General features: G+C 40.7%; 3 protein-coding genes and 1 long non-coding RNA gene across 6 annotated transcripts; 1 reads left to right on the forward strand and 3 right to left on the reverse strand.

Annotated features, from left to right (window-relative positions):
- Window positions 1–13,749: 13,749 nt before the first annotated feature.
- Window positions 13,750–21,362, reverse strand: LOC140514372 (normal mucosa of esophagus-specific gene 1 protein-like). Of its 2 annotated transcripts, none has more exons than XM_072624614.1 (5): window positions 21,097–21,362; window positions 20,857–20,916; window positions 20,665–20,750; window positions 19,497–19,557; window positions 13,750–15,028 (listed from the first exon to the last, which is right to left on the reverse strand). In XM_072624614.1, the coding sequence occupies exons 2-5, from the start codon at window positions 20,890–20,892 to the stop codon at window positions 14,960–14,962; spliced, it is 252 nt and encodes an 83-aa protein (XP_072480715.1). In that variant the 5' UTR covers window positions 20,893–20,916; window positions 21,097–21,362; the 3' UTR covers window positions 13,750–14,959. The 2 variants fall into 2 exon arrangements, with proteins under 2 accessions (XP_072480715.1, XP_072480716.1); XM_072624615.1 differs by having other exon boundaries at window positions 14,766–15,028; window positions 21,106–21,234.
- A 5,549-nt stretch (window positions 21,363–26,911) lies between these two features.
- Window positions 26,912–42,714, reverse strand: LOC140514373 (normal mucosa of esophagus-specific gene 1 protein-like). The gene is made up of 5 exons (XM_072624616.1): window positions 42,595–42,714; window positions 34,271–34,330; window positions 34,058–34,143; window positions 32,001–32,061; window positions 26,912–27,369 (listed from the first exon to the last, which is right to left on the reverse strand). Exons 2-5 carry the CDS (start codon window positions 34,304–34,306, stop codon window positions 27,301–27,303), a joined length of 252 nt encoding a protein of 83 aa, XP_072480717.1. The 5' UTR covers window positions 34,307–34,330; window positions 42,595–42,714; the 3' UTR covers window positions 26,912–27,300.
- Window positions 42,715–47,201: 4,487 nt separating this feature from the next.
- AFG2B (AFG2 AAA ATPase homolog B) lies at window positions 47,202–64,292 on the reverse strand. Of its 2 annotated transcripts, XM_072624310.1 has the most exons (8): window positions 63,195–64,292; window positions 61,542–61,727; window positions 56,324–56,482; window positions 54,578–54,787; window positions 54,260–54,481; window positions 52,659–52,793; window positions 50,078–50,203; window positions 47,202–49,141 (listed from the first exon to the last, which is right to left on the reverse strand). In XM_072624310.1, exons 1-8 carry the CDS (start codon window positions 64,290–64,292, stop codon window positions 48,977–48,979), a joined length of 2,301 nt encoding a protein of 766 aa, XP_072480411.1. In that variant the 3' UTR covers window positions 47,202–48,976. The 2 variants fall into 2 exon arrangements, with proteins under 2 accessions (XP_072480411.1, XP_072480412.1); XM_072624311.1 differs by lacking the exons at window positions 47,202–49,141; window positions 50,078–50,203 and having other exon boundaries at window positions 52,664–52,789.
- Window positions 64,293–64,516: 224 nt separating this feature from the next.
- On the forward strand, window positions 64,517–121,692 carry LOC140514201 (uncharacterized). Its single transcript, XR_011970469.1, has 5 exons — window positions 64,517–64,603; window positions 64,878–66,003; window positions 75,569–75,777; window positions 77,408–77,782; window positions 121,448–121,692. It is a non-coding gene; the product is annotated as an uncharacterized lncRNA (long non-coding RNA).
- The last annotated feature ends 204 nt before the right edge of the window (window positions 121,693–121,896 follow it).

Genomic DNA, 121,896 nt, shown 5'->3' on the forward strand with positions numbered 1-121,896 from the left:
GCTTGGAGTCAGGAAGACTCCTCTTCCTGAATTCAAATCTTACCTCAAACACTTACTACCTGTGTGACCCTTGGCAAGTCACCCAACTGCATTTGCCTCAGTTTCCTCATCTGTAAAAATGAGTCAGAGAAGGAAATGGCAAACTGTAGTATCTTTGCCAAGAAAACCCCCAGTAGTACATGACTGAAAAACAACAAATTATGATGATGATCATCTCACACTTTACGTATACTAACTTGTTTGAGCCTTACAAAAAACCCATGACATTAAGTGCTATTATTATGAACATTTTATAGATGAGGACTTGCCTAGGATCCCAAAGCCAGCAAATGTCTGAGGCAGGATTTGAGCTCAGATCTTCCCGACTTTAAGTCAAGTGCTGTGGTCATGATACCATCTAATCATGAACGGTTGCAATTGAGGCAGCATAAATACTTCATAAGCTGCTGGCAGGGCAAGACTAAGGACAGTCATTGGTCTTTCCATTTGAATACATTCAGTTAATGAGTCCAGGCCATGTGGTAGAAGATAAAGAGTGCTGGAATTAAAAGTCAAGAAAGTTCAGATTGAATCTTACCTCAGAAACTTAGAGGTGAAGTTTTGGGTAGATCACTTTGCTATTCTGAGTCTCAATTTCTCCATCTGTCAGATACCTGTAGTATTGATCTCACATGTTTGTTATGAGGATCAAACAAGCCAATATATATGTATGTGTATATATGTACGTATGTATATAGATACATACATGTGTATACACACATACGTAATTGTGTAATTGACAAAACTCAAACCACTATGTCAGTTATAGTATAATAGTATTATATATGTCCAGTCCCTCCATGTTATCCTTTATACAGTCAGTTCTAGTCTGGTCCAGCCAACCGGAAAATAAAACTGATGAACTCACCTCCCTTACAGCCTATTTGAACATCACAGGAAAGGAAGACTCCCCACTCAACTCTACCACATAAACTCCTTCCTTTTCCACTTCATGTTGGATGCAAACCATTTATCCAGTACCTTCCAGAAATGAGGTAAATGAATGAATGAATGAAGTATTTATTATACATAAAGCTCTGAGAATACAAACAGAAAAGGAAGATAGCCTTTGCTTTCAAGGAACTCTTAGTCTATTGGGAAAAATAACACATGTGGAAGGATTAAGCTTCAAGTCATGTGTTAATATGTATTAACGCCTCTTCTTTAGAACCATTTCCACTGATAAAATCATACTGGTTTCTGATATTGAACTAATTGATAGTGCCAAGGTCTTTGGGGGAAAAAATATCCTTTTCTGGGTCTTTTTGTTGTTACTGAGGAGTTGTTTTGGTCTTATCTGATTCTTCGTGACCCCATTTTGGTATTTTCTTGACAAAGATACTGGTGTGGTTTGCCATTTCCATCTCCAGCTCATTTTACAGATGAAGAAACTAAGGGAAACAGGATTAAGTGACTTACCCAGTCACACAGCTAATAAGTGTCTGAAGCCAGAATTGAACTCAGGAAGATGTAACTTCCTAACTTCAGGTCCATTGCTCTATCCCTTGCACTACCTAGCGACCAACCAGGCTGCATATCCATAAGGGTTGCTTTCCAGGATGATGGCGAAGAGACCTTTCAGCTTTGAAGTATTGCCATTCCCAAGGCTCTTGGCTTCTGAGTCTTGTGTTATCTCCTCCAATGTCTGAGGGGAGGCAGTAGTCAAGATGGTGATGATTCTGGACCCTTTGTTCTTCCAGATGAATTTTGATATTATTTTTATAGCTCTACAAAATAATTATCTGGTAGTTTGATTGGTATGGCAGCAAATAAGTAAATGAATTTAGGCATAGCTGTCATTTTTATTATATTAACTTATATATTATATATATAATTATATATATAATATATAATATATATTAATATATTATATATAATATATTTATAATATAATATATATTATATATAATATATTAATAGTATAATATATTATATATAATATATATAAAATTATATATATAATATATAATATATTATATTATTATTTATTATATTAACTTGGCCTAAGTAACTGATGTTTTTCCAATTACTTAAATCAGACTTTATTTGTGTGAAAAGCGTTTTATAATTGTGTTCATATAGTCTCTAAGTTTGTTTTGGCAGATAGATTCCCAGATATTTTATAGTGCCTACAGTAACTTTAAATGGGATTTCTTTCTGTCTCTTGCTGTTGGGCTTTGTTAGTAATATATAGAAATGCAGATGATTTGTGTGGGTCTATTTTGTAAACTGCAACTTTGCCAAAGTTGTTTATTACATCAAGTAGTATTTTACTTGATTCCCTTGGATTCTCCAAATATGTCATCATATCATCTGCAAAGAGTGATAACTTAGTTTCTTCTTTGCCTATTCTAATTCCTTCAATTTCCTTTTTTTTTCTCTTATTGCTATAGCCCCCAGGCTTTGAAAACTCAGATGTTGGTGCTTCTTTCTCTGGTAACTATGTATATATGTAATGGTTAGACAGTTGGATCTGTCTGTTGATCTGTGATGTATGTATTGCTTATGGTCAGACAGCTGGAAGCCCTGTCTGTTGGTCTTTATTTCTCTGTATTTTCTCTGAAGTTCAGACTTCAGAAAAACCTGGAAAGACTTATTGAACTCATGCTGAGTGAAACGAGCAGAACCAGAACATTATACACAGTAACAGCCACAGTGTGCAAGGACTGTTTCTGATAGACTAAGCCCTTCTTCACAGCAATGCAAGGACCTAAAACATTCTCAAAGGACTCTTGAGGCAAAATGCCATCCACATCCAGAGAAAGAACTGTGGAATCAGAACACAGAATGAAGCAGACTATCTTCTCTTGTGTGATGTTTCATTTTGGTTTGGTTTTTCTCATGGTTTCTCCCATTCGTTTTAATTCTTCTATGCAACATGACTGATGTGAAGAAGTGTTTAGCATGAATGTATGTGTAGAATCCATATAAGATTTTATGCCACCTTGGGAAGGGAAGGGAGAGGGTGGGAGAGAAAATTTAAGACCTATAGAAGTGATTGTTGAAAACTGAAAACAAATAAATTATTTAAATTTTTTTTTAAAAAAAGAAGAATGGCCAAACAGGGATATTTTGATTTGAAAATTAGAAGGATGACTAGTGGAACCATAGGGGAAAATATTGGCCCACCTTTTCCAGGAGTAATGACAGAGTTGAGTAAATGAGCATGTATTAAGTGCTTATTATAGGCCAGAAGCTACGTTCAGTGGGTGATGGGGAGAAGTGGTAGCTCTGAGACTGAGCGAGAAAAGAAGAACTGCTTACAAATCAGAGTCCACAGTCACAGGGATGAGAACTTCATTTTCTGAAAAACAGAGACCAGAAAGAAGGTGACACAGGAGAGAGAGGACGGGAAGTGATGACAAGTTCCAAAATGGGAAAAGGAAGGAGGATGGGAGATAGCTGGTCAGTGAAGTGAATTGTGGCTGGAGTCAGGCCTAGATGTAGTGAGGAAAAGAAGAAACCACTAGTAGGGACAAAGCAGTCCTATAGAAGGAGTTCCAGGCATGAGAGAGTAAAATTCTCCAGGAATTGGTTTCTGGCCAGAAGACATGGCCCTAGTGATGAGGATATAGCTTCTATAGAGGTGTACACATCTGTTTGTCCTATTATTAAATAAGATTCTAGGCTTCAATGTTTTTTTAAAAAATTTGTGCCTCTTTTTTTCTTTTATCTAGCCTATATATCAACTTAGGAAGGGGGTAGGAAGAGTATATATATTAGATATATATATAGAGAGAGAGTATATATAGTAGATATATTCATGTAACAGAACTTTGGTGCCTCCATCTTATGTGATCTGAGCATGTGTCAAGATCCCTTTACAGGTACAGCAATAAACAGAAAAAGTTTTAAAAGCAGGCCACGTAATGTGGAACAAAGATTATGTATGGCTCACCCCAATGTGAGATAGCTAGAGTCCAAGAAGACAGAGGTGATATAAGGAGATGAGAATAATATTCCCATACCCCTCCTCCTGGTTCCTTCATTCTTTCTATATTCTATCCTATGATTTGGTACCATGAAAATTTCCATGTCTGACCCAAAGGAAGGGAAGCAAGGACCTGAGGAATGCATGGAACTGGACTAGGAACTACAGAGATGGTGATATATATAAGAGATCAAGAGCATGGTTGGAGAAGTAGGAGATGGAGAAATCCATGTAAATGGATTAGATTCCTTTAAATAGCAAGCAGATTTGGGTACACAGTGGGTGTCCAAAGTACTTGCTGAAAAAAGATGGGGTGCGGCAAAACAAAGTTTAGTCTGGGACATATCGATGTTTGGGGTGTCAAAAGAACATCCAGTGAATTTGTCTGGCAGGTAGGTCATTGCATAGACCAACATCTTACACCATATACCAAGATAAAATCAAAATGGGTACACGATTTAGATATAAAGGCTGATACTATAAGCAAACTATGGGAGCAAGGAATAATTTAACTGTCAGATTTATGGAGAAGGGAAGAGATAGGAAACATTATGAAAGGCAAAATGGATGAGTTTGATTACATTAAACTGCAAAGTTTTTGCACAAACAAAGCCAAAGCAACCGATATTAGAAAGGAAGCAGAAAGCTGGGAAACAATTTTTACAGCCAGTGTCTCTGATGAAGGCCTCATTTCTAAGATATATAGGGAACTGAGTCAAAGTCATAAGAATACAAGTCATTCCCCAGTTGGTTGTACTTTGTTCTTGAAGAGGGCCAAAATGACGTCACTATGATAAAGTCAAGTCTCAATGTGTCCGAATGCAGCTGATCAGACCAGTACAAGTTCGGAATGCTCTACCACAGATTGTCCACATGAACGTTTGGGGTGGATACTCTAAATTTACACATCCTATGTTTCCTTTGAGCTTTTTCAATTCTGCTTTGCTCATAAGGCACAGCACTTTCTCTGATGTGGGAATACCATGATGAGCAGTCCTCTGCCAGTGTCTCCCATGTCCCACAATCAAATCCAAAGTTCTTGAGAGAGACCTTGAGAGTGTCCTTGAATTACCTCTTCTCACCATCACATGATGGCCTGCCCCATGCCAGTTCTCTATAAAATAGTCTTTTTGGCAAGCATACACTTTGCATTTGAACAATGTGGCCAGCCTATTGGAGTCACACTCTCTGAAGTATAGTTTGAATGGTTAGCAGTTTAGTTCAAGTAAGGAACTCAGCGTCTGGTACCTTATCTTGCCAGGTGATCTTCAGAATCTTCCTAAGACAGTTCAAATGGAAGCAATTCAGTTTCCTGGCATGGCACTGCTAGACTGTCTGTGTTTCACAAGCATACAACAATGAGGTCAGTACAATGGGACTCTGTAGACCTTCAGTTTGGTAGTCAATTTAATACCTCTTCTCTCCCATACTTTTCTTTGGAGCCTCCCAAACCCTGAGCTAGCTCTGGCAATGCATGCATCAACCTCATTGTCAATGTGTACATCCCTGGAAAGTACACTACCAAAGTAAGTGAACTTATCCACAGCATTCAAGACTTCTCCATTTGTTGTAACCAATGGTTCCATGGATGGATGGTGTGGTGGTGGCTGATGGAGCACCTGTGTTTTCTTGGTGTTAATTATTAAGCCAAAATTAGCACAGGCAGCAGAGAAATGATCCATACTTTGTTGTATCTCAGCTTCAGAGGCTGCATTGAGTGCACAATCATCTGCAAACAGAAAATCATACACCAACACTTCCTCCACTTTGGTCTTAACTTGTAGCCTTTTCCAATTGAAGAATTTACTATCAGTGCAGTAGTTGACCTTGATGCCATGTTCATCTTCATTGAAAGCGTTTGACAACATGGCTGAAAACATAGTGCTAAAAAGCATGGGAGCAAGTACATAGCCCTGTTTCATTCTATTAGTGACTGGAAAGGCATGAGAGCATTGTCCACTATCCAGAACATCATGAAATTGATATATAATACTGATGAACTTCTTTGGGCAACCAAATTTTGACATAATTTTCCATAAGCCCTTGCATCATGGATGCACCCTTGCAACAAACATTGGCATATAATAGACTATGTGATTTTAAGGAGAAGAGATGGACAAGATGTGAGTGATGAAAGCCATGTGTGGTGCAGAGTGCTGGACTGATCATAGACTTATCCTTTCCAAGTTAAATATTTTCATTCATCAAAAGCGCTCCCAAGGCAAAATGATTACCAGAAGAATTAATGTCAACAAATTAGAGCTCTTCTCTGAGTGTGAACAGTTTGTTGCTAACTTGGAGGGAAAGTTGAGCCAACACACAGTTAGTAACAGTGGAGCAGAAAAGGAGTGGGCAGATTTCAGAGAACTGGTGTACAGCATTGAATTTTCTCATCTGGGACAGAACACTAGCAAACACCAAGACTGGTGTGATGAAAATGATGGTGAAATTCAGAAGCTGCTAAATGAAAAATGAGAACTCCATAGGATATACCAGTAGGATAGCTCATCGATCTCTAAGAAGGCAGCATTTAATTCCATCAAAAGCAAAGTACAAGCAAAGCTTAGAGAGATCCAAGATTCCTGGCTCAGTAAGAAGGCTGATGAAATTCAATTTTATGTTGATAGTTAACAATCCAATGTGCTTTTATGAATCTCTGAAGGCATTCCCCAATTGATAAATGGTCAAAGGATATGAACAGGCAGCTTTCAGATGAAGAAATTAAAGCTACCTATAGTCATATAAAAACATGGTCTAAATCACTATTGATTAGAGAAATGCAGATCAAAACAACTCTGAGGTACCACATCATATCTATCAGATTGGCTAACATGACAAAACAGGAAAATGATAAATATTGGAGAAGACATGGGAAAATTAGAACACTAATGCATTGTTGGTGGAGTTATGAACTGATCCAACCATTCTAGAGAGCAATTTGGAACTATGCCTAAAAGGCTACAAAACTATACATACCCTTTGACCCAGCAATACCACTTCTAGGTCTCTATCTCAAAGAGATAATAAAAAATGGGGAAAGGACCCGCATGTACAGAAATATTTATAGCCACTCTTTCTGTGGTGGCCAAGAATTGGAAACTGAGGGAATGCCCATCAATTGGGGAATGGCTGAACAAGTTGTGGTATATGAATGTAACAGAATACTGTCATTCTATGAGAAATGATGAGCAGGCAGATTTTGGAAAAACTGGAAAGACTTACATGAACTGATGCTGAGTAAAGTGAGCAGAACCAGGAGAACATTGTACACAGTAATAGCAATGCTGCTTGATGATCAATTCTCATAGACTTAGCTCTTCTCAGCAATACAGTGATCCAAGACAATTCCAAAGGATTCATGATGGAAAATGCTATCCTTATCCAGGGAAAGAACTATAGAGTCTGAATGTAGATTGAAGCATACTATTTGCTCTCTTTTTTGTTGCTGTTTTGTTTCTTCTTTCTCATGGTTCCTCTCATTGGTTCTAATTTTTCTTTACCATTTGGCTAATGTGAAAATATGTTTAATATGAATATATATGTAGAGCCTGTATCAGATTGCACACCATTTTGGGAAGGGAGGACGAAAGACAGAGGGAGAAAATTTTAAATTCAAAATCTTGTGGAAGTGAACATTGAAAACTAAAAATAAATAATTAAAAAAGAAAGAAAATATAGGACTAACACTCTGGGAAGAGGTTGGGAGTGGAGTTAGAGATACGCAAAGCCCACGTCAAGAAGCACTTATTAAGTTCCTACTATGTGCCAGGTACTATACTAAGCTCTGGGGATGAAAAGAAAAGGATAGAAAATCGTCTCTACTCTCAAGAATCTCACCATGTGATGGGGGAGACAACATGCAACAGCTATGTACAAACAAGATACGTGCAGGATAAAATAGAGGCATTCTCAGAGAAAAGGCACTAACATTAAGGGGGATCTGGCAAGGTTTCTTACAGAAGGTGAGACTTTCGCTGAAACTTGGAAGAAGCCAGGGAAGCCAGATGATAAAGCAGAGGAAGGAGATAGTTCTACATACAGAGGACAGCCAATGAAAATTCGGGAGATGGAGTATTTTGTATGACCTACAGAAGGGAAGCCAGTGTTAGTGGATCTTACACTACATGAAAGTGAGCAAGGTATAAGAAGACTGGAAAGGTAGAAGGGGCCAGTTCAATAAAGGCTTTAAAAGCCAAACAGAGGAGTTTGTGTTTGATCCTAGCGGTAGCTCAGCGACACAGTGGAGTCAAGAAGATCTGACTTCAGTCTGGTCTTAGACACTGTGTGATCCTGGACAAGTTGCTTAACTTCTGTCTGCCTCAGTTTGCTCACCAACAAAATGGGTATGATAATAGCACCTACCTCCCAAGGTTGTTTTGAGGATAAAATGAGATAATACTTGCAATATATGCAAATGGATGCAATGCATATAATTACTAGCTATTATTTGTGAGGAGCTGCTGGGGTAAATGAAATCACCAAGGGAGAGTACATAGAAAAGGAGAGAACCAAGGGTAGAACCTAGAGGTATAGCTATATTTAAGGAGCAAGAGGAAGGAGGAAGAGAAGGAATAAATGAAAGAAAGAAAGAAGAAAAGAAGGAAAGGAAGGAATGAAGAAAAATAAAGGAAGGAAAAAGAAAGGAAGGCAATATGCATTTATTAAGTGCCTACTGTGTGCCAGGCACTGTACTGCTTTACAAATGTCTCATTTAAAAAGCTCCAAGTAGATCTCAAAGGACATTAAAAAAGAATAATCAGAGACTTGGGATGAGGACCCAAAGAGGAGGGTCAAACACTGCCAGTACTTAATGGGGTATAGTTAGTGAGCTAGACCTGAACTCAGTGTAACAGAAGCCAAGAGAAGATTGGGTATCAAGGACGGAGTAGTCAACCTTGCCCAGTGTTGCAGAGAACCCAAGGAGGAGGAGGCTGAAAAACTCAGGATATAAAGGGAGGAGTGAGTGGGTGATAAGGAAGAGGAATGAAGGTATACTTTATATAAATTTGGCAGTAAGACAAAGACTGATAATGTAGGAGGGGGTGGAAGCACAAGAGAAGGGTGTGTGTGTGTGTGTGTGTGTGTGTGTGTGTGTGTGTGTGTGTGTGTGTGTGTTTTAGGAGAGATCTGAGCATACTGATAGACTAAGGGGATATTCGATGGAGCAAAGTAATAAAGGAGATGGAAAAGAATACAATTGAAAGTGTGGTAGAGGGATCGCTTTGGAATCTGGAATGGGGGCAGCTAGTTGGTGCAGTGAATAGAGCACTGGCCTTGGGGAAGTCCTTTAACCCTGATTGCCTGATAAACACACACACAACCAGAATGAAAGGGAAAGGATAGATGAGAACACTAAGAGGTTTACAAGAGTGTACATCTCAACCTTTTCAGTAAAATAAGAAGCAAAGGGAAAGCAATTGAGAGTAGAAACAGAGATTTGGGATTCATCTGCAGAGCATGGAGAGACATAGAAGTGTATTTGATAGAGAATTGATTTAAAATAGGCTCAGATCCCATTTCTGACATACGGACTCACGTTAACGAGTTATTTAACTCCACTGTACTCTAAGCAAATCTCTAAGACTACAAGATACAGAGAAGCTGCCAATCTGCAGTGATAAAGACTTCTCTATACCAGCAAAAATCACAAGTCTCAAAATCACAGGTCTCGTCTCTATCTCTATCACACTGAGAATGAGAAGGGAAAGGGTAGAATTGAAGATTTCAGGAAATAAGAGAAAATATGGAATAACTGTTGTTAGGAATGTGAAAGTCAATGAGAGATCGTCAAAAGGTTTGTCATGCAATTCCAAAGGACTGTTGATGGAAAATGTGCTCTACTGGCAGAGAAAGAGCTGATGGAATCTGAACACAGACTGAAGCATACCATTTTCACTTTGTTTTCTTTTTTTTGTTTTTTTCCTTCTACAAACTGTATTTTTTTGTGAACTGTTTCTTCTTGTACAGCATGACTAACACGGAAATATGTTTTACATGATTGCACATATGTGAGCTATCAAATATATATTTAAGAACTGTAGTATAATGATTATTATAATTAATAATTTAATAATATATAATCAAACTGCTTACTGTCTTGGGGGGGAAGGGAGGGAGGGAAAAATTTGGAATTCAAAATTTCATTAAAAAAATGTTAAAAATTGTCTTTACAGGTAACTGGAAAAAATAAAGTATTATTGAAAAACAAAAAAGGATAAGCATTACCAAAAAAAAAAGTTTGTCATGTCATGGTGACACAGTTAATATTCATTTGTATGAATCCAATCAGCAAGACTTTGTGATTTCCTTCAGTACCATCTTGGCCAATATGGAATAGGATAAGAAGAGGAGAACAGAAGTGACCCAGGGTTGAAGGTTAGCAAAGAATTCAAGAGTAGAAAAGGAAACACCATAGTAATAGCTGACTGGCTATAGGGTATAGCCTAGGTGGGAAAGAAGTTTGGGTCACATATGGCTTGATAGGCTGGGAAAATATGGCCAAAAAAGGGCCAAAAGTCACATGAAGGGCAAAGAGCAGAGATGGGAGGAAAAAGAAAGTGGGAGAGGAAGGACAGAAGAGAATTTCAGACTAAAGGATCTTAAGGGTGAAATTGCTTTGCTGGATTGTATAGCACAGGGAGTGCCCATTCCAGTGGATACCATAGTCAAATAGAATTGAGGTTATAGGAAAAGAATTTAAGGAAATGTGAGAAAAGGAAATCAGAAAGGTCATCTATATGCATACTGACCAACCTGACCAACTGACCAACCAACCAACCCTCACAAGACTTGGGCCTGGAAGTCAAATCAAGTCAATAGGCATTTATCAAATGTCTGTTATGTGCCAAGCCCTGGAAGTGACTTTGTAAATCATCTAATCCAACCACCTCATTTAAAACACTTCTTTTCAATTAACAAAAGTCAATTTTTTCTGCCTTTCATCTCCCCCCATTTCCATGCTAGAAAATGAATTAAAGAAAAACAAAACTCTTGTAACAAATACGTGTAATCCAGCAAAACATTCCAACAATGGCTATGTTCTAAAAGAAACCTCTCATTCTACACAGTCTATGAATAGATGGATAGCACATGTGTCATCAGTCCTCGGCAATTATCTAACCCTTTCATGTTAAAGACAAAGGAACCCAGGCCCAGAGAGTTAAAGTGAAACTGAGACCCAAAGAGGTTGTGACTTGCCCAGTGTTGCACCTGTGTAAATAGAAGAGCTGTAATCTCTGAGGGTGATGGTAAGAGAAAGGGTGTAGAGTCAAGACTTGGGTGGCAGGTGGGAGTCAAGTGCCAACGTCACAGAGATAGGTGAGAGCATATCCAGGAGATCAGCAGATGATAGCATCAGGATCAAGAGAAGGTGACCCTGTTGCCCAAGGAAATGTTGAATTATGGTGATAGAAATAACGTAGAAGTACCAAAAAACTGTCAGATATCACAGTGGATAGTGCTGAGCCTTGAATCAGGAAGACCCAAGTTCCAATTCAACCTCAAATACTTCCTAGTTTGTGATCCTGGACAAGTCACTTAACCTCTGCCTTAGTTTCCACAACTGTAAAATGAGGACATAATAGCACCTACTTCTCTGGGTTGTTGGAAGATCAAATGACATAATTTTTGTATTTTACCATAGTGTCTGGAACACAGGAGCTTAATGCTTCTTTCCTCCTCCTTACAATGACCATACTTCTTTTCTATGGACTCTACTATTCTTTCTTAACCCTTTCTTGCTCAGCCTCCACATCCTCTCACCTGTCTCTTCTCTTCGAGAAGGCATACCTAGAGCAGAAGCATCTATTAAGCACTTACTGTGTGCCAGGTACTGTGCTAAGCACTGAAGATACAAAGGGCAAAAAAAAAAAAATCCCTTTTTCAAGCTCAGTCTTTTCAGTTTCTCTGTTGATGTACCTGGGGTTACAAATACAAAAAAAAAAATCTATTTCTGAGTGTACCTATGCATAACCAATTTGTGGCAGTGTGCTATGGCTGAGAAAACACTGGATAGAATCAGGTCTGTCTTTGCCAAATTAGCTGTGCGACCTTGGACAGTGACAGCAATAAATGTGTTTACACAGTACTGTTATCTATGGGTACACACCCATATGGGGGCAAATAAATGGGGTATGTATATGCTCCAGCTTAGTGGTTTCTAACTTGATCCTAGGAAGCAGAAGTGAAACAAGGGAGGAGGGGGCAGAATGAATGGGGTAGCATTTGCTTTGTGTGAATCATAAACTTAGGGTGGTCCTGCTAATGAATGGATGTTAGTAACCCCTACGTATGGAGGCTGTCACGTTAACCATCATAAAGACAAACTACAAGAGTCACTCAAGGGAGTAAAAAGATGGGTGTTAATGTATTTGATCCCATCTTATTCCATGGTTGCTTAGTGATGTAAAATTTGTTTACCTAACATTTCATTTTTATTTTTAAGATAATTATGAATATTTAGTCAAAGTTCAAATTTCAACATATTTGGGTCACTAGCTTTGTTAAATTGTCACAGAATCTTTGGGTAGGGGAAAAAAAAACAACCATGAGGCATTACAAATTATCTGTTGGATTGAATTGCATTGAAATAGTGATTTCATACAGTTTTGTTAGGGTTGGGTTGATATAAGTTGAATAGATCTTAGAGCAATATCACACAATAAACCAATGGCACAGTAGATATGTCTCTCCTGAATACACCCAAGTATTATTTCAATCAGAAAACTGCTCACATTTACTCACTTTGCCAGAGTAGACACAGGGACAGCTAAGTAGCACAATGGATAGAGCGCAGGTCCTAGGACCTGAGTTCAAATTTAGCTTTCAGTACTTACTGTGTGACCCTGGTCAAATCACTTACCCCAATTGCCTCAAAAAAAAACCAAAACCCAAAACTGGACATAGGGCAAATAGCTCTGTCAGTCAATAGCCCACAAACATTTATTAAGTACTTATTATGTGCCAGGCACTGTGCTAAGTGAAAGGGATAAGAGGAGAAGAAACAAAAGACAGGCCCATGCACTCCAGGAACTCACAATCTAATGGAGGCGACAACTAGTAAATCTGTATAAACAAGCTATGTGTAATTGAGAGGGAAGGAACCAAAATTAAGAGAGGTTGGGAAAGTCTTCCTGTAGAAGATGGGATCTTAGTGGAGACTTAAAAGCCAAGGAAGGCAGTAGACAGAGATAAGAAGGGAGAGCAGGTCAGGGATGGGGAACAGGCAGAGAAAATGCCCAGAGTTGAGAGATGGAATGTCTTGTTTGTTGAACAGCAAGGAGACTGGGGTGACTGGATTGAAGAGTGCATGAGGGGGAATAACATATAAGACTGGAAAGGTAGAAGGAGGCCAGATTATGAAAGGTTTTTAATGCATTTTGTATTTGATCCTGGGAACAATAGGGAGCGACTAGAGCTTTTTGGTAAAGTTGGAATTTGCCCAAGATCTTGAGATTCCCAAGACCAACACTCTTTCTATGGTGCCATATTGTCTGTAATAATGAAGTCACCTAAATAAGGAGATACTATGACAAAAGGACAGAGCAAGGATTTGGAAGTGACCCTGGGTTCTTGAAGATTATGCCAAAGTAGAAGCTGAGAAGGTATCTTCCAATGTGGGAGCAGTGAAAGATTTCGTTTGCCTTCCAAAGATCAAGCTAGACTGATGCTCATCGTAGAAAGTTTGACCATCAGGCGAATTTTTTCTGGTTTCCATTATTTATTAAAACCACATATTACGGAAGGCAAGGAGGGGCTATGATCTACATTCAGAGAGGCCATACAGACATACCTTGTTTTATTGACTTTTGCAAATATTGAGATTTCATCTATCAGTGCAATTTTTGAACAGTATATGCTCACATTGTGTTACATTTTAGTAATTCTAGCAATATTTCAAACTTTTTTCATTATTATTACATCTGTTATGGTGATCTTTGATGTTATTGCAACACTGTAACTGTTCTTAAATTACATTGTAAATTAAAATTTATTAAATTTAAAATTAATTATTAAATTGATTGTAAACTACACCCAAATAAGATGGAACTTAATAAAAGTGTGTCCTGACTACTCCTCCCTATTCCTTAAGACACAACAATATTGAAATTAGATCAATTAATAACCTTACAATGGTCTTCAAGTGAGGTAAATTTCATTGTCTTATTTTAAGAAATTGACACAGCCACCCTTCAGTAACCACCACTTGTCAGCAGCCATCAACATTGAGAAAAGACCTTCCACCAGCAAAAATTATGACCCACTGAAGCCTTAGATTACAGCATTTTTTAGCAATAAAGTATTTAAGATATGTTTACATTATACTATTAAAAATGTACATAACTTTTACATGCAATGAGAAATTTAAAAATTCATGTGATTCATTTTATTGAGATATTTCCTTTACTGCAGTGGTCTGAATTGAACCTGCAATATCTCTGAGTTATATCTGTCTATACCAATGAAATCAAAGACCCTCAAAATACCAAGTTAAATAATACTCTATTAGACTGAATGTAATAATTTTTACATTTCAGCTGGAAAGATATGTGTAAAAAAGTTCTTATTTGGGTTCTAAAATGGAAGTGTATTTCAAATACAAAAATTCAAATTGTAAAGCAGTATATATATTTGATTAGATATATTTTCCAGTAACTCATCAATTCAATGATGAAATAAGTATTTACCTAACCTTTGGAGGAAAAAAACACAGCATCACTTTTATAGTAGATAATTTATCTTACAAGTCATTATACATTTGCTGCCCCCCCAAAATAAATACATAAGTACAAAGAAATGCAAAAAATCCTCAAGAATATTTTAATGAGTTACATACATTTTATCCAAAATGGAATTCCTTATTCAGAGCCCCAAAATGTAGGGAGACCCTAAAAATGTAGCAGAAGCACTTCCGCACACTGGTTTCAGTAGTATAGTTTGTGCAGAAATGTTTCCACTAGATTCATAGAGTGTGCTTTAGATGAATACTCTTCATTTGGTCAACTGTTTAACAGTCTCCAGCTCTTCAACAGGCTCCCATTTTTGGTTAATTGAGAAAAGCTATTAAGAAAAACACAGAGAGAGAGAACACTGTTTCAGAAAGAGCTCTAAAATAAGAAACTGCCTTTTTACAACTAACCATTTATAAAATGCTCACTACTACTTACTACTATGAAATGCTTAGAGGACATTGTACTTAGCACTAGCACAGAAGTGTATATCCTGTTCCAAAAATAAACCCAGAATTTGTAAATGATCCAGAGCTAATAAGAAATTGTCCATAATGAACCAAGACTGTAAGAAGAAGTAAGGACAATTAAAAAGGGCCTCTTGAAGTATGTTTAGAACAGAGAAGGCTGAAGTTCATTGCTTAGGACAGATATAATCATGTTAAGAGATGACAGAAATTCAAACACTTTCTATTTTGCTTATCGGTTACATCACTGAGAATTATCTTAAAACTGGAAAAGAGTAAAACAAAAAATCAGTCAAAGATAATTAGAATTCAGCACAGATTGAGATGGGAAATGCTTCAAAATGAGTTAAAATCTTTGGCCATGATAGGTTTAGGGTTTAACTTTTGTGACATAGACTCCATTAACTATCTCGTGAAGCTTCTCAGAATAATGTTTTTAACTCATAAAATAAAATACACTGGATTACAAAGGAAACTAGGTATATTGGAATACAGTTCTCTTTGTTTCTATATATATATAAAGGGATGCATGTATATGAGATTTATATACATTCACATGCCCTAAGTTAAGAAGCTCCTGGCCTAAATGGATTATATATGAAGATATTAAAGAACTTGGATTCATGAAAGCAGTCACAGGGGAAAAAAACGTTCTCTCAGTCATATGATCAATGCAACTGAAAACAAAACTTTAATTCCATTACCCTTTAGGCCCCAACAAACTAAGACAGTGATAAAAATAAAGTCTCATGGGCTCCACAATATTTATAGCAGCCCTTTTTGTATTAGCAAAAATTGGAAACAAAGTAGATACCTATTGACTAGGGAATAGCTAAACAATATTGCTGAGCTATAAGAAATGATGAACATGATAAACACGGAGAAGCATGGGAGGAGTTATGTGAACTGATGCAAAGGAAAAAAGGAAACTATACATAATGGACTAGCACAACATCATCAAAGGAAGGGACAAAATAAGAGAAACTGAATTATGCAAATTATAATGACTAAGCTCAGCTAAGGCAGAACTATGAGAACATCTTCTGATTTTTAAACCATCCATCTATTTATTTTTTATGTTATTTTTGGAAAGGCAATTGGTGCTAAGTGACTTGACCACAGTCACACAGCTACTAAGTGTCAAGTGTCTGAGGCTGAATTTAAGCTCAGGTCCTCTTGACTCCAGGCTGGTGCTCCATTCACTGCACCACCTAGCTTGGCCCCATCTATTTGTTTTTAACATTCATTTAAAAAAAATTTCAGTTCCAAATTCTCTCCTTCCCTTTGGTCCCTCTCCCACACATTAAGAAGGCAAAAAATACTGTACCCATTATATATACATTTATATATTTATATGCATATATTTATACATATATACATACATACATTTCCATATTAGCCTTGTTGCAAAAAAAAAAACTAGAAATGAAAAAGAAGTATGCTTTAATCTCTACTCGAGAGTTCATTGGTTCTCTTTCTCTGCAGGTAGAAAGCATTTTTCATCATGAGTTCTTCAGAATTGTCCTGGAGTAGCTTAGTGTTTCACAATTGATTATCACATTATTGCTATTATTAGTGTACAATATTCTCTTGGTTCTCCTCACTTTATTTGTTCCTAGAAGTCTTTCCTAGTTTTTTTTAAACCACTCCCCTCATAATTTCTTATAGCACAATTTGTTTCATCACAATCACATGCCACAATCTTTTCTGTCATTCCCCAACTGTCAGAAATTCTCTCAATTTCCAGTTCTTTGCCACCATAAAAAGAACTGCTACAAATACTTTTGTACACATGAGACCTTTTCCTTTCATCTCTTTGGTACACACTGGTATCATTGGGTCAAAGGATATACCCAGGTCTATAGTCTTTTGGGCAAAGTTTCAAATTGTTTAGAATGTTTGAACCAATTCACAACATTATCAACTGTGCATTAGTGTACCTGCTTTTCCACATCCCCTTCATCATTTGTCATTTTCCTTTTCTGTTATGTTAACCAATCTGATGAGTTTTGTTTTAATTTGCATTTCTCTATTTTTCCATATAACTACTGATAACTTTGATTTCTTCTCCTGAAAACTGCCAGTTCCTATCAATTGGGGAATGGCTCTTATTTTTATAAATTTGGCTTACTTCCCTAAATGTGAGAAATTGGCAGTAATTTTTTCCAATTTCCTGCTTTCCTTCTAATTTTGGCTGCATTAGTTTTGTTTGCGCAAAACCTTTTAAATTTCATATCATTAGAATTATCCATTTCACTTCCTATGATCCTCTCTACTTCTTGTTGGTCATAAAATCTTCCTTTATCCATATATCTGGCAAGTAAATTTTTCTATGCTTTCTTACTTTGGTAATGACATCATATGTGTGTGTGTTCATCCTTCATTGCCAAATAAGACCATGCCATCAGAGAAATGATGACATGACTTGCACTTGACTTTGTTTTGAGCGAGGGAGGGCTGTGCAGGTCAGCAGCCTCACTTCTCCTCCAGAGTCATCTGAATCCAGTGACCAGATATTCATCAGGATGACTGGAGATGACCCAGGATGAGGCAACTGAGGTTAAGTGACTTGCCCAAGGTCACATAGCTAGTGAGTGTCAAGTGTCTGAGGTGAGATTTGAACTCAGGTCCTTCTGACTCCTGCACTGGTGCTCTATCCACTGCACCACCTAGTTGCCCCAGTAATGACATCACCTTTTGTCTAAATGCTATAAGTGGTATAAATACTATACCCACTTTGATCTTATCTCGATATATGGTGTGAGATGTTGCTCTATGCTTAGTTTCTGCCAAACTGCTTTTGAGTTTTCCCAGCAATTTTTGTCAAACAGTGAATTCTTGTTTCTAAAGCTTAGCTCTTGGAGTTTTCAAACACTGGAATTCTACAATCAACTTACTACTGTATATTTACTAATGTAGTCCACTGAGCAACCAATTTACTTTTGAGTCAGTATCAAATTGTTTTGATGCTTACTGCTTTATAATATAATTTGAAACAGTACTGCTAGGCCAACTTCTTCACACTTTTTTTCATTGATTCCCTTGATATGATTGACCTTAAAAGTCTTGAGGACAATGAAAAGGTGAACACAGTCAAGTTATATGAACTGATGCAAAAAGCAGTCAGTGGAACCAAGAAACAATATACATCAAGATTACAGCAACGTAAAAAGACAACAAAAAACCAATTCACACTTTATGCTGCATAATTATCCATAATGTACCTAGCACTTAGGCACAAGTATATCAGAAAGGAATTTTTCAATCTAAGTCATTTCTAGCTAAGAGAGAAATGTGTGGCACAGTCCACACACCCTTGGACATCCCTTTCCCAATGAAACATGAAGTAAGTTTTTAGGAATTTTGATCAAATAAAACTTATAAGAAGTTAAAATACAGTTTGATGTTCATGATCCAAAGCTATGTCACTGCTAGATTCTTTCATTGGACACTGCCCCTGGCCTCTCCCCCACACTCCCAGGTGGTTTACACCTGGAGTAACCAAGAAGAATTCCTCCCTCTAAACAAATCAGAACCCTTTTTGAATAAATGGAGGACATTTCCCTTTGAAAAGAACTTTCTTTAGAATGTTGCAGACCAATTGATTCCAAGGATAGAAAAGAGGAGACTGAGCTTAGATGAGTGAATAACCAGTGAGTGTGGGGGAGGACAATTCGTTCTAAATTTGATTACCACTTTTAATCCATTTCCCAAACAAAGGTCTTCTGTTACTGACCTAATTCACCATAAGGACAGAAGTCTGGAAAGGATTTTCAGACTTATGACTTGTTTCTTAGTATTTCTAGATTAACTGATGACTTGGACTGGGGGACATAATTGTCTTTAAAAATTTGAAGAGAGGTTACCTTAAGAGGAACCAAATTACTTCTCTAAAACCAAGCAGTAGAGAGGAGGAGAATGGGGTAGGTCAGGAACAGTCACAGATTTGGCTTCATGTAAGAAAGAACTTTCTAACCAGTTGTATTTAACAATAAATCTATTCTTGTGAAGTAGTAAGATTCCCACAAGTATTCAAGAACAAGTTGGATGATGACCTGACAGAGAATCTTTAGAAAGGATTTCTTAAGTAGGTGAGAATTTGGATTAAAGGCTACCTAAAGTCTCTTCAACTCTACAGATCTCATTTATCCTCAAAGGAATAATGTTTTTCCTATGTAGCAGTTAGAATTATGTTGCATTATTCATTATTTGGCACAAAACAGTTACAACAAGCATTTGTTAATTCCGTTATTAATTCTTAATCCTATTTTGCTTTAAAAAAGTTCCTATATTTTGGGCCCAACTTGACTTGTCAGGTTATTCTATCAGTACCTTTTGAGGCTGGGAAGGATTCACATTTTCCCACGGTTCTGGATTTCTGTGTCTGTTAACACTGAAAAATAATTATGAAATTAGATAACATTGTGAGATCATAAACTCAAGATTTTTCATTTTAATAAACTGACACAGTTCCACTTTGGGAACAGACAAGACGCTTTAAATCTCTTATAAAAAAACCAGTTGCATAGAACTGACTTAGTCAGGAGCTATTAGGTCACTTGAAGCAAGCACTAGTATTAGGTTCACACATTTCAATTCAGCTAGAAATTTATTAGACAAAGTGTGCCCAGCTACATATCTTAAGACAATTCTTATCAGTTCTACTGTAGAGCTCCCGCAGGGGCAAAAAGTGACCTCACTCCCCCTAAGTAAGCAGTTTTCTTTTTCTCCCTTCAGCTGAGCAGACTATTGCTGGTTTAAACCAAGAACTAGCCTGGAAGAACAAGGAAAGGGAAACTAAGGGAGAGTAGGTTCCAAAGGGGTCATATCTAATAGCTCCAAATTCCAAGCAGAGAACAAATTTCAATTAACAGCCCATTGAGTATTGCATCAGGAAAAAAGATATTCACAACAACTTGAAAATAAAATTGAAAAATATCTTACAACTGAAATCATGATTTGATTATGTAATTCTAAATACTGCATTTTTTGAAAGCTTTTTTAAGTTCAGAAATTGAAAAATAAAACCCATAATTGTACCCTATTTGAAAAGCTATGTCTGGACATGCTGGCCTCCAAGGTTGCTTCAAATTCTTTACTTTATGATCAATCAATAATCCCTAAAACCAACGTAGTCTTCCAAAGTGGAAATATAATGAAATGTTCAAAGCTAGAAAAGCTTACAAAAAGATATTCGTGAAAAAGTTAAACTAATGAATTGTTCGAGTCACTTTTTTATCTTTTTGAATTTGAAAAATTTTCCCAGCTTTGAGTCCAGAAACTGCTATTTTCACATCAGAAAGAATAAATGAATGAAGCAGTTGTGAAGTTATTATTATGTGTAAAACGCTGGGAAAGTATATTTAAAAGACAATCCCAGCTCTCAAGAAGCTCCCATTCTAATGGAGGGAAGCAACACAAATAAGAAAATTGGGCAACTTTTCACAATCCAGATATCAAAAGACTATTATTCCCCAACTATATCCTCGTTTTTACTTACATCACATCACTTTTGCCAAGGGAGTATAGGGACATCAAGACTCCTCCACCTCCGGCAATACTCACAAATACGATCAAAGGGATAAGCTAATGGACAAAATATTGGAAACGAAACATCTTCAAAATATTAAATGATACAGAATAACAAACTTTGCTTATTGCAATAATGTAAAAAAAAAATGCCAATACTTACCTCTTTCTTTTTCTTCATGAGTTGGAAGAAGTTCATGATTGATACTTGTAGAGTGACGGTCTAGAACAAAGAAGCCCAGTTACTACTCAACCAGACACGGATGCCCCCAAATAAGTACCTGGATCCAAAGCCCATAAAGGGCTGTCCCTACCCACCCACCATTCACCACCAAAACAAACAAACACTGGAATGGTCCAAGCCTTCCAGGTGCAGCAGAGGATAGATAAAAAGGGACCCAACCTTTCCTACCAAGGAGAACGACCAGGTATCCGAGTAAGGGTGGCTTAAGCTGAGAACTGTACGCAGGATGCTGGCTTCCTCTAAACTTTATATACCGAAGATTACGCCTCCGGAAGGAGGCAGGCCAAAGCCCTAGGCACGTAGACTTAGATTGGTCACTTAATTTCATTTCCTAAAGGGCACTTCCCCCTCTCCGCCTCCCCGGACTTTCTTTATGTATTTGAGTCCCTGGGCGTAACTAGAATCAAGTACGCTTCAGATTAAGTATTGGAGAGAGAAGTAAAACGTAGTCCTCACGCCCCCTGCCGGAAGCTGAAGAATGCCAGGTGAGTGGCCAGCGAGCTCCAGGTAAGGTGGCATAGGTGCCCCTCCCTGAAATCCCTATCTCTTCCCACCTTCTCCTCCAACCCTCTCCAGCGCGCGCCCGTTGGGAACCTAGGCTTGGGCGCTTTGGCTTCTGGAATGGATTCAAGCAGCCCAGGAGAGTGTGATGGGAACGTGAGAATTGTTTTATTCTATCGTACCACGGGAAAGAGGGAGAGGAGGAGGTGCGTTGGTAGTGAGCGGTGGGAAGCCGGTGGAAGCGGATCAATCCATTCGTCAGAAAACTTTTACTTAGAATCTACTACATGCCGGACTTTGGGTTAAGAGCTGCGGATAACAGACCAAAACCTCAAAGAGCTTACCATGTAATGGGTGACAACGTACAAGTATATACCAAGCAAGCTGTATACACAGAATAAATGGGAAATAATGAACGGAAGTACTGGAATTAAGAGAGCGGGAAAGGCTTCCTCTAGATGGTGGGATTTTAGATTGGGACTGACCAAGGAGGTCAGTATTTGAAAGAGGAGGGAGAGTGTTCCAAGCATTGAGGACAGTCAGAGAAAATGCCCAAAGAGAAGAGATGAAATGCTTTTTTTTTTTTTTTTTAATGGAACAGCCAGGAGGCCAGTGTTACTGTACTGACAAGTAACTTGTTAGGGAGTGAGGAGTGAGCAGACTGAAAGGGTAGCAGGCTGTTAAGTTATGAAAGGCTTTGAATGCCAAAAAGAGCATTTTGTATTTGATCCTATAGGCAAAAGGAAACCACGGGGGTTTATTGAACAGGGGAAAGTCGGTGACAGAATATGATCGGACCTGCTTTTAGGAAAATCACTTTAGCGGCTTGAATGGAGGATGGATTGGAGTGGGGAGAGACTTGAGGCAGACCGACCCACCCACACTTACCTGTCTCAATTATCCAGGTGTAAGGTGATGAGGGCCAGACACCGGAGTGGTGGAAGCCTCAGAAGAGAAAAGGAGGTGTATTTAGTAGATGCTGCAAAGGTGAAATTGACTGGTCTTGGCAACAGTTTAGATGTGGAGGTGAGACATAGTGGAAAATTCAGTGACTCATTTTTGCAAACCTGGGGCATGGAGACGATGGTGTCGCCCTCTGCAGTAATACAGAAAGTAGCAGGTGGAAAGTGTTTAGTAGGAAAGACATTGCGTTTTGTTCTCATTAACAGTTGGAATCTGATCCATCTGTCGAATGGGGCTGATCTTTCTAAGAAAAAAATGCTCTATGTACAAAAATATTTCTTGGTTTTTTTAGGTGACAAAGAATGGGAACTTGAGATGTTCATAAATTGGGAAATTGATTAACAAGTTATGGTACATAAATTTGATCGAATACTATTTATTAGTCGACTGACCAACCAAGATTCCAGAGGACTAAGGATGAAACATTCTCTCCACTTCCTTATTTTGGATATGGCCAATGTAGAAAGTTGTTTTGATTGACTCCACTTGATGACTGGAGTTTTTATCCCCACTTGTGTTCTCAATTGGAGAGGGTGGAGAAGGTAGAGGGAAGGGCGCTGCTGAGGGTCTCACCCCTAGTTAGGGTTTGAAGCTGAATGTAAATTCAGATCTTTCTGACTCCAGGCTCAGCCCTGCCACCTAGCTATGTCTGGATGGGTTAACCTCCAAGGTCTCTTCAAACTCTATGATCCAAAGATCAATCAATAATCCCTAAACCCAAAGTAGAAATATAATGAATATGTTCAAAGCTACAGCTAAACCTACATTTAAGGAGGGACCATAGCTTCCCTGGCTTTTCCTACATGGCCCTGGGTCAGGTATCTTCTCCTCCTCTGTCTCCCCTGCTTTTCAGCTTCCTTTTGTGGGTTGTCTCTTCCTCCCCCCACATCAAGCTGCCTGAGAACAGGGACTTTTTTTTTTTGTATTTGTATCCCCAGTCCTTAGCACAGTGGTGGGGGAGGGGGAATTTAGTAAGTACCTAATTAATGTTTATTGACTGACATCTCCACCTCTACTTCTCACCAGTTTTTCAACTATGTGCATTTCCATAGATATCCATTTTCCATTCACACTCAAAACTCCGGCCAAGCACCATAGCTTTTTAAAGGTAAAAGTTCTTTAATGAATACCATCTAGGTTCATTGTTGGTGCATCCAGTCTCAAAGCACTTTGATTGGGGAAGGAGAAATAAGACGCAGGGAGGGAAGGTTAAGGGAGAGATCAGTTCTAAAAAAAAACATTACTCTATGCATGTACAAAAATATTTCAACCTTTTTTTTTTTGAAGTAGCGAAGAATGGGAATCTGAGACAATGCTCATAAATTGGGAAATTGATGAACAGGTTATAATATATAAATGTGACGAAATACTATTGTCCTAAACTCTTATCAGTCTAATGACCAACCACTTCTAGAGGGTTAATGATAAAAAAAAATGCTAATGATAAAAACATATCTAAGTTCTAACAAAGAGGTAGACTCATATTTTTGGACTTGGTCAGTGTGGAAAGTTATGTTGATTTTAATCCCATTTAGATTGTAAATTCCTTCTGGGCAGAGACTATCTTTTGGCTTTTTGTATTCTCAGTGTTTAGGTAAGAGTATGGCACATAGTAGGTCTTAATAAATCTTGATTGATTGGTTTTACTTGCTTGTAATGTCTTGTATTCTTAATTGGAGGGTGGACTTGGAGTGAGAGTGCCTAGAGTCATAGAGGTTCTGTATATGAAGAAATCAGGTCTTCCTGATTCCAGGCTTAGCACTCCCCTATGTGCCTCCTAGCTGTGGATGGGTTTGATGGCTTTAGAGATCCCTTAAATTTCCAACTAGGATCCTATGATTAATCAGTGATCCCTAACATCAGTGTGATCTATTAAAGAAGAAATATTTAATAGAGATAGCCAAGGGCATGAATGAATACATTGGAAGCTACATCTAAACCTCCATTTAAGGAGTGAGCACAGCTCAGAACTCATTTCTCACTTGGCTACACTTCTCTGGGCCTTTGGTGACTTTTCCACCTTGACCCATGATGCTCATTGTTGGGAAAACCTCACCATCTAGCAAGATCCCATCAGCCTTGAAACTCCCCATCATCATCACCCTCTGTCCCTCTGTTTAGAGGGTGCAGTCATCAACTCCAAAACCTCTCTGTGAGGGATCACAGCTCAGGACTTCTCCTTTCTCACCTGGCTACATTGTTTTGAGACTTGCCTTTTTCTACATGCTTTCATATCACATTATCTTCTCCTCCTCCCTCCCCTGCTTTTCAGCTTTCTTTTATATGATGTCTCCCTCATTATATTGTAAGTGTGCATATATATATGTATATATGTGTGTATATATATGTATATATACATATATATATACTGCACTCCAGTCTGTGCTTAGCACTTAGTAGGTACTTAATAAATGTTTATTAACTGAATGACAACTCCACCCCAACTTCCCATTACCTTTATAATTCAACTGCCTACATTTCCATAAACTCCATTTCCCATTCACACTCAAAATTCACAGCAAAGCACAACAGCTTTTTTAAAGTAAAGCTCTTTAATAAATTTTTAAAAACTACCTTGGTTCATTGCCTGTGTAACCAGAGTCCCCAAACCCATTGGTATGGCACTCTGTCCTCAGTGACGGAGATCAGCGCCCAGGCCAGGCCTGAGGGTTAGACCCTACCCTAGGGCAGCAATAGCAGTGTCTTGTAACCCTTCAGTATCTTCAGGCCTTGCAGCCTCTGTTTACTTCTGACTTCCAGCTTTGAGAGAGAACTTAGACAATGCCAACCCCACTTCAGGTTCCTGAAGAGAAGACTCTAGGAAGAAGCCAGTGTGAGAGGAGTTGGTATTCTCCAACATGTCCTTCTCAGCTTGCTTTGGGGTATTTCCCCTTGGGTGAGACCTGGGACTCTTTCTTGATAGAGCTGAGCTACCTCTCTCCCAATGTGAAGGCTCCTTAACTCTGTATTGTCTATTATTTTTCTATGTATGCTTTCTCTGATTTGTTTTCCCACCAACTTGAATAAATGGGGTTTCTTTGCTATCTGCTATGTGTATGTTCCTTTTGGAACTAGTGTTTGGTGAGAAGAGACTCAAGCCTTGGCTATAAAGCTTAGGGTCCTTCTTTATGCATTAAGAAAATTAGAGGCCAAAGCCACTGTGGTAACAATACTCTTTGCCCTAATCTAATTTGGAAGCTAGCTATTGTTTGAAAGATTTCTGAAGTTTTAAACTCTTCTCCACTCCTTCTGGGGCCAAAGGGCTCTCTTTTAGGCTATGAAGATTGGAAAAACAGGACCTGTTAAACAACTGAATATGAGGGAAGAGTGAGGAATTGAGAATGATACCTAGACTTGGAGCTTTGGTGACCAGGAAGGAGACTGGTGATGCCTTCAACAGAAATCAGGAAGTAAGAAAAGGGGAGAATTTGAGGAAACAAGATAATGAGCTCAGGTTTTGGACATGTTGAGTTCATGGTGTTTGCAAGACATTTAGTTCAGATGTCCAATAGGCAGTTGAAGATGTGACAGTGGAAGTCAGCAGAGAGTTTGAGGTTGGACAGGCAGATCTAAGAATATTTGTATAGTGGTAATAATTGAAACCACGAGAGCTAATGAGATCACAAAATGAAATAGTACATATGGGGAGAAAAGTAGAGGACCTATGTCAGAGCTTTGGGGGAAACCCAGAGTTAGTGACTGTGGAAACCTGGTAGTATTTAAAAACTGTTCTCGTGAAGGATGATCACTTTTGACCAAACTGAGGCTTGGTGAGGTTAAGTGACTTGCCCAAGGTCACATTGAGTAGTAAATGGCAAAACTGCAATTTCCCAAGATTCTGAAGGCCAACACTTCTACTGCACTATACTGTCTTCATTCATTTACTTTATTTCTACCACATCTCTGAATAGAAAAGATTCTTATTAATGAGGTCACCCACTTAAGATCATACTTTGAAAATAGACAAAGGGCAAGTAGTTGGAAGCAACTCTAGGTTCTTGAGGGCAATGCCAAGTAGAAGCTAAGAAAACCTCTTCCATTAGGGGCCTGGTGATAGATTTTGTCTGCCTTCCAAAGATCAGTCTACATTCTGCGCCGCAGCTCATCACCAAAAGTTTGAGCAACAGGTGATGAATTTTTTTTTTTTTTGGCATCGATTACTCATTAAAACCATCTACCAAACCACTAGTAGGCCAGGAATGGTTGGCCTCTCCTATTCATTAAAGCCATCTGCAGATGGGTTGTGATGTGCATTAGGAAAGTAGTAAGTATGCACACCAATGAAATAAAGGTCCCTAAAATATGGAATTAACAAGAATTAAATGCAATGAATAATTTTGACCTGTTGGCTTTCAATTGCGCAAAAGATGTGAGCGGGAAGAACTTAAGTTTTAAAAAATTCATTTCAAATATGAAAATTCATATTATAAAGCCGTATATATCATTAGATATTTTTCTAATGACTGATAAGTTCAACGATGAAATAAATATTTACTCTTTGAAAAAAAACTAAACATAGTGCCATTTTATTATAGAATATAATTTACCTTACAAATCATTATAAATATGCCCCCCAATTCAATTTAATGAAATAATACATAGATACAAATGGATGCAACAATTCTTTCTCATGAATATTCTAATGAACTAACATTGAATATTATATAAAATTCAACTTCATAACAAGACACCAAACATGAGAATTTTATTTTTGGACTTAGTGGATTTTGTTAAGCTGGCCACTTCTAGGGCAAAATGGAATTCCTCATTCAGGGCCCCAAAATGTAGGGAAACCTAAAAATGTAGCAGAAGCACTTCCGCACACTGATTTCAATAGTCTAGTTTGTGCAGAGACGTTGCCACTAGATTCATAGAGTGAACTTTGCAAGGAGAGTCTTGTCACTTGGTCAATTTTCTGACCTTCTGTAGTTCTTCAACAGGCTTCCACTTCTGACTAATTGTGAGAAGCTAAAAAAAAAAAAAAAGTCACACATAACATTATTTCAGAAAGAAAAACTCTAAAATAACAAATTAATTTTTTCAATCAGCAGCATGTATTAAGCGCGTACTTTAGGCCAGGCATTTTACTGCACAGAGAAGAATACTGAATATTATGTTCAAAAAAAAGAAATCCAGTATTTGTAAGGATGTAGAGTTTGTAAAAAGAAATTGCCCATAATGAACCATGACTGTAAGAAGAAATCTGCACAATTAAAAAGTGCGTCTTGTGATACGTTTGGAAGGAGAACAGAAAAGGCTGAAGTTCACTGCTTGGAACAATAACGTTAAAAGTTGACTGCAATTGGAACACAAAGTTTCTTGCTTCTCTGCTTCATTAAGGAGAATCACCTTGAAAATGGAAAGTGTTAAACAAAAATGACTTTGAGGCAGAGTTCAACACAAGTTGAAATGAGAAATGCTTTAAAATGGGTTGAAATCTTTGGTCAAGAAAGAGGTTCTTAACATTTTTTGTGTCAACCCCTTTGGCTGTCTGGTGATGCCTATGGATTCCCTTCTCAGATTGATGTTTTAAAATACATTGAATTACAAAGGAAATCAAGTATACTGCAAGGTGGTTCTCTATACCTCTGTTTCTGTCTGTGTCTCTCCGTATGTATGTATAGACACACACTCATATAAACATATCTATACAAACAAGCTTACAACTCCCTAGTAAAGAATCTGACCTGGATGGATTATATATCAGGACACTTCAAAGAACTTGGAATCATGAAAGCATCATTAGTATTCCCTCAGAAGTCACAGAAAAAGGAGTTCTACCAAAAGACTATACACATAGCCAAATGTTCCAGTTTGCATAAAAGGAGAGGGGGAAAGATGAATTAAGGAAGGTGTAAAGTGATACACCTAATATTGGGCAGCTAGGTGATACAGTTGATAGAGAATTGGGCCTGGAGTCAGGAAGACCTGAGATCAAATCCAGTCTTAGACACTTACTAGCTGTGTGACCTGGGCAAGTCACTTAACCCTATTTGCCTCAGTTTCCTCATCTGTAAAATGAACTAGAGAAGGAAAGGGCAAACTATTCCAGTATCTTTGCCACAAAAATCCCAAATTAGGTCATGAAGAGTCAAACAGAACTGAAACAAGTGAACAGCAATAAATATCACTTTCTTGCATCATTCCACAAGAAATATTATTAAGGACCTGGTTGGCGTGCCCTTCGAAGACAGAAGCCACCGTAGGTTCATTCAGAACTTTCATGACAAACTAATTTTATTTCCTTTTCCAAAAGGGTTACTAAATCCCAGGAATTCTACAGACTTCAACAAAACATTCTGATCAAGTATCTCACCTATATCCTTATAGAAAAAAGAGAAATGTTGGGGGAGACGGTAGTAGAGTTTGGTAGTTTGATAGCTGGTTGAATGACCATAACCAGTTTTAATAGTCAAATATAGAACTGAGGAGTTTTCAAGTGGTCTGCCAAAAAAGTTCTGGATCCTATTCCATCCATTTTTATTAATGAGAAGATAAAAGTCTTTCTAATTCAATCAGAATAACAAAGCAGGAAGAGATACCTCATTTGATATGACAGAATCAGAATTTACAAGATGACTTGAACAAGATGAAACTTAACAGGAACATGGATAAACTCTACCACTTCAATCTATCACAGCAGAGCTCCAATGATGGAAGAGATCACTTAAGCTACTCGTTTGAAAAAGAGTCGAGTTTTAATTTAGAAATTTAAGGAATCAATGTAATGTCACTGCCAGGAAAAGAAATGCTCCAAAGGAGGTACAGTGTTCAGAAATTATCATGTTGCAAATGGAATCATAAATGAGTGCAGTCCTTCTGGGCTACAACCTGATAATTTGCAAAGAGCCAGAAAGTGTTATAATGAAAGTGGAAGGATTTTATTAAATGTAAAAAAACCCGATCACATAAAAATATTTCAGCAAATATCTTGAAATTAAATATGATCTTTCATGCATTATAAAAATCACCTTCCCTTAGAGCCACCCATTAAAGGCAATCTGTGTTGCAACCTGACAGAAAGAATTTATCATATACATACTACATATGAGACAAGGTAGAATAAGATTAAGGGCAAAGGAGAGAGACCAAAAAAAATGAGCCAGGAAAATTCCATGTCAGATTAATAAGCTTATATTTTATTCTCTAGCAAGCAGGAAAACCCTGATGATGACATTACAAGACAAAGGTGAGTAAGAGGACAGAACACATTTTAATTCTCTTTGATAAAAATATGAAAAGGCAACAGGCAGGTTCTTACGTATTAACATAAACAGCCACCAAGCTGAGTAAGGGGTACAGTTCAAAGAATGTACTGTGATGCTGAGTCTATTTACCTTAAAAAAGGATTTGACTCGGTAGGACAAAATATAATCTTATTCTCTCCTTAAACATGCTATATCTCACATACATTTTTAAAAATCACAAAAAGATTCCATGGCAAACGTGAACTTGGTTCAATTGTCCAAGTATCAATATCAAGTGGGTAAGAAAAGGGGAAGACATATAATCACCATTAAGTCCCAGGATCTAGGGGCTCCTCAGGGAGATTCATAAGAACTCAAAAAAGGGCCAAGAACCTATTCTGGGAGGGAAAAAAATGTTCCTATTATCCAGATGAAGACACTGATTGAATCCATGAAAATGAGTCTCTCTGACTTCAGGTTGAGCAACACCTTGCTGCCTTGGCTTAATGTTTATCAAAAGAACCTGAAAGTATTCGGTACATTGGTTAGATGTTATGGAGGATTCAAGGAGAGTGGGAGATAGGGGTTGAGAATTTTTGAGATAAAAAGATATGCATGGGCTGTAGTCTGTATCGGCGGGAGGAGTACACACTTTAGACAACAAGCATTTTACTTGATTTACAATCTGTTATCAGTGAAAGAAATACTCATAATAGTGAGATCATGATTTCATTCAAATATTTGTTGATAACTATTATTAAGTTTACAATAAAAAGTAATTCTGAGAAAAATATTAAATATTTCTGATAGAGTTCTGACATACAAGATATATAGGCAACTAATAGAAATGTCTAAGATGAAAAGCATGTTCCAAAAGATAAATGGTCAACAGATATGAACAGTTCTCAAAAGAAAAATTGCAATCTATAAGCAATCATGTTAAAGAAAGTACTCCAAATCATCGATATGAGAAATATAAATCAAAGCAAAACTTTATAATGAATTGTTCACCTCCCACTCAGAAAACTGGTAGAGATGGCAAAAGATGGGAACAGTCGATGTTGGATGTGTCGTGGGAAGATGAACACGTTAAAGCACTGTTGGCAGAGCTTCTAACAACTCTAACCATGCGGGGAAACAATTTGGAATTCTGGAAATAAAACAACTAAAATGTCAATATATCTGGACCCAGAAATTCCTCTTCTAGGCATGTACCCCGTCATGTAAAACAATGATAGCAAAGGCCCAAAAGCCCCACGATATTTACAACAGCCTTTTTTGTATTAGGAAAGTTACTGTTCAGTTGTTTCAGTTATGTCTGACTCTTCATAGTCCCATTTTGGATTTTCTTGGCAAAGACACTGGAGTGGTTTGCCCTTTCTGTCTCCATCTCATTTTATAGATCAGAAAACTGAGGCAAAAGGGGGCTAAGTGATTTCTCGTGTCACAAAGTTAGTTAAGTGTCTGAGGCTGGATTTGAACTCAAGTCTTCCTGACTTCCTAAATCCAGGCCCTGCATTCTCTGCACTATACCACCTAGTGGACCTCTGCAGTAGAGGATGGTTAAACCACATTGCTGGGCTGTAAAAAATGACTAATATGATGAATACAGAGGAACATGGGAGGAATTATAAGGAAAATTGTGTTCACTTGTTGATTTCACATTTGAAAGATCCTGAGTTGGAGAACAGAAACATGCCCTGAAGAAAGATATTCGATCAGAATAGTTAGAAGTCTGAAAATCTGTATCATGAAAGAATCTTGGTTCTTCCGATAGTTCAATATTTAATCTCAAAAACAGGGTAGTTAATGGTGAGAAAAGAAGACTTGGATGGGAGGGCATTTCTCAAAAAAAATGAAGAGATGTCACCAGGAGAGGCATCAGACAACTCCTGTGTTATAGTAGGGGAGTCAGAAACATAGGCACACAGATTTTGGTTTCATGTAAAAAAGAACTTTCTAACCATTAGCTTACTTGACAACAAAATAAACTGTCTTGTGAAGTAGTGAGTTCCTCATCACAACAAGTATTCAAGGACAGGATGGATAATGACCTGTCCTAGAAGTTTTAGAGAAGACTTCTAAATTAGCTTAGAATGTAGACTAAATGACAACTAAGGTCTCTTCAGACTCCACAGGTGTCACTTAGTTTCACAATGTTATCAATGTTTTCTGTGTTGTAGGTACAGTATTATCCATTATCTGAAAAAAGACAGTTATAAACAAGCATGGTTTTCCTATACTCAACAAAGTATTTTTAAAATTTCAGATGATCAAATTCTGCCAATGGTGACTTTCAATTTCCATTATTGCTATATATTGGGTTACATACATTTATTAACTCCATTTGCTTAGAAGAATGCCTATAGTTTGGACTTGAATAAATTACTTGATAGGATATTTTATCAGTACCTTTTGCGGCTTGTGAGGGTTTATGTTTTCCCATGGTTCTGGATTTGTCGTCTTGTTAATGCTAAAAAATTATGAAATTAGATAACATTGTGACAATCAAGCATTAATTAACTGCCTACTACGTGCCAAGCACTAACTAAACACTAGGAATATAAAAGAAGGCAAAAGACAGTCCATGCCCACAAGGAGTTTACCTCAAGACATCATAACCTCAAGATTTTAACACACTGGGTAAAGGCACAGGAAACATCTATCAGATAACTGTCTATGACATACAACTCTAGTTGTGCAGATCTGACTTCAAGTCAAGAACTGTTAGCAATTTGAAACAACCACGGGTATTAGATGTTATAAAGAAGACCCCAGACTTAATTCCAAAGTTGGGGTCTCACACATTCTATTTGAGAGGCTGAAGGGTTTTTCCTTGGGTTCTCGTGAGAAGCGGGCACACATCCTTAGTAAGGGAGAGTCTGCCAAACACAGAAGCAAGAGCAAGCTTTAGAGTGTTAGTAACTGCACTAACTGTGAGGTCCCTCGGGTCACAGTCTTCCTTGTTTGCCCATTTCCTGTAACTCCTCAGTATGTCCCCCCTCCCTGATCATGCAGTACATGTTCCCTTAATGAGGTCCTAATTCTATGCGGGCGAGTAAGATAATATGTATGAGGTTCACTGAGCATGTGCAATGCCATGTGAGCCAGTTTGCCTAGAGCCCTGAGTTTGTGGCTTCTGGCCCCTTCCATTCGCTGATTGGTTAAGACCTTTATCTTGTCTTAGCAGTTTTTCATTTGTCACCAGGCTCAGGAGGCCCCCTGATTTGGACTGTGTGGAAACTAAACTATATACGTATACATACATACATACATACATACATATTACATACATACATATATATGTGTGTATGTGTGTATGTATATATATATATATATATATATATATATATATATATATATATATATATATATATATATATATATATATATACACATACATATTAAACACCTTTTGTGTGCACAACTACTTGGCTAAGAACCCTAGTCATAACTGCCACCTATCCGTATCCCATCCAGGAATTATTCTGTGGTACTGCTCAGGCTGGGTTAAAAAACTCAGCTTACCCCTGAAGTAAACATAGTTAGCCCGTGCTCCCATTAGCTGTGCAGCTGAGCAGACTGTGGTGGTTAAAACTAAGCACTAACTAGCCTGGGGGATACAAGGAAAGAGAAAGGGGAGCTGAGAGAGAGTATAGCCTCTTTGGTGGCAGTTGGGTGGTGCTGTGGATAGAGTACCAGGTCAGGAAGATATAATTTCAAATCTGACCTTGGGCAAGGCCCTTAATCCTGTGTGCCTCAGTTTCCTCATCTGTAAAATGAGCTGGAGAAGGAAATGGCAAACCCTGCCAGTATCTTTGCCAAGAAAACTCCAAATAAGGTCACAAATAGTCCGATACAACTGAAAAAGGGTGTTTTTTCATAGCCTCTTCATGTTCCAAAGGGGGCACCAAATTCTGAGCTGAGAATAAATTTCTGTTAGCAGCTAAACTATTTGATATTGCATTGGGAAGAAGGATATTTGTAACAGCTTAAAAATAAAATGAGAAAACAACATCTTTCCACTGAAATTATAGCTTTGATTATATAATTGTAATAACTGCATTTTAGGAAAATCTTTGTTTAGAAAATGAAAAGTGAAATCCAAAACCGTACCCCATTTGAGGAGTCATGGAAAAAACAATATTTATAAAAAGTTAAACTAATGAATTTCTCGGTCATTTTTTTCTTAATCCTTCTGAATTTAAAGGCTTTTCCTAACTGTAAATCTGCCCAGAAACAGCTATTCTCTCACTAGAATGAATGAATGAACAAATGAATAAAGTATCAAGTGATTACTATTAGTAAGAAATTTACAAAGTGATTACTAAGGTTACAGACAGAGATTTAAGGCAATTCCAACTTTCAGGAAGTTCTAATGGGAGAGACAACATATAAGAACACTGGGCAACTTTTCCCAATCCACAAATCCACCCGATGTCAATTATAAATACACCAGTTTTACTTACATCACGTCACTTTTGGAAAGGGAGTATAGCCCCATACAGGCTGCTCCAACCCCACCAACAGTCGCAAATGTAATCAAAGGAATGAGCTAATCGACAAAAAGTTGAAAGGAAACATCTTCAGATGAGACTTTAAAATGTTAGATGACAAAGAATAATAAGATGCTCTTTAAATATTAACTTACTGTATTAATGTAAAAAAATGACAATACTTACTTCTTTCTTTTTCATCATGAGTTGAAAGATGTTCATGATTGTAAATTTTGGAGCGGTAACCTAGAATAAAGAAGCCTGGTTATTGTTGGCTTCCCCCCCTTCTCAGGGATGAAACTGATGACTGAAGGCAATTGACAATTGCATGGTACCCAAATAGGAACCTGAAGCCAGTTTCACTAAAATACAAGTCTCTAGCCTCCAATCACCTCTCCCATCCCTGACGTAGGAGAAAAACAAACACACAAAACCCCCACAGCAAACAGAATAATGTATCCTGGGTAAATGGATCCAAAAATTCAAGAAACAAGTTTCCCTGTTAGTGACGACTATGAGATCTGCTAAACTCAGAAATGTAAACTCAGATGCTGCCTCTAAACCTTATACACTGAAAATGATTTCAGCGATCACTGTCCAAGACATGTAGAGAGGGACTGGTCACCTGATTTCATTTTTAAACAAACCACACTTCCTCCACCCTGCACCCACGATCCAGGACCCACTAAGTTTAAATCGAAGTATTGGAGAGGTAGAGAGCATGTCGTCCTGGCAAGGTATGTCAGACGCTGAATTATACCAGGGAGACCAGCAGCCAAGGTCAAGGTTAGATAGGCAGAAACTTGCCTTTCCCCCAAACACTCTCCCTCAGCTCTCCCCACCTCCTCCAGCCTAGCTCCCCTGCATGCCTGCTCCGGGCCAAGGCTTTGGGTTCTGGAATAGGTTTAAGGATCCTAGAAGTGTGGCAGCCAGAACATGAGATTGTTTTATTTTGGACAACAGGAAAGAGGAAAAGTGGATGACCCCATTCAAGGGCGCACCATGTTCTTGGTTGGTTAACCCTTACAGGACTAGTAGCTAATCTTCAAAGTCCTTTACAAAGAGGTTTTGAAATCTTATCAAGTTGAATTCCAGTACTATCATTTTACACACAGGGAAACTGAGGAACAGAAAAATGAAGTAATTTGTGAAAAGTTACTTGCAAAAAAAGATTGCAATAACCAATTATTCTTAATTGCAGTTTAGTTAAATGAAAAATAAATTTAACCAATAACTTGAATGTTAATAAAGTCCCATTAAAAAAAAAGAAGCAGCTTGATATAGGCCAGAGAAGCCTTGCCATGGAATCAGGAAAACCCAAGTTCAAGTTTTGCTTCTGATGCATTCTCACTGTAATATTTAGGCAGATTAATCTCTCTGGGTCTTAGTTCCCTCATCTTTAAAATAGGAATGATAATGACAGTATATATCTCACAAGTTGTTTTATGAATTAAATGAGTTCATATATGCAAATGAAAGTTTCTGCAAACTTGAAAGCACCATATAAATGTTGAGTATCACTCACTCACTTTCCTTGCTGAGTGTACGGTGGGTGAGGGAATGCTATAGTGGTGATGGTGGAATTTATTACTCCTTGCTCCCCATCGCCACTTCCAGGATCTCTCCCTACTTCCACCATTCTGTAACTTCTCCTCCACTGAGGTTCATGCTATTCATATCTATTACCCCATCAAAATCCTGGTAGCTGCTATCTACAGACCTCTGGGTATTTCCTCAATGAGTTCTGTACCTGGCTTACACTTTTTCTCTTTTCCCCATCTCCTAGAAGATTTCAACTCTCCAAATACCCTAACCCTTCAGTTTCTCAACCTACCCACTATCAGTAACCTACTCTTTCATCCCAAATATGGGCATATCAAGAATCCCCAAATCCCCTTGTCTAACCATCATCTGTTGGCCTTTCACCTCTCCTTCTGCCTTCCCTTACCAAACCATACTATTTGCCCACATCATGATCCCCAATACCTTAACCCGTGATCTCCTAAGTCATCTCCCCCTGTACTAGCTTCTCTCTCCTCTTTTTCCCCATCTTGATCCTTGGAGGGTCAATTTAACTCTGCACTGCCCTTCTCTCTTGAATCGCTAGCCCCCTTGTCATTTCACCCATTGCCTCTACTAAGCTTTAGGCTTGGATCACTCCCACTATTCATCTGCCTTCACTCTTACACATGTGCTACTAAACAAAAGCTGAAAAACCATTTTGACTGGGTCCACTACAAATTTATGTTACATAACCTCCACTGGGTCCCGACTGCTGCCTCTACATCAGATCTTTATTGCTTCGGGATGTTTCCACCCTGGCAGTTCCCTATGTAGATGAAATCGTAGTCTATATCAAAAACAATTTTTTAAAAAAGATCATGCCAATTATTTCCTAGATGTGTTAAACCAAAATTAAAAAAAAAAAATTTAAATTGTCAAATGGGCATCCCCCCCTAACTGGGAAGGACAACACATCAGCTGAAAATATCAAACAAAATGTGAGGAAAGTCCTACTCTTTTCTGGAGCCTCATCCTCTGATTTTTTGAAGGATCACAAATTCAGAGTTAGAAGGGTCCTCAGAGGCCATCTAATGCAGTCACTTAAGAGGGTAGGTGACTTGTCCAAGGTCACCCAAGTAGTAAGTATTGGAGGAAGGGTGTTTTTTCCTCTGTACTATGCTGTCTCCTGGGTCTGCTTATTTGAAGCCCATAGCGACTTTATTATTTACAATATCCACCACTCTCCAGCAGACCTGAACAGTTACTGCTAGAATAATGAGAGTTGCCTAGCCATCACAAATAAGTTATGTCCTAAGAGCCACAGGGAGGCAGCTAGGTGGCACAGTGAATAAGACACACCTGGACTCAGGAAGACCTGAATTCAAATCTGGCCTCAGACACTAGATGTGTGTCCCTGGACAAGTCACTTAACTCAAGTCACTTAACCTTGTTTGCCTCAGTTTTTTCTTCATCTGTAAAAATGAGCTAGAGAAGGAAACTGCAAACCACTCCAGTGTCTTTGCTGAGAAAACCCCAAATGGGGTCATGAAGAATTGGACACCACTCAAAACCTGAAAACAACTGATCAACAACAAAGAGCCACAGGGCCAAACTCATTTTTTTCATGCAATTTGCTTAAAGTACTTAAATGATCTGTAATTGATCTCAGTGCGAATATCCCTACAAACTACATCCCCTCTAAGAGGTACTAGGGATGGAAAATTCATCTACCCTGCAGGTGATGTAAGAATGAGGTTCTCTGGCCTTAGCTGAGCTGGTCCTCAGACCACCTCCAGTCCATCACTGGCCTCTATTTGCAATGCAATTTGGGTGGGGGAATGAAAAGGAATAAGCATTTATAGTACGTACCCTGCTCTTTGCTAAGTGCTTTTTACAAATGCTATCTCATTTGATCCTTACCAGGTAGGTGCTATTATTTTCCCCATTTTTACAGCTGAGGAAACTGAGACAAATAGAAATCAAGTGATTTTCCCAGGGTCACACAGCTAATAAGTATCTGAGACCAGATTTGAATTCAGGTCTTCTTGACTCCAGGTCCACTGCTCCAACCATTGCACCACCAATTTTGGAAAGAAAAATAAGAGATGGATGCAAAAGCAGCCCAAAGAAAAACTTTTTGTCAAGTTGAAATGTTGAAATGGATATCAAAAATACTTAGAGGCCCTTGAGAATAAAGGGAACCCAGACTTATTTTTTACCATATTATTTCACAGGGAGACCAAGTCCAATACATCTAGAGCAGAATTTTCTATGCTGAGAGCCATGACTTTGCCTTTAAAAATATTTCGATGACTATATTTTAATAATATTGGCTTCCTTCGTAAATCTATGTATGCTTTAAATAATAATAGCTGGTTGGCTGGTGGTTGGTCTTTGTTCTCAAAGACGATCAAAATGGCATCGATATGTAAGGGTACAGTGTCTCTGACCATGGCTGATGAGAGCAATACCAGCTGGGAAGGTTCTACCACAAATAGAACAAACAGTCCATATGACTATTTAGATGTTTCTAAATTTGCACATCTCACATTTATTCTGGGCTACTACAATTCCGCTTTGCTCATAGAGCACACCCATGTCCCACAATCGATTCCAAAGTACTTCAGTGAGACCTTGAGAGTATTCTCATATAGCCCTTTCTGATCTCCATGTGAGCACTTGTCTTGTGTGAGTTCTCTAACAAATGGTCTTTTAGGCAAATGTGCTTTTGACATATAAACAATGTGGCCGGCCCATCAGAACTGCACTCTCTGCAACAGAGTTTGAATGCTTGGCAGTTCAGCTCAAGAAAGGCCTTCAGTGTCCAGTACCCTATCTTGCCAGGTGATCTCCAGAATATTCCTAACTCAAATGGAATTCAACTGTAATTCATTTGGAACAACTCAAATGGAAGCGATTCAGTCTCCTAGCACGGCATTGGTAGACTCTCCAGGTTTCACAGGCATACAACAGTGAAGTTAGCACAATGGTTCTGTAGACCTTCAGTTTGGTGGGCAGTCTAATACCTCTTCTCTCCCTCACTTTCCTTTGGAGCCTCCCAAAACTGAGCTAGCTCTAGCAATCTGTGCATCAACCTCATCAATGTGTATATCCCTGAAAAGTATACTGCACTTCTCCACAGCGTTCAGAATTTCTCTATTTGCTGTAACTGATGGGTCTACGTATTGGTGGCATGGTGCTGGCTGGGGGAGAACCTCTGTTTTCTTGGTGTCAGTTGTTAGGCCAAATCAGCACATGCAGAGAGAACTGATCCATACTTTTTTTCATCTTGGCCTCAGAGGCTGCACCGAGTACAAGTCATCTGAGAACAAAAAGTCAAGCACAAATCTCCCTCCACTTTAGTCTTGGCTTGTTGCTGTTTCAATTTAAATAATTTACTGTTAGTACAGTAGCTAATCTTAAGCTGTTTTCCTCCTCGATGAAGGCATCTAACAGCATCACTGCAAACATCATTCTAAAAAGCATGGGAGTAAGCATGTAGCCCTGCTTCACTCCACTGATCACTGGGAAAACTCAAGAGCATCTTCCATTATCCAGAACTCAGGCAAGCATGCTGTCATGAAACTGACGTACGATACTGATGAACTTCTCTGGGCAACCAAATTTTGCCATCATTTTCCACAGGCCTCAAGACTGACAGCATCAAGGACTTTGGTCAGATCAACAAACATTGTATAGCAGATCTCTGTTCTGCTCCCAGCATTTCTCCTGGAGTCGCTGAGCAGTAAACACCATATCAACTATTCCTCAGCCCTTTCTGAAGCCACATTGGCTCTCAAGTAGAGACCATCTTCCAGGTGAAGGATCAGTTTATTAAGGAGGACTGGCAAGAATCTTGCCAGCAATGACTAAGAGAAAGAAACCCAGCCCCTATCTCCACTCTGATTATCATGAGACAACCTATTTCCCTTTCCTTTATAGAACTGGGCAGTGGAGGCATCCTTGAATTCCTGGAGCGCAAACTCCTCTTACCATATAACCCAGAAAATTTCATTCAGCTTTTGTATGAATAGTGGCCCCCCTGCTTTGTAAATCTCAGCTGTAACAGAATCAGCACCAGGAGTTTTGCCACCTAAGACGAGCCTAACGGCATTCAAGACCTCTTCTTCAGTTGGAAGTTCGGCTAGAGAGGGATTGACTTTAACCTGAAGTATATGGTCAATGGCTTTAGTACCGATTGATGATGGTCTGTTGAGAATGACATGGAAGTGTTCAGCTCATCTCTCCAAGATCATGTCCATATCACTAATCAGTGTGGCTCTATCAGCACTGAGTAGTGGAGATATACTATAGGTTTTGACCCATAAATAGTCTTCAGGGCATCATAAAAGCACTTAAAGTTACTATCAGTGTAAAACTGAATTTCATCTGCCTTCTTACTGAGTCAAGAATCCTACATCTCTCTAAGCTTCACTTGTACTTCATTTTTGATGGAATTAAATGCTACCTTCTTCGAGATGAACTATCCTGCTAGTAAACCCTATCAAGTTCTCATTTTTTCATTTAACAGCTTCTAAATTTCCTCACCATTTTCATAAAATGCAGTGCTGTACACCAAATCTCTGAAGGTTGCCCACTCCTTTTCTGTTCCTCTGTAGCCTACAGTGTGTTGGTTCAGCTTCCCCTCCAAGTTAGCAACAAACACTTTATGCTCAGAAAGCACTCAAATCTGTGGACATTAAGTCTTCTGGTATTTGTCTTGCCTTGGGGTAGCTGCTTTTCCTGAATCCAAATGTTTAACTTGGAGAGGACAAGTCTATGATCAGTCCAGCACTTTGCACCACACATCACCTTGTCACTCTCACATCTGGTCTCTTCTCCTTACAATGACATAGTCTATTAAATGCCTACGTTTGCTGAAAGGGTGTATCCACAAAGTTGTAGGTAAACAGTGCTGGTAATGAGGTCATGACACACAAACAAGTAGTAAGTGACTCTTGCTGTTGCTATTTCTAATATCATTCCTCCCAAGGACTTTCTGCCCCATCTGTTAGTCTGTGCCTACTCTGGCATTAAAGTCGCCCAGAATTATAAACGTCCTCATTTGGCATACTGATGATGAAGGCCTCCAAGTCTTGATAACTTTTTTTTTTACCTTAACAGGGCTCATCACAGTGGGAGCGTATGCACTGATGATGGTAGCATGGAGATTTCCTGCAAATGGCAATCTCGTTGTCATGAGTTTGTCATTCATTTCTTTTGGGAGGCATACAAGCTTGTTGACTACACCAGCTTCTTAAGGCTGCCCATCACTTTAGCCACTCCAGAAAAACATGTATCCAGGTCCAATTCCAGCTTCCAAAGTCTTACTATTGCGAGGTAGTGAAAGTCTTATCCACATTTTACAGATGAAGAAACTAAGGCTGAGCGAGATTAAGTGATTTGTCCAGGGTCACATAACTACAAAGCATTTGAAGAAAGATTCTAACTCGGATCTTCCTGACTCCAAGGCCAGCATTCTTATCTACTATGTTACAAAGCTTTTCTAAAACAAACCTAAACCGGTCTTTCCAAAGAAAGTACCACTGCCTGAAATAAATTTCAAAGTCATACCAACTGACAGGCAATGCTTTGGCCAGATAAGGCTATTTAAATATGGATGGGCTCATCACACATTTTAAGGGTTGCTTGATTGAGTAGACTAGAAGGGCCTAGTGAGTTGCTTGAGGAACAGACTTACAGCGTCTTGCTAGGGGTACACAGGGCTGTCAGATATCAGTGAATCTAGACCTGGAAGGTATTTAGAGAAAAGTCACTAGTCCTCTTTGAGAACAAAGGATCTAGAACAACAGACACAACAATTCAATCCTCTCATTTTGCACATGAGGAAACTGAGAAGTGAAGGGACTTGCCCAAGATTACACCAGGAGTAGACAAGACACAGGGGATCCAGGGCCAACCTGAGTTCAAATCTAGCCTCAGACTCTTACTAGCTGTGTGGCCCCAGGTGAGTCATTGAACCCTGCTTGCCTCAGTTTCCTCATCTGTAAAATGAGTTGGAAAAGGAAATGGTAAACCACTCTAGTATCTTTGTCAAGAAAACTCCACATGGGGTCACAAAGAGTCGGCTATGACTGAAGAATGATTGAATACCACAAGGTCCTTCCAGATCTAAAATCTAAAATCAAGGTTTCCTATTGTATCACCCACAGTTGAGCCTGTTTATTCTGAGGGGACATCAAGGCAGTTCTAGGACTAGATAAAGCCCCCAAGAACAGTGTTCATAATCATGCCTTTCTGTTTCATTTCCCACTGACTTCTCCATCACCACCTACAGGATGACCTCAGCCTGTTCCTTCCCCACCCTCCATTTAAGGAAGGTGCCCAGGACAGTCACTGCCCCAGCCCGGGGTATTCCCCAGCGCTCCCTCCCTCTGCAGCTCTCCTCCCATGACTGGACTGGAAGCTCCCTAGGGCAGGGTCTGATCCTTCTCTGTGTATCCCTCCCTGGCTCCCCTCCCCCTATGGCTCAGCCCCGTGCCTGGCACACAGTAGGCCCTCGATATATGCTCGTTGGCATATGCCCATGCCTGCTTGTTATCTAAAAGCGGTCATGTATGCGAGTGGGCAGTCCGTGATTCACAAAGACCAATTCCGTCATGGTGCAGTGGTTCGAGTCCACAAGACCTGGGTTCCAGTCCTGCCTCTGACCAGTACTACTGGGTGACCCTGGGCAAGTCCCAACCCGCTCAGTCTCTCCGAGACTCTACGCTACTGAGGAGTTGCTGGTCCGCTCTGTGAAGGGGGTTTTCCATGCTGGGAGTTCCCCATCCTGCTCAAATTAAAGATTTAGACTAAGGTGTGATTTGGGGGGTGGGGGTTCCTGCCTCACTGATGGGAGTTCCTATGTCAATTAAATCGGATATTTTCAAATATATTAGCTAAAAAAAGGGGATGAACAAGCATCCTTCCACACACAGCCCTCCCGCCACGCCCTCCACAACATAGAGATTCCAAGATGGCGATCCGGAAGGCCTCCGTCCTACCAGGCCGGTCACACCACACGAGGAGACGGCGGCAGCTCCCAGCAGCTCCCCTCGGGCCTGGATGGCAGCCGGCCGCGCCAGGCCCCACCCCGGCAGGCCCCGCCTTCCCGAGGCTCCTATTGGCTGGGGCCAGGCAGGAAGCGCCTCCCGAGAGAGCGCCCTCGCTGTCAGTCAAATGATGACATTACCCATGAGCCCTTGGGAGAGCTTGCTTTCCCCTTTTCCCTCCTCCAACTGTCAGGAACTTCTAGAACGTTCCCCCCCACGTGATGAGTCTGGCCTATAGGTGCCTCCGCAGGGGTGGGCATGTACGGACTTGTTCCACGTCCCCCTCCCCCCCATCTTCCCCGCCCCCAAACCACGTGCCCAGCTAAAGGAATTTAAAGTCTCATTCTTCTCGTCCCTTCATGGGTTCGGGGCCAGAAGAGGTCCAAATGCAGTCCTTTCATTTTGGGGTCATGGACTGGAATAAATGCTTCACCAGGGAGAAAGATGCCCCCCCCTCCAGGGCTTGAAGCGTTGGCACCGCGTGAAGCCAGCCTTGGCCAGTTTGGGTTCCAACGTGCCAATAGCTAATCGATCAAAATAAGAAAACACATAGGGGCTCCAAATACCGGAACGCCCCCACCCCTCCCCCACTTCTTGGAGTGGACCCAGCGCTTAGCACAGTGCCTGGCACAGGAGTGTGTTCATCCTTTGATGCCCAAGAAGACCATGCCATCCGAGCAATGGTGACGTGACTGGCACGTGGCTTTGTTTTGGGTGGGGGAGGGCTGTGCAGGTCACCAGCCTCGCTACTCCTCCAGAGCCATCTGGACCCAGTGACCACTGCCTGGCACAGGAGTGTGTTCATCCTTTGATGCCCAAGAAGACCATGCCATCTGAGAAATGATGACATGACTGGCCCGTGGCTTTGTAAGGTCACCAAGCCTCACTTTTCCTCCACAGCCATCTGGATCCAGTAACCAGTGCCTGGCACATCAGAGACAAATAAATGATTGCCAACTTGGCTTGGCAAGACCAAGAAAGGATACATGATTTGCCCAGTGCCCCCACAGCCAGCCAGTGCTAGAGCCTGTGTTCTTTCCTTTAATTTTATATTGAGTTCAGAGTAGGTCATGGTGTTTTATCCTATTTGGATAAATATGGGGCAGTATGTGAATTCCAAGTCTTCCAATTCTGAGCAAGAGAGGGTCCAAACTGGCCCTTCAAAACCCAGCCCCGTGTAGCTGCAGGGGCAGTCCTGTTCTCAGGTGGAAGGGAATGGAGTGAAGATGGTGGCCAAAACAGAGTTGAATGTAGAATAGATTGCTAACCACAGAACTCTTTGCTGTTCAGTCATTTAAGTCCTGTCTGACGCTTGGTGACCTTTGGGGTTTTTGTGGCAAAGATTTTGGAGTTGTTCACTATTTCCTTCTTCAGCTCATTTTATAGATGAGGAAACTGAGGCAGAGTTGTTAACCAGGGTTACAGCTAGTGTCTGAGGCTGGATTTGAACTCCAGTCTTCGTGACTCCAGATGTGGTGCTCTATCTGCTGCAGCACAGAACTCTAAGGAGTACCAAGGTTTAAGACACATGCAGAGGAAAAGCAGAGGCCACAAGGGAAGAATCAGAACCAGGTAGGCATGGGTCACAGAAACCAAGAAAAAAATGAGTTTCAAGAAAGGATTGGGCCTTTATTTCAAGACTGGGAAGACATAAATCTATTTATAGTTAGAAAGGAAGTGGCTACTATTTCACGCTGTTTTTTTGTCTTGCCTGAGAGTCAGGAGTAGGAGAAAGATTGCCCCTCCATTGAGGAAATGCTTAGGTGATGAGTCTGGTTTCAGTTAAACAAGGATTGCTAGTGGGAAAAACTGAAGGGTAGGAATGAATTTGCTCATGACAGGACAGTGATTCCATAAGGCATAATGGAAACTATTGGGAAAGGGAAGGGGAGACCCAGAATGAAGCAATCTGAGTTGAAAAGGATGGAGAGGACGTGGGAAATTTAGGAAGTCACACCCATGGCAGCGATTGAGTTTAATTTTTTTTTTTTATTATTAATTTTTTTATTTTTTTAATGTTTAACAATCACTGCCATACAATTGCGATTTTATCCCTCCCCACCCACCCCCCACTACCTCCCTCCCTCCCCACGACTGCATACAATTCTGTATAGATTCTACATATACTTTCCTATTGAGTATATTTTCACTATAGTCATGCTATGTAGTCAGACTAAGATAAATGAAAGAATCCGTATAACAAATCAGAACATGATACACAAACAGATACACATACACAAACGTGATCTGCTACATTATGTGAGTGACTTCCATATTTCTCTCTCTGAGTGTGGAAGGCATTTTGCCTTGAGGTCCACCATTGGGATTTTTTTTTTTTTCAGAAGTTCTTGTGTTATTACAAAAATCTAAGTCTACCAGAAAAAACTCTCACACACTGTGGTTGTTGCTGTGCATAAAGTTCTCCTGGTTCTGCTCCTTTCACTCAGCATCAGGTCATATAAGTCCTTCCAGGCCTCTCTGAAGTCTTCTTGTTCATCATTTCTTATGGCACAATAGTACTCCATTACATTCATATACCATAATTTATTCAGCCATTCCCCAATTGATGGACATCCCCTTGACTTCCAGTTTTTGGCAACTACATAGAGTGCTGCTATAAATATTTTTGTACATGTGGGACCCTTTCCCATTTTTATGATCTCTTGGGGATATAGTCCTAGTAGCGATATTGCTGGGTCAAAGAGTATGCACATTTTTGTAGCCCTTTGGGCATAGTTCCAAATTGCTCTCCAGAATGGTTGGATGCGCTCACAGCTCCACCAACAATGAATTAGTGTTCCAACTCTCCCACATCCTCTCCAGCATTTATCATTTTCTTGTTCTGTCATGTTTGCCAATCTTATAGGTGTGATGTGGTACCTCAGAGTTGTTTTGATTTGCATCTCTCTAACCAATAGTGATTTAGAGCATTTTTTCATATGATTATAGATAGCTTTAATTTCTTCCTCTGAAAATTGCCTGTTCATATCCTTTGACCATTTAAGCGATTGAGTTTAATAAGGATGAAGGAGGCATAGTGCTGGGAGGTAGGCTTTGAGGGACAGGTTGGCTACAGGTATGTAGATGGTGGTGGTGGGGTGGGGAGTGTGGACGCTCAGTTATCATTATGGAGAATTTCATGGAACAAGCTTGCTCCAAAATTCCCACTGGAATGATTGTTTCAGGGTGTTGTTGGACTTCCACAAATTGTCTCCTTAGGTGCTAGATTAGACCCAAGGGTGTGCTGGAACCATTTCGAACTGGCTCAGCAGAGACGATGGTTAAAGTTTTAGTGTGAGCACTTATACCCTTGGGACATGGCGACAAATCAGGGTTTGATTGTTATGGTGATTGTCTAGACTTAAGTAATGAAGAAAATGTTAATCATGCACATTAAACCTAAGTGTGTGTGGCTGACATTTTCCCCCTAGAGCACCAATTAATAAACATTTACCCTTATCCCTGATATCAGAAAAAGCAGTAGAGGTTGTATGGGCATTAAGTAAGCTGGTGTAAAGATTGGAGAAGCAGGGGGGCATGTCTCTCTGTAATGTTGACTTGAACAGTTATTTTTTAAAATAAATTTTTAGCGATATCCTGTTTTACATGACGAGAATTTCTTCAAGTATCCTTGTCCTCTCCCTCTCCTTTCCCAGAGGGCTATCCCACATAAAAAATATTTTTTCAAAGAAAAAAAAAGAGGGAAAATGGTAAATCAACTAATACATCAAAAGAAAATCTGAAAATATAATCATGGACCTCCCACTCTGCAAAGGAGCAGTGTGGAGAGTCTTCTTCATTCTCTTCTTTGGGGCAGCGTTTCTTTGTAATTTTGCAATACTTGTTTTGTGGTTCTTCCACTTGCATCATTGTCGTGTCTGCTGTTGTCTTGGCTCTGCTTACTTCACTGCAGATTTTTGCCTTTCCTTGTGCCTGTGTTTATCATGTTGATTCTTATAGCACAGTAACATTCCATTACATTCATGGAGCAGTTGGTTTAGCCATTCCTAATCGCTGGGCATCTACTCTGTATAAATATACTCTTTACCACAACAAAAAAATGCTGCTATAAATATTTTAAGTGTATAAAAGGTTTTTTTTTTCTTTTTGTAGATGAGTATATGGAGACTCAGTGACTTGACCAAGATCATACAACTCCTGGCAGAGTTGTAACTAAAATTGAAGCTTTTAATCTAGTTCCTTATTTTTTAAGCCAAGGGCAGCTAGACGGCACAGTGAATAGAGTGCTGGGCCTGGAACCATGAAGACTAATCTTCCTGAGTTCAAATCTGACCTCACATCCTTATTAGCTGTGTGACCCTGGACAAGTCACTTAACCCTGTTCCCCCAGTTTCCTCATCTGTAAAATGAACTGGAGAAAGAAAGGTAAACCACTCCAGTATCTTTGCCAAGAAAAGCCCAAATGGGATCACAAAGTATCAGACACAACTAAACAATAAAATTTCTTTAGACAATTCAGCCAAGGAGAGGCACAAAAGCAAAAGATATTTGAAAAGCTATTATTTCTCAGGAGCTTAGATAACACTTCATGACATCCATTGACTGTTATACATGGTTGATTTATTAGTTTTTGCTAAACTCCTTTTTTTCAAGAAAGGGCTCACTGGGAGATGAGCATCACAAATGAAGGTGATGTAAAAGCAAGAGACATAAAAATTTATTTTAAAAAACCATATTGCACAACATTACTTCAGAACCATCAAGTAAATATCCAAACTTAGTAACAGTAAAACCTAATTGATTTATGTCTCACCAATTTGGAGTTATCACTAATTGGAACATGAGGAAATTGTGGGGAGAGGTATATTTTACTTAACTGTAGAAAGTTGTTACATACTATAAAGCCACTTCACCAACATTAATTTACATAAAACATGCCAATAATAGATTTTAATCTAGTAAAGGAATTTCAAATACTGAACTTGAAAATAGTCATTTGAATTCATTTGCAAATATCTGATAATCAAGATTTGACAGAACTTCTGCCTCCTTTTTATCCCCTCTCAGTAACACAGCCTTCTAACCAGTCTGTCTCAATTCTCTCTCCTCCCCAACCTATCCTCCACTAGGCTATCCAGGTGATTTTAACTCCCCTTACTGAGTAGGCTTCAGTGTCTCATCTTCCAGATCAAATATAGTCTTGACATTAAAGATCTGGATACCCTGGCCCTTTTCTACCTTTCCAGTTTCCTTATACCTTATTCCCTTCCTAGCTTTGATCTAGCTACACTGGCCTACTTGCATTTCTAATATACAATACTACTCCATCTCCCAAGAATGTACCTTTCTCCTAGCTGTGCCCTATGGACATATTCTGCTACACTTTCCTTCAAGGCTCAGCTCATAATCCTTTTTGCAGTTTTACTAATTTTAGCTAATAACCTGTTTCAATTACGTATTAGCTGAGATGTAGTATTTTTTCATTATCCTTAGATGCTAAGGCCTTCCATCTATTCTGTATATATCTTATATGTACCTGGTTACTTAAATGCCTTTTTCCTTCATTAGAAGGTATTCTCTTACAGTACCAGGTACATGATAGGCACTTAATATCTTTGGAATTGGTTTAAAATTGGCATTTTAAGGCACGGACACTTGAAGCCATGGCTCAGGATTCTAGATGTGACAGGGCTAGCATGAGGTGAACCCCAGATCCAGAGAGACAAGCTACTATTCTATATTATGGGGAATTGGCATAGCCATGGCATATCAGCAGAGATGGTTTTCAGGGTACCTGGATTAGCAGCTTTTGGAAGCCATGAGTTAATGGGAGCAAGGGAAGACAACCCATAGCACCCTTTCTCCTGGCATTTCTTTGTTCCAGTTGAACAGGGCCCCGAAACTCTAAAACAAAGCTTTGGGAAACTGGCCTGAAAGACTGGGAGTGAAGGCAAAAGGGACTGAAAATGCTTGGGCTAAGCACTCTATGGAACATTAGGTCTGAAGGAAATGGAAGGAAGCTCAGCTCACCCAGTCCTCTCAATTTTGTAGATGAAGGCAATGAGGCCCCACTGAGGTTTAGTGACTTCTCCACATTGAGTGGCACAGATAGTTGTTTGAATTTAGGCCCCATTCACGGTGTTTTCCCAGAACCATGACCTAATTCAATAGTCTGTGTAGTGGGTGGGGAGAAATAATCACTGGACAAAGATTTTCTTTTACTAAGAGCCCTCTATAGACACAGCTGGTGATCCTAGCCCCAAGTCCCCGTCCTTTCCAAACCCATAAACATAACAAAGCTGCCTGAAATGTAGGGACCCCCCCCCCCACACACACACACATAGTTTATTCATGGAAAAGCTATAAAAGGAATCTAAAGATTCTCTAAACTGGAGAATTCTTGCTTTTGAAATCCTTCCCAAAGAGTCAAATCTTGATGGCATAAGGATGGTTTTATAGCCTTCAATGATTTCAGAAAGTGCTCTTGGCTCACGGTGCTTGCTTCCAGTCCATTTTCTTCTAGAGCCAGCAAAGCAGCCTGTAAAAACAAAATCCCAGAAAGTTAACATTTTAAGTTTTGTAAGCTGTAACAAGAAATAATCTAAATGCAAAGTGTTATTTTGGTCAATCCAATATTCATGAAATGCTAAGACCTCACTTATAAAGCCAGTTAAACAGATGGAAAACTCTTACAAAGCCTTTGTTCCTTTTATACTACTTCCAGACTTTCAAGTCAATTTTTAAAAAAATATTCATGTTATACAAAGAATATACTCACAATTCCTGCCATAAACACTTAAACTTAACTGCATATTCTAAGTTGTATTCCCTACGTGTGATGCTTCTGTGTTACAGTCTCACTTTCTGCAGGGAGGAGAGAGATGGGGAAGACTGTACTTCTACTATGTACTTAGGGTTGAAGAAGCTACAAATAATAAATGGAGACAGGAGAAATAAGTGTGTGTGTGGGTGACAATGATCACTAGGAGAAGTGATCTTACTTATGAAATTAAATCATATAAACAATTCTTTTTTAATGTCATAACACAGGAAAACTAAATTCCAGAACTGAATTTAAATGGAGTTACATTTTTTTCATTACTGCACTTGCCTAGTAGATGGCAACTGAGGAGAATACAAGTGGGGATAAAGCTTGACTAAGCAGTTTTTTCTGTTCTAGCTCACCTTCTACATCACCAAGGTTTGTGTGGGCTACAATTCTACCTCAAGCCAATCCCCTTCTATTATCAGGGAAAATGTCTTGAGCAATAATGTGAATAAGCACTGAAGTGAGCTTGAGGAAGATGGTGTTTCCTTTTTCTGGAAGTGTGAAAGCAAAGAGACACGGGACAAACCATCAAACTCTGCTCCTCGGCATTCAGAGACAGGTGGACTACTAGAGAAGGTTTGGAACAACTCGTTACACGCCATTCTGAATAACAGGTTTACTCACTGATTATCAAATAAAACTTACTTCCTTGCAGAGATTTCCAAGGTCAGCGCCAGAGAAAAAACAGGTTTTTGCTGCTAAGTTTTCTAAAGATACATCAGGACCTAGAGGTATATTTTTAGTGCAGATTTTCAAAATACAAAGTCTGTCCTAGGATAGAGGTAAAAATACAAAATGAGAAACGAGATTATTGTTTATATTAATAATTTTAACAGATAACATTTATGTAGCACATTAAGATTTTCAAAGGGCTTGACATATATGCATTTCCTTTGGTTCTCCTAACAACCCTGTTAAGTAAGCACCATTAATATCTCCATTTTATAGATGAGGTAACTGAGAGGCTGAGAGATGGCAAATGACCTGGCCAGGGTCACATGGCTGGTTAAGAGTGAGGCTGGGCTCAAACTCAGTCCAACACTTTATCCACTCCATCATGGTGCCTTGATGGAGAATTCATTTGTAAAAAAATGTTCCAATGTTAATACTTCATATTACTTAGGTTAACTTATATGTAAGAAAACATGTATTTAAAAATCAAACAACACTGGAATGTACTTAACTTTAAAAAACCCTCATTTTTAATCAATTAAAAATATTTCTTTCCTAATTTTTACAAATTAAAGGATGCTGCTAGGCAGAGACAAATGCTGTGCAATCAATGTAATAAAGAAACATACAATTTTTCATTCCTTCAAAAAACAGATGTCTTAAAAAATCATTACCCCTCCACCTCCCCCAACTCTCAAATCACTCCCTTATTACACAAATAGAAAAAAGTTAAGTAAAAAGCAACGAACAATGCAACTACATCTCAGCCAACCAACCATCCTGAATAAATGGTTCCCTTCTCACCTGGCTTTTGTAGAGAGAAAAAGATGAATTTCATTTGTTGTTCAGGATTGAGGCTGGTTCATGTAATTAACATCAAATGTGCTTTGCAAACCTTTAAAGTACTGCAAATCTCCTATTTTTCTGAATTCCTCAACATCTATCACACTTCTTTTTTTGGGGGGGGGTCATTTCTTAAAATACAACAGTATTCCATCACATTCAAATTACAATTTGCTTAGACATATTCCGATAAACAGGCATCCTCTTAAGAGGTTTTTTCCCCCTATCACATAAGTACTGCTATATATGAGAGACCTTTCTTTCTGTAAACTGACCTCCCACTGACCTCCCTTTGCAGTATGTGCTCAGTGGTGGGTCAGAGAATACAAGCAGATTAGGGTTCTTCCGAATAATTCCAAATTATTTTCCAGAATGGCCACATCAATTCACAGTAGAGGTCTTGTCTTCTCACAGACTCTCCAGCTTTATTTCAGCCTTTATTTTTGCCCATTTGATGGATGGGATGTTGTTCAACTGCTAATCTAGTCTGTTTCACAGCTGTTTTTACACTAAATAGTACCTGACAAAATAGTCTATTTATCTGGGGCTGGAAATCTGAAAATGCAATGGCCTCTCAATCCTCTTTCTTCAATCCTATATCTGCACTTTCAAAGTTCCAGACCTTTGGTTTCTTCCCATGACTTTTAGTGAATCATTTTGCATTTATTGTGTAAATACTTTTGCATGAACTTGTCTTCCCTTTAAGAGCATAAATTCTGCCCAAGGAAGGCACTTCATTGTATTTGTGTCCCCTGCACCTCACACAGTGCCTGACACGAGGAAGTCCTTGATGCCTGTCGACTTGTTTGATTTTGTCCTTAAATTTTACTTTACTTTTTAAGCCCTCCTTCATTAACCATTAACCATTAGCCTGTTCTAGGGAAAAAAATCTTTTGCCTTTTTTAGCATTTATTGTCAGAATAAGTGTAATGTTAATTTAAATGGGAAGATCTTTCCCATTTATTAATGGGGGGAGGTGGGGGAAAGCTTGGGAATGGTTTTGTCCCCTACAGTGCTTAATGTTTATTGACTTCTTGATTACTATGATGGCTTTCTGGTCTCTGAACAAATACTTTTCTTCTCCCTTCTATATGGAGAGTCTGCTATACTTTGCAATTCAGAACTACAATGGCATATTCATAGTTACCCTAGGTGCTGTGAATACTGTCTTGGTGATACAGTAAGTCAAGTCTCAGTCACCAGGGAATATTTCTAGGGCAAAGGATTAATTAGCTGGTGTCCTGGGGCAAATTGGTGAACCTCATTAGGCCCTAATTTCCTCACCTATAAAATGAGGAAGTGGTTGAGTCCATATTATCCCTAAGGACCTGTAAGTGCCAACATTCCTTGATTCTACAATTCTCCCATTCTAGTTGCAAAAATACTGGCTGCTGCAAGACTGGAGGGAGATGATCCCCCTACCCGTATGTTTGGATCTCTCTGACAAGACAAATAATGACAGAAAAACCAAGAGAGGCAGAACAAAATGTGCTGAAAGGAAATAAAACTAGGAGATCAGGCCTGCACTATCCGATGCCTGCCAAAGGATTTCAGGTGCCATGGAACCTCTACATTTTTCGCAGGCCACCCGAAATTCTCTGGCGAGCTGCAGGTTGTGCAGGCCTGTAGCGTCCCATATACAATGATAGAGACAAAAGCATCTGGAATCCAGCTTGTTATATACATATATGCAGACACAGGCATCGCCTACCTTCTGATCTGGAGGTGGAACGTAAATAAGCTTGTCGAGTCTCCCAGGTCGTAATAAGGCATCATCTATTACATCTGGTCGATTTGTTGCAGCAATTATCATGACATTTTGATTAAAAACCTCTAGAAACTCTATCTGAAAGAAAAGGCATGTATACAGATAAAGTCACCAAATTTAAAACACAAACATACACATATAAAATGGACTATTAGGAGTAAGAAAGATCCTGGAAGAATCAGTTGAATAGTGGAATGATTACACTTGGACACATCACATAAGATTTCAGTGGTTACACAAGTCAGAGCACGGAACACGAAGCCCAAAGATGTGTATTTGAAGCTCCTGCCCCTTCATCTTTGCTGCGGGAATTCAGGTAACCTCTGCACTTCAGTTCTTTCACCTACAAAATAGTGATAACACCACCTGCTCTACCCACATCACAGGAATACTGTAATGACAAAAAGAGAATAGATAATATAGGGTACTAATGATTAATGTTACAAGCAGAATACTGGAATAATTAACCAGTAAGTATTTATTACGCACCTACTACGTGCCAGCTACTGCACTAAGAATCACAGTAAAATACAAAAGGAAACACAAGGTTGAAGATTTATCATGGAGAGATAAGACATGAAGAGAATGCAAACACATGATGGCTGCAGGGCTGCTTGTGGAAAAGAGAAGAGATTGTCTCCACTACCCCAAACAACAGGACTAGGGCTCTTAATAGGTGGAAAGTTACAAGGTGACAGATTTCAGAAAAAGTTCTTCCTTTCACCGGAGGGGTCTTTAAGCAGAAGCTGGGTGATCATCCATCAAGGACTTTTTAGAATTAAAGGCTGCACTAATGACTAATTGAAAATTTCTTCAAACTCTTTAGATCCCATAAATTATAAGATTCTATGGGACCTCCCTTCCCTTTGAAAACAACAGTAGCAGCCCCAAACTGTATATGAGACCACAAACCAGAACTCCACAGTCCAGCAGTCGGGGCAAAGGCTCCTTCTGAAGAGTGGGAACTAAACACAACAGGAATGTATCTCCTAACTAGATAATAACAACAATATCTTGCATTGACATGGTCCTTTATGCTTACAATAAATAACCCACTTTCTACACAACAATGCAGGAAAGTAGGCGCCACAAATACTGTCTGCATTTTACAGATGGGGAAACTTAAGTTGAAAGAGTAAGTGATCTGCCTAAGAAACTGAACGTGGCTCTTCAGACTGCAAGTTCAGATCTTTCTCCTCCAGCCTGGGCTGACTCTCCTAACAGATGCTTATGTTTATACAGCACTTTCTGCTTCTAAACCTTCAGAAACAGCAGAGACCTAATTAGACTGAACCAATATAAAATCTGCCTCTGCCATTCTAGCAGAATCACAATCCATGTCACATTTTATATAAAAGCAGATGTGGCCAAACTGGGCAGTAATTACTCTGCTGTTGATGATGAATCCAGCATAGGAAAGGCTTTTGTTATAGTGCAGACAAATATTCAGTATAGTTATATATACATGTACACGCGCACACACACACACACACACACACACACACACACACACACACACACACACACACACACACACACTATACCTCATTTTCTCTCTGCTCTTCAGAGTTCTCCTGTAACTTTAATTTATTTCCTCTTCTTTCTATTGTCTTGAGTCCAACACCATCCAATTCATTGAGGAGGACAGAAAGAACTCTCTCCTGAACACCATTTTCAGTTTTGTTGATGGATCGGGATCCCAAGATTGAATCAATTTCATCCAAAAATACAATTGCTGGAGTATTAGCTCTTGCTTGTCGAAAAACCTATTACAAAAGAAAATAACTACACTTATAAAAAATGTATTTTACCAAGTTACCTGAAACAAAGGGGTAAAATGAGAAAAACCACAGGTAACATACCTGAGCCAAGACTTTTTCTGAATCACCAACAAAAGGTGAGAAGAGATCAGCTGCACTTACAGATGCAAAAGAACAATGACAGCTCGTGGCCACAGCTTTCACTAGTGTGGTTTTAGCACATCCTGGGGGTCCGTAAAGGAGAATACCTTTAGGTGGAGTCAGGCCCATCCGAGCAAATTCCCGAGGGAATTTCAAAGGCCATTCAACACTCTGCAAATACACCCCCCCAAAAAGGCGGTTCAGCATAAAACAGTAAGATATTTAATAATACATTTAAAAACAATTCAAAGGTATAAGGACCCAAACCTTTAGTGCATGAAAAGATTTCACTGTTTCTAATTTCTCATGGCCACATTTGGGGTCCCCTGTCTAAAAAGAGGGAAGACTGCATGCTATGGTGGAAAGAACAGGTTCTGGAATGAGTCTCAGTCAACAAGCTTCTGTGCTTACCATGTGCCAGGCTCTATGCTAAGGGCTAGGGATATAAAGGTAAAATTTTCAGTCCTTGTTTTCAAGCAGCTCACAACCTAATGGACAAGACGGCAAACAAATAATGGTATAGATATTTGATATATGTAGTATAAATGGAAGGAAATCTCAGAGGAAAGAGACTAGAGTGGAGAAAAAAGTAAGAAAGGATTCCTGAAGAAGATAAGATATGAGGGGAAGCTTAGAAGGGAGCCTTAGGAGTCCAAGGTGATGAAAGAGACTTCCAGGCATAAGGGACAATCATTGAAAATGTAGAGCCGGGAAATGGAGTATGAGGTATGAGTAATGGTAAGTAGGTCAATGGTGTGGATCACGGCATATGTAGAGGTTAAGTAAAACTTAAAAGACTGAAAATAAAATTGGAAGGAAAAACTTAAGACTGCAAAGGTTGTGAAGAGCTTGAGATGTCAGAGTGAACACTTTATATTTGATCTTGAAGGTAGTAAAAGGGAGCTACTGGACTTTTCTTAGTAGGACAAAACATGGCTTTAGGTCCTGTGCTTTAGGAAAATCACTCTGGAAATGGAGTGGAAGATGAACACATCCGGGAAAAGGTTTGAGGCAGGGAGACCAGGACCAGGTGATGAGGGCCTGTGTAAGGGTGATTGTTGTATGAAAGGAGAAGGGGACATATGCCAGAGATGCTGTGAAGGTACATTTGATAAAACTGATAACAGGATGGTCTTGTGAAGTAAGTGAGAGTTCAAGATGGCACTGACATTGAGAGCTTGGGTGACTGGAAGAATGATGGTGCCCTCCATTCAAATAGGGGAGTTTGGAAGAAGATAACTGAGTTCAGTTTTGTGCATACTGAGTTTGAGATACTAAAAAAATAGCTGATGGTAGGGAGTGGGGCTCAGGAGAGAATGAGGCTGACTTTGGAGCACTGAGAATCACACACACAGAGATGACAGCTGGTACCACAGGAGCTCAAATTACCAAGTGAGACAGTATAGAGTAATAAGAGGAGAGAGCCTAGGAGACAGCAGTGGAGGACACTCATGGTCTGGGTTCAAATTCCACCTTTGATGATTATTAATTATGAACTGTATGACCTTGAGCAAGACCCTTAACCTCCCTTGGCCTCAATTTCCTCATGGGTAAAAGAATGAGACTGAACTACATGGTCCCTGAGGTCCCTTTCAGCTCAAGATCTATGATCCCTTTTAAGAACTACTTAAATTTGTTTCTACTGTTCCTTCATTATAAATGAAATACCAATGGTTTTTCCTATCTTAAAATGATTCTGTGTCTTACCTGCTTTAATTTTAACTTCACATCTTCAAGGCCACCAATCTGTTCCCAGCTAACAGGCTTAATGTCTGTTAGTCCAATGAAACTTCGAAAGGAAGAAGGCTGGATCTTTTTAAAGGCTTCGAAGAAATCTGCTGCATCAATCACAGGATTTTCAGAATTCTGTTGGGGGGTAGGGGGAAGGCACAACCAGAAGTCAAGGATTAGGGCTAGTATAATAAACAATCTTTTCTAAGTCCCTGCTGAAACTTCAGAAAACTACTGCATATCTGTCACATCTACTGAAGCAGTCACTGTTACCATATACTAGTATTTACTACTTTTATATTTCCATAATTATTCAAGCATTGTCTTCCTACATCTTGTCCCTAATCAATTTTTAAGAAAATCAAGAAAAGCCCCAAAACCCACAACAAATATCTACCTCCCCCTTTTTTTCTATTTAAAAAAAACAACAACTATGGCTTTTAGCAAAGACTTCCTGAGATCTTAAAAAATGCCAGTTTTTATAACCTGGCAATTCCTATTATGTTTCTGCAGTGAGTCCATATTTCCATCAGAAGACATTTTACATAATGTAATGCTAATTAGAGAGTTAAAGATCTTCCCCACCCAATGATGGGCCTGCCCATTCAGGGAAGCTTGATTAGGGGAGGCCCTCTGTCTCTTAGAAGTATACAGATACTTTGAGGTGAGGTTTTACTTTGGGGCTTACTCACTGGAAATGTTTGTTTGGCCAGATGAGACTCTGGGCAGCTCCTAAGAAGCCCCCCAGCTTTGAAAACCCTGATTGGTGCTTCTCTCTGGTAACTATGTATGGTCAGTTATCTGTCTGTTGATCTGTGATGTATGGTCAGACAGTTGGAAGCCCTGTTTGTTGACTGATCTTTGTTTCTCTGTATTTTCTCTTAAGTTCAGGGTGCTGACTTTTCTCCCTGAACTAAGTGAATGATATATGTGCTTGATTAAAGTGACTGCTGACCCCTCAAAAGCTGCTTTCCTTTTAGAAAAGCAGATCAAAGAACTTGTGATAGCAAGCCATCCTGTGCCAGGGATTGCTTTTACATATAAGGCTAGATAAGCTTTATTTGTGCCACTAAAAACAAAGGGCAAACTAATAAGGTAACAAAACAGCATCCAGTTGCATGATGACACGGACACTTTTAGGTCCTTGCCAACGTGCCTTTCCCCCATATCATCTTTCTCCCTTCTCCCTCCACCTCAGCTGTTCCTGAGTCTGATCAGCAATGAACTGTGGTAACTGCCATGAATAAGGCATTTATTTAAGCTCCCAATCCATTACCAACCTCAAGAAGTGACACAGGGGTAGATGCTCAATCCTCCTTTCCCTGGACCAAAAAGATGCTTAAAGTTCCCAATCTGAAACTTTAAGGACAGGAAATTCTACTTAAATATAAGACAGTTGACTGTACTCGCTCTCTCCTCCTTACAAATTCCTAGACCTTCATATATGACATCTCCACTGAAATTTCTCTGAATACTTGTTTCTCCTCTTTATTCACAACAGATGAATACTCAACTGAGACTCAACTCAATCCCTCCCCCTCCACTTTTGAGTTAAAATATCAGGGTACTGAAATGTGTGAAGTATACAAGTAGATAAAATATTTTTCACATTTAGGGTAAAGTACTATTTTCATTTTATAACAATCCATATTAGAGAAAAACACTTCAAAGTGAAAGAGCATAATTTCTTTAAAAGTTAGAGGGAAACTTTGAGATAATCAATTCGTTCATTTTATCAGTCAGGAAGCTGAGTCCAGAGGGGTGAAATCCCTTACTGAAAGCCACACAGCTTGATGGGGCAGGGCTGGGGCCAGCACATAGGTCAGCTGACTCTGGGTTCAGTGTTCTTTCAACTTTATTCTATACTGCAAGTGCAAGATATGCAGAGACACAAACTCACAGAACCAGAATTCCCAGTCTGAGAAGACACAACCTTGTTACATTTTTCAGTAATGTTGGGATTCAGGTGCTACTGACTACACATAGAATTTACTCTACCATCAACTGTGTTGGACACTCCCTAGCCCACTGGGGTATAACAACTCAGGTCTTCATTTTTAAACAAACGTCAGAAGTATTTAATGACAGACTTAATATTGGAGACATTCCTCTCCAGAAAATTAAGACTCAGGAATAGGGAAAAATGATAGGACCTATCACCAGTGGCTTTATGAATAGTTTTAAAAAGGGGGAGGGGGAAGGAAGGCAGGCAGTTCCCTTCAGTTTCAATCTCTAAGCCACCTAGAGAAAGCCTATTTCAATTTCCACTATCCCCCCACAGCAGTAACAAGTGTTTGACTCAAACACAATCAAGTACTTGGGAAAAAGAGATAGCAGAAAGGAGAATATTAAAGGGGAAAACAAAAAAGGGCAGATCTTGGCCAAGCTAAGATTTTTATTTATTTCCAAGCCTCTAATCTGCAGCAATTCAGGTATTTGCCCAAATGGTGCATCAGCTCAGCCAGTTGATTGAATTCTTTGTAAATCTTGAAGCATTATACAAATGCAAGTTATTCTAATGATTGATCCACTTTAGTTAGCTACTCACAAACATACCACGAGGGTATGGAAAGAGTGTAAGAAAGTAACTCCAACCATTCTAGATAACCAACCTGAGAAACCACTCTAGGGACAGGAAAAGGCTCCAACCTTCTTGGTGGGCCTGGCCAGAAACTAGGTACTCTAACAAGTCTATGTTTACATCTTTAAATGACCTCCTTGTTTTATCACCCAGCATTCTGGGGACAAGAAAGCAGACCTTGCCGAGAAGTGAAGGTAGTGTGCTAGAGAAAGGAAGGAAGGAAGGAAGAAGGGAAGAGAGGGATCTCTGCTAGCTCTTTCTCTGGAGTGATAAGTCCACTTTTTCCTGATCACCTATGACTGGACCAGCTCAACCTTCTCTGACTAGTCCACTAGAGAGTGCTGGAACCTTAGCCTGGTTCTCATAAGGCATAAGCCACTTGCTTCACACAGCCTAGAAGAAGCAGTAATAACAACGGGGATGCCAGAGGCTATTTTAGTTCTTAATTTTATGTTACTGATGTGCTGCTACTCTGGGAAGGTCATTATAAAAATTAGGCCCTTCTGTATTCCCCTTGGCCCTACCACAGACAGCTACTCTAGGAACTAGCCAGCAAATAGCAGTCATAAATAGAATAAGAGAAAGCCTCTCTGGAAAGAAACTGATAGGTTCCACATGATTCTTTCTGTTCCACTGATATTTCATTCTATTTTACTCTTCTAATGGTAGGTAGCACTTAACTATTTGCAAAAGGCTAACAAATCTCATCTAACACTTACAATAACTCAGGGAAATAAGTGTTATTATCCCCTTTTTATAGATGGAGAAAGGGAGGCTAAGTGAGTTCAAGTGACTTGCCCAGGATCATATAAATGTCTAAGGCAGGATTTGAACTTTGTTCTTTCTGACTCCAAGAAAATCAGCAGGTCCCCCTAATCTAGAGATTATTTTATTAAAGAAAAAGGGCCTTCTTGAAGGCCCTCAAAAACTGCTAGGAACAGAAATGAACACTACCTACTCATCAATGAAGGTAGTAAACGTGGCAAAACGACTGAAGATGAGTCACACTGGTTAACGCACTGTATTTTGTGACGTGGAAGCTAAACTCAGCACGAATGAATGAATGAAAAGACATTTCAAGCACTACGTACTAAGCACTGGGGATTTAAAAAAAGGCAAAGACAGTTCTTGTTCTCAAGAAACTTATATCCTATTTGAGAGAGGGCAGTTGGACAAATTTGGGGAGGAGATGGAGTAGGGAGGGGTACTTTAGCTGGAAGGGAAGAAAACAAATGCCAGGCCAGGGGTCCTATTCTTCTCCGGACCTGGCAATAATTTTCGCTGGGACCTCTCCTGTCCTACAACCACACCTTTCAGCACCAAGTGGACCAAGTTTATGGTCAGTTCCAATTCAGTGACATGACCATCTGTTATACAGGTCCAAAATTTAGGTCAGATGTTCTGCTTCAGCTGAACAAAACCTAAACTAGCTGGAAAATGTTTTTACAGGAAGTGAGAAAGGAAATAAAGGAACAATGGAAATTTTTAAAAATGTGAAGCCCTGCCTGCCTAGTTGTTATGATTTTAGAATAGCTATCAAAACATTTTTAGAATTTTGTCATTCAACCCACCCTCTTCCAAGCAGAACTGAATCATGATTCCTCCCCATCCAATACAATTACTAGAAAATGTGCAGCACTGTTCAAAAGGCCTTACTTTCACATAACTGTAAAGTTTATTCTGAACACTCTAACACAGCTTTTATCTCCCATTTTCTCTGTATAAATCTTTTATATTCATAGTTGTTGTCTTTCCCTTTTAGAATGTAAATTCCTTGAGGGGAGGAATCATGTTTTTGCCTTTCTTTGGATGATGAGCACAGTGCGTCACACACAATATTTTTTTTAAATGCTTGCTGATTAATTAGTATTAAAATGAAGACCTCCAAAGTTACCTTAAATAGCTCTTTTTGTCCCTCCCCCCATTAGTTGCCAAATTCTATAGATTCTACCTTCAGCACATCTCTCATATCCACCCCCTTCTTTCCTCTGACAGTCACCACCTTGGTCCATGCTCTCATCACTCAGGCCTGGACTGCTGCAATAACCTGCAGGTTAGTCTTCCTGCCTCAAGGCACTCTCCCTAAAGCTCAGCAGATCTGACCACACTCCCTATTGCTTCCAGGGTTAAATATAAAAGTCTCTAGCATTCATAACCAGTCAAGCTTCCTCCTATCATTTCTAGTTTTCTTACACATTATCCACCCCACCCACTCCTTACTCCCAGTGATTTTATGACACTGGTTTTCTTTGGCTATTCCATGCATAAAGCACTGCATCTCCTGTTTCCTGACTTTAGGTATTTTCACGAGTCATCTCCCTCCCTCCAATGCTTGGAATTCTCTCTACTTCTGGATTCTTTCAAATGCCACCTTCTATAAGAAGACTTTCCCAAATTGCCCTTTATGCTAGAACTTTCCCTCTGTTGAGTATCTCCAATACATCTTGTTTGTACATGGCTTTCTGCCCCATTAGATTGTGAGCTCCATGAGAGTATGGACTGTTTTTGCCCCAGTTCTCAACATAGTGCTTAGCGCAGGTTCAATGAATAAGTGCTTGCTGAATAACTAAAGTCTACAATACAAAAGACTCCACCACTGAGATAACTTCATACCTTACCCGTGTGATGCACCGCCTGCATGGCAGCCTCTCTGCAGAGTGCTGTCAGATCAGCTCCAACGTAGCCAGTCGTCATTTCTGCCAAGTGAAGGAGATCCACATTACTGGAGACAGGCATCTTGGAAGTTATCACTTGGAGAATATCTTTCCTTTGCTTCAGGGTGGGCGTCCCAATGATGATCTGAAACAAAACAAACACCCAAAGTGAAGTGGACATAAGGTTTTTGAATTTATAGCTTTTCTATTTTCCTCACTTTTTTCTGGCAGTTCAAGTCAAAAGGCATTTTAGCACCCACTACAAAGAATGTGAAAAATTGGACAGTTCTAATCCCACCAGAAGATCATTAGATGAAAATTTTGCAAATGAACTTGTGTCAGGCATTCTACGTAGCAGGGCGGCCAATTGGCGAAGTGGATAGAGTGCTGGACTTGTAGTCAAGAATACTCGTCTTCCTGCGTTCAAATCTGGCCTCACACACTTACTAGCTGTGTGACCCTGCACAGATCACTTGACTGTTTTGCCTCAGTTTCCCCACCTGTAAAATGAAGGCACGGCAAGTCACTCCAGTATCTTTGCCAAAAAAATCCCAAATGGGGTCACAAAAGAGTTGGACACTACTGAAAGTGACTGAACAATAAGTTCTAGGTAGTATGGTTGTAGAAACCTAACTCAGACTCTTTGCTGTGGTTCAGTTAAACATTCTTTAAAAGTCCTTTACAACTTTAACAAAAAAATTCAATTTAGTACTAATGATAAATACAAGTAGTTTTTTTCTTAAAATAACTTTCTGTTGCTATTTTTGTTGCTTACATTTCTGTCCTTACTGGCTCAGGGCGCCATCTCCTATAATAAAGAATTTGGTAGCAACAGTTCTAAAAGTTTCCCCACAGGGCAGCAAACCAAAAGTTGTCTAAGTTACCTAATTCAGTTTTATAAATCCCTCCCTTTTTGAGAAAACAGCGCTACGCAATCCTTGCTTAAAATGAACTGTCCCATTTAATTTCTCAGTACTCAGTCTTTAAGACTAAATTAGAGAGAAGCTGCAGATGAAACAGCCAAGGGTAGAATTCTTTTGTACCAGTCCTTGGTAACTGGATTGAAACGGGCAAATACAGTGCATCCCAACGGCCAGGAAGGCTCTTCCTTATAGAAGGCCTAAAAGACTGAGTTAGAAGGGTGGCTTTGTCGTCAGAAGACCAGGGTTCCCAGTGGGCCTCAGACACTCACGCACGACTTGATCCTCCAGCCAATCACTTAAGCTTCCGATGTTCCATCTGAACCTCTGGAGCTGTTCACAGCAGAACTGGGCCTGCAGGGTGATGATGAGGACCAGCACTCCGCGGTCTGCAGAGGAGCTTACCGGATCTCACGGGAGCCCCCCGCAGCCTGAGGAGGTGGGGGCTATGGCTCCCACTTTACAGATCAAGAACCTGGGGCTGAGGGCTGGGGCCCGCCAGGGTCAGCCAGGTAGGCGGCAGGGCAGCTCGGACACTTGGAGCCCTATGACCTTTCATCTGCCAAGCGCAGCCCCGACCTCCCGGAACCGTGAGGACCCAGGGGGCAGACGATGTAAAGTGCCCGCACAGCCTGGCGGATGGTAAGCGCTACGGACGTGACTTCCCGGGGCCCCGGCCCCCACGCCCTCACCTCGCGGTCCAGGCGGCCAGGCCTGCGCAGCGCCGGGTCCAGGGCGTCGGGCCGGTTGGTGGCGGCCACCAGGGGCACGCGCCGCTCGCTGCCCACGCCGTCCAGCAGGGTGAGCACCTGGGCCACGGCTCTGGCCTCGGGCGCCCCGCGCGGGCCGCCCCGCCGCGGGCACAGCGCGTCCAGCTCGTCGATGAAGAGGACGGCGGGCCCTCGCCCGGCCAGCTCCCGGGCCCGCGCGAACACCCGGCGGACGTTGTCCTCGGTCTCGCCGGGCCGCGAGCCCTGCAGCTCCGCGCCGCTCACGGCCAGCAGCCGGGCCCGCGCCTCCCGGGCCACGGCTCTCACCAGCTGCGTCTTGCCCACGCCGGGCGGCCCGACGAGCAGCAGCCCGCGGGGCGCGGACCCGCCGAGCGCCGCCAGGGAGCGGGCCTGCAGGGGCGGCGGGCGCAGCAGCTCCCGCAGCGCCGCGGCCGCCTCGGCCAGCCCGCCCAGCGTGGCCTCCGCCGGAGGCTCCGGGGCCGGGGGCGCCGACGGCTCGCCCAGCTCGACGCGGGTGCGCGGCGTGACCAGCGCGGCGGGCTCCGGGCGGGGGTCGCCCCCGAGCACGTGCAGGGCGGCCAGCGGGCCGGCGGAGCCCGGGGGCGCCGTCAGCACCGAGCGCGCCCCGACCGGCCTGTTCCGCAGCAGCTCCTGCGCCGCCTCCAGCACCGAGGTCGGGCTCGAGAGCTCGGCCGGGGCCGGCGGCTCCCGCAGCACGGGCCACACGGTGACGCTGCGCAGAGGCGGGCAGGGCACGGCGCGCAGGCTGCTCAGGCGGATGCTCCGGCCTGGCCCCCACGGCCCCGCGGCCGCGCCGGGGCTGGCGCACCCCGGGTCGAGCTGCACGAAGCCGTCGGACAAGTCGCGCCGGGGCCAAGCGGTGCACAGGCAGGAGCCGCCATCCGGCAGGGCCACCAGGAGGGCGGCGCCCAAGCGGACCTTCAGGGCGCGGAGGGCGGAAGGGCCCAGGCGGCAGCGCTGCGTCCCGCGGTCCCCGGAGTCCAGGGGTAGCAGCTTCAGAAGCGGATCCGTCTGGGGGACCCCCGAGTCCGGAGCCATCGCGCCGGGCTCGGCGGCATCAGCGGCTGACCCGCACGCCGTAGAATTCCCTCGGCGGGCCAATCGCGTCCCAGCGCGATGACGTAGTCTTTCCTTCCCTCACCCTGGTCCCCGCGAGAGGGCCGGAAAACGATGGTGCGCACGCGCCAAGCAATTGTCGCGGACTCTGACTCGAGAGCCTGTGATCGAAGGAATGAAAGTGTGTGGTAGGGTAGTATTTACATACGGCTTCTGATTGGTTCCCTCACACTCGGCTTCTCCCGGGATGGAATCTGTGACTCCGCCAGTTACCCGCTAGGTGGAGCTCTCAGGTAACGAGCCTTGCACCTGCAGTCCGGAAGCTCCGAGTTCAAATGCAACCTTGCACCCTGATAGTCATGTGACCCCGAGCAAGGCCCTTAACCTCGCCGCCTTATTTACCTCATCTTTAAAATAATAGCGCCCCCTGCCGGGGTGGTGCGGCTCCGGTGGGACGGGGCTGTCTCGGCAGCCCTTTGAGTGCCGTGGGAAGCTGCCTGACGCGCTCCTGCGCCTGCTGCCCCCTGCCGGAGTCGTCGTGCAACACCTCCACTCTCCATTTTACAGATGGGGAAACTGAGGCCCAGGAGGGAAAGTCCCTCCCGCCCACGTGGCAGAGACGAGTCCGAACCCTCTTCCTCGACTCCAGCGCCCCGAGCTTCCTCCGTGGGAAGCCAGAGGCCTTCAGCGGCGCTCTCTGCGGCTCCGCACCCGCGTCATGGGACCCCCCGGGGAGAGCTGACCCCAGCTGACCCCAGGGTGCCAGGCGGCAAAGGAAGGAAGGGGGAGACAGACAGACAGACAGACCGTGTGCTCCCTTCCCTGGCTTCGCACCCCGAGGCCTCCTCACCCAGCCGGAGGATCGCCCTTGTCTGCCGAGGGGGCGTCTCCGTCCGTCCGAAAGGGTTAGGGTGAGTGAGCTCAGGAAAGCCGCCTCCCTTTACCCCTCCCCCCCTCTGCCCCTCCCTCCTAGGAGACCGCGTGGACGGAGCTGAAAGTCCGGGTGCAGAAGGGGTTCCGAACCTCCCTTGTTGTCCTGGGCCTCCGACCGTTGGGGAAAAGCTCGGGAAAAGATCGTGCAGTGACTCAAGGAAACGCTAAGTTGCACGTAGTTTAGTGAAAATGAAACTTTGGATATATGTCATTTTATTAAAATGCTAGTTTCCAAATTTTATAATTATTAAAATCTAAACGATTAATATAGAACTGAAACATCTATCATTTAAATTATTTTATTAAAATTAAATGGTGATATTTCATTTTAATAATGAAAGTATATGTAGTCATATTTTTAAAATAATGTCCATTTAAATTTACATATTTATTAAATGTATTTTTGTGAAAAAATAAGTATTTTTTTTCTATTCAAGTTCATGGACCCTTGAACAAACGCCTTGGGGGTCTCTGGACCCCAGGTGAACAGCCTGAGTCAGCGTGACCCAGAGCAGTTTGTGAATTATAGGGCTGACTCCTTTTTATTCCTGTCCCTGGGCTTCCAGGATCATCTTCTGCAGTGCACGATCACCTTAAGAATGAGAAGTCCAGGGGATATAAGGAAGCCACCTATGACCTTCGATTTTCTTACCTTTCCCAGATCGGTCAATCACCAAACATCTATTAAGAGCCAGGCACTTCATTGTTCTGATGAGGATATAAATTTAAACAAAAATCTCCATGTTCAAGAACGCAACAGGTACAAATGCAAATCGATATTCAGAATTATTAGTTATTCAAGTGGCTTGAGAAGTTGAGGAGAGGAGAAATCAGGAAACGTTTTGTATGGAAGGTAGTGTTTGAGTTGTGTTGTTGGAAGAGAGCTATTCTATGGAGCAGAGATGTGGAGGGCATTTCAGCCGTGGCAGGGGCTCGGGCTAGTGGTGCCAGAGGTACCATGTGTCAGGAACAAAGACAGGAAGCCAATAGGGTTATATTTAGCCAAACTCCTCCCTCTCACCCCAAACAAAACTCCTTACCCTTTCCAGTCATTGAATTGGAGGGAAGGCTCTGTGGTGAAGAGCTTTAAAAATGAAACAGGAGTTTACATTTGATCCACTTGCCGGTAGGGAACCTGTAGAGTTTATGGAGTAGGGGAGTGGTGGAGTCAGGTCTATCCTTAAGGAAAATCACTATAGTAACTGTGTGAGAATGTATGGGAGTGGGGAGACATTTGAGGCAGGGAATACGGTTAGAAAGCCATTGCAGTAGTCCAGGAAGAGGTGATGAAGGCCTCACCTAGTAATGATGAGGGGACTTAATAGGGAATCTCTGGGATAGAAATAGCAAGATTTGACAATTGATTAGATACGCGGGGTGAGGGAAAGTGATGAGGAGTAGAAGAAAATGCTGACATTATTGGAAGAATTGTGGTATATTCACCTACTGGCTTCCACATTTGCAGCTAGGTGGGGCAGTGGCTAGAGCACCAGTGCAGGAGTCAGGAGGACCTGAGTTCAAATTTCACCTCAGACACTTGACATGCACTAGCTGTGTGACCTTGGGCAAGTCATTTAACCCCAATTGCCTCATCCTGGGTCATCTCCAGTCATCCTGATGAATTCAGATGGCTCTGGAGGAGAAGTGAGGCTGGTCACCTGCACAGCCCTCCCTCACTCCAAACAAAGTCAAGCGCAAGTCATGTTATTATTTCTCTAATGGCAAGGTCTTCTTCGGCAATGAAGAATGAACACACACATATTCCACATCTTTGATTTGTGAACTTTTTTCCCCCACTAATTGCACCAGAAACAAAGTTTAGAAGCCATTGCTTTGATGAACCCTTTTAGGGAACACAGGCCTGGAAAGAAAGGACCTACTTTTCCAGTCTGATGTGACAATGAAATCAGAGACAGACCATCTGCCAAACTCTTCCTTCTTGTGGAGGCTAAGAGAGAAGTTCTTTGGCCCAGGCCAGTATTTAAGAGAGCAGTGATAAAGGCTTAAATTAAGGGAAGAACTGTGAGGAAGGAAAGTAAGAGATGCATGTAATAGACATTTTAAAATATAATTATGCTTTATTTTAACATTCCTTTTTTTCAAATGCTGAGTTCCAAATTCTCCTTCAGCTTCCAGCCCCTCCCCTGCCATTGAGGCTAAATATGATATCAGTTATACATGTGAAGTCCTGCAAAACATATTTACATGTTAGCTATGTTGCAAAAAATTAGGAGGAAAAATAAAGTGAAAAGTATGCTTCAATCTGTAGTTCAGTCTGCACAATCAGTTCTCTTTTAGGAGGTAGATGACATTTTTCTCTATGGGTCCTTCAGAACTGTCTTGGATTGTTGTATTGATTAGAGTAGCTGAGTCTTTCACAGTTGATCATCATTGCCCTGCTGTGACTGTACACAATGTTCTTTTGGTTCGGCTCACTGCACTTTGTATCAGCTCGTGTAAGTCTTCCCAGGTTTTCCTGAAACCATACCCTTTTCCTCTAATAGATATTTCAGAGGAAGATTGGACCAGATTGGGCGGTTTATTGGTTCTTTAGTATTTCAAGGATCTGTGACTTTGTCAATGTGGCATTCCCTCTGTTGACTAGAGACTGTAACTAGGACAGGTGACTGGAGCTTCTTCCAAAAGGCACACTCTCTAGGGGTGTGCTCCCCCACCCCTTCCTAGTGACTTTTCAGGTGAATAATTCCCTGCTGAGAATCAACCTAGTCTAGCACTCCCATCCTTACCCACACCCCACTCTTGTCCTGAACATTCCTCAGTCCTTCAGAAGCATAGAAACCTCATGGTTTACCTCATTGTCAGTGTCCACATCTCAGGTGAGCTCCCTGCTGCTATATGGCATTCTTTAGCTGCCTTCCCCAAGGTACAGAAGCTCCTAGTTATGATTCTAATGCAAGTTAGCAAGTGGGCTTTGAGCCCACTGATAGAGAAATCATTCTGGGACCTGATAAGCTTTACCTAATCTGGCTAGGCTGGTCCTCAGAGACAGACCCAGAATCAGTTATGAATGAGAGAATTAATGAGGTCTGACTGCTTAATGCAGATCAAGAGGTCGTTTATGACTAGAAGTGGTCTATAGGATTGAATGAATGGCAATGGGAAAGCTTGTATTGAACATGGTCAGCCCCATCTTCAAGCATACGTACATGTTTATGCAGAACCGACTCTGCCTTGAATCAGGAACCTTGACAATTAGAACTGATTAAGGCAAACACATTCCTATGATGTCAAAGGGATGCTTACGGGGCAAAATGTTTTAGAAAATAAAACATGGATATCATAGAATTAGAACAAAAACAGAAACTGCAAAATGTTATAACATCCTTGACATTTCCCATTTAAAACAAGTATCAGTTTAAAGCTGATATTGGAACAGCGTTCAGAACAGTCTAGCTGTGCTTCTCCTTATTAGCAAATAAAATCTTTTTTGGCTCAAGGGGCTGTTTTTCTTGGTCTGGGTTTTGGAAACACCAAGAGTCCTTCCAGGACACAATGTACCTTGTATGATTGCTTGAATATGCAGATACTCCACATGTGTTTCTTAATTCATTGGTGAATATCATAGGGCTAAATAGATAGGGCTCTGGAGGCTGGGGAAAAGAGGAAGGGAAAATTGTCAAATCCTTGGATAAAAAAGAAACATTTTTTTATTGTTGTGTTCCCTTTTCAACTTAAATTTCTCCCTCTCCCCTGATTCCTTCCCCTGTACCTCATAATCATCAGCAATCATTTATTAAGCACCTACCAGTGCATAGACTCTACGCTAAAGGTTGGGGACAAAACCTCCCCTATCCCAAAAAACAAAAACCTACAGGTCTAATTATTTCCCCCCTTTTTTATTTTTACTTTTAAAAAAGATTAGTCTGTACTAATTACTCCCACTTACCACCTATTTGCTCTTCCAAATTTTGCAATCTGCCTCCTCCCCCAACTATTTTCTGATGAAAGTGGCCAAATCCAATTATTTCCCAAGGCATTCAGTCTCTGGATCTTTCTAATTGTTAAGTTTTCCTTCCATGAAACCTAAATTTGTCTTTCTGAAACTAGCTTTCACTCACTGCTCCCGATTCTGTCCTCACCAAGTCAATGAATGTGTGGAGAAAGCAGCAACCTTGGTGCCTACAGGAAAACAATGTTCATTGATGCCTCTCAGTTTTGAGCCAGAAGAGACCTCAGAGGCGATCTAGTCTAACCCCTTCATTTTACAGATGAGAGAATTGAGGCCTGAGAGAGTTATTCAAGGCCACATTGGTAGTGAGTGATTTGTGGCCCAGTAGATAACTGCCTTGAAGATCAGTTTAACAGGGTGGGACAGTTGGGGGAGGGTTTGAGAGTGTTAGGAGCAAGACTTATACCAACTCTACCTCTTGGGATGCCATAAGGAGGGAGGAGGAGAAGGAACCTGCAAAGTATCATCTGGAGAAAACCAGATTTGTGACAGTACAAAACTAGAAAGAATAAGAGACAAACTATTTAAAAAACAAGCCCCAAAATGTCATTAGTAAGTAATGGCTTCCGGAAGAGGAAGGAATGTAGGGGAACATTTCGGAGATGTAAAAACAAAAGATATCAAGAAAAATCTATGTTTAAAAGAAGAATGTTAGAAGAAGACATCTAGAATGAAGGAAAATTTGACAAGCAGAGGTGGGAAGTAGAATTGTCAGAAGCCGCAAAAACTAAGTTCTGAAGAAGAATGGGACTGAGAGCTAGGCACAAATGGGAGGGGGGGAAAAGTGGCATTTTTGTTTTGGTCTAAGGCCTTAAGAATTCCCTTCAGTTACTTAGAGTGTAGGACACATTCCACGGAGAACATGGCCGGGAACAACAGGCCTGGAGAACTGCCATCCTTCTATTAACAGATCTCACTTCACTTAATCTCTCCTTCCTTCCAAGACAATCAATTCTACAGTCATAGTACAGTGTGTCCCAAAAGTCTTAGTGAAGTCTTAAGATACTAAAATAGCTCAAGCTATTTTAAATAAAAATTTAAATACATTTTGAAGCTATGGAGAGAGCTTAAAATTGCATTAAGATATTTGGAACACTCTCTATAAAAGACCAACCTGTAATACAGTGTCCAAAATTCTGTTTCTCCCTGCTTTTATCTGCTGCCAGCAGGCAGCCTCAGGGAAGAAGGGGTTGGTGTTTCTTCATTGCCTGTGCTCACAGCCGCTACTAGTTACCCACCACAGTGTACCTTCCGTAGGGTGATAACAGCTTCCTTAATATTGTTCATCATTGTCTGGGCGTGTGGGGGGATCAGGAAGACCTCAGTCCCTAAGCAGGCTTCAAACAGTCAGTAGCTCTGTGACCCTTAGCCTCTCTCAGCCCGTCTTCTCCTCTGTTAAAATGAGGATAACGATAAAACCTGCCTCATTGAACAGTCCTGAGGATTAAATAAAATAATCACGCCTACTAGACTATAAGCATATGGCAGGCAGGGTGTAATGTTAATAGAACAGGAAGATTTTTCCTACCCATCAATAGACCTGACACATGGAGCCTGCGATCACAAGGAGAGAGAGAGAAAGTAGCAAGCTGTGAGTGGGAGCAGTTGGCTCAAGGAGAAGAGAGAGAAGCAGGTTGTGAGTGGGTGGAGGGAGGAATTTGTTTAGGGGAACTTGTTTTTGTGGGGAGGGCTGACAGAAAGAAAGTTTAAGATATCAGAGATTAGTGATAAGTACCTTGTTAGATCTTATCTCCTGATATTGTAACGATGCCCTGTTCGGCCTAATGACCGTGGGCTACCTGTTCACCTTTCGCAGGTCTTTGGGTGATCAGCCATTTAAACAAATTGAAAGAAGAGACTTTCCAGAGTCAAACAAGGTGGCAGGCTTTATTCAGGGTCTTAGTTACGTATCCATATGCAGGGCAAGATCTTCCCCAGGACAAGGGGACCCCCCCCCCCCCCCCCCCCCCCCCCGCAGCAAAAAAGGGGCCCTCAGCCTTTCCTGTCCCTACTTAAGCTCTCCCAGCCGCATAGTTTGCACGTGAATACCATGGGTGCTCTCAGCCCCTAGCTAGTTAACAACAGGTGTGCTCAAACCACGGACCAATCTCAAGGGTGGGATGCTCTCCTCAGCAAGTTTCCACTGAGAAGAGGTGAAAATACACGAGATAGCCCATGTTTCACACCTCAATCCCCAGCTGTTCCCTGGGGGGCCTCGTGAGAGTTCTGAGGTTTAGAAGCCCTCACTTTTACCTGCCCGAAAGCGTTCACGTGAAGACTGAGCTTACATCCCAACAATGTCCCAAGTAAATATCTTGGTTTTACCTTTAAGGAAGAGAGTTATTTATATTTTGTGAATTTACCCTGGAAATATACATGCATATTCATAACGGCTGCTATGATATTGCATTGGCCTTACACAGAGACTGTGTCTTGTCTAAACTCTATCTCTGTGTGGATAAAAGCTTATGAAAGTGAGAGTCTCAGAATTAGAAGGGACCTCAGAAGCTTTCTAGTTCAGCTTATACTCAAAAAAGGCTCCCTCAACCACACACACCTGACAAAGGTTCTTCAGTAGAGCCTTTCCATTAAGGCTTTCCTCCAGTGAGAGGAAACCAATTATTTCCCAAGGCATTCAGTCTCTGGATCTTTCTAATTGTTAAGTTTTCCTTCCATGAAACCTAAATTTGTCTTTCTGAAACTAGCTTTCACTCACTGCTCCCAATTCTGTCCTCACCAAGTCAATGAATGTGTGGAGAAAGCAGCAACCTTGGTGCCTACAGGAAAACAATGTTCATTGATGCCTCTCAGTTTTGCTAAGCAAAGTACCCAGGATTTGCATGGATCCAGGCTAGTATCCAGGGACTTGATGGAATTTGAAAGAAATGGACTCATCCCAACTCCAGTGGAAGGCTAGGTTCCATGCTGACTAAGTCTCATTTACCTGGACAATGAAGTTATGCAGTACTACATATAAAAGGAAAATGCATCCATATGCCATGAGCCATTGACTGACGTGCTTTCTGAAGCCGTCTCTCTGGTGAAGTCTCAAAGATTCCATTCCTTAGATAAGGTGTATGACTTTCTCTCCCTGTGGTCTTCTCACCTTGGAAGATCCCTTTACCCCTGTAGCTTCTTACTCTAATGGTCATTTCCTCCATTTTAAGTAACCCAGTCCATGCATTCTTCTTCATGCTCTCCTACTAGTTCCCCATACTTCTTTTTCCACCATGCATCTCCCTGCTCCCTACCTCCACATTTTCAGCTTCCTTTTATGTATTGTTTTCACCCCTTTGAATGTAAGATCCTTGATGGCAGGAATTGTAATTTTTTTGCTTCTGTTTAACTGCCCAATGCCTGACACATTGTGATTCCTCATCCTTACTATTCTTTTTTTGAGGGGAGAAGGCAAGGCAATTGGGGTTAAGTCACTTGCCCAAGGTCACACAGCTAGTAAGTGTGTCAAGTGTCTGAGGCCAGATTTGAACTCAGGTCCTCCTGACTCCAGGGTCCGTACTCTACTCACTGCACCACCTCATCCTTACTTTTCAAAGAGGACCAGTGACATCACAAAGAAATGTCTTGACTCGTACGTGAATTGGATGTAAGTGAGGCATAGTTTTACAAAGTCACCAGGCCTCACTCTTTCTTCCAGAGTCATTTGTTTGAGTGTATGGGGTGTTCAGGGAGGACTAGCACCTCTGGTGTGAGGTCTTGCTGAGCTCTTTTCAGGGCTGCTCATCTACCTTTGGTGTTCACCTGTCACCTAACTCTCACGCGTGGCTTCAAGAAGCTATAGCATGAGCAGCAGTCACACCCAGGTAAAACTATTTTGGCAGATGGACTAAAACAGGGTGAGGGTAACTGACAGGCCTCAAACCTGTCAATGAGTTAGGGAAATGTCTACCCCAACCATGTGAAGATTTCCCCAGAGGAATGGGCAATTTGTTCCAACAGCCATGAAGGAGGACAATGAAGCAGGCACTGTGGAGCGCTTAGAGCTTGGTCAGACATCGAAGGCAGCAAGGTCATCCACCACATTCCAGGCCATCGCCAATGGTTCTGACTTTTGTCTTGCTATTGAACTTTGATGACTGACACATAGTAAATAATAAGTGCTTGTTGACTTCAGGGACAGCAGCTGAGGCAGCAGCAAAGAATTTCAAAGACAGACCAGGACAATTGCTAGCTGCAGGTTTAACTCATAGAAGAGCTGAAATAGCCCCTGAGACTCTGGCCTAAAAGAGTGGAATCAGCCTCATGATAGCTACAGTTCAGCAAAGAACCAGCAGATGGCAGCAGACAGGCCGACAGATTCAGCATAGCTGGCAGCTCAGCCCAAGAAATAGTCCAGCAGAGGACACCAGCAACAAGCTGGTAAAGAAGACCAGCTTTGTGCTGCCTTTCTACAAGCAACCAATAACACCTCTTTCCCTACAAATAAGTGATTAAGGTCCATCTACCCAGAGAACATCAAAGACATTAAGAAGAATGGAGATGGCTCTACAAAGACAATGAGGGCCACTTCATGAAAAACGTTCAGAAATAGACCAGTTCACTCTAGCCATCACTCGCCCAACTGGAGACCCATCTCACATAAAACAAAGGAATTCTTACCCTGTTATCAGTAGGATGAGACTGACCCATGACACAAAGGCCTTTTGAGCAACATCCATTGGAAACTTTTCAGTATGTGGAATAAGGGTCTTTGCAGAATTCCATCTTGCATACTCCAGACACTGTTGAGAATCTGGCAAACTAATTATTTCCTAACTCATAAGGGCAGGACCATGTCTCTTTGTATCTTCCAGGTCCTAGCAAAATGCCCTGTACCCTAGAAGGATCCTAGCAAATGTTTATCAGTATTCATAAGTTTAATAACTGTACTTGAAATTTAGTGTTTAAAACTGTAGTTCTGGTGCTTCCCTTCTTTGTCTATTTTCTCTTCTAATCTCACATATTTAACAGCATTGCCATAATTTGGTTTAGGCATTACTGACTGTATATCAAGCTGTTATATAAGTAAAATTATGATGAAGTTTACCTGAAAGGGCTGTAACCTTTTGACCTATGTTAATTCAGGGAAACCTGAATTAAGAGTATATACTACATGTTATATTCTCAAGATAACAACTGTTATCTCCAATGGCCTAGCTTAGGAGACATCATACTGTAAAGGAGCATCTAAAAAAATGGGTCTCTGACATAGGTGAGAAAGGGACAATCAAAAGTTAAAAAAATAGGCCACGGCAGTTCCCAGGGCAAAGTGAAAAGAACTGGGACAGGTCAACAGGGCTCATGATGCTGTAGTAAGCTTTGAGTTTCTTTTAAAGCTACTGGGCTTGCATAGCTAATCAGTGTACCCAGGAGGGGCAGCAATGAGGGATAAGATTTACTCTAAGCCTGAGGCATTCAGATCTTAGAGTTTAGCCTGATAGTTTAAAACAAGTGTAAGGGAAGCTGAAGTCATGGTAATTCATTTCTGCAAAAAGGTTAAACCGGTCCAAGACTATAATTCATCCATGAGTCAGGTGTGCCCAGGTCTGAAGGTAACCATGTATTTCTGGGTGGACATGCTTCTTGAAGTTTAATTTATTCATAGCAGGGATGATTAGGGAACTCCTGGTTTGCTGGACTGGGGCACCTCCCATGGAGCTGCATATGTCCTCTGGCTCCTCATTGAGGGACATGGATCTTGATGGGATGACACAAGGAACTCCACATCTGTCCCAGTGACTAGCACTTGGTGAAGATGGTTGGTAGCTGGGTCAGGAAAGAGGAAGAAGGACTCCTGTTACCATAGCTGCTCCCTGTATGGTCCAGCAGAGAAACAAGAAGAAACATCTCTATCCTCTTTTATGATTCTTTTCTGGCTCTTTTTCTCCTTTGGACTTCCAGAAAGTGGAGAGAATGTACTTATGCCACAAACAGCTATTCTTGGGGAGGAAAGAAGAGAGGAGAAAAATCCTCTCCCTTTGGTCCTTCCTAGAAGTCCAAGGGAGAAAAAAGAAAAAGAGACAGAGAGTAGGAAAAAAGTCACAAAAGAGGGCAGAGCCATTTTTTTTTCCTTTTTTGCATTCATTTGTGTTTTTTTGATGAGCTTTTTAAAAAAATACATTTTTATTAATATCTTTTAACATAACCTAAGTTTCCTTTTGCATTTCTTCTTCTCCTTTTCCCCATCTCCCAGAGGGCCATCTCATATAATTTTTTAGAAAAATAAAAAGGGGAAGAGAAAACAAGTCAGCAAAATTGATTAATGTATTAAAAAATCTGACAATATATACAATATTCCATATCTGTAAATCATTTCCCCTCTCCTTAGGTAAAGACTTTTCTCCTCAATTTCTTGTAGACCATAAAGAGGGCAACTCTTCTCAACAAAAATCCATCCTCTTGACAATCATCTTTTCAAAATGGTAATAACTGAGGAACAATTAGCAGTTCCCTGTGTCGTTACAGCAAAGTATATGCGTTTCTCATCAAGAAATCAGATGACATCTCTAGCTCCATGGATGTTATGCCAGTCCAGCAAATCAGGGACTCCCCTGATCATCCTTTGAGGTAAGAATGCTATCTATCAGGCCTAGTTTTTGCCCAAAAAAATATTAAAATCATTTTTAAAACTTAATAAGCTGAGGGGACTAAGATTCAGCCTTTGATATAGTTTTCTGGTTGCCTAAAAAATATCTACAAGGTGAGTAGCTCCTTCCTTGGTTTGAGAGACCATCATGGCCAAAAGAGACAGTAAAACTGCACCCACCAGAATCAATACTGTATTGTTGTTGTATTTCCTTTCCCTTCTTTGACTAAGTCACCTTCCTTTTGTTAACTGAAAGTCTACAGAGCTGTTGTACTGGCACTGTGTGTACGCTATACTGGCACCGTGCCAGGAAACTGAATCATTTCCATTTGAACTGTCTTAGAAAGATTCTAAAAATCACCTGGCAGGATAAGATACCAGATACTGAGGTCTTTTTTTGAACTAAATTGCCAAGCATTTATACTCTATTGTGGAGAGTACAACTGGTCACGTTGTTCAAATGCTAAACGTATGCTTGCCAAAAAGACTTTTATGAAGAACTCACACAGGGCAGATGCCCACGTGGTGGTCAGAAAAAGCAGTACAAGGACTTGGAATTGACCATATGACATGGGAAACACTGGCACAGGACCACTGAGAATGGTGTGCCCACATCAAAGAACACGCTGTGCTCTATGAGCAAAACAGAATTGAAGTAGCTCAAAAGAAATGCGAGATGTACAAATTTAGAGAATCCACCCCAAATGTTCACATGGACAGTTTGTACCCAACGTATGGTAGAGCATTCTGAACTTGTATTGGTCTGATCAGCCACCACTGATACACTATGACTTAACTCCAACACACTGATGTCATTTTGGTCCTCTTTGAGAAAGGAGGACAGCAGCCAACCAGGTGGTCTACAAGTGTCTCATTGCATTCTGATTCCAAACCTGAAGTACCAGCCCAGCTTGAGTCATGCTGACCACACAATACTCCTACCCTTAATATCTAGTTAATGAATATTTGAGGAAACTCAAATGTTGTTTTTCAGAGTGTGTCCTACTCTTTGTTACCCCATTTGGGGTTTTCTTGGCAGAGATACTGGAGTAGTTTGCCATTTCTTCTCCAGCTCATTTTACCAATGAGGAACTGAGGCAAATAGGCTTAAGTGACTTGCCCAGGGTCATATATCTAGGAAGTGTCTGAGGCCAAATTTGAACTCATGAAGATTAGTCTTCCCAACTTCAGGCACTGCACTCTATTCACTGCACCATGTAGCTACCTAAATTATAGTCCTATCTCTAATTTACCAAAAACTCAAACATTCTTTGGCCCTTTTGGAACCATATAAACTATTGGTAGATCAACCTTGAATGTGATAGTGAAGACTTCTCAGGGACATAAGTCTAAAGTAAATCTGACCCTAGGCCTAAGTTTCAATTTCTTGGGAATCAAGTGATACAGGGGAGCGTGAAATTGTGAAACCACTTTACCATCTCTCTCCCCTTGTTTGCTCAACTTCCATTTCCTTATTTCTTGTGTCTGGGGCAAATTTCTGAAAATAAGTTCCTTTATCAGGCTCTTGACTAAAAGGGTAAAGGGGTTGGATTTGTGGTTTCTAGCTATATAACCATGCTTCTGCTTCTGTACTGTGCCTCCCTTCTCTAGACTGCCTAGTGAAGGTGACACCTGCTTCTCGCAAGAACTGAATAAAGGACTTTCTGTTTGTACCTTGAGATGCCTCCGAGTAGTCAATTTGAGTAGCGGTTTTGCCATCCCATCCAGTTTCTTGAGGGCTCGTCCGGGATCACGTGACTTCCCAGAGAGATGGTCAGTGCTTCAGTTCAAGGGCTGGCATCCACTGAGAGGTTTTCTCCAACTATCCTTGGAACTGAGCACCATATTTCCTTCTCTGTCAAGTACTAAGTCTGAAGCAAAGGAACTCAGTCAAACAGAAAGTATAAAAGTCTCTGAAGAAACCGTAAGCCCAACCAGTTGGTGAAAGTGCGTCAGTCAGGCAACTTATGCGTGCATCACCCAAAGGTAAGCACTTGTGAGTCCCCACTGTTAGTGGGGCTCTGGAAGGGACACCGGTAACAAGGGAGCACCTGGGTGACTGCTGGTTGGGGGTGACCCCACCGTAATTCATTGAGTCCTAGACTTGGAGATGTCTGGTGACAGCCGTTGTGCAAAATGGGGAAGGAACAGTCCAAGCCCTGAGCTTCGGAGCATAATCAGAATATACTGGTAGATAATCCCTTGGGAAATAAGTTACAAAATTGGAATGAGGTACTGAAATATAAGGGAAAGGAGAAGAAAAAAGGTGATTAAATACTACTGTTTTGTGTGAGGTGATAAAGATATTGGAGGAAGTATGATCTGGTCAAAGCACGGATCCTCTGAGGATTGAGTAGCCTGGAGGAAGCCACCTATGTAGGATTCTTTTGAGCTGATAAAGCAGAACAGAAGTCTTGTGGGGGATGCCCTACGAGCCCACTTACACTCTTTAAGTTGGCCGAGAGGATGAGGAAATCAAATTCAAAATTGGATGAAAATGATTTGTTAGATGTTTTGTCTGTATGTGCTGTATGTGAATGAAAGTCTGTGTCTGTGATTTGTGTCTCTTGTTTCATCTGACACTTTATAAGGTTGTAAATTTAGCCAGTCAGCCAGCAAGAGGAGAAAGGCTGAGCTGGACTGTCCTTGACAGAGGAAACTTATCTTTTTCTCTGAGACCAAAGAAAGGCAGACTAACTAGCACTTAATGACTTCCTGCCTTACTCAAAGGAGAAATTTTTGTGTAATGGGACACAATAGAAAAGTAATTGAATTCATTCTGGCCATATACATAATTGTGAATAGGTGAAATGTGTCACCCTTAATTTAGTGTTTAAGATAGGTTAGAATTTATTAAATTCTGGTGGAAGTGGAAGATTAGCAAAAAAAAATGGGCAATCTTTAAAATTCCTATTTCCACACCTAAATCCAATCAATAAATACCTCCTCACATTCTTTCCCCTATGAATTCTTCCCTTCATCTATCTCCCTTTATATGAATATAGGAAAGGAGCAAAGTTGACCGAAGCATTGACAGATTACAAGGGAGCAGTCCCCTTGTTATAAGTACAGATACAGAAATTCAAAATACAAAGGTAGATGAATGAATTATCCATTCAGAAGTTCCATCTCATACAGCCATCTGGGGAGGAACATCATCTGATGCAGTTTTCTGGTCTGGATGCTCATTCAAGCCATCTTCAGCACAGCATCTCTGCATCTTCTTCCTTTTATCTTCTTGTAGAAATCCAGATGTCTACTCGCCTACAAAACTGACCTTGATACAATTTTAGATTACCATTCCTAAGCCTTATGCTCTTATCACTCTTACAAAATCAAAATTGGGACTTTGGTCAATTGTCATGCTTAAGAAATTCACATTAGCACTATTCATTTCTCCCATCAGGAAGATGAGATTTCATTAAGGAGTCAATACCAGACTCCAGTACTTACATAAATACAATAAATAATCATTTTTAACACAGTACATATCATATCATAAAACAATTCCAACTTCTGGTCATGTGATGCTTCTTTTAAAGCATTTACAATATAGACCACAAACCATTCTTCTTTTAACATTAATCAACTGAAACAAAAATAATGTCTATATATGCTAACCTCACAAACCCTTGACCTGATTGTCTCCATACTATTACTAAGAATTAAAAAACCCTAACTTATTGTTGTTGGTTTAAAGTTCTAAGCCTAATAGTTTAATTTTAGACTTAACCTCAGATGTTTCCCTACCAACAATCTATAATTTAATAGATCTGGTACTAAGCTTACAAAATCTTTGATTACAGGAGATTGCTACTAAGAGTAGGAACATTGCAGGGAAACAATTATCTCCCTAACTTCAGGTCAATCCAGGCAGGAGTAGATTGTCAACTGGCATTCAGCCCAGCTTAAAGTCTGCCAGGTGTCAGTGGGGAAATTGAGTCAGGGGAATCCTACCTCAGCCCAGGCTGAACAGCTGCTCTCCCACCCTTCCCATGAGATCAATTTGAGTAGGGGTCTCACCATTCCACACAACCTTATCAAGGTATATACAACCTACTAAATCAGAGGCATCTTTAGTTTGGGAAAAAGAATTCCAATCTCAGTTTCTTAGAGGCAGGTAACCTCTGGTAAAATTTGGCATTGATGGAAAAGTGAAATGTTTCTGTTTTGATATGAATTCATTTCATGAACATAAGTTGAAGTTAGTGTTTGAACTTATCATATGTGTAGCTCATTTTTTAGATTGAGCAGGGTTAGGAAGGGACAGAGTAGTTTGGGAAACAGATATAAATCTATTAGAGCAATAGCTTAAGGCTTTAATGGTAAATTTGATATTATGATTGTTATTTAATCAGGAACCAGAACATGTATAGAAATGCCACTTAAGACTTGCTTCAAAAGATGTTCCTTAGCCAGTGTGAAATTATAGTCATATATGGTTATATAGTCATTAACTGACTGTTCTTCTGAGTCTAACTCCAGGTATGGATAGCAAGAAGGGCAGTCTGAGCCTCAGATCCATGATGCCAGTAAGCCTGTGAGATGCTGGTATGAACTGCAAAAAGGTGGTATGAGAAGGATAAAAATAAGAGGGTGATCATACTGATCCCAAGTTTGGATGGTCTTCTCCTTTCAATACATTTTGGTGGTCTTAGTTTGGTAGGAGTTGGTGGAAGCAAATACTTTGGTTCCTGTTAACAGCAATCAGTGGAGTCATTCTATTCCCTGTCTGCCTCCCTTGCATGATACAGTTAATGACTAGAATTGCCCAGGATTCCCTGCCCAAAATGATCAGATTAGAAAAGAAAGCTGAGGGATCAGTATGACTGATGGTAACTTAAGAAGTAGGGTTGGGTGCCAGTAGATCAGGAAAGGCCCAGTCCTGACTGACTAGATGAAGAAGATAAAATAGTAGAGGATATGTACTGACAGTGGTGTGACAAGTCTTCAGAAGGATAAAAATAAGAGGAATTGAATGTGATAGTGAAAACTTCTCAGGGACATAAGTCTAAAGTAAATATGACCCTAGGCCTAAGTTTCCATTTCTTGGGAATTAAGTGATACAGGGGAGCTTGAAATTGTGAAACCACTTTACCATCTCTCTCCCCTTGTTTGCTCAACTTCCATTTCCTTGTTTCTTGTGTCTGGGGCAAATTTCTGAAAATAAGTTGCTTGCTCAGGCTCTTGACTAAAAGGGGTGGATTTGTGGTTTCTAGCTATATAATCATGCTTCTGCTTCTATACTGTGCCTCCCTTCTCTAGACAGCCTAGTGAAGGGGACACCTGCTACTCATGAGAACAAAATAAAGGACTTTCTGTTTGTACCTTGAGATGCCCCCAAGTAGTCAATTTGAGCAGGAGTCTCACCACACAACCTTATCAAGATACATACAACCTACCAACATGCATGGAAAACTAGAAGGGCTTAACAGACCAGCTCTTTTCTTCATTCTGAGTTATAAGACGACATGAATAGGGCCTTGGATCCTTCCTTGCTTACTCCCAATAGGACTATAAATTTACATGGAATCTCATCACTAGTGAGATTAAGAATCCATTCTGTCTCCTAAGAACATTCTATTTTTAATATCATCATTCCAGCCATTTTAACAACCCACTTTGCTCAGTGAATCAACAATATCATCTTTTCTTGAAATAACCACAAAAAAGTTATTCTGGGCAGGAATTAGGACTTAAGTATAAAAAAAGAAGAACCTAATGGACATTTAAACACTAGAGGGAGTCCACTGTCTTCTACATGAAGGCAATAACAGTATTGTTAATGTGCTGAAATAGTGACTTGCACTAGAATTCTCCTGAGGGTCATAGTCAAGTGGAATTACCTCCAAAGTTCTTTCTGGCTCTGAGTGCATCATTTGAGATAGTAGGGTTGTAACTGTATTTATACAATAACTTGTGTCATCAAATAACACTAGCATATTCTTATCTAGATTTCACATTTGGGCTTTTTGAGCCCATAGACCAAAGTTTGTGGTCCATAAAGATTGTAGATCCCTAAACTAGATCACATACAATGAATAGTTCACAATATTATTTTATTACCCCAGATGTTGGTTTCCTTATTTAAAAAATTAAGGATGATAATATCAACTTCTACCTATTTTTGCTAATGGGGAAATGAGAATATTTGTATCTAACTTTGAACTCAGGGGAAAAAAGCTGCCACATGATTACAACCAAGCAGTAATAATCAATGATTCAGTCAACAAGCATTTATTACTTATTCCTACAAACAAGGTACTATGCTAAGCTAACAGGAATCCAAGTGCCAAGAAAGAAATACTCGCTACTTGCAAAGGGAAAGGGGAAGGAACAAGTACGTACATAAATACATACAGCATAAATATGAAACGAATAAATACAAATATATATCAGAGGTCTGTTCATATGTATACTATAGACAGAAACACAAAATCCATATATACAAAATGCAAGGTAGTTTGGGAGGGAGGAATCAGGAAAAGCTTCATGAAGAACATGGTCCTTGAGCATAATACAGACTTCGCTTCCTGGTGAATTAGAACGTTCTAAAGAGAACATTATAAAGCAAAACTATGTATATGCTTTCTTCAAGTTTCAGCTCATGTCCTGCCTTCTGGAAGAAGTCTTTACCAGTCCTCCTTAATCTTAGTATCTTCCCTTTGACATTATCTCCAGTTTATCCTTTGTCTGTCTTGTCGGTACATAGTTGTTTACATGTTGTCTCTTCTAGTAGACTGTGAGTTCCTTCAGGGCAGGGACTGGTTTTTACATTTCTTTGTATGCTCAGTGCCTGGTATAGCATCTGGCACATAGTAAGCTCTTAATAAATGGCTTGTAGACTGACTGACTGAGATTGGTTGTATATTTGTGTTTTAACTAAAATACCAGTTGCAATGGAAAGAATATTGACTTTGGAGTCAGGAGATCTAGGCTCAAATCTCAGCCCATCTGCCTACCACCTTTGTGACTATTAACTATTTGTGACAATCAGTTAACCTGAGTCCCAGTTTTCTCATCTGTTCTCAAAACAGAGCCCTCAAAAAGGCCCTCTGATTCTAAATTTATGATCTTATGATCCTACTAGAATTTATACATCCCCATGAGCATTGTTCTTAAAAGTTGCCACTTTAGGAAGCCATGTGGAGACACTACCTTTGCTAAAAACATTTTTGAAGCTCTTAGTATTGCTTTCAAAGTCACTTTAAAAGTCTCAGAATAGTAGTCACATTTATAGACCTACTTTATTTTAGACTCAGCATCATTCAATTTGATCATCCAACTTATTTTTTCAACAAACAAAACCAAATGCTTTACTGTTTTTTTTCTTACAACACTGCCTTCCCAAAAACACTTCCCTCTCCTCCTGTCAATCCCCCACAGAATCCTTCTTTGTAACAAAGAACAGCCAAGCAATATAAGCCAGCACATTCACTTTGTCTGACAAGATATGTCTCATTTCTCAGCTGTGGTCCAACATCTCTGTGCCAAGAGGAAGTAGACATGCTTATCTCTTACTCATTCTTAGGCAAGATGGATCATGAGAGCTCTGATGTTTTGAGTGCTGTCTTCCTTACATTCAAACTCAAGTAGAAATGGGGCCACTAAATCCCATAAGGATCCCTGTGGCTGCATATTGACTTAGTAAACCACATATTAACATTATCTATGATTTATTGTATTTTTATTTATTTAGTTAAATATTTCAAGGTTACGTTTTAGTCTTGTTCCTGCCCTCTGAGACCCATGCTTGACACCTCTAGCATTGTTTGCTCTCCTGGTTCTACTTATTTCACTTTATATTAGTTCATAAAGTCCTCCTAAATCATTCTGAATTCTTCATGTTCATGTTTCTTATTTCACAACCAGAGAATTTCATTACATTCATTTGCCACAGTTTGCTCAGACATTTGGCTTTCAGTTTTTTGCTACTATAAAATGTGTTGCTATAAATCTTTATGTGCATGTGGGGCCTTTCTTTTGATCTTTGACCACCTTGAAAGATATGCCCGGTAGTGGTATCACTGGGTCAAAATTATGTAGTTCACTGATTTTCCTCATATAATTCCATATTGTTTGGACTAATTATAACAATAGCTAGCATTTACATAATGCTTTCAGGTTGGCCGAGTGCTTTGCATACATTTACATACATTATCTCATTTCATCCTCATTACAACCTATTATGTGAGGTAGATAATTATCTATCTTATTCGCCAGACTTGATTCCAAATAACTTTGGACTTATGCCCAAAATCAAAAGCAAATATTTACTACTATTGAGAAAATTCAAAGGACTGTCACAGTTCTCTGAACATCATTCCTCACTGGCAGCATCACTGGAGAGTTAGCAAAAAAAATTTAAAAACAAGTTTGTGGATCCTGGGTTAATAACCTCTGACTTAGAATAGCCTATAGAAGGAAGCGAAGTCACTCTGTAGTTATATTATAGTCACACCACTCATTTTTTTAAACCAATTAGTAAATACCTGTGACACTGTACTACTAATAAGTTACTATTTTTACTGATTATGCCCTGGGTTTAACATTATCATCCAGTAAACTTCCCAGGTAGCCAGGATACTGTACTAGGTATTATTTATATCAGAAAAGTAATTGTGAGGAACAAGTAAATAAAAGAATGACAAAAAGAATAAAGATAAGAAAAATGATCATAATTCCAGAACTGACCCAGATGAGGAGCTGTATCCCGTTTCCCCACCCAAGGGAACATAAAAACAAGTTTAGAAAAGCCCTAAGTTAGAAAATGGTGTAGGTGATAAAGAAATCCACAGGTTCTCACCAGTCAGCCTTGGACTTTAGAACATGTTTTATGGACAGAGGTCAAGGGATATGAATGTATTTGAATGAAAAGATAGCCCAGCAGCCCGTTTGTAAGAATATTACCATATTTAGTGGCTTTCTCACAGTCAGAGCTAACAGCAGCCTCGGACACTGGTCATCTTAATAGCAATTCCTCTGGGTCTCTTTGTCCCAACATTTCTTTCTTTAAAGCTGATTAGGCAGACCACTTACCTTCTCAGAGTCATGTTTCCTCCCACTGTAAAATAGAGGTAATAATAGTTGTACCTCCCACCTCACAGATCTGTTGGGAGGAATGCACTTTGTACATCTTAAAAGCACTGTACAATTAAGAGTCAGAATTCTTTCTACTTGGGTTCTAGTTCCTACCACTTTACCATACCTGAATGACTCTGTCCCCTCATTCCTCCTTTTCTATATATCTTTAGTTTTTCTAGGGAAGTTTCTTCTCCTTTGTTTTCTTTTTTTTTCCCAACCATGTGTCACATTTTATTTTTTGGTCCTTAAAAAATGATGGGTGTCCTGATTTTACATCACTTTCATGTTTCAATCTATCCCTTCCTTGTCCCACTCACAGACCTATTCCTCCTGATCTGGACTGTGTTTGATTCAGGCCAGGCCCCCCAGTAGTTTAAGTTCAGTATTAAAACTAAATAAGACACTTGCATGTGTCATTCAACAGTTAACAAAAGATTTACTTAGTTGTCAGAAAAGAAGTGTGTAACAATGATGTACATAGAGGAGGATACCTTGAGCTGATTCAGCTGAGCAAATCTGAGAGGCTCTGGGTTGCCCATCATTGTCCACCACTGGAATGCCTCATGACTATTTTGTTGTACTCAGATGACTAGTATGTGATATTAATAGTGTGGGTCATTAGTACCCCGGGCCACTCAAGGATTTGAGGATGGGCTTTAATTTTAATGGGATCAGGGATTTAGTATATTGCTTCCACCAAGTCAGCAAGAAGTCAACAATTAAGTGCTGAGAATACAAAAAAGGTAAAATAGTCCCTGCTCTCAAATTCACAGTCCAGTTGGGGAGATGGTATGCAAACAACATACAGACAAGATATGTACAAGATAAATTGCAGATAATGGATAGAGGGTAGGCACTAGCATTAAGTGCTAGCACCATACCTTATAATGAAAAACAAAGGAAGAGGAGAGAAAAAGACATTCAGCAGAAATAAATACATCAACAAAGCCTGGCATTTTATGCAGTGTTCCACACCTATGAGCATCTACCTCTACAAAGAAGGTTTCCTCTTTGGAACTAAACTTGGCCATTGTAATTACAGATTTTAGTTTTTTTAATTCCACTTGTATATATATAGGTATTATATAGATTGTTTTGCTGTTTCTGCTTACCTCATTTTGCATCAGTTCACATGTTTTCTCATGTTTTTCTGTATTTTTCATACTCACCATTTCTTAGAATGTGGTACCGACAAGGTTCAGGGGTGATGGGGGGACCCCAAAATACTGACAGTCCGGGTTGTGCTTGAACGAATTCAACTCAAGCCTTCTTAAAGCCAAAGAAAACAAAGTTTATTAAAGATTCCCCAAATTGGGTTGCCTCTTAAGGAGCCTAGGCATTTGTAAAGCTTGTATTCACAAGCAGGCCAGATAGAATCCAAGCTAGACAGAGTCTGAGCTGGATTGAATCTGAGTGCCTTCATGGAGGCAAGATGGAACTTAAATACAGAAAAGACTGTAGGAGGGATGGGGGGGGGGGGGGTCTGGTAGTCCAGGGTGATGGGAGAAGGGGTTTAGGAAGGGTCTTGAGGAGAAGTCCAAGGAGGGAATCCAAGGAGGGTCAAAGGCTGGAAACAGCTGGAGGCTATCCAAAGACATCAGACTGGGGGGCGCCTAGGTGGGAAGCAGGTGGGGCAATCCAGAGATAACAGACAATGGTTGCATATTTGGGTATGAAAAGCCAGGCTAAGTGAGGAGATTCCAGGGGAGCTCAAAGTACTGAAAATTAAGGATGACTAGGGAAGACTTCTTGCAGAAGGAGAGACTTTAGCTGGGACTTGAAGGAAGCCAGAGAGAAGCCAGGAGGCAGAGCGTTCCAGATATGGAGGACAGCCTCTGAAAATGCCAGGACTCAGAAGATGGAGTGTTGTATGAGAGGAACAGCAAGAAGGCCACTGTCACTGGATCACAGTATAGGGAAGCATGATATAAGACAAGAAAAGTAGGAAGGGGACCATCAGTCATCTCCTGGGAACCAAGGGACAGAGTCTGAACTGGAATCCAAGGGAATGTAACTGAAGGTAAAATGAGATAGGGAAACTTGGCACCAAAATCTTTGTGGATACAGAAATGAATGAGAAGTCAAATGATGGGACACAGGTTCAAACTGAGAAAGGCAGAACTGGATCAGAAAACGAGGAAGAAGTTATCTTGGCAAACTGACTGTTGGAGTCAATCTGTCTTCTGACAGCTTTGCCTTTTATGACGTTGGTGTGTATTCCCTGATGACGTGAATGTTTGAGGGGTAGATCTATGCTCCTTGTCTGACACAATATGCCAATATGACCTTACATAGGAGGAACATTTAGAATTAGGTCTTGAATGAACATTCCAAATTTGAAGTGACAGTAGACATGCAAGTGGAAATGTCTAGTAGGAAGTTGGAAATATAGGATTAGGACTTAGGTCAGAGGTTCCCAGGAGATGACTGATGCTCCTCTTGATAGATAGAAGGCCAATCATGTTACCTCTAGGATCCTCTATGTGTGGGATAAAAAGACCCTTACTCAAAATCTTAAATAAATGAAGAGGCTTCTCAATAAGAACAGAAAGAAAAGGATTTATTACAGTTCTCAACAAAGGGACCACCAGGTCGGGAAAACTGATGGAAGGAGGCCACTTACAGAAATTAAAGCACAATTTTTATACCCTAACACAGAGAATCCCACCTCCCCACTATCCCACCTCTCCATTGGCTGGGAGGCTGCGGAAGAACTAGGCAAATCCCCGGAAATCTTCACCTATCCCAACACAATTACCTCATCTAATATCTAACTTAACTGCTGATGTGGCTTTAGAAAAGAGGGGAGGGGGAGAAGCAGGAACTGGTAGCGTTGATGTGGCAACAGCACAACAAACAAAGGGGAGATTTGAGTAACTTCCAGATTTCAACTACAGCCCACAGCACTTTCATAAAGAAAGCTGGTAGCTGGTAAGGGCAGGGGGGGAACTGACCATCCACAAGCTCTGCAGGTATCCAGGGAGAGAGGCCTTGTGGGAGAGAAATTTTCTTTAGAAAATCCAATATTCCCCATATTTTTATAACGAAAAGTCTTCACAATCTCCTCATCTCACTCACTCTGGCTTAGAAGTCTTTCACACTTCGCTTCGTGCCCTTCCTGTCTTACACCATGCTTCCCTCCCCCTATACTGTGATCCAGCCACAGTGGCCTTCCTGCTGTTCCTCTCATACAACACTCCATCTTCTGAGTCCTGGCATTTTCAGAGGCTGTCCTCCATATCTGGAGCTCTCTGCCTCCTGGCTTCTTGACTTCCTTCAAGTCCCAGCTAAAGTCTCTCCTTCTGCAAGGTCTTCCCTTAATTGCAGTGCTTTCCCTCTGAGATTATCCCCAGTTTATCCTGAATGTGTCCTATTTGTACGTAATAGTTGTTTTCGTGTCATCTCCCCTCACTCGATTGAGCTCTCCAGGCCTGAGAAACTGGGGGCCTGAGTGGCCATATTACAGAATGGCACCAAGTAGGGAAGAGAAACAAGTGTCATATCCCTTCATCCTCTCTGTTGAGTGATTGGGAGCAAGACTCCAGGACAGGATTTGTGGTTGGAAGGTGTGGGAGCAGTCTTTGGGTACAGGAGCCTTTATGTGAGGGACTAAAGATTTACATGCCATCTTTGGAACTAATAACACCCATGAGAACATCTTCATTTTGTTTTCTTCCGGTTAAATTTTCTTCTTTTAAAATTATGATTGGCATGCTTATAAATAGGGAGGTGGCCTCACTCATGCATACCTTTTTCTTTTTAGCATATTTTGATTTCATTAAACATTTCCCAATTACATGTCAAAATATTTTAGCATTCATTAAAAAAAAAAAAACTCAGTTCCAAATTCTATCCTTCCCTGCCACCCTCCCCACCTTCTTGAAAAAGCAAACAATTTGATATAGATTACACATGTGAAGTCATGCAGAACATTTCCATTTTACCCTTATTGCAAAAGAAGACAGACAAATCCAAGAAAAACAAAGAGTGGAAGAGTATTATGCATATTTATTTTGAGGCTTCTTTGTGTGAGCTAAGAACCAAGAGTGACCTGAGATGCTTTGTGCCATCCAAGTGTCTAAATACAGTGATGTGAAACTCAAATAGAAACAGGCACCATTAAACTGTACGTAAGGATCCCTGTGGGCCTGAGTTCACTTAGAGAATCACAGATTAGTATTGCCTGTGTTTTGTTATGTGTTTATGTATTTTGACAAATATTTCTCAATTGCATTTTAATCTCTTTTGGGCCCCGTTAGGGAGTATTATGGGCTGCAGACAGTCACCAGGCCAGTTTGTTTGACCCCTCTGGTCTAACAAGGTTACATCTGAATTAGTGCCATGCAATTCATTCACTCATTTAGATGTTACATTGTTTTCTTTTTATTTCATGTGTGTGTTGCCTCATCAAATGAGATTATTAAGCCAGTCTAAGAACTAAGGTCATGTCTTAAACTTCTTTTAGTTTATATAATGCTGAGTCTACACTAAATTTAATAAAATGACACTAAACACATTTTTTTTTTGTCCTCTGACTTCATCATGGTAGGGAATTTCAGGTGTGGGAACCCCACCTAAGAGACAGATCAACAATAGCTCTGTAACTTAAAATCTTAGAGACGTTGCCTTGGAACATTAAGAGGCTAAAATGATTTGCCACCCTCCTAAGGAGTTAGTGGCAGAACTTAAGCCCAGGTCTGACTGGGATGTGGGCCCCCCCCCCCAAACCTGAGCCAGGACCAAAGCAGCCTCTGCGAAGAGAGATAACTGTCATTCCTTTAATACTGCCTTACGCACTTTCTCTCCCCATCCTCTTCTTTCCTTCATGTGCTCTATTTTCTAGCCAAACTGGACAACTTGCTATTCGCTGATTTTCCCTGACCACTCTGGTGTCCCCCATTTTTGGAATATACTGACAAGGTTCAGGGGTGATGGGGACCCCAAAATACCAACAGTCCAGGTCGTGCTCGAATGAGTTCGACTCAAGCCTTCTTAAAGCCAAAGAAGACAAAGTTTATTAAAGATTCGCCAAACTGGGTTGCCTCTTAAGGAGCCTAAGCATTTGTAACACTTGTATTCACAAGTGGGCCAGATAGAATCTCAGCTAGACAGAGTCTGAGCTGGATTGAATCTGAGTGCCTTCATGGAGGCAAGATGAAACTTAAATACAGAAGAGAGTATAGGAGGGATGGGGGTGGGGGTGGGGGGGGAGTCTGGTAGTCTAGGGGGATGGTAGTAGAAGTTCAGGAAGGGACTCCAAGGAGGATCAAAGGCTGGAGGTAATCAACAAACATCAGACTAGGGAGCGCCTAGGTGGGAAGCAGGTGGGGCAATTAAGAGATAACAGACAATGGTCACAGATTTGAGTATGAAAAGCCAAGTCAGGTGGGGAGATACAAGGAGAGCTCAATTTGAGTAAGAAAGGCCATATTAAGTGGGAAGATTCAAGGGGAGCTCAAGGAGGCTCCCAGAGTCTGAACCCCATCAATACCTCATATCTACTTGTTAAAATCCTCTCCTGTAAGACCCAGTAAAGGTACCACACACTCGGTGAAGCTTTCTGTGATTCCCTAAGCTTGAAAGTAATCTTGTCTTCCTCAAGTTTTCCTACCATACTTTGTCTAGATCTATGGTTTGCCCTTAATAATAGTACCTAGCATTTACGTAGCACTTTAAGGTAAGCAAAATGCTTTGCAAATATCTTATCTTCAGAGCAACTAGGGAGGTAGGGGCTATTATCAATCCTGATTTTATAAATAAGGAAACTAATTTATATTCCTGTTTTACCCCCTTTATTAGACGGTAAGCCACCTGAGGGCAAAGGCTGTGTTGATTTTCATCTTTGTATCTTTAGTATCTAGCCCAGTAGTTTGCAAACTGTAGGTACTGATGAGGTTCAGACTCTGGGAACTTCCTTGAGCTCCCCTGGAATCTCCTCACTTAACCTGGCTTTTCATACTCAAATTGAGCTCTCCTTGTATCTCCTCACAGAATCTGGCTTTTCATACTCAGATCTGTGGCCATTGTCTGTAACCTCTTCATTGCCCCACCTGCTTCCCACCTAGGCGCCCCCCAGTCTGATGTCTTTGGATAGCCTCCAGCTGTTTCCAGCCTTTGACCCTCCTTGGATTCCCTCCTTGGACTTCTCCTCAAGACCCTTCCTAAACCCCTCCTCCCATCACCCTGGACTACCTACCAGACCACCCCCCAGATCCCTCCTACAGTCTTTTCTGTATTTAAGTTCCATCTTGCCTCCATGAAGGCACTCAGATTCAATCCAGCTCAGACTCTGTCTAGCTGAGATTCTATCTGGCCTGCTTGTGAATACAAGTGTTACAAATGCTTAGGCTCCTTAAGAGGCAACACAGTTTGGCGAATCTTTAATAAACTTTGTTTTCTTTGGCTTTAAGAAGGCTTGAGTTGAATTCATTTGAGCACGACCTGGACTGTCGGTATTTTGGGGTCCCCATCACCCCTCAACCTCGTCAGTACTGTTGATTTGCTGGAGACCCTTTAAGAATGGAATGGAATTTTGGCATTCATTTACTTAGTAAAGCATTAGGATTAGGCAGAATGAATTCAGAAATGCCTCTTGCACACCTCTCCCCCAATAGCCCACCTTACAGCAAATCTGTTTCTGGATAACTCAAAATCTTGAGAGAGAGTAAGAATGTTGGATCTGAAGGAAACTGATCTATGGGGATCCAAAGAAGCCCAACTAAAGACAAAAGCAAATACACATGTTCAAGTTTCCTCAGAATGCTACAGAGCTTTCATTAGAATAACCTCATTGTCCTTGGTGCTGAACATGTCTTTTGTTCATTGAAATAAAGGTCACTACTCCCACACCCATGAGCAAAACAGTGTAGGACTAGATTGCTAGGACTAGATGTGCTTCCAGACGCATCTCAGAATTCTATTTGGGCTACTTCCTTGTTGCTTTGTCCCTTGGATGACCAAAGGAGGGGCTTACATGGATTTGGCAATTTCTTTTTGAATGCTATTTTTAGAGACTGATATTTAAACGTGTAGGAACAGAATAGCAAGAATTGGGAGAAGTCTGCAAGATCCTAAATGATTAATTACCCAAGGGAAGTTAGCTGTCATTGCCATGAGCAGTCATTTCAGTGACTGGAAGGTGTTGTGGGGGAAAGGACAGGCATCCTGACCACATCCCTGAAGAAGGGGAAGGGATGACAGAGTAGACTGGTGGAGGCCCTTGTGGTTCCTGCTGATGTTTCAAAGAGTGAAGCAGTAGATGCTGATGTTTTCACCTAATTATCTATTAGAAGACGTATGTGCTCACTGATAATGTTTAATATAAAATTTTGGAATAATCTCTTTGTTCTCTCTGAAGCAAACTCAGAGAATGCCTCTCCTATGTTAACAAAGCCAGCCAAGGCTGACTCTACATTCCTTAAGAGACCTTTAACCTAAGACACTATCTTGAATAATGGGATGTTTTCCATATCTTAATATTTATAGACATATACTATGTTATGGCATATTAATGGTAAAGAAAATATAGACATCTTAGGTCGTAATTTCTATTGAACTTTGTTTACCCTTTCCTATGTCAGTTATCTGTTTAGGGCAGGAAGCCTGCCACTCACTACTGGTGGGATTTCCTTATCACTGAGACATACGTTTATCCAGCCTGGAATCCCAAGGCCTGACCAACATTGCTTTGTTAATTGTCCTGTCTCACTGAATTTATGATTTGCTCAATTAGGAGAGTTCCTTTCTCATGGCAAAATGTATATAAGCCAGAAGATTTCTGTACTGGGTAGCCAGAACATTTCTGGCTCCATAATGCATTATGTTACCGTTTTCTTTAATAGGGAATTGATTGATTAATTAATTAAATCATAAAATGTATGCATTTAGCCTGTTGCCTTTTCTTAATAAGTTTTCAGGTCAACATCACCAATATTAGTACTAAGATTTCTAAAGCCTGTCCAGCATTAATTCAGCCGTTTTGGCCTCCTCCTTTAGTACATACAAGCTCTCAGTATGCCAGGGCTCATAACAGATATCTTTGTCCACCTCATGTAGCTACATATTCAATTTTGCTTTTTTTAAATCATCAGATTAAAAATTTGAAGATACATTTTAAGTCAGAAACATCTAAGGCTATGGACACGTTCATAGAGGGAGGCCTCCTGTGAGCTTAGATTTAAAAGGATATGTATAAAATGGAGTCATTTTCCTTTGGGTTAGCAGGACTTTCTCTTTTGGCTGAGCTGGGTTATCTCACTGACAATGGGAGAGCTCCTTCACTCTGTATGGTCTGGTATATTATATAGATATAGATATACACGCACATATATATTCTCTTATATAAACTTTGTCTGATTTCCCTTTTGCTATCACTTTGGATAGTAGAGTTTCTTTGCTTTAAAAAAAACAACAACACATATAAAACAAAATGAATATTAAAAAGCAAAGTGAGTTTGTAAGAAGGTTAGGAGGTCCAAAGGCCAGAATTAATTGAAGCTTGAGAAAAATACCAGAGAAAGCAATACAGTTTTTTAAGGTGTGCCAAGAATAAGAGGAGAAAAGAAGGAATAGATCAGGGGTAGGGAATCTGTGGCCTCAAGGCCACATGTGGCCCTTTAGGTCCTCAAGTTAGACCCATTGTCTGAATCCAAGTCTCATAAGAACAAATCCATTTGGATTCAGTCAAAGGGCTGTACTTGAGGACCTAGAGGGCCACATGTGACCTTGAAACCACAGGTTCCCTCCCCATCGCTGGAATAGATTATCCACCACTAGGGCAGAAAGTCTATGAAAGCTTAAAAGGCGATTTTTCAAGGCTATGAAAATTGAAATGTATTGAGATTCTCACTTTAGTCTCCTAAGACCTAAAGTACACTAGCAAAATAGTCATAAATGCCCCAGGTTTTCAGAGCTAGGTTAGGTGTTGTTCGGCCTAGAGGCCGATGGACTACCCGAGCCTTCTTACCTGTCGTCCAGGTCTTCAGTGATCAGCTGGATTTACGTGTTGAGAGAAGAGACTTTCCAGAGTCGAACAAGGGTTAGGCTTTATTCAGGGTCTTGGTTACATGTGCAGGGTGAATTCTTCCTCAGGAGAGAGGAATCCTCCTCCTCCCAAGGGGCAAGGATCACACAGCAAGAGGATGGGAGCGGAAGAGGGGAGGGGACCCTCTTCCCTCTAAGGGCCCCTCAGTGCAAAAAAACCTTCAAGCTTTCCTGTCCCTACTTAAGCTCTCCCAGCCGCATAGTTTGCACATGAATACCGTGCCTGCTCTCAGCCCCTAGCTAGTCAACAACAGGTGTGCTCAGACCACAGGCCAATCTCAAGGGTGGGATGCTCTCCCCAGCAAGTTTCCAACTGAGAAGAGGTGGAAATACACAAGATAGCCTGTGTTTCTCGCCTCAATCCCCAGCTGTTCCCTGGGGGACCTCATAAGAACTCTAAGATTTAGAGGTCCTCACTTTTACCTGCCCGAGACTGTCCTCATGAAACTGAGCTTACACCCCTAACAAGGTGTGAGGTTTTCATTTGTATTTCTCTAATAAATAGTAATGTAGAGCATTTTTCCAGAGCTAGGTCGAACAAATTGTGCCAAAAGATTGTGATGGAATAATACTGTGATATAAGAAGTGATGAGGGGGTATGATTTTAGAAAAACATATGACCTATAGGAACTGATTTGAAGTGAAAATAACCAGGAGATGATTGTGTCCAGGAACACCATGTTATAATGATGATCAACTGTGAAACTTGGCTACTCTGATCAATGCAATGATCTAAGACAATTTCAAAGGACTCATGATGAAAAAATGCTATCTCCCTGCAGAGAGATAATTGATGAACTGAGTACAAATTGAAATAAAATTTTATTCCTTTTTTCATTTTCTTGCTTTTTTGAAATATGGCTATATGGAAATATATTTTGCCTTATTTCACATGTACAATTGATATAATAATGCTTGCTTTCTCAGTGGGTGAGTGAGGGAGTGTAAGTAAGAGAGAGAATTTGGAACTCAAAATTTCAAAAGAAAAGAATGCTATAAATAAATAACAAATTTTAAAATAAAAAAAAGGATAGTAAAACATTTACTCCAAAAGTCTGCAACACACTCTCCCATAAGTACATACAAAGTCTGGGGGAAAGTGAGTTCAGGCTTAGAAAACAAATGTGGCAAAGTTGTAACCCAGAACTCCCACGCAATGGTGCAATGTCACTGATTGGTCCCTTGGTTTTCAAGGACATCTCAACTGATCAAAGACTCTTTCACACTTAGTCTAAAGCCCATGATTGATTGATTCAATGAAGAAGTGTTTTTACCTGGTTAAAATAATCACTCCTAAGTGATTGATGAAAAAATATTTATTAAGTATCTGTTATTGCCAAGTACTTTGTTAGGTGAAGAGGATGCAAATATGAACTGCAGAGGATGCAAATATTGTCTAAGTAGTTGTAGGGATTATGAGTGGTGCTATAAGGACAGTCAGAAGCAATGTAGTAATGATCTGATTACTGTGTCCAGAGCAGGAGATTGAAGGCAGAGTAGAGGGAGAGGGAAGAATCTGAGAAGGGCCAGCACCAGGGTAGATGGCAAAATGTCCTTGGTTACAGATGGAGAAATATAATAAGGATCACTGTCTAGCTGTTAAAGTCAGTGTTGGTTGAATGTTCATACTCAAAAGGCAGTAATTGTTGATGTCAACATTAGGGGAGATTTTAAATAGCATACTCCAGGCTTTATTCCTTGACCCTATCCTAGTCCACTTTTTTACGCACAACTGAGATAAAGACATGACAGAATTTCAGGTAGAAGAGGGGCTAATGCATCACATAACAGACTTGAGATCCAAAAAGAGTCTTCACAGGAAAGATAATGGAACAGATCTGCCAACATGGCATTTGATAAAGCCTGAACTAATTTTCAGCAATTTTTTTCTCTTAGAGTAGATAGTAGTTTGCCAGAGGTTAATCAAATTAAGGAGTGATGGAAACACTGGTAAGATTGAAGGTCAGATAGTGAGCAGCTCAGAGGGAGCATTGGGATATCCAACAAGCAAAGCCTTGAGTCATTCAGGCAGGATGTGGACAGTCAGGAAACAGCTCAGGTGAAATGGGGAAGACACACAGACTCTAAGTGTTGTTATGTGGCATAAATCAGAAGAGTTAAACAGAGTAGACCAAAGAGGGATCCATAAGTTGTTGCTACATGGCAAGTGAAAATGTATTCATAAAGTTGTATCCACAATGGTTTTTATATCAACTGAAGCTTTCTGAAGGTCATCCAGATATCAGTTGACCTTAAGAAGGCAGGCCAACTAAACTTTAAAGGGTACCTCCTGAGTTTAAGGATGGTAGTTAGATGGCAATGACCAATTTCTCCCTTATATACTTTTAAGGAATATCTGAGACCCCAGGAAAGTCCTCCTTTGATGGGTCTTAGGGTTCCAGTTCTACCCTAAGAAAAGAGTTTAGGCGTACAGCCTTGGAACCAACAAACACCAAAACAGAAGGACACAGTGGGAGCAAACTGGCGTAACATTAAGTCATATGCAAAATCTGTGGGGGTTTGACTTGACTGTATTCAGTGTGAGTCAATTGGAGGCAGCATGGAATACTAGAAAGTACAAGGGGCTGCAATCCAAACCTGGGTCCTAGTCAAGGTTCTGGCACTAACTCACACAAAATACCTGAGTTGGTTGCTTAAATAAAATAACATGAATGCATGTTACTCAGTGTGATGACTGTTGTCTCAAAGATACATGAAAAACTATCCTCTGACTAATCTGTTGTTTTAGAAATGGTTCACTTGGGACCAATCCAAGTACCTGCTTAATTACAGTATGTTGCAGTGAAAAAATGAATGAGTTCTAGTGCTGTACCTAAAACTAGTTAAATATGTGATACTGGTCAAGGCCATTAAGGAGAATGAAACCAAGTGATCTTTTGTAAAAAGGGGGTAACCGATTTCACAAAAGAAACAGGTTCTTCCTATCTCACAGGGATTATAAAAGGATCAGAGAAGATAAAGGATGCCATGTACTTTGAAAAAGCACAAATTAGTCAGTCCACAACCACTGAAAGCACTGAATTAAACACGAACCACTCTGGTGCATGATCATTAAGTCTAACCTTGACATTGTCATGCCCACAGAGTCATTGCCTTGGAAACGTAGCAACCGTTGTTTTTGCCTGCAAGCATGGCAGAGTACTTAGAGTTCCTCAGCTTCCAGTTGTCTTGTCTTGACCTTAAACAGACTTTTGGAGAGAAGAAGACAAAAGAAGTGGCTTCAGGGGTGTAGCCATGCAAGCAGGTTGGAGCATATGAATAAAGAGTAGGCCAGTGACTTTGAAAGACCTAGCAGGTCCTAGAGGAGCTGGTGAAATGAATATACCTCCTCTTGAAGAGTTTTATTTTCCCCTTCTTTGGCACTGGCCAAGCTAGCCACTTTCTATGTGCTATTTCAAGCTGGTACTACATTCAGGAGATGGCAACCCACTGAAAGTTTTTGATCTGGGAAATTATGTGATTAGACTTTCCTAGTGTGCTACATGGGATCTGTGATCTTGACCTGGTGGATATTCCCTCCAGTTATGCAGATCGCAACCCATGCATACTTTCCCATCCTATTTTACCCTTGTCCATGGCTCCCCATAATTATTAGAAAAGAGGTTCACCCAATGATCTGGGGGGGCGTCTTTTGTGAATACTCCTGAAATTTCACAGATACTAATGGTACAATTGGGTTGTTCATCCATTATCACTCTTCCTCACTCTGTGACTAACCATCCCATCTTTCCCCCATCATATGTATCTCTAATGACATCCTTACTTGGGTTTTCTTGTATAATTCCTTGTTGATAATGTGTTGCAACCTGTTCATATTAACAATGACCTATACATTAGAAAGATCATTTTTTGCAATGGTGTAAATCATGGGCCAGAGCAGAAAGAGCAGATTATATCTTCTTTTAGTAGCCCAGGTGAGAGATAATATGGACCCAACTAGGATCTTGGCAGCAGGTATGGGAAAGGAAGAAGAAAAATAAGAGGAAGAAATGATAGGACTTGGGAATTGATTGATTTCCCTCACCAAGGGATGAGGGAAAAGAATCAGAGATGACTCTGAGCCCAAGACGCAGAGAAAGATAATGTGATCAATAACAATTATGAAGGTAAGAGGAAGAGAAAGTTTTAGAGGAAGAAAGATGAATTCAACCAACTAAGTCATCATTGCTTTCTGATAGAATTTTAAAAATTAGTCTGACAGAATAGGAAGACAAACCACTATTTATCCATGGCAACTGATGGCTTGTGACCTACTGGAATGGGAGCAGCAGGTCTAGTATACCTATTGCATGAGACAGCAGCAGGGACACATAGATGAGGCAGATATGAGAGATCAGAATATAACAAGGGTGGTCTGGGGAACCACCTGATCTATTGAACTAGGAACTTTCCATGGAGCTGGGCATGTAAACTTTGGTGCCTTGGGAAGGAATGCATGCCTGCCCTGACCCCCAGCTAAAAGGAAGTGCACAGCCATCAGGTCAAAGGTTCACCCTTCTTTTTAGGTCAAGTTACAGCTTAAGACTGAATAAGCAAGCCAGAATCATGGCATGTGCAAAGAGTACAAGTCAGCGTAAATAATGGGTCAGAAGTCAAACAGATAGGAGGGAACCAGGATACCCCAAACCAGGAGGTATCACAAAGAAGAAGGACTTCAGATAAAAAAAAGCAGGGATCCAGAGAGGGTTTGAAGGGGAGCAGAACACCAATAGACAGGCCAAATGATCAGTCAGGTCAGGCACCAAAGAAATAGGACAAACAAGAAAAGAGATACACAAATAACAAGGAAAGACTTTAAGAACCACAGTGAAGCTTCAGATTTTGCATACTTCCTGTGATGGCAGCGACCAATCCCTGAGTGTGACTGCCTTTAGGTTTGCAGATACAAATAAATGAGAGAATAAGAGGGGAGTGGAAGGGTATGCCACTTTGCAGTTAGGAGGAGGTTTCAGTCACAGGATGATAGAACTAACTGAAGTTGACCTTAGAGGCTAAGTCTAGCCACCTTCATTTTGTAGAGGAGGAAACTAAGACTTAGGATATTAAGTGATTAGTCCAACATTACAAGGGTAGGAAGTGTCAGACGCAGGAGGTGAACCCACATCCTCTAACTCTATAGGCAGTATACTTGCCTCTGCACCATTCTGGTGGTGGACTTTATTTACATGAGCAAGGGTGAGAGTGCCAGGCCTGGAATAAGGAAGACTCATCTTCCTGGATTCAAATCTGGCCTCAGACACTGGCTGTGGGACCTGGGACAAGTCACTTAACCCTATTTGCCTTAGTTTCCTCATCTATAAAATGAGCTGGAAAAGAAAATGGCAAACCATCCAGTATCTTTGCCAAAAAAACCCCAAATGACAAAGAGTAGGACATGACTGAAATGACACAACCACAATAGCAACTCTCTTAATGGACTGGAATCAGTGGGTCAAAATAGGAAAAAAAATCTTTTAATTCAAGGAACCTTTTGGGGACAGTGGTAAATTCATTTCATCTTGAATTTAGCTTTGGATTCTCTTGTACAATTCCCTCTCCTGTCCCAGCAGGCAGAACCTCTCAGGTACTGTCCCTTGAGTGTCCATGTCCTGTGCCCCAGGGCAATAGAAAGAGGAACCAGAGAGTACAGAAGCTGTCTCTATAGACACACAAAGGATCTGTGTCTTGTGCCAAGCCAAATCTTTTCAGTCATATTTCTTAGAGTTAAAATAGGTAGGAGTCAAATAGTTGATTCCATGTAGCCATTAAAATAATTCCAGCTATGACCCACCCGGCTAAAACTGTTCAGCCCCTTCTGATCCTGCACAGCAGCATCTTAGACCCAGAAAATAACAATGTAAACGCTGATGTTTCCTCTGTCTGCATAAGCTATTAAAAGGCAGCGTAGCATGGTAGATAGGGTGCCATCTTTGGAGTCAAGAAGATCACCTGTGACACATAATAACTGTGTGACCTGGGCAAATGAGTTCACCTTTCAGTGTCCCAGGCAGCACTTGAACAGTATAACTTTTAGTTTGCTGGTCTACATCAGTGGGAAGGTGTTTTCACACCAGGAGTTCCCTTTATTGTTGATGTAAAGATTTGATTGGCTTCTGCATGCAGGATTTTGTGTCCCTTGTTTAAGCCATAGGTGTCCAGGGTGTAGCATGATCATCCTTTGAGGGTAGCAGACTCCCTTCTGCCTCAAAGGCTTATTATCTCTACCACAATGACATCTAAAAGGTCTGGACCAAAAATAATCATAAAAGACACTTATTCAGCTTCCCTTTCTTTCAGCTCCTTTCACATTTTTAAACTATTAACTCTCCTCCTATGCCCCACCTAAAATAAATATTTCCAGAGACAAAAAGAGAAAGAGGGGGAAGAAGGAGTAAGGGAGAGGTAAGGAGAGAGGGTGGTAAGAGAGGGAGAAAGAGAGAAATACCAGTTTGAGATTCTTTGAAACCTCACCCTATTTAAGCCCTGATGATAAATGGTTGAATTAGAGTAGGCTTCTGGGCTTGAGCCAAAGCGCCAGAGGTTAGAGAAGATTAAATTTATTAAATTACATTTCCTGGAATAGTGACATTCAGTCGCTTGCTGTTTTCTACTTACAACTTTGACATGATAGTCCCCTTAAGTAATATGAGCACTCTGCTTTCCAATTCTATATCCTTACCCAATAAGTCTGATTTGTGAAATGGTTCTTTTATTATATTAAAATAAGAAAAACAAATAAAGTAGACAGTTGTGATAGCTGCTTTTTTAGAAAAAGAAAGAATTACGTGCTATAACCATTGTGAAGATTGTTTTATTCAGGAATTGCCGTCATTTGGAATTGAAATGTTCTGGACTAGAACTAGGCTTTAGCTTAAATGTTCCTTTGCTTAATGATCAAATGTGTGTCCTAATGCCAAGCTGGCTGAGGGATTCACTGGGATTTCATCAGATAGACATGATATTTACTGTCCTTTAGAACTTGGCCTGGGAACATGTTCTAATAGCATGATGTTAGACTTAAACAGATAAGGAGGTCACTAAACTATACATAGGAATCCCTGCAAGCTACACATTGACTTAGAAAATCACACATTCATGTTATCTGTGCTTTACTGTATTTTTATTTATTCTGTTAGATATTTCTTAATCACATTTTAATCTGGTTCTTGCTACTCTTGGAAGTGTTATGGGCCACGTGAGGCCCACAGATCACATGTTTAATACCTCTGGTCTTACAGGTAGTGCAGAGGGCATTTTTTCCCTTTTTTTCAGATAAAATATTTTATTTTAAAAAAACCTCAGAAATTAAATGAAAAATGCATTAAATATAATTGCTTAAGTCAAATATCAAGACATGATAAACTCACAAAAGTCATTAACTTTTCTACATATTACTAACAGGGATGAGTAGGTAAATATAGAAACTTTGTTAAAAATATGAAATGCATAAATATACATAGGACTGAACATACCAAAACACACTGCAGATTTATATAAAGTTAAGACTTACCATAGTTGGAGTGATTCGTTTTTCTTGGTTGGACTATGCTGACGCACTTTTAAGTTTAGAAACTTGAGTTCATAGAATCATAAAACTAGAGCTAGGAGGGACTTCATATGCCCTCCTTTTACAGAAAATTGAGGCCCAGGGAAATTAAGTGATGTTATTTAAGACCAAATAGATAGTAAGTATTAGAGGGGGGATCTGAGCCCCAGACTCTGACTCAATGGTCAGTGCTTCTCTTTCCACTGTAGTACAATTCTCAACCTGATACTCATGCTGTGTGTTACAGTGGAAAGTAGACTGAATTTGAAGTCTAAGAGCTGAGATTCAGTCTTGCCTCTGTCACTCACTACCTGAGCAAGTGGGTTTCAGTTTCCCCAGTTGTAAAATGAAGATTGAACTTAAATGGCCTCTAAGATCCATTCCACCGTAAAATCTATACTTGTACTTATTCCTTTAGTTTCCAAGGGAGAGTCATTATCCCTAAACCAGTGATCTGTGTGTGTGTGTTCATCCTTTGTTGCCAAAGAAGACTATGCCATCAGAGAAATGATGACATGACTTGCACTTGACTTTGTTTTGAGTGAGGGAGGGCTGTGCAGGTCACCAGCCTCACTTCTCCAGAGCCATCTGAATCCAGTGACTAGATAGTCATCAGGATGACTGGAGATGACCCAGGAGGAGGTCACTGAGGTTAAGTGACTTGCCCAAGGTCACACAGCTGGTGAATGTCAAGTGTCTGAGGTGAGATTTGAACTCAGGTCTCCCTGACTCCTGAAACCATTGATCTATATGGCTACTGGATACACCTTTACTTTCCGTACATTCCCTAGGGATGCACAGAGAAACAATGATGTGGTTCTTAGGGACCATTTTCCTATCACTTGAAGAATGTCCACACCTTTGCATTGGCCCCTCTGTGACACACACAGCAGGAAGATAGAAATTCTCTTACTCCCTCAGAGGAAAGGATATTCTATATACTTTTCTTTTTCTCTTCTCTCTTGTCCTTCTTCCTGAAATAAACCTGTGGAAGGTTTTCTTAGAGCTACAACAGAACCAGTTCCATGGAACACACACTTTGACTCCATGAGGAGTGACATGCCCATTGACTACTTGCTGGGGGACACAAACTTTGCTTTTCTGATATAACAACTCCTGATGGGTCATCATGTAACCAAGTGAAGTGGGCACAGAGCATCATGGTAGATGGACACACACTTGTGGAGGAAATTTTTCCTTTCAGCAGTCTTTAAGAAATATAGAAAGGCTCTTTCTGTTGTCTCTGGAACCCCCTCTTTGCATAAATTCAGTCCCAGCTCTCCCTTGAACTTCTAGAAATAGTAAGAAAAACTGAACTGAAACTGAGTCAAAAACTCAGAATTGTCAAGGAAGAGGAGATTTTTCCAGAGAGAGAGAGAGTTACCAGGGTGGGGCCAATATCCCTGAAGCAAACCTACTCAAAAAGAAAATTCGAATAACAAGAGGAAACAAGTTAAAAGAGGGGAGGAAGAAAGGAAAAATCCTAAAAACAGGAAGCAGAAGAAGTTTAAAAATCTCAGACATAAGATCCCACACGTAACTAAGTGAAGGAGGACATAGGCTCCGGTGAGCCAGGATGGGAATCTTCTAACACTGGTAAAGGACAGTTGACTTGTCTTAACCAGGCCAAAGGGGAAACATGCACTCCCCACCCCTCCATACCCACTTACAAGCTTGTTTTCTTAAGTTTAAAAAAGTCCAGGGTACAGCATGTGAATGTTATCAAAATTTTAGATTCTCTCTCTAACCTGTTCTCCCCCTGCCCTGAAATCTACGCTAAGGAAGATCCTTTTCCTCTCCCTTCCTAGTTTAACTTGCCAAAATTATGCTAAGTGGCCATCCAATTTAATAAACAGCTTTAAGGGAATCGTAATGGAGATGAATAAGGGAAAGGATAGCACTTCCAAAAGCTGAATGTGCTGGTGGCAGAGGAATGTCTTTCTTCCCCTCCCATTGGTTGGAGGGAAAATAGGAAGTAAGGAGATTGGAAATCAGATGGAATAACCAGATCAGGGGTAGTGGCCTCCCTAGACAATACTCTAGGAAAAAGGGGGAGGAAAGCAAGGGACTGTGAACTGGGCAGCTAGGTGGTGCGGTGGATAGAGTGCCAAGCTTAGAACCAGGAAGACTCATCTTCCTGAATTCAAATCTGACCCCAGACACTTAGGAGCTGTGAGACCCTGGGCAAGTTGCTTCATCCTGTTTGCCTCAGTTTCCTCATCTGTAAAATGAGCTGGGGAAGGAAATGGCAAACCACTCCAACATCTTTGCCAAGAAAACCCCAAATGGGGTCCTGAAGAGTCAGACATGACTAAACCACAACATGAACTGGAGCTGGGCATCTCGTTGGCCACATGTCTAGTGCTTGGTTTGATCTTTTCTCTGTGGCTCAGCTCAAGGCCAGGCCTATTTATGCATCCAACACATCTGATTAACAACTACGCTTCCTGGTCAGTTGGCCAAAATGCTTTCCCAGAGTGGCATTCTGTCCACTTCCTGCATGGCTGCCTTGACTTCTAAAGACACCAGAATTTAGCAGTATCTATAGCTTCCTGCACACCCCATCCCCTCCTACTCTTTTTGGTCCTACTCTGGCATCTCAGTGGCTCTGTTCCCCACCCCCACTCCCAGGTGGGAAGGGGGCAATATGTTTAATATATGATACTCCCCTCTCCAGTCTACAGAAAAAGAATTGGACAGAATGTGGATTACATTTCTATGAGTCAATGTTCAGCAAGACTACAGGAGCATTGCTTTGGGAGCAAGTCACACACGGGGATGATCAGTCTGAGAATGATGAGTTAGTGGGTGTAGTGCTGGACTTAGAGCCAAGGAGACCAGGATTTGAATCCTGTCTTTGCCACTCATTTGCTGTGAGACCATGGGCATGCTCCTCGAGCCTCCATTTCCTCCTCTGCAGAAAAAGATGACTTCTGAGGTCCCTCCTGACTTTGGCTTTTTGATCCTATGATACACTTCAGTTTTCATGTCTCATTTTCTTTTCCAGAAGACCCTTTGCCTGTATTAGTGGTATTACAGTTAATAGCATTGCTGCCAGCTAGCAATGTCAGCAGACGTTATAAATAGTGTAATGCTACAGAGACAACTAGTGGGTTTGTATCTGGGAGGGCACTAACAATTTTTCTGTCATGTCATCTGATCAGTTTGTAGTGCCTTCTGGTAAACAGATGGTCCACAAGCCCCCATGTAAGAAGAGCTTCCCTTTACCCTAGAGAACCAGCCAGCAGTTGCTGCCAAGCCAAATTCCTTGAGGCAGAGTGGTAGAATAACCAACCACTCTGTTCATTTCATGCCAACACCACAGAGGAATTTTCAGCTCTCTCTTCTCTGGTTTTATATGAAGAGATTTTTGAGGCACTGATCCACCAGAACAACCTCGGTGACTTATCAAGCAAACCCCATGTCCTTTTATGGCTTCAGAGAGGAAATGTGCTTTGGATGTTTTTTGACTACTGTGAGTGAATCAGGAGAAATGATGGACAACAGAGACTAAGAAGAGGACAAGAAACTAAACTAAACCCATGATTAGAAAGCACTATTACACCTATTATTTTAAAAATTAAATTAAACATTTTTCAATAAACAAAAAGGAATTTTCTCTCTCTCCCGTCTCCTCCTCCCCCACTGGGAAAAAAGAAAAAGAAAACTCATGTAACAAACATGAATAATCAAGCAAAACAAATCCCCATGTTGGTTTTGTCCAAAGAATGTGTCTCAATCTGCAGCCTGTGTCCATCCCTTCTCTATAAAGGTGGATAATGTGTTTCTTCTGGATCATGGTCAGTCATTGCACTGGTCAGAGCTTTTAAGTCTTTCAGAGATGTATCCTTTACTATGTTGTTATATAAATTGTTCCTGTTCTGCTCTCTTCATTATGCATTAGTTCATACAATTTTTCCTAGGTTTCTATGAAACTAGCCATTTCATTTCCTTTACCACAATAGTATTTCTTTACATTCACATACCTTAATTTGCTCAGGCATTTTCCAGGTGATGGGAACCCCCTTGATTTCCATTTCTTTGCCACAAAACAAAGAGCTGCTATAAGTATTTATGTATCTACAATTCCTTTCTTTTTTTTAATCTTTTTTTTGGGAGGCAGAGACCTAGTAAGGGTATTGCTGGATCAAGGGTATACAATTTAGTAACTTTGGGGCATAGTTCCAAATTGCTTTCCAGACTGACTAGATGAATTCATAACTCTAACAACAGTACATAAATGTACCTGTTTTTGCATAGCTTCTACAACATTTGACATTTTCCCTTTTTTGTCAACTTTTCCAATCTGATGGGTTTGCGGTAGAACCTCATGCTTGTTTTAATTTGCGTTTTTCTAATTAGTGTGACATGGAGCATTATTTGTTACAGTTTGGATATTTTCCTCTGAAAATTGTTTGCTTGTATTCTTTGACCATTTATGAATTGGGTCATATAGCTCTTATAAACTTGGATGAGTACATATTTTGAAAATGAGACTTTATTAAGAAAAACTTCCTGAAAGATGTTTTTTTTCTAGTTCCCTGCTTCCTTTCTAATTCTTCATTGTTTTTGTATGTTCAAAACTTTAAAATTTTATATATCTTGATTTTTGATCACTTGATCACTTAATTTTTTTTTAAATGACCAAATGTCAAATTTAACAGCTTCTTTTATAAATCAGTCCCAGGTAGTGAAAGATGAAATCATTTGGAGATTGCTTGACTATAAAGATGGCTCCAAAAAACATTTCTGGTGACATTGAAATGACTGGAAGAAAAAACTGGCTTATGTTTTGCATGCAAAGAGACCCTGCAAGGGTGCAAGGGTGAAGAGAAAGCAGCTAGCACAACCTAAAGAATCAGTATGGGGAAGGACCACTAATTCTGCCTTGACTATTCTAGTTAATTATAACTTACTGGACATATATCCTATATATATATATGTTCTATAACTTATTGTACATACATACTTACTAGCTCTAAGGTGTTGAAATTGGCCCTTGCCTCAGAATTTATTAAACAAGCTTAATGAATATCATTATCAGTCATACTAGAAAGAACACACATAGTACTCTGTACTGTATACTTCACGTGGTTAAGAAACCAATTTTTTATTTTATGCTGCTGTCATAAAATGGTCGAAAGTAGGGCCATTTATGTACATTCTGAAATAGGAAGCAGTTGAAATCACCCAAGCAAGAGGTATTTGTGGACTATTCCCTAAAGGTCCAATGCTGGGCTCAGTTGTAAATCTAAAGAACTGGATTTTCTGAGGGCTTGTACATCACTGTTTATGGGGTAGGAAGCTGCCTATAGAGTCAGAAACACCTAATTTTTAAAATCCTGCCTCTGGCACAAACTAGCTGTGGTACCATGGGCAACTAACAACTTCTTTAGACAATTCTCTATGACTTGAAGAGTTCCCTATAGATGAGATCACAGTCTAGGACCCTTTCTTCTCTCCCCCCCAAAAATAAAAGACATAATTTGCCTCATTTTACAATTAAGTCATTAAAAATCAGGTTATATCATGCCACTAAAATGTGGCAATTTTTGAAGTTTATTAATTTATGCAGCAAATATTTATTAAGGTTTTAATATATATGATTCACTGTGCTAGATGATGGAATATCTGGTCATTGAACCAGATGGCTCAGGAGGAGAGAGTGAGGTTAGTGACCTTGCACAGCCCTCTCTCACTCAAAACAAAGTCAAGTGCAAATCATGTCATCATTTCTCTGATGTCAAGGTCTTCTTTGAAAATGAAGGATGAACACAACAATGGATGGAGGATATAGAAAATTAAGCAAGATATGATCCTTACACTCAAGGAATTGATAGTCTAGTAGGGCTGATAAGTTATTCATAAATTCCATTGCAATCAAAGGATTTCAAATTGGACTAGACCCCCATTTTACAGTTGAGGAAACAGAGGTTAAATGACTTGGCCAGGTTCACACAGCTAGTAAGTATCTGAGTTTGGATTTGAACTGTGGTCTTCCTGACTCAAGGTTCTGTGCTCCATCCCCTGAGCTGCCTAGTGGCTTTTCTTACTTATTACTTGTGTGACCTTGAGTACATTTCATTGATCAGAACTTGACCTGGATCAGTTTCTTCACCTACAAAATGTGGGATTGGGCTATATGACTTCTGAGATCCCCTCTATCTCCAAATTTATGATCCTAAAAGATAACACTACTGCCTGAGGACTCAAGGAAGACTTCCTGCAGGAGGTGGTGATTGATTTAAAAGACATGTAGGCCATCAGCCAATCTTAGTAGCACTTAGTAGGTGTTTCTTTTGTGCCCACACTAAGCAATGGGTTTACAAAGAAAGGCAAAAACAATGAACCAGTAGAGACTAGAAAGAAGTCACTCTGGACTTAGGTAATTACCACCACAGCAGCAATAATAATAGCTAGCGTTGATATAGCACTTGAAGGTTTGCAAAGTGTTTTGTAAATATCATCTCCACAAGCAGCAACATGGAAAAATTAAGGAGGTGTTTGGGGAACAGCGAATCAGCCTGTTTGGCTTGAGCAACAGAAGGGGGAAAAGTGTGAGAGCAACTTTAACATGTTTTTGCTGTCTGATGATGGGCTGGGCTGGATCTTACCAACTAGTGATAATTCATGCTACAAACTGCTTGATTTATAGTAGCAAACTTTAAAAAAATGTTCCAAGAAATTATCAATGACCCTGCATTGCTAAACCAAGCCCTTTGCCAGCTAGCAACCCCAGAAAATCTGTTCTCATGAAAGGAGGTAATCATCCCAGTAGCTTTCCACTGACCCGACACCATCCTTAGTGTAAGATGAGGCAGTGGTTTGTTACAGAATTGGGTACAAAGTTAACAAAACCAGCTTTTAAAGTGACATTTCAGAAATGTCATGGGTAAAAAGTATGTGTAAAATTGATCATTATGCCATGCAGTCCTAAAAAGATCAGGACAGACCATCTACTTGAATCTACTTCCACACAACTTTTTGCATATAATTTGCATCAGCAGACATGAAAGAACTTTCTTATGACCAAGAAATGTTTTAATTGCATGATTGGAAATACAGTAAGTCCTGACGTTAACACTTACTTGCTCTGTTATCTTAGGCAAGTCTGAGACCTTCCTGAGCCTCAGTTTTTCCATCTGTGAAATGGGCATGATAATGTCCATTTGCTCTCAGGGTTATGTTGAAGAAAGTGCTGTGTAAACCTGGAAACCTTTTAGAACTGTCATTGGAAGAGCTACTATTGTTCAAACTGTTCTTTATTCATAGTATAGGATTCAGGAGGGATATAGAGGAAGCTAGGTGGCATAGTGGACAGACCGCCAGCCCTAGAGTCAGGAAGACTCATCTTCATGAGTTCAAATCCCGCCTCAGATACTTCCTAGCTGTGTGATTCTGGACAAGTCACTTAATCCTACTTGCCTCTATTTCTTCATCTGTAAAATGAGCTGGAGAAGGAAATGGCAGACCACTCCAGTATCTTTGCCAAGAAAACCCCCAAAAGGGTCATGAAGATGCAGAAGGCAGGGATGATTTTGTTTTTTCTTTATATCCTCATCAACTTTATGATTCCTCCTACAGTAATAGTCATTTAATGAATATTTGTTGAATTGAACTCAAACAGTATTGGACTAAGACTTAGGAGGCTTGGGTTCTAAACCTGCATTTGCCACTGACCAGCTCTGTGTCCTTGATGAAGACATTCTACTCCTCCCTCCATGCCTCATTTTCTTCATTTGTAAGTAAGGTGGTTGGACCAGATCATTTTGAAGGTCCATTTCAGCTCAAACTAACTTTTACAGTAGTATGTACTGTGTATTCTATTAAAAGTTTTGGTTTTGTACTTTACTTTGACCACAACACATCAGCTCAACATGAAAACAGCTCAGGACTGACCTCCCAGTTCCCTTTCCATGTGTGTCTCATTGTAGTATATTAGTGGGTTGGCTCATAGAACTCCTAGCCATGCATACTTTGGAATCTTTCAGGGGAAAACATGTGCTCTGGCCAGTCAGCACCCAGGAGTTCCTGAACTTTTGAAATTATGAGGTAGGTATTAGAGATGAAAAGGTCAGTGTCTTAGGATCAATGTTCAGTCATCTGTACACAGGGAAAGAAACAAAGCAGAGGAGACTGCCAGACTTGCAATCCAGTTTTGGCCTCACCTTGTCAAGCATTTGTTCCCACTCTCATATGCATAAAGCCATAGCAGCTGCTGGAAAGGGGCTGGGGAGGGTCAGATAGACAGAAACATTATCTCCCACCACTGGGAAATCCTAGGGAGAGCCAGTGTTGGCTGCTCCCCCAACAAAGAGGCCAGGTAGAAAGAGACTGGAAGCTATTTTTCCTAGTGGCTCACAAAGTGGGTAGCTCTACTTGATTTAGTTGCTTATGCTTTTTGGCACAGCACTACATACCTCTCCTCCCCATCATGGGGACCATAGGACCAACTGGAAGCATCTGGTTCCACATTTCCTTTAGTTAGGGGACAGAGGACATGTGTTCCATGTATCTAAAGGATGCAAGTCCATCTCCACGGGAATTCTATCCTTTTCCTAAGCTAGGGTTAAACCCCAAAGTAGAGAAAATCCACTATCTAAATGTGAGGGAAAAGGCAGTAGGATTTGTCTTATCAAATGGCTTCCTGAGCCTTATAAAAACCTGTAGCTATCATGTTAGAATATGCAACCTCAGACACTTTGCAGACCTTTTCTCCTCAACAATGAATTCTGTCCTCCTAGAACTAGTTTCTTGTCCTTCTCATGTTAGCTGTACGTTGCCTCTCCTGAACCGTGTATCAAGAACTTGGAGGATAATGGAATAATGGATGTAGTTTTTACCTTGCCTAAGGAAAATTTCTGACAGCACTCAATTCCATATATACACATAAATTCCTCTTCCCTTGAGTTCCTTCCTGAGGAATGGCCTAGTTTCTGTATCAGCAAGGACCCCAGCATACACTGGAGGGCCTGCTCTACAGGTTCTTAGATCTGCTTTTCTAAAAGGAAAGCAACTTTGAGAGGTCAACAATCTACTTTAATCAAGCACATATATCATTCACTTAGTTCAGGGGAAAAAAATCAGCACCTTGAACTTCAGAGAAATAAAAACCAGCAGACAGGGCTTCCAACTGTCTGACCGTAAACAATATATACATCACAATTCAACAGGCAGATCCAACTGTCTGACCATTACATACGTACATAGGGTAAAGCACCAACATCTGTATTTTCAAAGCCAGGAGACTGCTTAGCAGCTGCCTAGAATCTCATCTGGCCAAACAAACACATACAGTGAGTAAGCCCCAAAGTAAAACCTTACCTCAGAGTATTTATGCACTTTTTAGAACAGGAAGGTATGACCCTATGCCCCAGTGCCTTAATAGAAATTAACAAAAGCTATTGAGACCTATTAATGGGCAGGGAAGATCTTTAACTCTTCTTCCACCTACCATTAACCTTAAATTCCCATTACAGTTTCTTACTATGCTATCTACTGAATACTTTTTTAGTCCTCCTAGCAGAAGTCTCAGAGCGTACTTAGCAAATAGTACACATTGTTAAGGTCCTTACTCTATCCTTTGAGGACCATAAAATGCAGGCGTAGCATCAGAGTCTATCTAAGGTTCTCTGATTTGAGTACTCCATGATTTTCTTGGGGGTCAAGAGATAAAGCTTTCCTAGCCCTTCCATTTCCCCCTTCCCCTTTAAAATCATTATGGGGTTAACACCATGATTATTTTTGGACGCCAGTTTGTCGGCTGTGTGTCCTTCAGTCATCTCTCAAGGTTAAGGTGCCAAATCCCAACTAATAAAATCAGGGTGTGAAGGAGAGCCAGTATGGTACAATGCAATGGATGTTAGATTTGGAGGCAGGGGACCCAGTCAAGTCAACAAACATTGATTAAGTGCTTACTACATTCCAAGCCCTAGAGATGCAAAGAAAGGCAAAACCAAAACAAAACCAAAAACCCATCCCAGCCTCTCAAGAAACAAACCAATCTTTGTTCTGGAAGAGCTCAGTCTGATGGGGGAGGCAACATACAAACAGCTATGTACAAATAAGATATGTACAGGATACAATTCCAACTCTACAAAGTATGTCTTGTGTGACCTTGGACAAATCACTTAGCCTCTCCGGGTCTCAGCTTTCCCCTCTGTAAAATGAGAGGGTTGGACTCTGGAGTTCCTTGTAGCTCCAAAACTGTCGTCCTGAGGTCCGTAAAGATAAGGATGGTCTCATTTTTTATCTTTGGCACTTAGTAAATACTTGTGGAGCTGAAGGATGAGTAAAGAAAGACTGTAAGTCTTGAGCTTAGAGGTTGGCCCAGTTTTGAGTTCCAAAAACATCTTCTTCCATTTTTTTCAATCCCAGGGCAGTTTTGTAACAGTCACATAAAACTACATTAACAAAGACATCACGATCTCATGAAAGAAGCACTGAAAGAGGAGTCAGGAAATCAGGGCTTTAGTCCCTTGCTCGGCCACTTAAAAGCAGAGTGGCCTTGGACAGATCATTTACATTCTCTGAACGCCACCTTCTTTACTAATAATGGGGACGCATGAACCAGATGATCTGTAGGGATGCTTTCAGTTCTGTGATTTGGGGCACTGAAAAAATAATTTGTATTTTTTTTAGTGCTTTCAAAGTGTTGTAATCAAGTGTCAACACTAAAAAAAAAAAAGGAATATAAGGCTAGATGTGCACAAGGAAAGCTCAAGAAGTACAATAAAAGTATATGACTTAGCCTATCCAGGGCTTTGGAAGAGTTAGATTTGTAATAGCAAATCCATATTTTTATTGGCTGGGTATGAGAATTTGGGGGAAGGGGGTAATCCTCAGATGCTCCCAGAACCCACAGAGACAGGCATCAGGGCTAGAAAATCTGGTTGTTACAGTACTGACCGCGGCTATGCACAGGGTTCTCATGTTTCCAGTACGGCCTCTCTAGGGAAGGCCAATCTGAATGACATGTGTCTCATGGCAGGGGCTTAACTGATGTCACGTGCACAGCACAGCTTTCTAGAAAAGGCAATGTATGAAATGTCTTAGTGTATAAGCACTAAATCAGCCCTTCATGATGAGTTCACTCCCTAATTTTACTTTCATCATCCGGCTTAGCATTTTGGCTTGTACAACCTTGCTAATTTGTACTTAGCAAAGGTGTGTGTGTGTGTGTGTGTGTGCGCGTGTGTGCGTGTGTGTGTGAATGCCTATATATAAATAACATTAAATATAATATAGTAGTATAGTTAGAACAATTTGGGCTCCTAGGCAGAGATACAGAGAGAGAAAGGACCCTACCCCCACCCCTTCCATTATGTCCCTGAGCTTGCCAGCTAAGCATAATAAATGATTTTCTCAGTCCCTGGCACAAGTTTCTGAGTGTACTTAACAAATAGTGTGTGTGATTAAGGGCCTCACTCCACTCTTTGGGGACACCAGCAATTCAGGCATGGAATTATAATTTAATTTGGAGAGACTCTTTTTTGAGTCATGCTACACCATAGAAAGAGCCAGGCTTGGAGTCAGGAAGACTGGGGTTTGAATCCCACTTCTAACACTGAACTAGCTGCATGACCACAGACAAGACATTCAGCTCCTGAGCTTCAATTTTTTCCTCTGTAAAATAGAGATAATAACAGCAATTCATCTCACAGGGTTGTTTTAAGGATCAAATGAGATGTTTATGTAAAGCATTTTGTAAACACTAAAATGCTACATGCATATGAACTGTCATTATTCATTTGCTGCCAAAGGGCCAGGTGGTCTTAGTGGGACTGTGTATACCTTTTCCTAGAATCTCAGAGACCAGGAGGGCCAAGGCTTGGGGAGAAGTGTGCTAGGGGAAGTAGTGGTAGGACATAGGAGAGGATTACTCCCCCAGTCTCCACTACCCAGGAGAAAAATGCTTCTTCCTAGGAGTCAAAAATAATTCCCAGAAAAGGACTAGCAAAACCTGGGAATTGGCAAAACCTGCCACATCAGATCTCTTCTCCAGACAAAGAGGTATGTGAATGGTGAAAGAAGTATTACCAACAAGCCCAGGGCTGAAAAAGAAACAAAATTAGACAGCCAGCGTGACAGAGACACAGACAACCTGTATGGAACAAAGAGGGGAGAAGGGAAAGAAAAGTAGAGACAGGTGGACAGAGACAGAGAAAGACAAAGAGACACAGAGAGAGGGGCAATAAAGAGGGGAGAAGGAAGGTGGGGAAAAGAGGGGAGAGGAAGAGGAAAAGGGAGAGAGGGCGAGACAGAGAGAAAAAGAGAGAGAGGGAGGGAGGGAGAGAAAGAGTGAGTGAGAGAGAGAGAGTGTGAACATTTAGGTGGACAGTTAATTAACATAAAAAAAGACAGGAGTGATTTCCTCCACTAAATCTCCCACCATTCTTGTCCTTATACTGAACGTGGGAATTGGAGATGGTTCCAGGAAGGGTTTTGGAGGCTCCTCTTCCAAAACGTTGCCTTTTTGTCTTTGACACAGAATAGGAGGAAGAAAACGCAACAGCTATGAAAGATGCATCTAAAACTCTCAGTGCTTTCTTCAGAATTCACATTCATTCATTCAACAAACTAGCTAGGTGTCTGGGTAGCTGGAATGCCAGTTTTAGAGTCAGGAAGACTGGAGTTCAAATTCAGTCTCAGACACTTAATAGCTGTGTGACTCTGGGCAAGTCACTTAACCTCTGTTTGCCTCATCTATAAAATGGGGATAATAATAGCACCTACCTCCCAGGGTAGTTGCTCAGGTTAAGTAAAATAATAATTACAAACCATTTAGCACATTGCCTGGTACACAGTAAAAGCTGTATAAATGTTAGCTACTATTGTTATTTATCTAGTGTACATCAGATACTGCCTTAGACGCAAGGGTTACAAAGATTGCAAAAAGTCCCTAATTTTGAGGAGTTAACATTTTAATGGAAGTAAATAGCCTGAGCGCAGAAAAGTAAATCTGACAAGTATACAAAGTCATTTTCAGAAGGGTAGGACACCAACCACTGGGGTGGGAAGAGGGGGAGGCAATCAAGATAGACTTCCTGTGGATAGTCATTACTGAATCAGCATTTGAGCTGAACTTTGAAGGAAGATAGGGATTGAGGAGAGAGTATGTTCTAGATGTGGGGGGGCATCTGTAAAATGAGAAGTTTGGACTCTGATTCCAAAATCCACTTCTGGCGTTCAGAGGACAGCCATCCTCTCCCTCTACAATGCCTAAGTGTTACTGCCTAGAAAAGAACCTAGGAAATGTCCACGGGAGGACACCAGGACTCTGATATTATCCATACCGAAGTATGGATCCTCTGAAAAATCTGTAGAAAAACACAATGAGAACTTGTGGGGAGGTTGCAATCTGCATCAGTGAAGGGAGTTCCTGAGCTGATGAAATTACAAACATGACAGTGGACCAAAGTACCAAACATGCCACAAATCATGAGATATGTTGGCTAATGAGTTGGCTGCCCTCCCCACTCCCACCATGGCTGCTCCAGGCATTAGATGTGTCTACTGTGTTTCTTCCAGTTGTAGGGGGAAATACTTCTGTCAGGGCAGGAACTATTTAATTTTTTTTCTTTATAACTCTAGGGCCTACTGTCATGCTTGGTATATAGGGATAAGGACTGAACCTGAGAATGCATTGGCATTGGGAACTCCCAGGTGAAGAAAGTCCCTCCACCAAGGCAGGTCTGCATGTTCTTCCCAATTCACAGTCTTAGATAACCTTGCCCAAGGTCACACAAGCCAGTACATGTCATTGGCAGAATGAAAACCCCAGTTTTCCTGGCCTTGAGGCCCATTCCCTAGCAGCTACATCATGCTATCTCTCTGCTTGCTGTGTATCATAGGCACTTGTTGAATTGAATTCATGGCCCTTCAATTTATTTTATGTCTATGTATCTGTGTAGATAGATACATGGAGATACATACACACATACTGAGGTTTTCATGTGTGAATTCTGGATCCATTTGTACCAAAGTATAGAATTAACCAAAAAGATCTGCAACTGTTACAGTGTCTGCAAAGCTCTGCTTCAGTCTGAATGGTAACTCCCAAAAGGCAGAGCAAGGTTAAGGATAAAGTCCCTGAAAAGCCTGTTGTTTCAAGTGTGAGCAGCCTCTGCATTCTGCTTATCTAGGCTAAAGGAACATTTTTATTCTTGGTCATTTATTCCCAAGGTCACTCTCTTGGGTGGTGGTATTTTTGTTTTGGAGGGTTTGTTTAAAGGAAGGGGGAATAAAGAGTTTTAATTTCATTATCTTGTAGACTGCATCTGATAATTTTTTTTCTCCCTCTGAGTTTTAAAATAATATTATTTTTCTTTACCTGAGAAATTTTAAAGTTTCAATGAGAGGAGTGGGGTGAGGTGGGGTTTTCAACATCCTGATCAAATGCCTCATTGTGTCAGGGGCTCTTAAAAGCTATGCCTGGAGTTCCTCAGCTTTGGAACATCCTACCACACTGGAAAAGCATTGAGAAGAGACCCAGTGACAGACGTTGTCTAAGGATCAGTTGAGGAAATTTCAGAGAATCTCACAACCAAAAGATTGGTCACCAACTGTTGAATTTGTGGGCCAGGGCAGTCGTTCACTGAGGCATACTGGGATTATAATCTGCCTTGATGTGCCACCCACATGGATCTCTTCTCCATCTCTTCCTTCTGCTTCCTAGTCCTTCTTTCTCCTCTTCACACCCCCTGGTGCTTCCATCTTGATCCAAGGTCACCCTTTGACTGAGTCGTGTAGGTGATGTCAGCAAAATGTCATGAAAGTCCTATGTGACAGCATTCTGCTTTCTTTTCAACTCATGGTAAGAGGCAGAGAAGACAATCAACAAATATTTGTATTAAGTGCTTACTATACGCCGGGCACAGTGCTTATTGTTTGTTTGTTGATTACTTTAAAAGCACTTCAGTTGGCAGATGAAAATACTGCCTTCAAGGTTTTCTTCCAACAAGATGATTCATACCCACACATCTGAATTATCTGATTCCTTGAAAGATGTAACAACAGAGAAAAACCTAGTTAAATGACTTCCAGTCATAGATGCAAGATAAGGCATAAGACATGGAGACATGCTTGCCAAAGTTTTAACCATTGCGATAGAAAAGATCTGGTGTAGAATCTAAATTAAGAGAGATTCCCTATGGGTTAGGAGGTCCTCCAGATACTTCTATTTGCAGATGACACTGTGCTAATTATATCAATCCCAGAGACCGCATAGAGATCTGCAAACACCGAAAGAGTTTGGCCTAACTATTCATATAGATAAACCAAGTGGATGAAGACTATGTACTGTCTAGTCAGTCAATAAGCCTTTAGTACTTCTATGTGCCAGTCCCAGATTATGACATGTAGTTAGATGGACAACCCATAGAATTTTTCCATTAGTATAATAGTGAATGTGATAGTGAAGACTTCTCAGGGACCTAACCCTAAAGTAGATCTGACCCTGGGCCTAAGTTTCAATTTCTTGGGAATCAAGTGACACGGGGCACTCGAAATTGTGAAGCCACCTTACCATCCCTCTCCCCTTGTTTGCTCAATTTCATTTCCTTATTCCTTGTATCTGGGGCAAATTTCTGAAAAGAAGTTGCTTGCTCAGGCTCTTGACTAAAAGGGTAAGGGGAGTGGGTTTGTGGTTTTTGACTATATAATCATGCTTCTGTGTGGGATAAAAAGACCCTTACTCAAAATTTTAAATAAATGAAGAGGTTTCTCAACAAGAACAGAAAGAAAAGGATTTATTACAATTCTCGAGAAAGGGACGTCCTTCCACCAGGTCGGGGAATCTGGTAGAGGGAGACAACTTACAGAAATTGAAGCACAATTTTTATACCCTAATGCAGAGAATCCCACCTCTCCATTGGCTGGGAGGCGGGCTCATAATCTGAGCCTGAAAAACTAGACAAATCCCAGGAAATCTTCACCTATCCCAATACAATTACCTCATCTAATATCTAACTTAATATCTAACTTAACTGCTAATGTGGCTTTAGAAAGGAGGGGAGGGGGAGAAGTGGGAACTTCTTGTTGTTGATGTGGCAACAGTACAACAAACAAAGGGGAGATTTGAGTAACTTCCAAGTTTCGCCTACAGCCCATAGCACTTTCACAAAGAAAGCTGGTAGCTGGTAAGGGGTGGGGGTGGGGGGGGGCAACTGACCATCTACAAGCCCTGGATACCTGAGTTTCAGGTATCCAGAGAGAGAAGCCTTATGGGAGAGAAATTTTCTTTAAAAAATCCCATATTCCCCATATTTTTATTCTGAAAAGTCTTCACAATCTCCTCATCTCACTTACTTCTGCTTCTGTACTGTGCCTCCCTTCTCTAGACTGCCTAGTGAAGGTGACACCTGCTTCTTGTGAAAACCTGTTTGTACCTTGAGATGCCTCCGAGTAGTCAATTTGAGTAGGGGGTCTCGCCATTCCACACATTAGTCTATAATCGAGCTATTATATATGCACATGTATGCATGCATACACATGAATATGTATATATATGTGTGTGTGTGTGTGCGTGCGTGTATGTAGGGACAGAATGGACACATTCATTGGGTCTGGAATTAAGCTAGAGCAGGAGATGTGGTTGGAAAGGACTGCCTTCAGAAAACTTTAAAGTTTCTTTAAATACCCCAAGCTTCTTCCCAAAAGGTCTGTCACTTAAAACATGAATATTATTCTTATGGTGTGTGGGTCTTAGATTCTCCTTACCAATGATGAGCATGGAGAAGCACAATGTGGGGGTAAACGAGCTGGCAAGCTACAACCTATAGTCAGTCAATAAACATTTATTAAGTGTCCTTTATGGGCTAGGCATTCTAAAGAAAATCAAAAGATAGTTCCTGCCCTCTGGAATTCACAGTCTGATGGAGGAGACAGTACATAAAAAAAGCTGAAAAGGTGGTGGGGGGCGGCTAACTGGGCCATGATGAAGTCCAGGAGTGTGGTGGTGGGGGGAATGGTGAGGTTAGGAAATGAGGGGATGGCTTTCTGATGCCTTCCTTAAATGGAGGATCTGGAAGAAGCCCTACCAACTTCATCCTCTCTAGTCAGAAAGAGACAGGGGCACGAGGTGGGACCGGGGTACAGAGGAAGTGTGTTTCAGGGTTGATGTAATCTTGCAGGATAATGAGGCTCTGGAGACAAGAAGTCAGAAATTTAGAAGAGGGACCAGAATAAAATAAACAATCAGAGAAATATAAAATTCAACAAGAAGGGCGGGTCCCCTGGCAAGAGACAATAAAACAGGCAGAGAGCAGCACTACCCATGAGTTTTCTGGAGGACCTGGATACCAATCACCAATGATTTGTGTCATTGCAGGGGAATACCCAAACTGTTGAGATCACAGATTCACTTTACATTCAGATTTGTTCACAATTCACTAACGAATTGGGCAAAAAATAAGGGGCTTCAGTACTGTCATCTCAGAATCTGAGGGATTCTTAGCTGAGAAGGCCCTACCTCTCCGTTGAGCAAAACAGTACCTATTGCTTTTAGACAAACTCCCAAAGTGAGCTAGATTCAAGTCTAAAAAAAATGAGAACTAAGAAATGAGAAAATAGCAGAAACTCTCTGGTTCAGATTTACTTTCTTAATTTCACAGTATCTTAGAGGTTGGAGCAGCTAGGTGGCATAGTGGATAGAGGGCCAGGCCTGGAGTTAGGAAGACTCATCTTCCTGAGTTCAAATCTGGCCTCACACACTTACTAGCTGTATAACTCTGAGCAACCTAACCCTGTTTGCCTCAGTTTTCTTATCTATAAAATGAGCTGGAGAAGGAGATGGTAAACCACTCCAGACCACAGTCAAGACAAACCCAAATAGGGTCATGAAGAGTCAGACACAACTAAAAACAACCACATCTTAGAGTTACACAGGGCATTTTTGTCCATTGTATGAATATCTTCTCTAATATCTTTGACATATAAGCATCTAGACTCCACTTTGATATTTCCAGTGAGGAGGGACTCATTAAAATGGCAGGCTGTTTCATTTTGGGACATCACCAGTCATTAGGCAGTTCTTCCATAATATAGAAGAAGGTGCACTGCCTCTGCAGTCACCTGGTGTGCTAACAGCCATTCTTGCTTTCTGCAGACATTGTGAGCAGTTAGGGGCTCTTGTTATCCCTCCCCTCTATCCAGGGACCTGGGTTCAGATACCACCTGTGATACTTCTCAATTGGCAACATCCAGCAAGCACTTAACAATTCTGGCCCTCAGCTTCCTCATTTGTGAAAAGATGACCCTGGAGGGCCCTACCAATTCTAGGTCTGTGATCTCTAAGTTCCTTATATTGAATAGAAATCAGTCTTCATTTAGCATTTGCCCGTTGGCCTAAACTCCACTTGAGGGTTCTTTTCTTTTTGCCACACTCTTGGCTTCAGAATAATTATCAATAGTAACTGTTGCTCTTTCCCTCCCAGCTCCATTTACTTATTTTTTTTCCTTTCTTTTGCTCTGTTTACTTCTCAAAGAGGCCTATTCACAGAATGGGAATTACCTCACTCTAAGTGAGTACCTCAATAGGCCAGGTGCATCCTGGGCCTTCTCCAGTCATTCTGATGAATATCTGGTCACTGGATCCAGATGGCCGAGGAGGAGAAGTGAGGCAGGTGACCTTGCACAGCCCTCCCTCACTCAAGTCATGTCATCATTGCTCTGATGACGTGGTCTTCTTCAAAAACGAAGGACGAACACAGACCAGGCCCATTGGATCTAGTTCCCTACTGGAGTTGGTTACACATCCTAAATCAACTCCCTCTTCCAGAGGATAGCAATTCAAAATATTTAAAGAGAGTGATTATCTCTCCCCTGGGTCTTCTCCAGCCTTAACTTCCATTACCACATCAGGACTTTTAAGTCCTCTAACCAGCCTGGCTGCCATCCTCTAGACACCCTCCAGCTTGCCAATATCCTCCCTTAAGCATGACACCAGAAATGACCTGTCTGGTGAAGAGTGCAGTGATATGATGAACTCCCTTGCTCCAGGCATTCTGCCTTTGTTTCATAATGATGACAAGGCAGCATGATATTCCTTGATGGTCATAGCATACTGTGACATCACAGAACTTGCAGAAAACAATAATTCCCAGGACATTTTCACAAGAACTGCTCAATCTAGGTCCTGTACTTAGGGTTTTTATTTTTTTAAACATAAGTAAGGGACTCTACATTTAGCCCTGTTTCATTTCATCAGCTTGGAACAGTGGTTCTGCTGCATTTGGAGTCACAGGATCCAAGTCTTTATCTTGGCTCTTCCACTTACTACATGTGTGACCTCATGCCCCAGTTTCCTGGACATTAAGATGAGTGAGTTGGATTAGATGGCCTCTTAAGGTATCTTCCAGGTCTAAAAATATGAATTTCTTAGATTCGGCCCGTCGTTCCAATACTGCCCTTAGTATCCCCCAATGTAGTAGCTGTGTAAAGATCCAGCGATCCAAAGGTAACTACAAGCTGTAGAAGTCAGCAATGTGTTTTATAGGCCTGTGTTTTCGCCGATATAAGGAATTCCTGGATAAGGAAAAGAAGTGATGGCGTCTGAATGCAGATCAAAGCATAACTATTTTTACTTTTTTTTTTTATGATTTTCTCCTTTTGATCTGTTTCACAGCATGACTGATGTGGAAATATGTTTCACATGATTGTACACCTATAAGCTATAACTGCTTATCATCTAAAGGACAGGGGAGGGGAGGGAGAAAAATTTGGAACTCAATTTTAAAAAAAAATGAATGTTAAAAATTGTCTTTACATACAATTGGAAAAGTAAATTGCTATTTCAAAGTAAAAAAAAAAGTCTTAGAGGATTCTCTAAGCTTAATTAACCTGAGAGGTTAAAGTGATTTGTCCAGTTACATAGTCAGTATTTTTGAAAATTGGGATATTTGTCTCTTCAATCTTTCCTGTCTCCTTACCTATGTTGAATTCTAGTTCCTTTCTAATCATGTCTGTTTGACTTTTTCCAGATCCATCTTGATAAAGGAACTGAGTGAAGACTCGATAGATGTGATGGGAAGAGGGGTAAATTTGAATTCTGGCCTCGGTTCAAATCTTGGCTCTGTTACTTACTCTTTACTTTGGCAAGTGACTTAATGTCTCTGGGCCTCAATTTCCTCACATGTAATATGAAGGGATTGCATTAGATGATCTCTAAGGTCCCTTCCAGCTCCAAATCCTATAAAAATTACTGCTTTAAGTATCCCTTCATGAGTCCGAGTTCTGCCTTCTTTGTCATTAACATTTTGCTCATCTGTTTCATCCTTGTTCTTCTGAAAAGAAGCCAAAAGAGCTTTTTTCATTGTTCTTATCACTTTTGCAAACATCAGCCAATACTGAGCTTTATCCTTCTTGGCACTATTTTCATAAGGCTGCACCATTTTGAAATTTTGCCTTAATTATTTAGAGAGCAGGACCA

Source organism: Notamacropus eugenii, chromosome 7 (assembly GCF_028372415.1).
Source record: "Notamacropus eugenii isolate mMacEug1 chromosome 7, mMacEug1.pri_v2, whole genome shotgun sequence".
Lineage (NCBI taxonomy): Eukaryota > Metazoa > Chordata > Mammalia > Diprotodontia > Macropodidae > Notamacropus > Notamacropus eugenii.

What these genes read in the sequence shown, in the direction of transcription:
- LOC140514373 (XM_072624616.1), bottom strand. Translation starts at nt 34,306, where the DNA reads ATGAACATCTTTCAACTCATGATGAAAAAGAAAGAA. An exon ending in TCATGATGAAAAAGAAAGAA is followed by an intron (nt 34,144 to 34,270) that starts GTAAGTATTGTC and finishes TTTGTCGATTAG; the next exon opens with CTCATTCCTTTGATTACATT. An exon ending in ACCCTCACAAGCCGCAAAAG is followed by an intron (nt 27,370 to 32,000) that starts GTACTGATAAAA and finishes TTTTTTTTTTAG; the next exon opens with CTTCTCACAATTAGTCAGAA.
- AFG2B (XM_072624310.1), bottom strand. Translation starts at nt 64,292, where the DNA reads ATGGCTCCGGACTCGGGGGTCCCCCAGACGGATCCGCTTCTGAAGCTG. An exon ending in CTGGCCGCCTGGACCGCGAG is followed by an intron (nt 61,728 to 63,194) that starts GTGAGGGCGTGG and finishes GTTTTGTTTCAG; the next exon opens with ATCATCATTGGGACGCCCAC. An exon ending in CGGTGCATCACACGGGTAAG is followed by an intron (nt 56,483 to 61,541) that starts GTATGAAGTTAT and finishes ACCCCCCAACAG; the next exon opens with AATTCTGAAAATCCTGTGAT.
- LOC140514372 (XM_072624614.1), bottom strand. Translation starts at nt 20,892, where the DNA reads ATGAACTTCTTCCAACTCATGAAGAAAAAGAAAGAG. An exon ending in TCATGAAGAAAAAGAAAGAG is followed by an intron (nt 20,751 to 20,856) that starts GTAAGTATTGGC and finishes TTTGTCCATTAG; the next exon opens with CTTATCCCTTTGATCGTATT. An exon ending in ATCCTTCCCAGCCTCAAAAG is followed by an intron (nt 15,029 to 19,496) that starts GTACTGATAGAA and finishes TTTTCTTAATAG; the next exon opens with CTTTTCTCAATTAACCAAAA.